Consider the following 144,179-nt stretch of genomic DNA (forward strand, 5'->3'; position numbering starts at 1 on the left):
GCAAAAACCTATTGCTTTGGGAGAGAGCCCCTGTTGTTTCTCTATGTAGGGAATGAGAAACATGGCTAAGACCAGACCAAATCAAGATTGAATTCCAGAGGGTTCTAGGTGAAGCAGACCCAACCCACCTAGAGAGGGGAGTTCTGCTAGATGAGATGACCTGTGCAGAGATGCCTGAGACCAGAAGAGGGCTGCAAAAAAGAAAACCAAAATCACTACTGGGGAGAACGCAGGAGCACGCCTCAGAAAGAGAAAGGGGAAAAAAAAAAAAAAAAAAGAAAGAGAAAGGGGACACTGAGGGTGGGGAATAGGCCTAAGCCCCATGCTGCAGAGCTAGTGGCCTAGAATCACTCCCTGGGCACACAGGAACATGTGGTTCAGGGCCAGTGGCTTTATCATGCCTTTGCTTTCTCCAGGAAGACTGACAGAGGATGGAAAGTGTACAGGGGGAGATACTGTTCATTTCTATGGAGACAGACAAAATGACCCTTAAATACCTGTGTAACTATTAAATGTGTGTACTTTATGACAGGTACTTTTAGGCATAATGAAGCCTCTTGAGTAATTGGTGTACTACATGGTTAAACTCTTTATGGATTCTAAAGCAAAATTTCACTACTTAAAATGAGAAAGGTTTGTAAGTGCTCTACCTTGGTTTTAGGGCATGTGGCTCATACCTGCCCTTGGTTAGGAACTGTTTCTCTGCCCCAACCCTAAACCATCATGCTGTGCTATAGAAAACAAGCTCTTCTCTATGACCTGCATTTAAGATTCCAGGAAAAATGATGGCTTAGTGGTACTTATCTAAACTGAAACCCTTGCTCACTGAAAATGCACTCAACTCATAACGAACAAGCATTTCAACAGAGAGGTGAAGAACGCAATTAGACTTTTAAACTACATTTGATGGTGGCGATCTTTGGTGCCCCCAAGTGGTCATAAGTAATGTGACATCTTCAACAGGGAGTCCTGTCCTGAGGGGAAATAAAAGACTGCCAGAAAAATTTTATCAGAACACGGTGGTTAAAAAAGAGGTTATCTGGGGGCAAGAGAGAGACCAGAAAAGAATGGCTCCTTCATTAGAACTGAGCCAGACTGTGAGTTCCTGCCCAGCCCCATGGCCTAGGACACATTACCGCTTGGAGAAAGTGGGAATAATAATCCCTGATTGTGAAAATTAAAGCATCGTTGTATTGTGATATCTTTAAAATTTTACATATAGAGTATCTGTCTATATTCTTCTGTAACTTGTTTTTTTTCACTTAACACTGTGGCCTTAAAGCATTTTGTAGAGATAAGTGTGGTACACAGATAATTTCTGCTTAATTTCCAAGGCTAGTCAACACCAAAAAGATACAGGTTGGCAAGGGGAGAAAGAGGAATATGGCTTAAAGAGGGCATCATGTAATAAATTTATTATATTTTGTTACATTTTCCACTTTTCTCTTAATTCCAACTGTATACTATATAATCAACTGCTGTTCCAGAAATAAAACGTTTTAAACATAAAAATATAAATTTTGCTTCTTAAAAGTGCATACACCTTGAATAATAAAACATACAAATAAATAACAGAAATCAGTGACATATCTCATGCACTTGTTCTAAAATAATTTAAAATGTATGATACACTTTTCTTCCAGCCTCAAGGAAAGATATCTGCATTCCATACTACTGTACAACTAAAGAAGAAAATTATACAGAAATCACTATGAATGGTGCATGAACAATACCAAAGTATTTTGTGTACAGTGACAGGACATGCAGCTTTTAAGACAACTACAGAAATTCCAGTGTAAAACTAAAGAGTTTGCTAAAGAAACTATTTTTATAATGGGGCTTGAATTTGATTTTAACCAGTGGTGAGAGGCACAATTGGTGAGCAAACCGATAGGGAACACAAATACATGTTTGAAAGGCCTACAAAGATAATGTGAGCTTCAGAAAACATAGGAACTGCCTTCCCATTTGGTACTATACCGTGCCACTTAGAATAGCACCTAGGCAACTTCACACCTCATTTTCACCACAATAGGCCACTCTGCTTCAAGGAGGATTTCCAACTTGGATTTTTACTTAGATTTCATTCCTTGAAATGTTGAAAATACCAGGTAAATTGTTTCTTTCTTTTTTTTTTTTGTAGGCAGCATAATGCTCAACAGGATGAAACCACCTGAGAAGCACAGCAGACTACTTTGAAGATGTTTAAAGTGCATTCAGCTCACCACAGATTAAAACTAAATTTCATTTGCCTCCATAGGTAACATACACTGCCAAATTTTTGGATATTATTTTTTTTTAATTACTTGAAAAAACAGAGGGTTACCAAAACAAAGACTCCCAAATAAAATGCTTCACATTTGTTTTTAAACTAAAAGTCAACTCCTAAAACGACACTGTGGATAAGTAGAGAATGAGCTAACTAGGAAATTAGGTGGCAGCCTCGAGTTTGCTATTGTAATTACTATGGAGACATTCTATCAAAATCAGGAACAGGTTTTCCAAGGCCATGAAGGTTTTACTTCAGCATTTTCTAACTCAGAGTGACTTCCCAACTCCCCTGTGGGTCTGGCCCTGTGGTGGTAGCCAGAAAAAAGGCTCTGTGAAGGATGCACACCCTACAGGGGACTCTTGACTGCTCCAGCAAACTGAAGAGCACCAGATCCCACGAGACTGGCAAGTGTTCCAAGCACCCAAATAGGGCCTCAAATCAGAAAGGCTCCCTTATTTCAAACAGAATATTAGTATCAGTAGTTCTCAATCTTTTACTTCCTCTCCAATGAAACAGGAGTCTGAGTCACTCCTGAGTGCTTCACATGGCAGTGATTCTCACCATAGGGACAGTGTAGCACAGTGGCTCTCAATTCTGACTGAAATTAGAAACCCCCAAGAGCTTTAAAATATATGGCAATTCCTGGGACCTGCCCCTACACTAATTAGATCAAAAGCTTGGGAGTGGGACCCAGGCATTTTTAAAAGTTCTCTAGATGATTCTAGTGAATGCTGAGTATCAGAATCTCAGACAAGTCATTCAGAAGAGGCCTAACAGAATCCTGTGGAGAGTATGTGTATGAGACTTGGAAAAGCCTCCTAAGCCTGCAGTGGATCTCCTTTCCCTCCAAAATTGGGAAATAACAGTTTTAAATGCATGTGAAATAGATCTATAACCTAATCCACTGTAGAATGCTACCATAAATTCCATGAGCTTAGTCTTAATTGTGACCAGTGATTGGGAAGCTCCAAAGCTTTCCAAAACACCTTTAAGTCTCTACAAAAGCATTTTAAAATTGTTAGCACTATTAGAAGCCACATTCTCTTCTTGTGACCACGATAGAACCCTAGAAGATATAAAAAATTAAAATCTATAAAAAATGGCAGGTTATTTTTAGAACAAAATACTTTAGGAAAGTCTTCAGGCTAAATACAGTATATAAACCCGTGTGTGTTCAACATATCCAATTCCACTCCTGCTTGCAAAATACTTATTTTACATACAATCTTGCCAACAATCAAAAAAAAAATCAGCAAAGAGAAACATGTGCAAAGCAAAACAAGAAAACACATTCATGCTTTTCGGTACTGATGATTAAGCCACATGTAAAAAATTACAAATTCAAAAATAGAGCTCCATAATCCAAGAATTGCCTTTTTAAAAATTTACATTTAGCGTATTTTTTATTAGTTGTTTGCATAGGTTGTAAGAACATGCTTTCTGGGTTAGACGGAGGCCATGCAAAATTGTTTTCATTACTTGGGGGAAAAAAATGACTGGTCATGCTCAAATTGCAGCTGCAAAACAAACACTATGAAAGTTGATTAAAAGGCAGTGTGAAATACTAAGTGTTCATTTAAAGAAAGCATAGGATTTCCCTCCCAAAAATGTAGTGAAGTTTAACAATAATGTACCATTTATGAAAGTAAAGATGACCAGTCTGCACAGTAACAGCTACTTTATGTTTATGATATAGGCACTGATTTGTCAGCAAATTTTGCTCTTACTTCCAAATAATACAAGTTCAACACACCTCACAGAATATGTTTTATTGAAACTGTGCTTATGATTTCTGTAACTATCTCAAAAATCCAACCCAGAAACACTAATTATCTTGACATTCAATAATTCTGATAACCTATGTAGGAAACAACAACTTTAGCTGTTGGGTAATTTGTCAGAATGAAATGTAACATCATATGTCAATCTATTTTTAAAAACACATTTATTTGAAATAAGTGAGCTCTGTTCACAGCTCTTCTCTGTTCCATTTTTCCTCAAGGCTGCCACTGCTGCTTCCTTTACATACTGTCCCTAGTTTTTTCCATGATAGTTTCTTTAGAGGGATGGCAATTTGTCCCCCGCCCCCCCATCCCCATATCTGTTTCATACAAACATGGATGACCAAATTCTAATGGAAAGTGACTTTGTAATGGATTTTCAACCCCTAAGTAGCAGAGACAGCTCAGTCTGAAAAAGTAGATGTAAGAGTAAAATGTCTCCAAAGATGAAGAAGGGCACTTTTGGTTTCCGGAACAGGAGAGACTTGCTCAAGAGGACCACAGGCCTTGGCCAGTTCACCAGAATCCACTTGCTCTCTTTGTTCGGGGGTCGGGGACCGTCACTCCATTTGGGGTATCACAAGCATCCCTTGGCTCATCAGCTGCGCTCCCAGGGCTCCTCGGCTACAGCAAATTCCTGATGCTTTCTGCTCGCCTTTACGAGCAAAGCAGGCCCTCAACGAACGTTTGCAGAATGAATGAATGAATCAATGAATGAATCAATGAATGAATCAATGAATGAGGAAAGAATAATTACAAGGGTTGAGGGCAGCCTCATATCAAATTACAATATTTTACCAGACCACAAATATTCCCACGTCCGTTTCTATTGGTCCAGCAAGGTATTCTTTTCAGTTAGGCTGCTTTTAGGATGGGAAACCATAAGGGCTGGGAGGTGATCTTGAGATGAAGTGAGCTTAACGGTTTCTTTGTGCTTCCACATTATATAAGGGATTACAGAGGCAAGGTGCAGGGCTGTCTGAAGGAATGACATAATCTCAGTGCACTGGATGTTCACAGGAAAATAAATCAAAAATAAAAAGTTTTTTAAAAGCAAAAAACAATACAGAACAGCACTACTGTCAGGGATTATTCTGTGCCTACCAGGAAATGACTGCTCTACTCAGACCCACCTAGTTGTCAACCAGAAACCCAGGCCCACCATCCTTAGCAGATAATTTTTAACCTCAAAGCATAGATATGCTCAATGTGCCAAACATCACTGGGAAAATAAAAAACAAAGCAAACACCAAGTCCCTACCAAACAACTAACTTGCCTACCAAACAACTGAATTGAACCAAGTAATAATTTTCCAATAAGATCTTCCACACCTCAAAGAGCATCTCCAAACTTTTGGGCAAATATCCTTTTCTGTGGCTTAAAGGTTGTACCTGTAGCTAGGGATGTAATTTTTATTATTTACCAAGGCCAGAAATGAAACAGCTTAAAGATGCCTAGACAATGCCACACTTCCTGATTTTTTTCATTTATATCCAAAAAAGGGGACTAAACTCCATAGACATATAGTTTACAGATGCTTAAATTTTATTTCTAGATCCCATGGAAAATTAAAGACATTTGGAGAATTGTTTTTGCTTAAAACACTAGATATAATGGAAAATCCATTCCTGGAGGACTCGAGAATAAAAATATTTGCCACTATGAAAATTAAACTACAATCTACTAATGCTTAACTGATAGTAGCCCTAGAGAAAGGTGTTATTAAAATCCTTTTTGTAGTCAAACTCAATTCCAAGGCTATTGCAGAGCTTCAGATAGATTTCACAGGATATTCACTTATTTCAAAGAAAGACAAGAAGCTCCAATCAGACAAACATTCGATTCCTGGTACTGACGATCCCATACTTGGTGTATCTTTTCCAGGAAATAAAAGTGACACTGAAAAACTAGCAGTGGCCAAACACTGATGGGGCTGTCAGTGTCCCCGCAGAGGCAGGAACAACACTGATGGCAACCGGTCTTACACAGTCACACTACAGCAGAGGAGAGGAATGCTGCTTTGGGAAACCAGACGCCTGTGCAGTGAATCAGGGACACCTAGTGAAGGGGTGAGTATAGGACCAAGCGCACAGGGCAACAGGCTCACGTTCAATGAACTTCATGGAGCACTATGGTAGCTTTCACAAGGCTGAGGAGCTAAGTCTTAAATATTGCAAGGGTCTAAAATTCTAGCTATCCTCAACATAAATGGCTTCCAGACTTGCAAGTTACCTGCTAATGCTCAAAATAGCAGCAAAATAAAGTTAGAAACCTATGGGAAATACTTCCCAAGAGGTACGGGGGGGGGGGGGGGGGAAGGCAGTGCAGAATTCATAACTATTCATGTGCATGTGTTCTAACTACTTCACACACAGCAATACTGAAAAGGAAGGTTATAAATGGATCTGTGCACCAAGAGTTCAGGAAGAATTGGAAGGCTTTAATTTTTTTTTAAAAAGTTAATATTTAAAAGCATATAAACTTAGCATGCTATACTTCATGGCAAAGTGACAAATGCAATTCAAAGAGAATCAGGACCATGACTCTCGACATTTTAAAAAAATATAAAAATGGGGGGAAAAAAGGCTATAAATAGCCAGGATACCTCTAGAAAGCTTGAAAAACTACATATCTTGCTTATCTGTGAGATTCTGTGAGGTTCTCTTGTTTTCTAAACAAGAAATGTAATTTGCACTGACAATGCCAGATGGAACATGCCCCACTCCTACTTTTGAGTTCTGGTTAAGAGATGAAATCTTAAGCACAAAGAAAAAAATGACTTACTGAAAAGCAATCTACAACTTTGACTGACAGGCAGGCAGGATCAGAAGTACACACGTAATACTGTGTCACACATTGCTTCAACACGCCATCAACTAACTGACTTTTGGCATTAGGCAACTTCTTTCTTCTCCAAGTTACAAGAAACACAGGCATGTGCACGCAAGGCAGCATGGAGCTTTCAGCTTCTAACACAGAAAAAGGCAACACCAGAGAAGGAAAATGGTACAGATTCATGCATCCAGTTCAGAATCCATTTTTTTCCAGGAATCTTTCAAATGTGTTAACTGCTCTACTGCATTTCAAAATCCCAAAGGCCTTAGTGTAGCAAATTTAGAAGAAAAACAAAATGAACTAGTGACTGGCTCTCTGGCTGTCCAAATGTGCCACCTCTTAGGACATATCCTAAGAATCAAGACAGCTTATGATACATACATCTGTGCAGACATGAAGGTATGAAAGACTTCTTTCCTACCTCTAGAAATTTCTATCTGTGGCAGTCAGAGAAATGACAGTCACCCCACAGGCCACCTCCTTCATTAACCCTTTTACTGATGCGCATCCACTCTAGACTAGCTGAGTATATACCTGAGAAACATTAGTGTTAAAATATTGCCCTTTACAGAGACTGGTAGATGGGGCCAAAGTGCAGAAAGCAAAGTCTTCTCTCGGTTTGTTGGTTTCACTGTTAGTGTCACAGTTTTTAGAGCTCCTGGTGCCACACGACAATCAGCTGTGAGGACAAATCCTGCTCAGATGAAACCCAAGTCAAATAACCCAATCCTTCTACAGCACACACTAATGACAGCTTAACTGGTTCACAGATTTCCAAACCCTAGTGTCCAACAAAAGTCATTAGAGTTCTCTAGAAAGAAGTATGTACAATTGCTAAAGGGACCGCCCAGGGTCTCATCTACATTATTCCAGTTAGCTTGTATCAATGCTTTGCCTATGGCTGTTATTTGGTTCAATGGCAGAATAAGGCGACGCTTTTAACAATCTGCAGTTGAATTCTACACACACATACACTCGCGCACGCACACACACGCACACCAGGCACATGACCCAAAACATACAAAAGCATAGAGGGCTTTGGTGGGAGGGAAAGGGTTCTAAATAAATAAACATCTTTACAGATAAAACACTTGGATTGCAGAAACATCACTGAGGTTTTTGAGAAGGCCGTGCAGAGGTTTGCATGCTAGAAGATAACTTTTTTGAGGATTTCTCAGCAGACTGCCTGCCACCAGGAGACGAGGGCACTCCAGAATCTAGCTGGGAAGACTTGGATTTACGAGCAGACAGCAGGGAATGTTTAGCAGAAGCAGGGTCCTTAGAGACAAACTGCTCTTTTCCAACTGTACTTGCATTTGGCTGCTGGGCACCTGGAGACTGGTAGCCTTTCTCTGCCTTGTCGTCCATGCCACTCTTACCAGCCAGCTTGACAGAGCTCCCAGCAACCTTCTTGGAGAGCAAGGTTGTTTTGCCAAGGTCAGTTGACCGCCGGGTTTCCTTCTGTCTCAAGGCTGACTTGAAGAAAGACAGCCCCTTGTCCTCCGACTTGCTGTCCCTCTTGAGACCAGCCTTCATGCTCGTGCTGGGGGAACGCAGGCTGGCCATGGAGGAGCTCCTGACATGCTTTCCATCCCCGCGGCCCTCCCCTGCCCTGGCCTGGCTCACCCGGGGGGAGTTGGGTTTAGAGCTAGAGGTAACGCTGGCTCTATCCGAAGCAAGGCTTTGCCTGGAGCCCTCTCTACTTAAGCTCCGGTCTGAAGTCCTGCTCTTCCCAGGAGGGAAGGGGCCCCTTGCAGCAGGGCCCGAAGCTTTTTTGGCAGATGTAGAGGAAGCGGTGTAGGTGAGGGAGGAAGAAGACTTTTGCCGCTGGGGCGAAGGAGATGACACGGAGTCCTGGGGTTTGGGGGAGGACTCCTTTCTGGACTGGCCAGGGGCAGGGGAGGAATGCCGTCCACTGGCCCTGGAAGAAGAATCTGCTTTGCTTCGGGAGCGGGAGGGCTTTACAGAAACTTTTACAGGAACAGGAGAAGAAGGGGATGTACTTGAAAGAGATGATTCCTGGCTTGCCAAGACTGGTCTCCCCTTCCGCAAGCTTCTATCTGGTTCAGAAGCGCCTTTGGAACTGGGGGATCTCTTGGCTGTGCTGTCTGGTTTCTTTGTGAGGGAGCCCGGGTGGCTTGTGGGTTTCACCTCTTTGACTGGAGAGCTGTCTACAGAATCACTCTGATCCACATAAGCAATCTGGTTATTGTTATCAAATGGATCGGAGATGGGGGGCACACGATCCCCTTGTGCTGAGTTTTTGCTCTGTGTGTCTACAACACTGGAGTTCAATTTGCGGGTGTCTGATTCATCTCTGAACACACCTTCCATGACAGCCAGAGGGGCCCGACCCACAGCCTTGTGCTCACGTCGGCTGTGACTATCACTTGGTTCCTGGTAACTGCTGGAAAGGTTCCGCAAGCTGCCAAAGCAGGAGATGGAGACTTTGTCATCCACTGCCTCCCCAATCTTCTCCAAGGTGGAGGCAGAGGTGTGGATCGGAGAGTCCCCTGAGAACCGGGAGGGAGAATTGGAGCGCATCTGCAGCTTAGCGGACAGGGACCAAGAAGGTCTAATGCAATTGTCATTAACGGCCAAGGGGCTGGTGACAGAAGATCTGGATGACAAGCTCTGACGCTGGACACTTCTCACGAATGGCCGAGTGGAGAAACCGCCTGAATGTAGCAGAGAAAATAGCATTAAGTTAAACTGAAAACATGTCCCAGCAACACCTTAAGATAACTGAAGAAGGGAGGAAGGCAAGCCTGGAATGACAGGAGCGTGACCTTCAGAGCCAGCACATCTGGAGTCAAGGAGCAGCCACATGACTTCAACTTTTCTGGACCCAGTTCCCCTATCTATAAAATAGGGACATTCTAACTCAGGGATCGGCAAACGGTCCCTTTACCTTCTTGCTGTACATCAGGAATTGAGAGACTTAAGGGCCCAGACAGTTAATACTCTAGGCTTCGTGGACCAACCACTCAACTCTGTCACTGCAGCATGAAGTGACACCACAGAAGACACATACACAAATGGGTGTATGTGGTTGTGTTCTAATAAAACCTTATTTACAAATAAAGGTGGGGGCCAAATTTGGCCCATAGGCTGTCATTTGCTGACCCTTGCTCTAATTTACAGGGCTGCTCTAAGAACTAAATAAAGTCCTAAAAGTCCTGTGCCCACCTGGCACTTCACAGACGCTCAGTAAATGTGAGCTACTGATCTGGCTTCTTCAACTAAGAACCAGCAGGGCCCACGGAAGTCAAGTAGTGGGCTCGAGATTACACAAAATCAGAGGCAGAGTTAATACCAGAACCACAAACTCTTGTCCTTGACTCAATGCCACATACAGGTTGGCCTGTAATTACGGCCTATAACAGCAGACTGGTGGAAAGAACCAGAGATGATACACTCTTATCCTGAGTGATTTCAAACTTCTGAAGAAAAAGTTCATAATTAGAACTATACACTTCTATTTTGAGTAGCTTAAAACTTCCTTCCAAAGAAAATATTCTAAATTCAATTCCATACATACTTGGCCCTGTAGCTGTGGTATTTATAAAACTGTCCAGATAAGATCCTCAGAGACAGACTCTATTCTGTGGGCACCACCCAGTACCACTGTGATGATGATGCTTAAGAGGATCCTGATTTCACCAACTACTCTGTCTAAAAACAGACCAAGGGCAAACCAGCTTACTGTTAACACAACAGTGAATTCTAAATTTAAAGGCTGCATTGAGAAAAACCTCTACTTAAACAAGCAAAGATTCACTGGCCAGTTTTCCATAAAATGCCAGGAGCTTAGCAATTCCAGCTAAGTACTCTTGTTAACTTACAAATGCAGAGGCAAAAAGCCAGAAGCGAGAGCAGGCGTGGAGCTGCAAGGACACAGACCTCCAGGGCCAGGCGGCCCCTTCCAGGCTCCTGCTGTTTCCCTCCACTTTGAGTTCTTACAATCAACCGTCACCAGACGCAGATTACAGCAACTGACATGTTAGCCGCAGAAGGAGACTTGTTGGGAGATGAGTCACCGTCCTCGTTAGAGAAGCTGAGCTCACTCTCACCTACTCCCTGCCTCACTGCCTGGACTGCCTGATCCTTCCAGCACCACCTGGGGTTCCTGTCAGAACCATGGGTTCTGCTGCTATTACTCACGTGGTAAGGAAAGGTAAAAAACACAACAAAAACACAGTTCTATTTGTATCATATTTCCCAAGTTTTTGCCATGTGACAATCTTCAGAATTCTTAAAAACTATCTTTATGCAGAGGCAAGAGTTTTTGTTGTAGGTGCTTCTGTACTCAAAAGAACACGATACAAATTCCTCTAAAGGAAACCACGGTGGAAAGGGGAGACGAGTCAGGAAGTCCAAAGCAGAGTGGAGTCAACACAGTGACTCCTCCTTGCCAGGTGGCCCTGAGCAAATCACCACCTTGCAGAGTCCCCTTACAGATTTTAGTGACTCTGAAAAGCACTTTCAAAGAAACGAATACACATTTTTGCACAGAGTTAAAGCCCCAGCCTCCACACTAGACCTTAGAAATGGAAAATAATGAAGTAGGAGAAAGTCTTCCTAGAGGTCACAGAGGAAAAGCGAATGACCCCGTTTATAGAAAATGGCACTTATGATTGTAATGCACAGCTACGCAGCTCTTTTACCTTCTCCCGCAGTCTTCTTGGGGCTTAGTTTCTAAGTACGAGGGACCCTGTGCCATGTCTGTGAGACACCATTTTGGAAATGTGTTACATAACCCATACCCACCATCATCTTCACTCCTCTCCCCGGCCATCTCCACCGACTCAGACAATGAGGCCAGGGAGGTGCGTCTGGAGGAAGCTGCGGAGGTCACACTGGCTTGCTTGCTCCCCGGGAGCCGGCTCACCCAATGTTCACACAAGGAGGAACTCGTGGAGCCTGTAGGAAAAGGAAGCAGGCACTGAGGTCAGGCCAGAATCCTGGGCCAGCTGCTTGGCACACACTCTCAGGAAAGTGCTGCTACCAAGCTGGGAGGTGGCCAATGTCAGTATAACTCACTCCTAGACCCCACGCTGTGCCTGCTTGAATATCCCATTCAGATGAGAAGGAGGGCAGACTCTCACACATGTTTATAGTAACAAAATCCAAGTATAGGCATGGACACTTCATAATGCAAAGTGCAAGTCTTAAAGTGATGACAACAGAATCATTCATACTAGTTGTACAAATATTTTTTAAGTACCTACTGCCGGGCACTGCTCTAAGCACACACAGGAAAAATTCTGACACAGAGCAAACAAAAGCAGCAGTGCTCCGTTATCTTCTTAGTCTCACTGCTTTGTGGAATCATTAAGTCATTTTCACAATATTAATATACAAAATACATGCACACACCCAGGCTATCTGCCAACCTGTAAGTCCATTCCAGGGATGCCCTGAAATATATTCTGGAGCAACAGAAAATGCTCTTGAAATGGAGAACACGACTCAAGTAGACCTCAAGAGGGTGCAGTTTCCAAGCATATCTCAGGCTCTGGAAAGCACTGGGGGAAAGCACAGAGCACTGGAGTGCTCACTGTCTTAACGGAGTGAGCGGCTATAGAAAGGCAGGTATACTGAGTGGGGCTTGACTCCAACAGAGGGTCACTCTGCTTCAGCAGTGCTTCCTTTTCAGTAGCTTCAAACCCACTCCTCGCAAGCTTCTAGGGGATCCAGGGTAAATACTCTCTAATGTGATCCCACATTACCATATCCCTGTCCTCAGCCACAGTCTCTTAAATTCTGCATTAAGAAGCATGCATCACCTTGTCTGGACTATCTGTGGCTACATCGAGACTAGACCCTATCCAGCTACCCAGCCCATCTAATAGGACTATAGCCTTCAACCCTTGTAACAAAACAGTCCGACTTCACAGGGGAAAAAAAAAAACATTTCTAATGGTGCCATACCTTTTCTAAAAGGCTCTAACATACACTGACCTAATCTGATGCACAGAATGGCCCCATAAGGCAGGTATTATTAGTACTCCAACATTATAGATGATTAAATATGTGGCTTGGATGGGCCGTGCTCCCAGATGATCCAACCAAAACATGGCAAAGCCAAGTTTCATTCCTTCTTGCTTTTAGAATAGCATGCTATACTGCTTTTTTTCATTCACTCATTCCACAAGCAAACATGGCAACCTCATTTTGAGACAGGCTCTCCCGGCTTCCATGGGAACTCTGCTGGTTTGTGGATTCCACTCCTATTTCCTTGACTGCAATCATTTTGGTTTCTAGATTAAATGCAAATATGAGAATTTATCTGATCAACCCAAAAGAGTAATGAGACCTTGTGGAGAAGTTCTCTGGACCATTAATTATAATCTTCTGTTCTAGAAAAAACTGCCAAAGAAGAAGTTGGTCTTACCTGCCACTGAGCTATTGGCTGACCATGATGGAATAGCTGTCCGCCTCTGGTAGAAAAGGATGTATGCTGTCTGTGTGCAAACCTCATCTTCTGATAGCTGTTGCACATCACTGTCATCAAAGCAGTACCAGAGGCCATCCACAGAGTTCTTACAGTACGCTGCCAAAAAAGAGTCTGTCATGAGGACCAGGGACGGTGGGCACCAGCCACTCCACTCTGTCCAAACCAGTGCTTTGGCTTATATAATTAATTCAAGAGCTTTTTAAGGTTGTACATAATAATGCACAAAGTGATTTAAAAAAAAAAATCCAAATGGCCTATCATGCTCAGGCAAAATTTTTTGAGAAATTCTAAACTATTCCAAATGGACAAAATTCTATTTAATCTTAGAAAACACAATATACTCATTTATTTAAACCAGTGGGTCTCAACCTGGGACAATTTTGCCCCTGTAGGGACATCTAGCAATGAATGGAGACATTTTTGACTGTCACACTAGAGGGTAGGGTGCTACTGGCATTGAGTGGGTAATCAAGGATGCTGCTAAACATTCTACAATGTGCAGGACAGTCCCCATGGCAAGAATTATCCAGCCAAGCTGTCAAGAGTGCTGAGGCTGGGAAACCCTGATTTAAGTATGTTGTCACATTTTAGCATTTATTAGATAGAAAATAGAACTAGAAATGATGATACTAATCCTAAAAGCAGCTACTATTTGTTTAGCATATATTATGTGCCAAACCTCTCAGTTAATCCTATGAGATTTGCTCTACTATTATTCCCATTTTACAGAGGCTCAAAAAGATTAACCAGTTTCCCCAAAGTCAAGCAGCTGGTGAAGGGCAGGGCCCAGCTCAATTCAGGTGTATCTGGTCTCTGAGCTAACACTTAAACTACCCCACCCTGCTTCCCTGAAGGGTAGCACAAAAAAATGCATCCATGAAAGTTCCCTGGCAAACTAACATTTGAGCTCATAAATGCATGCATGTTTCTCTTCAGTTCAAATTCTAAGCCCTGAGAAAGAAAGACCACTCAAGTACCAGCAAAAGCAGACAAGAACTCAGTGTTCCTGGAAACCACATGATCTTGTAAGGATATTTCAAAGGGTGTGATAAGCTTGATCCAGAGGGATACAATTCTTATCACACTTTCTAAAAATACCCATTTATTGGAGTAAGAATAAATGAGTGCTAGAATATTTAGCTGAACACTCCAGGGACAGGGCATATAGGGTTCTGAGAGGCACCCAGGCAAGGAGGGCTACACCAGATAGGTCCCCAAAAAGAGCAGAATAAGAATCTTTTGATCATGGGGAGGGAAATCACGTACAGCTATGGACCCCTAAGACCAGAAGGGGAGAGAAGCAGCAATAGAGGCACCTGATTAAACAGCAACTTGTCATTGGTGTCAGGCCAGGTGTGAAATAGAAATGACCCGGCTGGTGAGGTGGCTGCTATTCTGGAGTGGGACATCCCTAAAAGAAGGAGACAGAGGGATCCCTGGGTGGCGCAGCGGTTTAGCGCCTGCCTTTGGCCCAGGGCACGATCCTGGAGACCCGGGATCGAATCCCACGTCGGGCTCCCGTTGCATGGAGCCTGCTTCTCCCTTCTGCCTGTCTCTCTCTCTCTCTTCTTCTCTCTCTCTCTCTGTGACTATCATAAATAAATAAAAAAAAAAAAAAAAAAAGAAGGAGACAGAGCAGCCCAGCACTAGCATCAATCTATTCCTCTTCAGGGTGGTCTATTCTCAGTCACATCATGGCAACTAAGGCAGCACAGTAAATCATTAATGGTTTAACAGTGTTTTTACAAAATAATTCTACTTGCTTTTCTTCCTGGCAGTAGCTTCTCAAATGTTTTCTAGACAAGTGTTATTTAAATGGTGGTTCGCAGACTGGTCCTGGTCCACAGCAAGATAAGCACCCAAACTGAGATAAGCATTTAAAAACTTTTATAGCAATCTGACACTGTTATGATATTTTTACAAAGGTACTGACTCATTAAAAATTGGAAATTAGGGCAGCCCCGGTGGCGCAGCGGTTTAGCGCCGCCTGCAGCCCGGGGTGTGATTCTGGAGACCCAGGATCGAGTCCCACGTCGGGCTCCCTGCATGGAGCCTGCTTCTCTCTCTGCCTGTGTCTCTGCCTCTCTTTCGCTCTCTCTGAATAAGTAAATAAATAAATCTTTAAAAAAAAAAAAAATTGGAAATTTAAAAAAAAAAAATAGGCAGGCTCTTCATCATAGAAGTTTGAATTAGAATCCGTACACAAGTTAGCCATAGGGCAGCCCGGGTGGCGCAGCGGTTTAGCACTGCCTTAGGCCCAGGGTGTGATCCTGGAGACCTGGGATCGAGTCCCACGTCAGGTTCCCAGCATGGAGCCTGCTTCTCCCTCTGCCTTTGTCTCTGCCTTTCTCTCTCTCTCTGTGCCTCTCATGAGTAAATAAATAAAATCCTAAAAAAGATAAAAAAAAACAAAACAAAACCACAAGTTAGACATACACGTAACCATGTGATTAACAGCCTGAACTAGTGCAAAATAAAATTCCAAATGAAAACTTAAAAACTCATCTTTAATTCAACAAGTGAAGGCATTTAAAATGTTGTCTAAACTAAAACCCTACACTTTTATATATCAGAAAAGCAGTGGTATGGCCTAGGCATCAAAAAGGGGAAATAATGCAGACAGTGCCTAAGCTCTTCCTAGGGAATAACAGGTCCTGAATGGCAGGCCCAAGCACTTCTAGATCACCGGTGTAGTCACCAAGTTCATATAAAGTCACCTGCTGTAGGTCACAGAGCATGGATGAGGTGTCTAGCTTCTAGCCCATGCTCCTATCTCCAAACTGTGCTATCTCCAAAGTACCTGTAGGTTTTCTGGCATTTTCCCAAGTCCATTCTATACAAAGAGTAACATGATAGGTTAGAATCCAGTACTGTCCTATTTTTCTCAATACTCTCTTGCTAGAAAGTGCATTATTTTCCCAAGAAACAATATCAAAGGAAGACACATTCTTTACCAAAGCTGAAGCTAGGTGAACACTACCCAGGCAAAGGTGCTACTATACCTGCTACCCAGTGAAATTAAATAATCTCTAAATCCTTTCCATCTGAAGAGTCTAAGAGTATATAATTCTATGACTCAGTATCCAAGAAAAGACATGACTGGTAATGCCACAAAGGCAAATATCCAATCAGATACATGACATTTATTATACAAGTGGGCCCCATAAAATATAAACACAAAATCTACAAGACATAAAGTCTTATCAGATTTTAAATTTGATTTAAACCAAAATATAGGGATCCCTGGGTGGCGCAGCAGTTTACCGCCTGCCTTTGGCCCGGGGCGCGATCCTGGAGACCTGGGATCGAATCCCACGTCAGGCTCCCGGTGCATGGAGCCTGCTTCTCTCTCTGCCTGTGTCTCTGCCTCTCTCTCTCACTGTGTGCCTATCATAAATAAATAAAAATTAAAAAAAAATAATAAATAAACCAAAATATAAAGTAAACTGTATCTAAAAGTTTAATTAACATTTAACTTTTGTCTTCTATGGACTTCAACTTCTCTCATTTTTCTCCCTGAGTGTGCTTCCCAGGGCAGGCAGAGGCAAAACAAACCATTCCAGTATGAGATAATACTTGGAATTGGTATAATTCCTCTCACAAATAACTGTTGCCTACAGCATCTAAGTACTGCAAGAACTAAAAGGGTTTCAAGAATAAAAGATTACTGTATGCAGTCATTGGTGGAGGGGTTCAGGAGCCCAACATGCTTCTTCAGCCTGCTGAGCGGGGGTTTTGGAGCTAGCTGCTAATGGAAGTGTCTCACAGAATTTGAAATACTAACTGGTGAAGCCCAACCTCCTCCACCTCCCCTGACCTTTATGAGTCAATGGCACCCTGAATTTTGTTGCGTGAAGCACTGAGTTCAGGAAGAAAGGAAGTCCCTGGAAGTACCTATGTGAAATGCGTTGAGTCTGAAGGAAGCAAAAATCCAAGTCCTGGCCACTCACCCATACAGATTGCCAAATTAACAGCAGTGCTCTGTGGACTCCCCCACACACATAAATGTCCAAGGAAGAGTCCCCACACCTGCCTGCTCCCCTGAGGTTCACACATGTCTTTAAGCCAGTAATTCCAGCTCTGAGACTCAGTCTCAAGGAAATACAAAACTGGAATATAAACTAAAAGATATGCATCAGTGTTACAGTTAAAGTTAAACACCAGGGCAGCCCGGGTGGCTCAGTGGTTTAGCGCCGCCTTCAGCCCAGGGCATGATCCCGGAGACTAAGGGATCGAGTCCCACATCAAGCTCCCTGCATGAAGCCTGCTTCTTCCTCTGCCTGTGTCTCTGCCTCTCTCTCTCTCTCTTTCTCTCTCTCCCGCTCCCTCTCTCTCTCTCTGTCTCTCTTGAATAAATAAAATCTTAAAAAAAAAAAAAAAGTTAAACACCAGAGACAATAGACATGTTCAACAATGGGGAACACCTATATAAAACTAGAGTTCCACCAACAGAATGTTCTGTGGTCATGAAAAACAGTGTTTATAAAAATTAAGCACCAACATCCAAATACTTCTATTATAATGGTAAGCATGAAGACTGGGATACAGGGAATGCATGGAGGACTTGCACTTCATTGCGCTTCTGATTCTGATACTTTTACTGTCTATCTCCCTGTCAGCCCATACAGTCCTGAAGTGCAAGCAGCAGGTTACCATCCCCATGGCTTCTCCTGTGCCTCCGATACACTCTGACCATGCTCCCACAGGCCCTTCCTCTACTGCCCAAACACATTTCCACCACAGAACGTATTACACGTTACTGATCTTACATATTATCTGGTCCCCTACTTGAGTACACTCCTGGAAGACAGAGGTTGAGGCCTATTTGTTTCTGATGTGCCTCTGACAGCCCAGGGCAAGCTAAGTAGGACATGTTCCATGAATGTTCACCTAAATAGAACCTACCAGTACAATCATGACTGTGTAAATTAATGGCCAAAACATCTAAAAAAAACACCAGAAGAAATGTTACCTACATACAATGGTATATTATTCAGCCTTAAAAAAAAAAAAAAAAAAAGGAATTCTGACACATGCTAGAACATGGGTGAATCTTACAGACATGCTATGTGAACTAAGCCAGACACAAAAGGACAGATACTATATGGTTCCACTTATAGAAGATTCCAGGTGTAATCAGATTCGTAGAAACAGGAAGACTAGTGGTGACCAGGAGATTGGGGAGAAGAGGAGAAAAGGAAGTTGCTGTTTAATGTTTCAGTTTGGGAAGAAGAAAAACGTTCTGGAGAAGGATGGTGGTGAGGGCCTCAGAACAACATGAACGTACTTAATGCCATTGAACTCCACACTTCAAACTTGGTTCAAATGGTAAATTTTGGTATGTTTGTTAATCACAATGTTTTTTAAAAAGTTACCAATCATTATTTTTGAGTGATGAGCCTAAGGATGATGGTACTGTTCTCTCTCTCTTGTCTACAAATTTTAGATAATGAACATAACTTTTAAAAATGAAAAATAAATTTAGCCCTAAAACAAAGAGAAAACTCTTTGAAGTCACTTTAAAGACAGTATAAAACTGGTTCATATAATCACTCAAGGGAGAAGCTGGAATTTCAAGGAGGTAGAATGAAACCTCAAGAGTGGAGTGCAGGGGAGGTAACCAAAGTGAGCCCTCAATGGCCCAGACAGTGCTGTCTGCATGCACCCCTCCTCAGTCAGTTCAGACAGCTACTGGATGATCCAACTCAAGAAAAGAAGGAAGAATTTTCATTTTTTGTTTGTGGACAGAGATCCTGAGGATGAGAACTGCTCTCAAAGTTGGCACAGTGCCTACTAGAAGAGAAAGGGAGATTTTAAAGCAAAAATAACCCTGTCACAAGCAAAACATGTGTGAAGGAAGGGTCAGCATAGACACCCGGCCCCTCGCACTGCAGACCTGTGTAGTGCCCCCCTTGCATGGTGCCATGATGATTGCACACAGCATACAGGTCATAGACGTAGTCCTCAGGGTCCCTCCCGAGTCCATAGGGCCGTCTCCACGGAGACCAATGGGATGGCAAGCTCCAGCTGCTCTGACTTCTCTTAACCACATGAGGTGTCATGTCCAGGCCAGTCAAGGGGAACTTGACCATGTTCTGAAGTTTCATACGCCTGTCTCCTTCCTGTTGCAAGAAGAAAAACAAGTTCTGATGATATTTTCATGCAAGTGGATGGCAGATCAGTTGTGTGTGGAATGTGGACCCTATCAGCAAGAGTGGTTTTAGTTACCGATCTGAGGTTTCCCAAGATACATACAAAATAGGGAAACACATTAAAAGCTTTAACTATCTGGAGGAACAGGTTATAACAGCACTAAAAATAGAACAAGCAATGACCTACATGTAAGGGGTGATGAACTTCTTTGAGTCTCCTTATCTGATAGAGGAGTTTTAGGTTTTTGACATACAAAATTGTCAGTATCAGGCAGTTCATCCTAATACCTCTGTCACAGAGGCATGAAAAGTAATGGAGTAATCATGTATGTGAGAGATGAAGCACACTGCTGGCATAGAGTAGCCACTGGATAAGCACTGCACTCCTTTCCTCTCCATCTCTTCCAACAAGCATGTTAATGCTTAAACTGACTTAATATATTTATTTAGCTGATAATCTTGGGTAATCTGTATTTTCCATTAAGGCCACCGGGAAATCCTGAAATCCGTCAGCTCAATAGCTGTCTTCTGAATGCTTCCTGTGTCTGAGGAAGCTTTAAGAAATTAACCAGGCATGGATAAACACCCACCTCAAGAGCTGTGAATCTATTAAAAGAAGGAAAATGTTTATAAAAGAAAGGCAGGATGAGCCCTGGACTGTCATGAAGGTCAGACTAAAGAATCTGGACCTTACTTTGCAGTCAAGCGCTAAGGCTTGAGGGAGGGGACGTCATTAGGGCTGTGTAAGCAGTGTGCAGGGCATGACACTAAGGGAGGAGCAGCTTAGGTTAAGAAATCAAGTAGAAGACAATGCAACTGCAACCAGCTGGAAAGTATCACAAATCTGAAGTGGCACACTGGCAGCAATAATGAGGAGAAGGGGGCACACTCAGGAGGCACTGCAGAGGCACAACTGAACTGAAGAGATAATTGGGGAGGGTCCAGAGAGAAGTCAAAAGTGACTGCCTTCAAAAAAAAACAGAAAGCAAAGGAAGTTAGTGTGCGTGTGTCGAAGGGGCCAGAGAAGGCTGAAGGCAGGGCTCTGAACCTCACCAACTCTCTACCTGCAGATCCCAAGGGATGCATGCAGTTGGGATACTCCACCATTATAGGAGCCAGACCCCCAAACCTTTGAGTGAAAGCCCAGCCCTAGGGATCCTGGGCGTGTCATCCCAGATACCTCCACTTCATCAGCAAGTCCTAAACATCTGCTCAATCTATTCGGGTCTTATCTACTGCCACAGCTTCATACAAGCCATCAGCATCCTCCCTTGGATGGTTGCCATGGCTCCCTTCAGATCTCCCTAGCTTCATTTGTGCAGCCTCACATTTTCCATACAGCAGCCAGAATGGTCTCTTCAAATAAAAAATTTGGTCATGTTGCTTCTCTGCTTGTAATCCTTTATCAGAATCCCACTCTGCCCAAAAGGTTCTGCTTGGACAGCCAGTCCCTAAGCAGCCCTTCTACCTTAACTCACACCTTCCCCACCCTCCAGAAGTCTAGCCAAACTGGCCTGCTCAGTCTTTGGCACATGCTATCTCCTTGCACACATCGTTCCCTCTGCCACTGTGTACATGGCCCTGCGTCCAACTCACCTGGGAGATGCCCAATCCTAATCTTTCAGATACAAACCTAAAAGCCAGGCCTCAGACTTCTTAAACATTTACCTCCTATTTACCTCTCTTACAATGGGGTCTGCCCAGGACATTCCTAACTTTAGGGAATAGACAGCCTTTTTGGGAAAAACTGACTCAAGAGTAATACAACTCAAAGCAGATTTTCTTTGTATACATTTATGACTCATCTTCCCAACTACATGACAGCTCCTGGGGAGCAGGATGACACCCATTATTACTTTAGGTACAAAGAGAATTCTACCCACCCCCAGAAAGGAGCTCTACATTTGTATGTTTGTTTTTTTAAATCCCAAAGTACACTTAGCAAAATTTAAAGCATAACATTTGTAAATCTAAAACACAACATTTATAAATCTAAAGCAAGTCCTCAAGAACACAGTAAAATATCTGCAGGATGAACTAAAATGTTTAGAATTTAAAGGGTCACAGAATGTTCACATTTTGCTCTGGGTAAGATCAAAACATGTCCCCAAACACTGAGACAGATGTGTCTGTAACAACATGAACAGGACCACCAGACCAAAGAGGGACAGCCAAAGAATCCCTATGCAGTCCACTGGTAGGGGCGTAAGAAACTTGGTCATAGCTTTTCTTGCCATGACGGAGGGTTTACCTACCTGTCGAAATCTCTTTAGATGTATAATAAGCACATCAGGCAGAGTCCAGAGGCTTAACGTAATGCTCCCCTGCTGCAGCTGCTTACAGTGTGGGCAACGCCAGGCATCATCTGGGGCAAGCTGAAAACAAGGAGCATGAAATGACTTCCATTAAGCTCCACTTAAGGCAAGACTTTTTTTTTATAGGAGACCACGGCACTCATTTCTTGCTCAGGGCATGGTACAACTCAGAATCTCTCTGGAAACCACATTTGATGGGGGAGTCAATGGAAAAACACAATCACAAGAGGCACTTGGCCAGAGCTGAATAAATTCTCCCTCAAAAAGGGATGACTAACAGGCCAATATTATACAGAGGATGTTCAATGTTACAGAAGAACCTCAAATTCCACAAACTCCTGAACTGAACCTGTTGCCTTTCCATCAATATACTTCCTCTTCCTCTTCTTCTATGTCCTACATTTGCAACCACCTCTGCCACCCACTAAAAGCAGCACCAGCGGCAGGAGCAGAGGGCGGGTATTGCAAACCCTCAAACCCTTCCCTCTTCCTCCTGCCCCACATCTACCCAAAGTAATTGTCTCTGCCATGTCTCACACCTGTCTCCTCTACTCCATTCCCACTAACATGGCCTTCACTCAAAGTCCTCACCCAGGCTCTTACCTGGACTTCTGCGAGTCTCCTAACTGATCTCTCTCTCCCAAGCACTGAACGACTCCAATCAATCCTCTCTACTCCTGCTATCAATAAGGTCTTTCTGAACATTAATCTGAGGCTTCAGGTCCACATGTCACCTCTTCAGGATGGGGACATATTCAGTTAGAGGTGCCCATGAGGCATGTCTGGTGAGAGATTTAAATCTCCTCTGGAGTTTAGAAGAGGTATCAGATCTGGGACCATGAACATGATGAAGTAAGGAAACCATGGTATGGATGACAATCAATGCCCACTGAGATGGAACAGACAGAAGTCAAGAACAGAATCTTGAGGAATGCCTCTTTCAAAAAGAAATACTAAAGCTGAGAAACCACCAGAGTCTGAGGATGCATAGTCAGAAAAACAGGCAAACCAGAAGCATTCCCTTTTATGCACACCAAGGAGAGACAATGGCAAGATCCTAGAGAGGTCAAATGCAGACGGAGCAAAGGCCACAGAAGCGAGCAAACCAGGGGCCACCGAGAATTTCAGAGAGCAGTGTCAGAAGTGCAAGTGAGATGGTGGGAAGGAAGGAGCTGAAACCCCTAAAGGGGAATGAGGCAGAAAGGAGGAGGAGAAAGGCAGGCATGGCTCATTGGAAAGGAAAGCAGAACTGAGGGGATTTTTTTTTCATACAGGGAGATCCAATCATGTTTGTAAGAAATATGGGGAGAAAAACAAGTTTGGGTGGGTGGAAATGACTCAGACACTTAGACTGGCAGGGACCTACACTGTTACGCTGCACCTCTGGGTGACATATTTATAGTCTCCCTATGTGGCCATGCAGCCCAAGGCTTGTGGTAAAGGGCCAGGTTGTTATTTGTTTTAATTTCCAATACAGATACTTTTATAAGATACAATGAGAATGTCCTGACAATGTCTAACAGCTATAGCAGTTTTTAAAACATCTCTCATTTCTGTATTATCACACTGTAAGGTGCTACAAAGAGCTCCTAGACCTGCAGACCATACTTGGAGCAACACTGGTCTAGCTAACTGCCTAGCAAACAAAAGGCGGCTGTCTCAGTAGGCAGCTATTTCGTTTTCAGAAGGTCTGTCAGAGTTCTTCCTCATATTAAGACAAATTCATTCTCCCTGTAATTTTCAATCCTTAAGTTCTGCTTTTTAGATAGAATTAAGTCCAATCCCTCATCCACAGACAGTCCTTAAAGTGCCTAAAAATAGCTATCAGATCTCTACTTAAGGCCTCCTCTGTCAATTCAGCATGTTATGGTTTCCAGATGCACCATCCCCTAGCCACTGTCTCATGCCCCGGTTTGTCAGTCTCTTAACCATGAACACTTAGGTAATGAAAAGAGCAGTGCTATCACCATCTGAATTCTGGACCTGTTTTAAAGCATCCTTAAGGCAGCAGCTGATAGTGGCTGACACATGACACTGCAGATCAATACTGAGCTTGCAGATAACTAAACTCAAAGTTAACCATCTTATGGTCTGCGGCTAAATCCCTAACTCCCTAAATCCCTCCTCCATACCTCTACTACCCAAGTAATACACATTCATTCATTCTAATATGTACTTACTGAATGCTTTCTCTGTGCCAGGCACTGCTTATAGATGCTAGGGTTATTTTATAACCAGGACAGACTGTCACAACTCTCTCCCTTATCCCTGTGTTCCAGCCACATTGGCCTCACTCCTGTTTCTCAACCACAGTAGGTTCCTTCCTTGATTTACTTATTTATCCCCACTAGACTATAATCAGCCCAAAAGCAGAAACACTGCCTGGCTTGGTCCCTGTTATATCTGCAGTACCATGGGTAGCACCGAGCGCATAGTATAAACTCAGTGAACATTTACTGAATAAATGAATCCCTACTAAAATATATCTTGCCAGCTTGAACTCATCCTTCTAAATCAGTGAGATGTTTTGTGGAATACAAATATTGTCATCTAGTAGATCTGCTCAGTTTTAAGCTTTGTAACATTCTCAAACATCCCCTCCTCAACCAAAAAAAAAAGCCCAAAATAGGACAAGGTACCACACAGAGTCTGCCATCAACCTGTTTTAAAGTCAACTAACTATTTTATAATTAGGCCCCAAACTGGGAAAAAAAAAAAAAAAGATCTTATGAAAAACTATTATTAAAGGAACTAGCTATGAACAGCTTGGGGGAAAAGGACTCTATTAAAAGTATTTTCAAATATTTAAAGGGTAGACAAGTGGAAGACAATTAAGACTTGTACTCAAAAAAAAAAAAAAAAAAAAAAAGACTAGTCCTCAAGAATCCTTAACGAACTCAGGAGAGAGAACACCTGTTGGTTGTAGTAGCCTCGGGCATATTTCACGAAGGGCAGCCTCAGTGACCATTAGAGATATCCAGAGATGAAATGGTGTGTCTCGAATAGAGACTAATGCCTCATAACTAAGGTATTCAAACAGTGGCTGGACAATCACCTATTTGGAATCTGATAGAAGAACTCAACCATTAGAAAAAAGGAGTTTTAAAGTCCCCTCCAACCCTGAAATTGCAGGGTTCACTACATACAAGTGTGCGCAGTAACAATTAGTGGTCAAAATTATGATCCTAAACATGAACTCAAGATTAGCTGAACACCCAGGTGCTCTAGTCAAGGCTGCTCAAGGTGTATGAACTTGGAAAGTTTTAAAAACTACACAGGCCTTGATCCCATCCACAAAGACTTATTCATCCATGTATCTGTCCATTCTTCCATTCAAATACTTACGGAGTCCCTACTATCTGCAAAGCACTGTGCTAAGTGGTCCAAACCATGCTGTCTGATAGAATTTTCTATGTATACCTGCACTGAGCACTCCAAATGTGACTAAAGCAGCTAAGGAACTGAACTTTTAATTTTAATTAATTTAATTAATTTAAGTTTAAATTTAAATAGGTCCTGGTACTTATGTTCTTAGTACCAAAAAATTAAGAATCACTACTCTGGTTACTAAGGCAAATGATTTAAAATCTCCAAATCGAAACAACAACAAAAAAAGTGTTGTTAAAAAGAAAAGAAAAAAATTACAAAGGTTTACTTCTAGAGCATTTCAATCAAGGTTTTCTAATAATCTAAATGACTTTATGTTAAAGTCCTAAAAAGGACAGCACTTAGGTGCCCATTATGTGTGCAGAACTTACAGGAGTATAGTATGTCTGGGGACTTTTCTGGGGCATAATTTGCTTCTCTGGTATCATCCTACCACAGTTCCCTCCCTGCTACCCTCACCACCCAAGAAGTGCTGCCGGGCTCTTACCCGCTCCTCTTTGGTGTAGAGCTGGAAACACTGGGATAAAGTGCAAGTCTGAGGCTGATGATGACGCTCCCTCTGCAGACGGACACTTTCTGCATCAGGAATATACTCATCTTCAGTATTTACAAATAAGCTGCAATGGGGGGAAGGCAGGTATTCATCAGAGAATGTCTTGCAAAACTGACCCAAAAACTGCAGCTTTACAATGTGACTATAAATTTATAAACCAAAAAGAACCAATGTGTAATGACACCAACAGGTTATTCAGCTGGTCATGCAACTATTCTGTGTTCCAAAATACGCTTGAAAAGTTCCGTATCTGTAAAGTTATTTTCAAGAAATAACTTTATTATTTCTTTCATGGGCTTGGCCATGAACTGTTAATTCATAGATCCTTGTCCTTTGTATATAAGGGTATATGCATTTGGTGTAATTTACTAGAGTTAATAGGCCTACAATAAAAATCAAAGGGGTGCCTGGGTGGCTCAGTTGGTTAAGTATCCAACTCTTGATTTCAGTTTAGGTCATGATCTCAAGTCATGAGATCAAGCCCTCCACCCAGTGTGGAGCCTGCTTAAGATTCTCTCTCTCTCCCTCTCTCCCAGTTTCCTCTCTAAAAAAAAAGTAATTGGCCCTGTACAAGGATAAGTAAATAGCTCTGATAGCAGCAAACAAATGTTTTGAGGTCTTTGAGATCCGGACAACAGAAAGTATAGGAAAGAAATAACCAGTTAAATAAAAGATTAGCAACTCATTTGGATACTTAAAGAGAGATTTGTTTCAGCTAATCTGAAAGATCAAAGGGATGCTATTAAAATGATAATTAAAACAATGATTCTATAAGCACTAAATAAAAAAATACTCACAAGTCTTTTGTTTCCTTGTCCCATTCTACCACTAACTTCACATGTGCAGTGCCACCTGGTCCACAAGATTTTAATGCCCTAGAGGATGGAGAGGGAAGTGACATATTATGTTCTAAATAAATTTTACTTACATGATTACCTGCAATTTGATATCATAACAGGATTACTGAAAATCTTCATCATTGTTCCTCATCAGGAAAGGTTTCTGGAGAGACTGTAATGATCTCATATTTAGAATAACTAGGTTACAATTGGACAAAAAAATCCTTAAATTAAAATGTCCGGTATAGAAATAGATTAGAAAAAATCAGCCACATGTTATAAGGCTGTGCACAATCACTTTTAGATGTTCTTTATGACCTTTCCAACTTTTTGTCTCATTTCTCACCAACCCAAATAGAAACCGGATGATAGTTCCTCTGGGAACAAAGTCTGCTCCTGCATTTCTCCTCTCCTGTAAACCATGCCTGGCCCTTGGACTGTGCCCACGCCAATCTAAACTGACCTTCCTGTAAGGTTCCATCTCTGTCCTTTATAAAGCCCTCCCCCTAAGCTCCCTGTCTTATCGCCATCTTCTGAGAAACTCTTCAGCATTACTAGTCAATATTAATTACCCATCTAGAATTTGTTATGCTTTGCAGTATTCTGGATAACCTAATCTCTTAACTCTTGTCTCGGGTAGCCCTGGTGGCTCAGTGGTTTAGTGCTGTCTTCAGCCCAGGGCCTGATCCTGGAGACCCAGGATCGAGTCCCACATCAGACTCCCTCCATGGAGCCTGCTTCTCCCTCTGCCTGTGTTTCTGCCTCTCTCTCTGTGTCTCTCATGAATAAATAAATAAAATCTTAAAACAAAAAACAAAAAACTCATCTCTAAAACCAAACTTAAACTTCTTTCAAACAGAACCAGGTTATATGTGTATGTATGTATATATATATTTTGGAATCCTAAAATGAAGAAACTATAATATTTGTTACAAATTATAATAAAAACAATGTGAGCTTTTGTATTTATGTATCCATATATGTATTGTGTATATATACACACACATTTGTATTGTTTTATTAATACAGTAGGGTGTCAGAAGCATGTAGAAAGCACAGAGGTAGCAGAGTGAAGTGACTGTCTACTGAGGGACAGGAGGGACAGAATGATCAACAAATGACACCACATGTGCAAAGGAAAGCTGTGCCACACACAAAAAGCTGTGCCACACACACAAAGCTGTGCCACACACAAAAAGCTGTGCCACACACAAAAAGCTGTGCCACACACACAAAGCTGTGCCACACATTCCAACAATCCTCATGCTCTGATGCTGCTGAAGGTTTAGAGAAGAAGAGCGGGACCTGACAAATGGGAAGCAAGCAGGGTTCAAACTGTGTAGAGCTTCATAGACCGTGGAAGTCTGGGTTTTATCTTTTAGGCCACAGGTTACCATTTAAGATTTCCAGGAGGAAAGTTGCATGATGAGAACTCTACTTTGGAAAACTTCCATCTTGATTAAATATGGAAGTGTAATTTATCTGTAGTCCTGGGAAATGCATTAATTTGCTTTCCTGACAGGGGTACTCCAGGCTTTTCTGATTTTAAAAAAAAGATCGTAATATCATATTCAAATATGAATGAAAAGTAAAATAAGTACATCTAAACAAGCCTAAGGAGCCTACCACACTTAGGTGAAAATTATACCAGACATCACTAGAAAATACACAGGAGCATAAATAAAATTCTGGAAGGTGAGTTACTGATTTTTACCTTTCTACTGTTGGGTGGCACAGCGGCTGCTCCTCCTGGGGCAGCAAGTATGTTATCCCCACAACACTGACAACACGCAAACTGAATGGACACACCTGCAATCAAACAATAAAGGAAAATGTGGCTGAGTTTCTCTTCAAGGCCATGTGCGCCACAGTGGCTTTTCCAAAACAGAAGGACAGCAAATGGTTTTGCAAAACTTCTGATGTTCTGTTACGTTGCTGAGCCACTATTATACACTTTAAAGATGATTTACCTAAGTGCAACTCACATATCAAATATGTTATACAGGACAAGTAATATGCTGCTTTAGGCTGAACATTAACTTAATATAAGTCTTAAGTTATCTTAAGGATATCTTAATATAGTAATCCTAATTTTGAAAATACACAGCTAATCATGTGCTAATCTTTAACAATAAATATGTATTACAAAGAAATACCTAGCAGTTCAAGGAAATTCTTGCAATGGCCAGAAAATGAGGAATTAAGTCCTTAGTCTTGAAAATCTGAACACAGCTGATTTTATCAAACAGCTTTCCACCAGGGCTCCTCAACATCCCAAATCCATGCCTAGTCTTCCCTAAGCACAGGGGTCCAAAATTCAAATTTCATCACAGTGACTGTTCCTTCACTGGGTATGCACCCATGCTATGCTAGAGTGTCAAAACGCTTACCCACCTGAATGCAAACTGTGGGCCTCAAGAAATACTTCATCTTCTCCAAGATTTCCTTCTGCAGAAGGTCCCATGCTATTGTCTTCTCTAAGTGCAGAACAAAAGGCAGTCCAAACCTAACACAGATAAATATTGCAATCACCTTAAAAGTACGGCCATCCCTTTAATGCTGTAATTTTTTATTTATGATTTCTTAAAATGGAACAACTACATTATTGGGTTTAGGATGGTTCTCAAAATAGGAAATTTAATAGTTATTTTCATAAGTGGATGAAAAAGTCAGAAGAGAAGCTTAGATTGCTAAATGAAATTTAATAGTTCATGTGCTAAAATGGCGACTGGGGATACTACATAGCAAGAGGACAGGATCAATGAATACAGTGAGGAAAGAAGACAGAAGTGGATATAGTCTAGCAAACAGTATGGGTCTACAAAGAACGGGTTGGGTGCTAGAGGAATAGACAGGGCTGGAAGGTCTGACATGCAAGACAGCATTACCCTGGTAGTCTGACAAGGAAGGCACTGGCAAGCAAGTCACAGTAAAAGTCAGCTGCCAGCCTAGGGTAGAAGCCATGAGGCTCCTGCCTATGCTAGGCCCCCAGGAGTTAGAGAATCAGAGGCAGGGCCACAGTTCTCTGCTCTGGCTGTACACGAAGATTACCAAGGCAGCTTTAAAACACCAAGATGTCCAAGGGCACCTGGGCGGCTCAGTGGTTGAGTGCCTGCCTTTGGCTCAGGGCATGATCCCGGGGGCCCAGAATTGAGTCCCGCATTGGGTTCCCCACAGGAAGCCTGCTTCTCCCTCTGCTTATGTGTCTGCCTCTCTCTTTCTGTGTCTCTCATGAATAAATAAATACAATCTTAAAACAACAACAAAAACCATGACGCCCAAGTGCAGCCCTCCAAGATTCTGTTGTAATCACAGTGGTATGTGGCGGGAGCACTGAGATTTGCTGAGGAACCCCACCATCAGAAGTGGTTGTGATATGCAGCCAGGCTGTTCAGACCTACTCTTTGTGCCTTACATGTGTCCTACCCACTCTCTGTGCAGCCAACTCCCTCCCGCCCTGCCTCTAGGCTATCTCCCCTTCACCACATCAAGACCCTGCGGAGGGATTCTTCTCCAGGAAGCACCCTATTGATTTATTCCTTGGGCTATCTGGGCCATGGTGCTACAAGTACCCTCTATCTTCCTGCCTCTACCAGTAGACAGAGTTATCTGATAGCAGGAACTGTGATTTATTTATCACAGTAACCCAAAGAGCCAATGCCTAGAAATCAATAAATGCTTAATGAATGAATGAACAAGCCAAGAGTTTGAAACCCTGACTCAGGCTGAAACAGGGGCTCTCAGACCAGGAGAGCTGTTTCTAACAGCCTCCGTACACACAACAGTCCTCCATACACGGCAGGTCTTCCACACGTAGCAGCCCTCCACATACAGTACTGTGATGTGAAAGAAATTACAAGTGTGTATAAATCAGCCACTCCTGTTTTTCACACGGTCATGTCTTCACTTGTAAGAGAAGGGCATCACAAAAGGGACTCCACAAGTTTTTTAGTTTGTTTTTTTGTTTTTTGTTTTTTTAAAGATTTTATTTATTTATTTATTCATAGAGACAGAGAGAGAGGGAGGCAGAGACACAGGCAGAGGAAGAAGCAGGCTTCATACAGAGCCCAACATGGGACTCGATCCATGGTCTCCAGGATCACGCCCTGGACTGCAGGCGGCGCTAAACCGCTGCACCACCGGGGCTGCCCAGTTCTTTAGTTTTTATCAATGCGCTGAGCTGCCTTTCTTTCTGCCCCCTTTTAAACATGCCAAGCTCCTCTTAGTCTTAGGGTCTTTGTACTCATGTTGTCTCAGTACAGATCCTTTTCCCCAGAGGTTCCCATCACTCACACTGTCTCCTCAGAGGTATGCTACTTCCTCGGGTGGATTTCCCCATCCCCCTCTTTGGTGCAGCCTGGCTACACCCCTGACCAGCACACTCTATCACACCAGTAAAGACACTTGTATACGGCCAGTCTGTCTAAGCTCCACAAGAACACAGCCTGTCTCCTTCACAGCTCTATCCCCAGTGTTGGAATAGTGCCTGACACTGTAAACACCCAAGTATTGGTTAACAAATATCATAAATATACAAATCAACACATTTTGCACTTATGTTATTTAACCATTATTAAATGAGGAAGTTATCTCAAATCAACATTTGAAAAGGATAATAAAATGTTACCCTGACAAACAGGAGAAACAGAGTCCTTTGTCCCTGAAACATACCCATATCTCGTGATTACTCAGGTTACATTACTATTGTGATAGGGCTGCTTTAAAACACAGTCTAAAAAAATAAAAAAATAAAAAAAAAATAAAATAAAACACAGTCTAAAAGTCCCAACAATTCTTAGCAGGAAACAGACTTGAGAGAGATATGCGACTCCCAAATTTCTGACTTAAGCAGCTGAATGAATAGTGGTGCCATTTGCTGAGAGAGGAAATACTGGAAGACCAGATTTACAGGGAATGAGAGTCTGTTCAGTTTGGAACATAAGACTGAGGTGCATGTACCATCCAACAAGATATGTTAAGAATTAAAAAAAAAAAAAAAAAAAAAGCTGTTAAGAAAGTAGCTGGATATAGGCCTGAAGGCCCCACGAGGAACCTGAACTAAAAAACTAAAAATAAATACATCCATCGAGCCTTTAACAACTAGATGAGCTTGAAAAGCCTTTCTAATTCAGATTCTATCATTCTAATTTTATATTCTCCCCTTCTCAACTCCTCAAATCAGGTCAACTTATACGTATACTTTTTCTAAATATCAGAATCAAAAATTAATAAAAGTAAGGGGTTTTCGTGCCCACATTTTTAAATGTTTGAAAATATTAGACTTTTACAGTTTCAGCACTTATTGGTAATCTGGTTTTTACCTCTTCCCTTGTTGCCCAGTGCAGGCTCGGTTACACACTAATAGAACAATCTTGTCGCCTCCTGCTCTTGTTGGGGGCAAGTCTGTTTTCCCTTGCTTTGCTAATGCTTGTGTAGAAGACAGTCGATGATGATCCAATCCAAATTTCAAGTGGTTTAGATTGTTGTTTAAGTGGATTCCTGGAAAAATAAAAAAATAAAAAACAACTTATTCAAGAATTCAAAATTCTTTTTGTCATTCATTACAAAAAATTTACCCAAAAGAGAAATTAAGAAGTTGCATCATGTAATTTAAACTATAATCAAAAAAGAAACCAAATGATCTACTTTGAGATAATGCATCTAGCCATTAAAACAACTTTTTCTGGGGATCCCTGGGTGGCTCAGCAGTTTAGTGCCTGCGGTTGGCCCAGGGTACCATCCTGGAGTCCCGGGATCGAGTCCCACGTCGGGCTCTCAGCATGGAGCCTGCTTCTCCCTCTGCCTGTGTCTCTGCCTCTCTCTGTCTCTCTCTCTCTCTCTATCATAAATAAATAAATGAATGAATGAATGAATGAATGAATGAATGAATAAATAAATAAATAAATAAATAAATAAATAAATCTTTTTAAAAAAACCACAACTTTTTTTTAATTTCATTTTCAAGTAGACTCCACATCCAGCGTGGAGCCCAAGTGGGGCCTAAACTCACAATCCTGAGATCAAGACCTAAGCTGAGATCAAGAGTCAGAGGCTTAACCAACTGAGCCACCTAGGCACCCACCATTAAAATAATTTAAGCATCATCGTTTCCTTTAAATTAGCTTTAGGTCTTGAAAACTGAAATTTAAAACTGTTCACTTGAGGGCACTGAGGTGGCTCAGTCAATTGAGCATATGACTCTTAATTTCAGTTTAGGTCATAATCTCGGGGTCCTGGGATCCACATTTGGTGGGGAGTCTGCTTGAGGATTCTCGGTCTGTCTCCCTCTGCCTCTTTCCCGTACTCACACACACTCTCTCTCTCTCTCTCTCAAATAAATAAATCTTTAAAAAAAAAAAACAAAACTCTTCACTTGAGTGAATATTGGATACAGTTTTAGAAGAGCAAGTTTGCAGAGATGATTCACCAAGACAAATTTAGGGTGAGACCATACAACCAGCAACTAAATAAATTAAAAAAAAAATAAGACTAGTAAATGTGGAATGATCTTCAATATTCTAACTGTAGTTTTTTCTCCCTAAAGAGCCAGACTTTAGAAACAAAAGATAAACCACACTTACTAGATTCATAGTCATTATAGGGCATGTCACCCTTAATAAAACCAACCACACTGGATGGACCTACATTTAAAGTGAACAAAAATATATGATTGGTGGGCATGAAACAGGCTGTTGAAAATCAGGTCTTCAGAAATGCCTGAAAGCAGTGCTATCAATCAGAGCTACTACTCAGCAATTCAGCACCTAGTACAATGCCCTGTACTTAGTAGAAACTCAGTAAGTGCTTTATTAAACAATTGTTCATTTCGATAGAATACTATTCAGCCATAAAAAAAAGAACGAAATCTTGCCATTTGCAACAACATGGATGGACCCTGAGGGCCTTATGCTAAGTGAAAGAATTCAGACAGAGAAAGACAAATACTGTATGATCTCACTTATATGTGGAATTTAAGAACAAAACCAAGCTCACATAGACAGAAAACAGATTAGTGGTTGCAGGAGGGTAGAGTGTCAGCAAAATCAATGAAAGGGGATCAAAAAGTTCGAACTTCCAGCTAATAAAATAAGTAATGAGATGTAATGCACAACATAGTGACTATAGTTATTAATAATACTGTATTGTATATTTGAATGTTGCTAAGAAAGCAGATCTTAAAAGTCCTTTAAACTCATACCAAAGTTTAAAGGAAATCATACTCCAACTTATAAATAGAAGATAGCCCTCCAGAAATATCAGGGAGGGAGACAGAACATGAGAGACTCCTAACTCTGGGAAACGAACTAGGGGTGGTGGAAGGGGAGGTGGATGGGGGGGAAGGGTGACTGGGTGACGGGCACTGAGGGGGACACTTGATGGGATGAGCACTGGGTATTAGTCTATATGTTGGCAAATTGAACACCAATAAAAAATAAATTTATAAAAAAAAAGAAGATAGCCCTCCAGTACACCTAGGTGGCTCAGTCAGTTAAGCATCCAGCTTAATATAACTTAATATAACTTGCAGCTATATTCTCTTGGGGTCCATGATCTTGGGGTCCTGGGATGGAACCCCACATCAGGCTCCCTGCTCAGCAGGGAAGAAGAAAAAGCCCTCCACTGCCACCATCACCACACACACACAAAAAATAAGCACAACACACAAATAAGAACAACAATAAGAAAAGAAGAATAAAATAAAAAGTGGCTTGTACAAAACCAAAAGTATTCATAGCAGTATTTTGGCAATAAACTAAAAATCCATCAATATGAGATTTGCCAAACCTATTAAGGACATCAGCATTACAGCAATTTAAAATGACCAGTATGTGATTAATATAAAAATAAATTTCAGAAGAACTCGAGTTTAAAAAAAAAAAAGTATATAGAAACTAGAAAAAAGAAAAAATGGAATCTTCATCAGGCTATTAGAGAGAAGAAAAAATTTTAAACTAAAACACCAAAAACAAATTACAAAAGGAAGAACAGATTTCACTTCACAGTCACTTTAAACTTTGGTATGAAAAAATAAAAATAAGAGGATTTTGAATTTGAGACAATGAACGACCTGACTTCATTTCCTAGCTCTTTTGCAGAAGGCTGGTAAGACCTGTTCTAAAGTGATGAGGGTCCCTAATGAGAAGAGGGGGTACCACTCAACTGCACAGAAATCAAGCTCTGTGTTCAAAAAGCACACCCACTTACTACCAGCTGCATGACTGGGATGGTTACTCAACTTCCCCAAGTCTTAGCTCCTTCATGTGTAAAGTGGGGAAGGCAGCAGCATCATAAATCTCAAGTAATTCATTTACAAGGCTTAGAACAGAGGCTAATACTTAGTAAGTGGTATGGTCAGTCTTCTGACAGGGGCATTCTCTGGTTGGTAGATGACAACCTTGGACCTCACCAAATTCACTTAAAAACAGAAACTTAGGGCAACCCGGGTGGTTCAGCAGTTTAGCGCTGCCTTTAGCCCAGGGCATGACCCTGGAGACCCGGGATCGAGTCCCACGTCGGGCTCCCTGAATGGAGCTTGCTTCTCCCTCTGCCTTTGTCTCTGCCTTTCTCATGAATAAATAAAATCTTAAAAAAAAAATAAAAAAAAAGAGCTCAAATTCTTTTAAAAAAAACAAAAACAGAAAGTGTTAACTCTTCACACTAACAGGGGTGCACAAAGGGATTTGGGCAAATTTTCAGTTGAATGGACATTAATTGGGCTCTTATTGTGCATTAGGAACTATACTGAACTGCTGGGGTATAAAAGATAAAACAAAACATAGCCCCAACCGCAAAGAATTTCACAGTGTAGTGGAAGGACAAGAGAAGTACACACAATGTGCTGCTGTCAGAGATTAGCAGAAGACATGATGGAACAAGAGGAAGGCAGCCAGCCTGACATGGGGGAAGTGAGGAAGAGCTTGCTGGAGAAGGTGATAATGGAGTTTTTTACTGTAATATAATTAAAAGTAGAAAACAATTTCAGCAAACAAAGCACGCACATGAAAATGCAACTGGAAAAAAAAAGAGCTGCTAGGTCAAAAAAAATTAAAGCTGAAATAACAAACTACCTAGAAAATAGTAATGTAAATATGAATATACCAGAGATAACTGAATCTTAGTCTGGCAGTTGAGAAAGCTGACCAACCCAACATAAAGAATTACCAAAAAGTTCAGAAACTGGGGCATCTCCGGAAGTAGGTGGTGGAGGAAAGGAGGAACTAAATTAAGGACTTACAAAATAAGGGCACCAAGATCATTCAAAGCAGAAAGAATGGTCTCTCCAGCTAGGAGAGTGCTAGGAGCTAGGAGTACTGACTATTTACATACAACAAAAAAATGCAGGTAGACCACCACCTCAAACCATATACAAAAATTAACTCAAAATGGTGCAAAGATCTAAATGTAAGAGTTAAAGCTTCAAAACTCTTAGAAGTAAACACAGGAGTAAGCTTCATGGTCCTGGATTAAAGGATGAAATCTCAGATATGACACCAAAAGCATAAGCAACAAAAAATCAGACTTCAAAACTAAGAACTTTAAAAAAATAATAATAAAAAAATAAGAACTTTTGTGCATCAGAAGTCACTATCAAGAAAGTGAAAAGGCAATCTACAGAATAGAAGAAAATATTTGCAAGTCAGATATCTGATAAGGGTCTAGAATCCGTCTACCATATATAAAGAGTTCTTACAACTCAATAACAAGAAAAAATTTTTAAATTTAAAAATGGGGAAAAAATTTGAATAGATATTTCTCCATAGAGGATAAACAAATTTCCAACAAGCACATGAAAAAATGATCCATCATCATCCAAACACAATGCATGAATAAATGCAAATACAAGAACAATAACACATCACTTCACACCCACTAGGATGGCTATAATAAAAAAGATGGAAAATAATAAACGTTAGCAAGAATGTGGAAAAATTATAATCCACATATATTGGCGGGATAAAAAATTATTCACCTGTTGTAGAAAACAGTTTAACAATTCCTCAAAAGATTAAACACAGAATTACCATGACCTAGTGTTTCCACTCATAGATGTGTGTGTATCCCAAAAGAACTGAAAACAGGTATTCAAACAAACACAAATAGTCATAACAGCACTATTCCATAATGGGGAAATAACCCAAATGTCCATCAACAGATAAACTGATAAACCAAACATGGTGTATACATACAATGAAATACTATTCAGCCATAAAAAGGACTGCAGGACTAATACACACTACAACAGGGATGAACCCTGAAACATTATGCTAAGTGAAAGAAGCAAGTCAAAAGAGGCCATATATTATACAATTCTGTTCACATGAAAGTCTAGACTAGTCTACAGAGATGGAGAGTAGAAGAGTGGTTGTTTAGAACTGGGTGGGATGGGGAGACTACAGGGAGGTGTGTGTAGAGGAGACAAAGTAGGAGCTGAGAAAGGAACTGGAGAAATGAATTCTCAACAGAGCAAACCAAACGTATAAAAGTACATGGCATTCGAGACATACAGAGTAACCGAGATGGGATATGTGGAGAAGGAGACAGAATATAGTAAAGAGACTGGAAAGAAAGGTAAAGACCAACCATGGCAGGACATACATTCTTCTAAGGTGCTGATATATAATCTCAGACAAAGGGGGAAACACTGGCAATTCGATAAGCATGTAATACAATCAGAATATATATCCAAGTAAGTCTGGTGGCACCATTATTTCACCAAAAATAACTGAACAGAAGAAAGCTTACAGGTAAAGCTATTACTAGAGAAGTTACTAGAAAAGCCCAGTTGAGGCTGGTCTGAGCTGTATCAGTGGCAAGAGGACGAGGAGGAAAACTGTATAATGTTTAATAAGTTCTACATGAATTTTGAGGGAGAAGTGCTTGGGTTCACCTTGGGTGAAGAGAAGGATGGTGGCATCATGATTCCAGAGAAGAAACACAGAAGGATTGGGTCTAAGAAATGCTGGGTATTAAGATATGTTAAGTATTAAGATGATGCAGGACTTGTAAGCAGATTTCAACAGACAGTTAAAAGTCAGGGAATGGAAGCATAAGAAAAGACAGAATGAGCAGGGAGGTTTCAGTTCTAAAAATCATGGCAGTAGAAAGACATTGTTGAGCCTGGGTTCTCATTTCAGCAGTTCTTGAACTTTGGTGTACATTAGAATCACCTGTGAAAAACAGCATGCTGGGCCCCATCCCCGAGCCACTCGTTCAGTGGGCCTGGAGTGGGGTCCAGGAATCTGCATTTCTAATCAGTTCCTAGGTGCCTCTCATGCTTTAATAACTACTGGAGTAGAGAAAAAGAACAGAGGCCCCAGAACCATGAAGAACACTAAGGCCAGGAACAAAGTTGGAGTTGCCTAGCAACTTTCAAAATCAGAAATAGCCCCCAGATCCTCCAAGCACAGTAGAGAGAGAGATAGGCTAAGTTCCAAATCACAGCCCAAACCACAGGAAAAGGAACAGAGTCCTTACTCTCTTTTGCTGCCTTGATGCAAATTCCTTAAAAGCAAGGTATCAAAAAACATTCTATAGCAAAGAGTTAGAGTTTAGAAATTAAGCATCAGAGCAGATAACAAAATGCAAAAAAGAAAAAAAAAAGAAAAGAAAAAATGAAAAGAAAAAGAAAAAGAAAAAGAAAAAAAGCCATCATGCATCCTCCCAAATACTGTTAAAAGATGCTTAAGAAGCCACTTAAGGGAGGATTCAATCAGGTTTGAGCCTCAGACAGGGGCTGCTCCAACTGTGGGCAGGAAAGATTAGAAACTAAGGAAATATCCTTGCCTGAAACAGTGAGAACTGCCTTCTTCCAGAGAATGTTACCATAAAATTTATGCCATCACAAAAATAAGTATTATGTGTATTTTACCATAATTTTAAAAAACTATGCCATCATATAATAGACATCTCAAAGGGTAGACAGTTGTGAAACCTGAAAACCCTTATGGAAACAGATGCTCATTTACCTCTTTGACTGAGAATTCCTTCAGGCCTAAATATTTCTGGAGTCTCAAAGGCAAAAATGCAGTCGCTTTCATGGACTGTTTCCAGGTCGTCTGTGTCACAAAAGGAACGATGGAACCCATCATAGTACATTTCCGTTAACACAATCTAAAAATGGGAAAAATGTAAACAGTTGGATAACTGGAAAGTCAATACAAATTGATCTCCCGATTCTACCATGAACTCCAGCCCATCAAGGCTTACGGCGATGAGAGGGCTCTGAAACACATCACAGAGACCATACTATCCACTTTCAGTAAGAGAATCTTAGAAGCAGGATAACCTCTATACATGTATAATATACTCTCATTTCAGAATGCTATGGCACTGAATCCAGAGTTCCTCTAAGTTTTCGTGAAGAAGAGTCCCAGGAAATGATAAAGGCTAACCCCCTTGTCTCACAAGGGGAAGAAATTGAAGAGAGGTAGGAGACTTGCCAAAAAGTATCAGATTATTCAGTCTCTTGCAGCAAGAAGAGTCCACATCTGATTCCAAGACTTTCTCCTACATCATTAACTTTTCTTCATTTCAGGTTTAAAAAATGTCATACAACCATAGATTTTGTATTAGGAAAAAAAATGAAATAAATTCAAATATCTAAAAAAAAAATTTTTTTTTAATTCAAATATCAATAGGAACTAGTTAAATATGTTATAGTCCTACTGTAATTATAAAGCTATTACAAAAAAAAATGAGCCACATATATTTGCACTAACATGGAAAGATATCCTAGTAAGTAACATAAAGAGTAATGTGTGTAAATGATTCCATTTTTTATAAAATAACAAATGTAGTAAATGCACAGGATAAAATAGGAGTGAATACACAGCACACTATTAGAGTTAGTAACACTTAGTTCTAAGATACTTAAGACACTTCTACTTTCTAAGTCCTATTTCTGAAATGGTTGAATATTTCACAATAAAACAGAAAAACAAAAGATGGGAGAAAAAACAATGGAAACATTTAGATGCTCATTACATGCTCAGTACCACTGTCTAGAGATAAAGCACTGGATTGGGCATGAAGAGGTTCCAGTCTCAGCCTGCCACCAACCAGCCCTATGTTCTTGAACAAGCTACACGGTTTCTCTGGGCTTCCTTCAAATGAGGGGGTTGGAACGGACTCCTAAGATCCCCTCTTCTAACGCAAACACACTACAAATCTGTGAGGTGAAAGAGGCTGGTGGCACATTCCACAAATAGTCCAAGAAAAATATTCCTGGCACATTCTTCTTCTAATGATTATAATGACCACATTGTTTTTCTGCAGGTGAACATTCAAGTGTAATTTACTTTCTCTAGCAAGCTAAGGTCAAAAACAAACTTGTAATTCTATCAGCCATTTAAACCACATTGCAAAAAGAGCCAGAAAGCACTGGAAGCTTTAAACATACAACCAGATCTGCCCTCAACACAGCCCCTCAGCCTGCTTCCCTCTTTCAAAAGTCTTTCCTCCCATCCTGAAGGGGAAAAAAAAGAATCCATAAACACTTAAGAGTAAGGAAGGACATGAACATTTTATTAACATGCCAGTACTTGCCTATGAAAATGTGAGATACTCACTATATTAGAGCAACACCACTGGTTGCATTTGTTTTACTGTAGTATCTTCCCAAATGAAGCCACATGAGGCCAAAGTACAAAATACTTCTATTAATCACATGATTCCATAGCAGCTTCCTGAAGCTATCTAGGGAAAAGTTATTCTACCACAGAATCATCTTTCTTAGTAAATCTAAAATAGGAAATGTTTTTCTAAATAAAATCATAGTAGTGAATGGAGTAAAAACTGTGGCAAAAATGTCAAGTCACAAACAGGTAAAAAATACTTAGGGTCAAATCTTTAAATATGGGGATCCCTGGGTGGCTCAGTGGTTTAGCACCTGCCTTTGGCCCAGGGTGTGGTCCTGGAGTCCCAGGATCAAGTCCTACATCGGGCTCCCTGCGTGGAGCCTGCTTCTCCCTCTACCTGTGTCTCTGCCTCTCTCTCTGTGTGTGTCTCTCATGAATAAATAAAATCTTTTTTTAAAAAAATCTTTAAATATAACTACTTATCAAAAATTTACCCCAAAAAAGGCGGCAGAAGAGGTACAACGTTCCTTTCTCTCATCTAAACAAAGTGTGTCTCTAACCCAGCTTTAAGCAGAAAGTGAACCATACTGAGCATCTATATGTACTATACCAGCAAGCAGATATCCATTCTTATCACCATACTGGAAAGGGTCAACTTTTCTAAGCCTCTCTGACCTTCAAATACCAGAGGGATGCTCTACCTATTGCCCACAGAAAAATCCCTAAGAATGGCTTAAGAGAGGCTGAGTAATTATAAATGAAGCTAAAAGGAAGGTCTTGGTGTAAAATCATAGCTTTCCTTTTAAATATATATATATATACAATTAAATGAAGCATGAAAAGTTTTAATGTACATTTTCATCCTTTGGGTCTTAATTTTTCTTTCCTCCACACAGACACAATTGGTTTTACATTTCTACCTAACCATACTTGGCAGGGGACTGTTAAAAAATTCCAGAAGAGAAAGCAACATTTTTGTTTTGTTTTGTTTTGTTTTGTTTTAGAAAGCAACATTTTTATGGCTCATGTGTAACTGGCCTGAGCAGGCTTATTACCTGATCAGTGGGGATCTTTGTTTCCATAGACACTGCTTCCCGAAGCCTGGCGACAGTCCCAGACAGAGGCACAGCCACACCAATCCTCATGCAGTGAGAACATTTCCCCTGATACACTACGGTAACATAGAGAGGCCTGTGCAGATCAAAGTCAGATCTTCTCATTAGGCACTTATTTCAACTAAAATACAGAAGCAAAACAAACCTGATCTGAAATTAACAAAAAACAGAAGCTAACCCACATCTCTATCTGGAAGCCAAAGGGAAAAAAATCTCATCTGGACCTAAGTAGAACCAGAAAACAAAAACCAAGGCATCTTTGGAGAAGGCAGCCAAACAAAATATAATATATCAACACTTGACTCTGTGCATTATATGTTCTTTACAATTCTCAGAAATTTCAAAAAACAGCTCAAATAAAGCAACTAAAAGTGCAAAATAAAGTCTCTGGAAAATCTAGAAGACACTCAACAACCCTCCCCCTGCCCGACACTATCAATGGATGAGCAACTGAAGAGACTAAAACCACAGGGACTGAAAAGACTTACTTGTCCCGTATGCCTGCTCACCCTGCAAATTCAGACAGGGTGGATTTGTGTCTTATTTATCTTTGTGTCCTAATGCCCTTGGCAAACCTCAAGGTTTTAATAATGTCTGTATTCAATTTATCACTAATTCCATTACTTGTCTAAATAAGTAAGAAGGAAGGACTAACAGGAACCTCCAGAGGAAAAGAATACACAGGAATGTACAGTGTTAATTTTATTAAATCTGTTCTTACCTTGTGTGGGGTAGAGGAATTGGCAAAGAAATGCAGAGGAACGGGTCAAAAGTGTTGCTCTGTTTCTGACAGTGAGGACATGTCAAAGAAGATCTTCAAAGACAAAAATGAAAGACATGCACAGTAGGATCATCTAGAGCAATGTCAAACAGAGCACATACGAGACAATTTGATATGCTCTTACCTGTACTGGGCTTGAAAAAGTTCTTGTACAAAAGTGCTACAGACAGGAAAAGATGGTCCCTCGGGCATCATATCAGTCTCTGATGGTGGCTAAAAAATGGAAAGTACAATTTCACAGATTAGAAGTACCAATTCTTGATGGAACCTGAAACAGTCACAAATGTCCCTTAATTCCTCTACAAACTGTGCATCCAGATGTTCCAGTGAAAAGGATGTGCTAATGGCATCGGAACACAGTGGCCAAGGCGGGGGTCACGAGGACTCATCTCACAGGCTGTCCCACAGACCATGCCTGTGCTGATCTCTCCACCCCCAATCCACCCAGTCAGGGAGTGCTCCCTGAGTGCTCCCACCTCCCTCCAGTGCAAAGTCTCCCTCTTTAGGACTCCCTCCCTCTCTCAAAGCCTCTTCCAGGAAATAACCCCAACCACTGTGCCCACTCAGTACTCAAGGCCCTGCCAGCTGCGCTGCTCGCTTTAGTGCCCAGCCACTCTACTGCATACTTAGTTAGCCTTTTCATGTCCATCCATCTGACAGTCACTGAACACTTGCTACCACGTGCAGAGAGCCCTGAAAAGGGCATTAGGACACAAAGATAAATAAGACACAATGCCTGACCTTGAGTACATCCCAATCTGGTGGGAGAGCCAGCCACAAGCACGTGGCCATATAATAGTAGAGTGTACAGGCACAGAAGGACCTTGAATCAGAATTACTTAACACCTTACCAAAATCAAAGAATGAAATTTTGAGGTACAGTGCAGAATTATCAAAAACTTTTAAAGTGGCAAGAGAATCGCAACTCTTTGGTCTTAATTATTTCCATTATATAAATCATTTTACCAATCGTATTAAGGCTGCATGAATAAAATTGAGGATGAATCACTGTTTCTTAGTAAGAATATTCTAGGGGTTCAGTTCCTACACTCAAATCCAATTGTAACAGCAAAGACACCCATTCATTTCCTTTATGAGTATGTATTCATTTCAGTGAGCTATAAGGCTATGGGTCTCAATGGAAAAGAAAAAATTTCTGCTTTAAAAACAGCTTAGTGAACTGGAATCACTTGACTGTCTGTAATCTAAAGCTAGTCATACATGCAAATATGTCCCCTCTCCCTAGACTCTTAAGTTCTTTAGACACAGCATTTCTCTTATGCTGCCAGCAAGCAGTAAACATGGGGAAAATCCTCTAAATATCGCTGAATTTTATACTCACCCAGAGCTTACTTGATTTCACTATATTAACCAAATGCAAACTGCAACAACTCCTCAGTGGAAGTTTAAGAGAAGAAACTATACTCACTCCATTCGATTAAGCCACCACGGAGCACCCTGTTCACTTGCTTCCTGGCTGCCCCAGCAGGGTGCGCACCCTCACCTTCACAGGAGGCTGGCCACTTTGCTTCACAGCATGATTGAGGTCTTCATGAACTCGGTCCAGAAGCCACAGCAGAAACTCCTGGGCGTCATGCTGGGAATTTCCCCGATATTGCAGTGCATTCTTTGACACAATACTCTACACAGGCAAATGAATCAGCATGAACAGTTGTGAGTTCCTGGCTTTAAAGATAAACGATTTATAATCTCAAAGAGGGATGCAAAACCTCAAGGGTGTTAGAGCACTTCCTAGAAAGACAGTAATATAAAAACAGATGTTTAATGTAAAAATGCCACTCCTGAGAAACAGGTACAGAAAACTTCAATGTACCTACCCAACAATCCTACTTTGAGGAATATATCTAAAAGAAACCATCAAAACAGCATGCCAAGACTTCTAAGAAAATATTCATTCATCAGGTTTTATAACAGCAAAAAACTGGTAATAACTTGAACATTTTAAAAATGAGAGCTCATTAAATAAATAACATAGTATTGAATTATAAACCCAAATATAAAATAAACACATCTACAATATATAAATGATTGAGTAAATAAACAAGGGGAAGAGATAAATCTTTATTATAGAATTCCAAATAATTAACATCATTAGTTCCCTCACAGGAGTTAGACCTTAACCTCCTACCTTGAGTAGTGACTTGCTTCCAAAGACTAGAATATGGAAAGAAGGGTAGCCAGTGAAAGGTTCTCGGTGAGCTAGTTAACTAAGTCCATGGCTCTGAAGCATACGGCCTGGGTTCAAATTTCTATCTCACCACTTGTATTTGTGAGACCTGGGCCTACCCTCTTCCAAAGCAAAAGGGAGAATAGTGATTTAATGTGATGGTTATGTGAGAATGAATGCACAATATTTCACATGTATAATAAGCACTCAAATTTCAGCTCTGAGTATGGGATTTGGAAGCAGGGAGGAAGAAGGGGAGATGACTGCACAAAGGGAGGACAGTTAGGAGACAAAGCTGATAAGGCAAGAAATAATAAGGGTCCAAGCTAAGGCAGTGAGGACAGAAACATGAAGGCAGGCCTGAGAAATTTAGGAACTCAGGCAGTAGACTCAATAGGATTTGTGACCTAATGAATGGGGACAGTGAGAGAGGAGGCATTAATGTTCCCAAGGTGTCATATCTGGATGATGGGCTACTGATGGTACCCTTCATCGAGGCAAAATGAAAAAGGAAGATGTCTGGGAAGATGATGGTAAGTCCACTTTTGAATCCATTTAAAGTTCTGTGGAATCTCCAAGTAGAAATACCTGGTACACAACTGAAGAACCCAGTTCTGGGGCTCAGTGGAAGAGTGTGTGCTAAGGACAAAGATTTGGGAATCAATAGATGGGTGGTAATTGAAATCATAAGTATAGCTGAGATTGCTCAAACATGGTCATGAGAGATCAAGCCAGAGGACAGAACCCAGAGGACACTATTATTTGGGGGCTCTAAAAGGAGACTAAGAAAAGGCCACCAAAGACATGGCAAGAAAAGCAGGAGAACTGTCTGTAATCTAAAGCTAGTCATACATGCAAATATGTCCCCTCTCCCTAGTCTCAAGAGTCCAGAGAAGAGAGTTATGAAGGAGTGATCAACAGCATTAAGAATGATAAAATAGGACAAAGAACTAAAAACTGTCCACTGTATTTTCCAATTAAGATGGTTATAGGGGAGTGCATGGCTGGCTCAGTCAGTGGAATGTGCAACTCCTGATCACAGGGTTGTGGGTCTGAGTCCCATGTTGAGTACTGAGATTACTTAAAAATGAAATATTAAGGGGTGCCTCAGTGGCTCCGTTGGTTAACCTCCAGGTCTTGGTTTTGGCTCAGGCCATGATCTCATGGGTAGAGGGATTGAGTCCTACATCAGACTCCAAACTCAACGCAGAGTGTGCCTGAAGATTATCTCCCTCTACCCCTCTCTGCACTCACTCTCACACACAGTTTCTCTCTAAAATAAATAAATAAATCTTTAAATATGTTTTTTTTAAAAAAGGGACAGATTTACAATTTGATTATGAAGAAGAACCATCATAATCTGATAATCAATTAGATGTGAATAACAAAAAGATGATTTACGAAGATTGATATTCAAGGAGAAAAAAATCAAAGGGACACAAATGAGAGAGAATATACTGAAGTGTCAACTGGCAAAATTTACTAACTGGATAAAGTGGGCAAAGGAGAGGAAGGACACTAATAACAAAGTTTCAGTGACTAGAAGGATAACACTTGAATGCTATCTCAGACAAAGGTAGGCAAAAGGTGAAATAAGTGTGGGGAGTCTTCACCATACTACAAAACTTCTCCCAGAGTCAGACACCACCTAAATCACCAAATCCAGAGTTTTCTTTCTTGGTCCTCACCTTCCTCAATCTCCCTGTAGCATTTTATACTTGACACCTTATTTCATCTTGAAATAGTTTGGCTTCTGGCCTTATGCACTCATTTAAGGGAATCAAAGCCAGAGCCATTGGTGTGGACAGTGGGAAAATGTGAGCTAGAGAAGAAAGAGAAGATTTTCCAGTAAAGAAAAAAGACCAATAAAAGACATCAGCACTAGCAAAACCATTGATGGTATGGCCAATTCAGGATGGAAGAGAAGCACGTGACTGGTAATACTATATTAAGGGATACAGAGAAGAAATGAGAGAGGAGGACACCAAGGTTTTTAGTATCTGATTTAGATGGATAATAAAATCAGGAACAGAGGAAGAGACTGGGGGACAGCAGAGCTTTGAACATGCTGAATTTGAGGTACCTAGAGGATCTCCAGTGAGGTGAAGTCTGATGCTCAGGAAAGAGATCTGAGCTGGAAAGTTAAATCAGAGCAGCACTCTCTTACCATATGAACAGAGAGGAAAAAACGCAGGCAGCATCTAATGAGAAAAGGAGGCAGGTAGATTCTTGAAGAATGCTGGCACAGAAGGGACAAGTCACAATAAAGAAGTTAAATAAGATAAAAGCAGCCAGGCGAGCCAGAGAGAAGGAACAGCGATGTAAACTACTGCAGAAAAGCCAAGACAGGGGCAGCCCCAGTGGCGCAGCGGTTTAGTGCAGCCTGCAGCCCAGGGCATGATCCTGGAGACCCTGGATCGAGTCCCACGTCAGGCCCCTGGATCGAGTCCCACGTCAGGCTCTCTGCATGGAGCCTGCTTCTACCTCTGCCTGTGTCTCTGCCTCTCTTTCTCTCTCTGTGTCTCTATGAATAAATAAATAAAAAAATCTTTAAAAAGAAAAGAAAAGCCAAGACAGGCACTGAGACAGACCTTTGGAATGGCCAATTAAGAAGCTGATGGTGCAATTTTAGTGAAGCAGAATACTGACCAGAGAAGGTGAGAAGAAAAGGTAAGGAAATTGAATGATTCCAAGAAGACCACTCTTTATATGCAAGAGGCTCAGTTATAAAAGGAAGGAAGGAGGAAAGATGCTGTGCCTGGTAGGGGACTCCCAGGAAGACAAACTTACATACTGAGGGGAAGAACAGGAGATGCCTACAGAAAGAGGATTCTTCAGTGAGAGGCAAAGGAGGGATTCAGAAAAGAAGTAGTGAAGTGCCTTAAACAGGAGGTGGGAGACAGCAGAGAAGGAGGTAAGGAGGAACACCTGGGTAGCTCAGTGGTTGAGCATCTCCTTTGGCTCAGGTCGTGATCCTGGGGTCCTGAGATCAAGTCCCACCTCAGGCTCCCCATAGGGAGCCTGCTTCTCCCTCTGCCTGTGTTTCTGCTTCTCTCTCTTTAAAAAAAAGAGAGAGAGACTCTCTCTCTCTCTCTCTCTGTGACTATCATAAAAAAAAAAAAAAGAGAGAGAGAGAGAGAGAGAGGAGGAGGAGGAGGTAAGGATAGTTATGGATTCAGAGGTTAGAGACAGGAAGGCAGGGAACCTTTGTTTTTGTCAGTTGTTTTGGGTTGTTCCTTTTGGGGAAGCACAGGACAGCTGCCAAGAGGAAGTCTGTGTGGCAAGGCTAACAACAAATCTCATGGCACATGGCTGGGGCACGCAAACTGCCTGAACATGGCATGGGTCTGGTTTAAAACCCTCTCTTGTGTTTACTTCCAGTGGCAGTGGGGAAGTTCTCAGCATACACAGGTTCTTAAGAGGTTAGCCAAAATCAAGCTCTTCACTATGTATCACGGCAGGTAATTCATGCACAGTGTTCATCAAATTTCAGAGTGGAGACTACACAATTCTTTATCAGGACTGCATTAAATCTGATTTATGATTCCTGCCACTATCACTTCAACTCATCTACCACTTATCCCCCGATTGCTGTGTACAAAGTGCTGTGCAGAGGCTGCTCAACCAGATTTTTGTTGGGCACGACTTAACAGGCAACAGGACTTCTACAACCTCTGTAACTAGGGCAAAAAATGCTCTAGGTCAACCCCACCCTAAATCACTATATCACAAAGTAAAGGACACTTTACAGGAAACCTCCCTGAACACACACAAACACAAAGGCTCTTTTTTTCAACCCCTTTACCTACTTCACAATGATGACCTCTTCCCACTGCAGAGACCCAGGGGACTATTTATTTTACTTCTTACCAAGACAAAACAAAACACACAATAATCTAATAACCATTGTTTAGTATATGTTACAGAAGAAAGAAAATAGTTGTAGTCAAGAAGGAAAAATAGCGGAAATCAAGAAACGTAGGCCCAATCTCTGGCTCTGCCACAAACCACTGGTTATCTCGGGGTGGTAAGTCAGGGAACTAGTGATTTCTGGTTTATAAAGGGAAGCAGTTGAGTTGGCCATCGATGACACCCCTGTATCCCAAATCTCCCCTAGACTCTTCCCCTAGAGTTCTAACAAGTGATCTGATTTTTCCTTTGGGCCTCATCTGATGTTGCTTTGGTTTGCCTTTTATAATTTTTTGCATAATTAAACCTTAGTTTATTTTTGTTTATGTCCTAAAATCAATCTTTCTGCAGTTTTAAAAAAAAGTTAACACTAGAATATGTCATCTATAAATAGGAGCATCGCTACAATCTGAGAAATTATTTACATTTGTCACTTCTATGAAAAATAGAATATGTGCCTTCTTAAAATTAACCTTGCATATTTATGTCTATTTTATAGAATGTGAGTATAGTGCTTGTTTGGAAAAAGATGAACTAACCTATTAGTTTAAAAAAGGAGTTGGAAGCATGACCCAGAGAAGAAAAAGAATGAAGTCTATCCAATTGGCATGGTAAAATTAGACATGAGGTTCTTTTGTTCTAGGGTGCTACTCTAATATAGAAGCAACAGAATACTAAGCTCCAGAGTAAAGACAGAATCGTTCAAGATACACTTTACAACCCTAAGAAGAAGACAACAAAGCAATGGCTATTGATGATCTCCACCTAAGGTGAATGGACATGATGGTATTGATTTGATCAGGAGGTGGGTTATTCCTCTTTCGGGGAAAAGGTAGCTTGCCAGAACTCACCAAACCAAATTATCACCCATTCTCCTTGATTCTATGCCAGAAGAAATGTAGAATTTATTTCCAGTGATGCTGGGTAAAAAGCAGATCTTGAGAGGACAACAGTATTTACATTTAAAGAAAAAATTGAAATGTGAACAGCTGAGTTCATAGATAGCATCTAAAAGTGTAATTTGGCTTCTGGACTGTATTGGAAAGAATGGAGTAATAACACTTGTCTTGAGAAGTTTCATCTTTTGAATTTGACTTTATGGACAACTACTGAGTTGATGAAGAATACTTAACTAAAACATAAGGGATGAGATTGGGGATGAATACTGTAAGACCAGATATGATCCACGAAAAACAATAATAGAGAATGAGTCCATTCAACAGTGTTCCATACCAGGGTATACAATGCAGCCATGTCAAAAAGGGTCCTCTGACTCCTTCATTCATTCTTTCCTCCTTGTCTTCACCTCTGTGAGGGAAGTCTTTTCACATAACACAAGTTAGGCTGAGAGGCCCTTGGTATTAGCCAGCTGTGGCAACAATGGGACCTTGAAAAAGACTGTAAGGCCTCCAGACCTTCACACATACTCGCCCTATGACAGGAATGCCCTCCACTCCCATCCCTCAAATACATTCCTTCACTCTCTCCTTCCTTGGTAGGATGGAGCTGGGAGCTCTGTAGAAGAGGAGAGAGATAGAAGAGAAAGAAGACAACAGGAAAGGAGCTTCAATCCAAGATGGAATGACAACTCAATGATAATAGTAGAGAGTGCCACATGGAACCTGTTTATGTATTTGAGTTTGGCCAGAGGGGAAAGGGAGTTAATTCCAGTACAGAAGGGCCTAACATGAGTAACTTGAGTCTAGGTGTCCCTTGTACCCAAGTTCTCATGATCCAAACTAAACACATTTGGGTAGCAAGGGATATTTGCATTGTTAGAAGAGTAGATTTGGCTATTAAACACACTTGCATGTACCACAAAGACTTGGCAACAGGGATTCATTGCTGCAATATAAACTAGGAAAAGTTTATACATCTTGTCTAAAAGAGAAAGCTATGAGTGTTGAGAAATAGTTACTGCTATTTCAAAAATTACAACTAAGCTGGAAATAGAGCTGGGATGAAAGGAAGAAATACAAAAAAAGAAATACAAAAAAAAAAAATACAAAAAAAGGAAGAAATACAAAAAAAAAAAAAATACCGCATACCCCAAGCGGTTCAGCCACATGAACAATGAGCAAAGATTTCACAACAGATCATAAAGCTATACAGGTAGAAAATAAAGCAGCAAGAGAAGACCCCCCCGCCCCCCGCCATACACAAACAGTGGTTGGAAGTCTCCACTAGAAATGCAATAGAAACAGAAAAATTGGATTCCGAATACCTGGGTTCAAATCCTCTTTCCTCCACTTTTTTACCTCATATGTGTTTTGAGAATACTTTTCTAAAAGAATTGCTGTGAAATTTTAATGAGATTTATTTTACAAACTATATAAAATGATTTTCACAACAAACAGTTTTATAAAAGCATTTTATAAACTCTAAAATTCTACACAGCTTCTATTATTCAAGTTTCAAAAATCAAGAAAAAAAGAAATGAATTATCCTATATAATCCTGGAAAATATCAAAGAAAAAGAAAAAATATCTAAAGCACTGGCTTTAACACTTGGCTGTACATTAGAATCATCTAGGGAAATTAAAAAAAAAAAAAAAAACTGGGAGCAACTCAGAGATGCTGATTTAATTATTTACAGTGTGACCTGATCATTGTTAACCTTTTTCAAGTGTGGTTTAAAAAAAAAAGAAAGAAAATTCTATTTCTCATGTGAAGCCAAGACAGAAAGAGCACGGCCGCAGTGGAAAAGTTCTAAAGTTTCACTTCCAAAAGTACTAAAACTTATGGGAGGCTCTTCTGTCATAACTGTATTATACCATTTATTACACTGTATTTTATTCATATGACCAAAACACATAACCTCATATCTGCCTCCACCATTAGACAATGATCTGGAATGTCTTATTTAATATTATTTTCCCAACACCTAGCAAATTCAATACTTGAAACAAACAATAACAATTAATTATTGAGTGCTTATACTGTATCAGGCATTATACCAATTGTTTATAGGTATTATTTCCTATAAAATTAACCCTCAGAAATTCCCTATGTTGTTAAAATACTGTTATCATTATTTATAGACAAAGAAACTTGGGATCAGAAAAGTGAAAAACTTGCCCAAAGTTACCACTATTCTTCAAACTCCTCTGATTAAAACAGCCTTAAAACATTTTTGTTCATAATCCTTCAATAAATGATTTTTTTTTCCTTACATGACTCAGAATCATACAGGGCTTGATCATTCTGAATGTCATTTCTTAATATGGACATAAAACATATGTTAGAGACTGAACTACAGCTGTACCAAGCCTGTGGCTTCTGGGAGCTTATTTGCTTTTAATAAATCCTTGTTAATCACTGTTTGTTTTGTCGTAATTTGCATTTTTCCTATGACTGAAATATGGCCCAGAAACAAAAAATGGAGTTTATCTGAGATGTTATTATTTGAGGAGTAAGAAGGAATTTGGACTATGTCAGAAGATCAAGTTGCAGTATGTGAAGGAGAACTATGTCTGCCTGAGTGTCCCACGATGCTGGAGAAAGCCAACAACAGAGACAACAATCTGGCTCTGAAGAACTACATCTGTCTCCCATAGCAAATGTAAAGGAAGGTGTTCTTTACCTTACTTACAATGCTCAAGCTGCTCTGCTGGTGGCACTGAATTCTGATCCTGTCCATCCTTCCCAGCATACCCTATGTGGTCAAGCCTAGGTGACTCCAAGGTTAAAGTCAACTCAGTCAACTCAGGTCATCAAAAGTGTTTATGTATCTAATCAACTAACTTAAGTAAGTCAAGAATATCTTCTTTTCGGTCTTTCTGTCTTTATCCAATACAGTCTAAGATTCTTCCTAACTACAATAAAATAAAAGCATTTTTAAAAGCTTTTTTTTTAAAGGAGGAAGGAGGAATTTTTGACTAACAACACAGTCCAAAAAGCAAATGTCCAGTCCTGGTTTAGCTAAAAGGCTATCTTATGGGAATGTAATCATCTTTAACAGTTAAAAATCAAAACAAGAAATCTTGGAGCCCTCTCTACTTGCTAAGTGGGATGCTGCTTGATTCATGAATTATTTATCTAATATAGATCTTTAAATTTTTATAAAAGTCAAAACAGAAAAGCCAAAAGTCATTGAAATATCTAAGAAATTATTGTACATTCCTACCATGGAACTTTGCAAATGCTTACATTTTAGGAAACATGTAAAATTAATACATAATACATTAAGCTTTGGAAAGAAGATGCAAAACTACATGTGAACATAATTTCAAATTTCTAAAATACATTTTTAAAGATTTTTTTGTCTTTTAGCCTTCTAAAATATACACCAAAACATTAACAGTCATTGCCTGAGTGGAAAGTTTTAGCTGATTTATCCCTTTCTTTCTTTATACATTTCCATATTTCCCACATTTTCTAAAGTGAATTTGTTGGTAACAATGAATAGGTGCCACTTAAGGAGATCTTATGACAGCACACCCTGGTATACTGGCTAGGGAACCCAAATCTTCTGCACGAAAGATGGCTGGCAAAACAAAGAAATGTACCTTATTTGTAGTTGAGGCTTTGGCCCCAAATACCAGTGAGTTGGACTGCACTACGCCGAGAAGGTCTTTTTTCTCTGCTAGACAGACCTAAGGAACTCAAACCAAAGTTTTATGCCTATAGTAATGCTAAGCCCAAATATATACAAAAATTTGGATCTTATCACTGGAGAAAAAAAAGGGACAGTGGCTAGCATCAAAGAAAAACGGGAGAAAGAGAGAAAAAAACAATTTATGTCTACAGACACCCACCAAGGGACTTTAAAAAAAAAAAAAGATTTCATTTATTTATTTTAAAGAGAGAGAGAGAGAACAGGAGCAGGGCAAAGGGCAGAGGGAGAAGCAGACTCCCTGCTGAGCAGGGAGCCTGTCCTGGTCTTGAACCCAGGACCCTGAGATCATGACCTGAGCTGAAGGCAGCAGCTGCTTAACCCACCGAGCCCAAGTGCCCCTCACCAGGGGCCTTTTTAAGCCACCCTGGCTTGCCAAGTCAGACATAAAGGCTTAGTCTTAGGAAGAGAAAAAAGAGAACCCAGAGTCAGCTTCCTGATCAAACAGAAGCAGAGAAAGAACACAGGATTGGTTTATAAACTCAGCATGTGGCACTACTCACTGGAACAGGGGCCAAAGTTCTTGGTTGAGTGGCACTGCTCTTTGGGATGGAAGTGAAGTGACCTATATACACCCTTGGAGGTGGAATAGGGTGAGAAAGACAATCAGTGGGGGATGCATAAGGTCAAGTCTTTCAACTATCCCAAACCCAAATCTGTAATCTGTGTGTGATTATACACAAAGAGACAAAGTATGCATCTTCTTGATTCTGAATATATTGATGGTAAACAGATCTAAAACGTTTTTGACAAACAGCCAATTTTATAAAGGGATCCAAAATATTCTGGAAATAATCTTGCTTTGAAGCATTACTGTTACTGCATCTTGATAACTGAAACATCAACTAGTAGTAACCAAGAGGCATCATTCATAAGCAGATCCAGGAAGTTTCACTACAAATTATGAGTTCATATTGGCATAAACCTGGAGTGCCATAAGCCCAATAAATCTTAGCTGGCTAAAGATCTTTCAAGTCACGGCCTGCCATATTACTTCTCCACACCCAACACTGTGTGCCTGACAGTCAAGTTGGGCTGACTCCTGAGCCACACACAGGTATAGCCTCCAAATCAATCCTGGCCTCTTCCAGTTCTTTCAACCCTCACATGAAAATCAGATTGCATAAAAACCCACACAAGGTGCTCGTCCTGGTTCCAGGCTTTTCCTAGCAAAGTACAACTTAGAACCTTTCTGCCTCAGCCTGGTCTGGCCTGACCAATTCTAGTTGGTTCAGGCCTTGGTCATCTCCTGTAGAAGGTGAAAGCTAAATGGAAGAATGTGTGAATACAAAGAACAAAGAGAATCTGTGAAATTAATACATGGTAACTCCCTAAGTTGTCAAACTGTTACTATCATATAGGTATGCTTCCACTTTAAAGAATAGATGAAGCTATCCTACCACACTAGTAATCAAAGACATGCAAATTAAAATAAAATGCTATTTTCCATTTATGGACATAAAGACTTCTATTCTGCAGCAGCAGGGTACAAAAGACATTCTTACATACTGCTAATGTATCCAATCCTATAAAATAAGGTTAAGGACCTTCAAAACAGATAGCTACTGACCCAGGAATTTCAATTCTATATATCCTAAAGAAATAATCAAAAGTAACTATAGTTTTCTTACTGATTTTAAGAACTCATATATGTTATGAATAACAATAATTTTATGCTTATAAAAAGAAAAAGCTAAAGATATATATAAAAAATACTCATCACAACCCATCCTAAATAGGTTATCACGTATCTTCATACAACGATCTGAAGAGTTTTTGTGACAAAAATTAATAATACAATATGAAATGAAAATCACATAATGCAAAACTGTATATACAGTTTGATACCAGTTATATTAAAACACACCCAGAACGGAGAAAAAAACAAGAAAGTAATAACCCAATAATTTCTATACATTTTCAATTTTCCTCTATTTTTACATATTTTCTAAGTCTTCCACAATAACTTAGATAATATTCTTATCAAAATAGATTTTATCTCATAATGAACTTTAGCAAAAGAAATCAAACACAAAAGAATATATACTTAATGTAAATCAAAACCCCAACAAGGAGCGCATAACTGGCTCAGTCAGTGGTGCATGCAACTCTTAATCTCAAGGGTTGTGATTTCAAGGCCCATGTCAGGTGTAATTTCCATAAAAGAATGATGTCACTTAAAGAAAAAAAAAAATGAGATACCACTTCACACCCGCTAGGATGGCTTTAAATTAAAGACAGAAAATAAACAAGTGTTGGTGAGGATGTGGAAAAACTGGAACTCTCAAGCACTGCTAAAGGGAATATAAAATGGTGCAGCCACTGTGCAAAAACAGTTGGGCAATTGCTCAAAAAGTTAAACACAGAGTCACACTATGACCCAGCAATTCCACTCCTAAGCACACACCCAAAAGAAACGAAAACATATGTCCACACAAAAATGTGTGCATGAATGTTCACAGCAACATTATTCATAAGAGCCAAAAAGTAGAAACAAACCAAATATTCATTAATGGGTGAATGGATAAACAAACTGTGGTATATTTATGTAATGGAGTATTTTTCAATCATAAAAAGGAATCAAGTATAATGATGAACCTTGAAAACACACGCTAAGTGAAAAGAAGCCAGGTGCAAAAAACCACGTTGCAGAACTCCATTTATATGAGAGGCAAATCTATAGAACAGAAAGTAGATTAGTAGACACCCAGGGCTGGGAGGTTGGGGGGAAATGAGGAGTGACTGAAATTAGGAATGGGGTTTCTTTGGGGGATAATAAAAATGTTTTAAAGTTGATTATGGTTATAGATGCACAATTCTGTGAATATACTAAAAACCACTGAGTTGTATGCTTTAAATGGGTGATTATATGATATGTAAGTTTATCTCAATAAAGCTGGGTTGTTGTTTTTTTAATTTTAAGTAGGATCCATGCTCAACATGGGGCTCAAACTCTTGATACCGAGATCAAGAGTCACATGCTCTACTAAATGAGTCAGCCAAGCGCCCCAATAAAGGTGTTTTTAAAAAGAATACATACTTTATTATTTCACTCATAATAAAACTCAAGAACAGGCAAAGCCTGTTAGAGGTGTTAAAGGCCAGAAGAATGGTTCCTTTGGGGAGGAGGGAGAGGGTGGAGCTTGGTAGGGAGCTATCAAAGTAGTTTCTAGAGTGCTGGTAAAGTTCCAATTCTTGTGGATTATTATCCCTTTAAGATAATTCATCAAGCTGTACACTACTGATGTATGCATTTTTCTATATATATGCCGTATTTCATTAAAAAGTTAAAAAAAAATTAGTGGTGCCTAGGGAGCTCAGTTGGTTGAGGGTCTGCCTTTGGCTCAGGTCATGATCTCAGGGTCCTGAGATTGAGCCCTGCATCAGCGGGGAGTCTCCTTGTGCCCCTGCCCCTGCTCGTATTCTCATACACTCTCTCTCTCTCCTTCTCTCAAATAAATAAAGTCTTAAAAAAAAAAAAAGTTTAAAAAATTAGTTGACTTCAAAAAAGGAAAAACACTAAAGTTTCTTATTTTAGCCAGACTCTCAGGCCCTACCTCAGTTTATTTAGTCTTATTTAGAGCTGACTGTACGTACCGGGTTACTTAACTAGAAGCAGATTAAAAATTGCAAAAGATGGGAATGAAGAAGCAGGAAGTATAGATTCCCAGGATAAAGTAAAACACAATAAAGCAAAAGAAATTAAGGACCATGAAGGAAGATGGTAGGAAGTGAGAGAGAGAGAATTACAAAAAAGCAGAATTAAGAATTCAAACAATACAGCAATCCAAAACCATTCCTAACATCCCACAGGACTTACAGCTCCACTAGCCCCAAAGAAACCTCCATTGTACGGAGGAACACAAGAGATGATGCTCCTAATACTCTAAAAATCACCAAGGACAGAGTAAAGGATGTCCAGAATTCTCTCTCTAGGTAAGTACGTAATTACTTACTAGGTAATTCTCTAAGTAAGTATGTAAAATACTCTATCAAGTCATCTATCAAATAATAAGGTTAAAATTTAAAGACCTGATGTTCAAACAAGTAATTATGTAGAAAATAACTTACACAAAAGACTTATTCCCCCAAAGGGCCAGATGAACGGGTTAATATTATGTCATTCAAAAAGATCATAAAATGACAACACAATGGCACAGAATACACCATCCCCCAAAGTACCCTCTAGGGACAGATACCTCAGTAGAGCCGGGTAACTCTGTAACACTGGAGATTTAAATACCACCCCTTCAAAAATAACCTATAATTCAAGGAGTCAAAGCCTAGAGCACACATGCATCAAAGGTAAGCTACAAAACAATTAGACTTGCAAGGCCAGAGAACATTCTGATGAACATCAGAGAACATTCTGATGTAGAACACATTTCTCTTTAACACTTAACTACAGTGGACTTTTATGAGATCCTCCATGTTTTCTTCCTACCAAGGTCCCTTTCCTTTGTCCCAGGCTTGCTCTTATAGGCTGGGGTGGTGGATGTATGAGATGGCTGGTTGGTTTTTCCTCCTAAAATGTTCCCATCACTCAGGTGTAAAGAATCAATAGTTGTCAAACCTTGCAACCTGGGAAGCTGGTATCATACGGCAATAAAAAGGAAAATAAGGAAACTGAGGCTCAGTGACCAGCTCACCTAACCCAAAACTCATGGGTTCATATTTCCAAAAGTAAGGAGCAGACCTGCACCACGTTGCCCTCACCGTCCTTCTGGCACGATCCTCTAATGCTGACCGACAGCCTGAAGCCTGAGACATAATCAGGTATCATCAGGAAGCAGGTGTGGGCAGTTATAACAGCCTACTCAGCTGCCTGGCATCACAACAGAGCCTCAAAGGTAACAACCAGCAGGTCTCCAACCTAACCAACCCTTCCTCCCGCTGGATAGGTAACAAGCTGCCAACGCTCCTCTCCTCTCACCCACCTGCAGGGAAATGAAGTTACTCTCCTCTTTCCTTCCTTCCTGTCACTATTAAAATTCTGATATCATTAACTAGTAGCTATTTCCCATGAGCTACTGCTTTTAAAGGAGTATGTCTTTTCTTTAGCATCTCTAGTTTATTCTAACTTTCATGGAGATTTGCCAAGTTGTCACTACGCTATTAAAAAGGTTCTCCTGGGGTGCATGGGTGGCTCAGTGGGTTACGTGTCTGCCTTTGGCTTGGGTCATGATCCCAGGGTCCTGGGATAGAACCCAGAGCCCCGCTTTGGGCTCTTTCTGCTCGTTGAGGAGCCTGCTTCTCCCTCTCCCTCTGCCTGCCACTCCCCGTGCTTGTGCTCTTTGTCAAATAAATAAATTAAAAAATATTTTTTTAAATAAAAAGATAAAAAGGGACTCTTATTTTAGGGTAAGATTAAAGTACATTCCAAGTTAATGTAGCTTTATAATTACTGGGAGCACCTCTGGTTAGAAAAGTTCTACTATTCTTCTCCACCTATAGAGAGCTCTGGATCTCAAATAACAGGCTTGTCTCCTTCCCTAGTTTAAACACAAGCCTTTCGGGACAACTGGGTGGTTCAGCGGTTGATGGGACACCTGGGTGGTTCAGCGGTTAAGCGTCTGCCTTTGGCTCAGAGCTTAATCCCGGGGGTCCCTGGATCGAGTCCCAACACCGGGCTTCCCGCATGAAGCCTGCTTTTCCCTCTGCCTATGTCTCTGCCTCTCTCTCTGTGTGTCTCTTATGAATAAATAAAATCTTTAAAATAAATAAACACAAGCCTTTCTCTGCCTTCCTCATTGTTCAAAGTACAGCATATACATAAGTTCTTGGCCCATTCATTCACTCATAAACCTGCATACAAAGGACAGGACCAATTGTTATGGGAAACTTAGAGAGTCACAGAATTAATCTTTTTTTTAAATTTTTATTTATTTATGATAGTCACAGAGAGAGAGAGAGAGAGGCAGAGACACAGGCAGAGGGAGAAGCAGGCTCCACGCACCGGGAGCCCGACGTGGGATTTGATCCCGGGTCTCCAGGATCGCGCCCTTGGCCAAAGGCAGGCGCCAAACCGCTGCGCCACCCAGGGATCCCAAATTTTTTTTTAATCTTTTTTTTTTTTAATTTTTATTTATTTATGATAGTCACAGAGAGAGAGAGAGAGAGGCAGAGACACAGGCAGAGGGGAGAGTCACAGAATTAAAAGTCTGTAGAAATGCCTGTTTCTTCATCTGTTAAGACAGAAAATAATTTATGTATCTACTTTACACTGTTATAAGAAATAAAATAATCCACTGTGCAGGGCATATGGTAAGCACCCATATGTTAGCTACGGGAAAAAAACAAGATGGAGAAAATTCCATACACCGTGCTACCATTTATCTAAATAAGAGAAAATATGAATACACACACACATATATACACACACAAAAGCTAGAGAAAATTAATGATTACATACACAATACACACACATATATATGCACACACACAAAGCAAGAGAAAATTAGTTTTTATATTAAACAATGAAAGAATAAATCATAAAATTTAGGGAGAAAGAGACCAGAGTGTCAGGATCAAAGACAAACTAGACTTCTTTGAATAGATCTTATGTTGGACACTTGACTTCAGGCCATGTATTTTATACATAATTATACAACAAAATTAAATTTTAAAAAGCAATGCTCAAAATCAAAAGCAAAAAGAAACAAATGAATTTAATAAGAATCCAGTTGGTGACAAAGTCACACTGAGAACTATTCCAAGTAATTTTAAGACATAGTAATTTGACTCTATAGGCTTAGTAAGCCATGTCCTATTGAGGGGGGAGGGAAGGGGACCATGAAAATAAATCAGATATTTTTCTTTTTTTTTTTTAATTTTTATTTATTTATGATAGTCACACACAGAGGGAGAGAGAGAGAGAGAGAGAGGCAGAGACATAGGCAGAGGGAGAAGCAGGCTTCATGCACCGGGAGCCCGACGTGGGATTCGATCCCGGGTCTCCAGGATCGCGCCCTGGGCCAAAGGCAGGCGCCAAACCGCTGCGCCACCCAGGGATCCCATCAGATATTTTTCAAATTCTCATAGATGGTGGAAGTATTGAGATTATTATCCCGAGACTTATGAGTGCATTGTGGGATAATGCAAATGAGAATTTACACCGATGCTAGGAACAGGGTTCAGCATAGGAGAAAGGAGAAACAGATGCAAGATCAAGGAGTTAAATAAAAACCCTCAAATCCTGATTGGGAATTATCAATATGAATTCTTGATTTAGTATGTCTTTAAAAGAAGTTACATACTTCCTAGCTCTGTCTACTTAGAAGACATAGGGATCCCTGGGTGTCTTGGCGGCTAAAGCACCTGCCTTCAGCTCAGGGCGTGATCCTGGAGTCCTGGGATCGAGTCCCACAACAGACTCCCTGCATTGGAGCCTGCTTCTCCCTCTGCCTATGTCTCTGCCTCTCTCTGTGTGTCTCTCATGAACAAGTAAATAAAATCTTAAAAAAGAAAAAAAAAAGAAAATAAAGAAGACATAGACACCACATGCACCCCTAGTGCCCAGACTGTGACTTCTCAGTGCCATTTGCCAATAAAAGACAACCAGGGCTCCTTAAAGAAATGACTGATCCCAGATCTAGGGCAGAAAATGTGCAAGATGAGCCTGGAAAATCTTCCCTGGATTTGGTCTGACATCACAGACTACTAGTACCATGTCAAAAAGATTTAGGAGCTCACTTCTACTGGCCAAAAATGGCACAATTTGAGCATCAATAAGGTTAATAACTGTAATTGAGCCACATCAGATACACATTTAAATCTATGAGTTCGTACGGTTGCAAACAAAAAACTCACTGACCATATTTGGATATTAATAAATTACAGATACCTGGGTAGCTCAGCAGTTAAGCATCTGCCTTAGGCTCAGGGTGTGATCCTGGAGTCCTGGGATCCTGTCCCACATCAGGCTCTCTGCAGGGAGCCTGCTTCTCTCTCTGCCTCTCTCTCTCTGTGTGTGTCTTTCTCATTAATTAATAAATCTTTTTAAAAAATTACTTTTAAAACGAAAAATTAGGGAGAAAGAAACTTCAAGCATTTATTTTGCCTTTCTTCTCTAAATTTACTTTGCAGTACATAAATTGATGAGGGCAAGAGTCTCTACAGAAGTGTTCTAATAAGAATGTCAAAGTTATAATATCACCATTTTCGACCCTTAATGAACTAATGGATCAAGGAATAATCATCAATGTCTACTACCATAGTAAGACATAGAACCAGACATTATAAGCTTCCTGATCAAAGTTTATAACACCACCAAAAAAAGAAAGGGGGAGGGATTTTTTTTAAAAAAAGCCTTAATCTTATTAAGAACATTTTAATTGAAACTACAGGAATATAACAGGCAAAATCAGACTTTGGGAAGCTCTATGGCAATAACTCTTCAAACTGTGACCCACGGACAGGTGCCCATCCATCTATGAACTTTTTGTCACCAGTATATGACTAGGTAAGTACAGAAATTGAAAGCAGGCATTTATTTAGAAACACTTAGAGCAAACTAACAGAAGTTTTATGTCTATAGAGTCTAAATTTTTTCAATGGGGCTGGTTTTATGTATGCTTTTTATTTCATTTTCTGGAAAAGCTTAAAGGCCGAGTTAAGAAATGTATACTGTGTTTTGAATATAAAAGAAGTAAAAGCAATTTTTGAGAAGAAATAATGTAATTACGGGTAAACTTTAAAATTAATTTGGCAACAATAAAAACTGTCCAGTGGAAGAGACAGAATTTAGAAATGAGGAAGGGTACTTGAAGGCCACAGTCTTAGAATGACTGCCTTCATTAACACCACTTGCTATTTATTGAATAATTACTATGTGTAAGTTTCAATACTAAACCCTTATTTATTTGTACCTTCTTTCTTAATTCTCATAAAAACCAGGCAAGGTTCTGCTTACTATCACTGAACCCAATATCCTAATTTCAAAAAGGGAATAATCCCTCTTTCACAGGGCTGTAGTGAAAATTTGATGAAAAAATTGTATGAATGTACAGTTGATCCTTGAACAATGTGGGAGTTAGGGGCACTGACCTCCATACAGTCAAAAATCCGTGTAACTTTGGACTCCTCAAAAACTTAATAGAACCACAAGTGATCACTTTTTATTGCAATATACAACTTACTGGACAGACTAACTGCTCACACAGAGATAATCAGCATCACTTGGCATTTTAAGTGGATGCTTGCAACACTCAAGCTCACCGCCAAGAGCAACAGGAGGGAGTCATGAAAATATTACAGTAGTACAGTATTTTAATACTTAATATTTTATGCAGTTATAATTTAATCCTGCTTCCTACACTTGTTTACATTTGACTGTAAATGTGCCATGTACAGTCTGTGTGTGCTTAAGTTTTGATAAATTTTAACTTTTTGTAATAGGTTTGTGTATATTTTATGGTAGTAAATATTAACATAAACTAGGATCTAATTTCATGCATTTGTGACATACATTAACTTCCACTTAATTTTTTTGTTATTTCTAGGCTATGCAGTTCATCTGCCAGTTTAATTGCCACAAATCTCCAAAAAATTCACATATATATATATGTATATATATATATATATATATGATTTTTTTTTTCAATTCTGCAAACAGGAAGACCCGCACAGTTCAAACCAGTGTTGTTCAAGAATCAAATGGACTCTGCAAATGATCTGGCTCCACACAAATAAATGGTATTTTCATTATTATGATTATTGTTTCTTAAATCTCCTGAGAATCAGATAGCTCTCCCTTGCTTTTAAAGATCAGAATACCAGGGGCACCCAGCTGGTCAGTTAGAAGAACACATGACTCTTGATCTCAAGGTCATGAGTTCAAGCCCCAGGTTGGGTGTAGAGATTACTAAAAAATAAACAAACAAACTTTAGAAGGAAGAAAGAAAGAAGGATTGATTAGAATACCAAGAATTAAAGAATTTACTGAGCTGGTGATGCGCTTACAAAGATTTCTTACAATAGAAGCAACAAAGGCATTTCCTGACCAGTCCCATGAAATCTTCTAATGCGTGAACTGTTTGTTTGCGGACACATTGTTTGCTACCATCCAAGCTCAACAACCGGAGGGAAGAAGCAACAGATGTTCAGTGACTGGCCAATTCCTCTAGGAACTGCCACAGTCCATGGCATCAAACAATGATTTCTAAATGGAGAAAGACCACAGTCAGATGAAAGACAAGATATCTTGATGTGCTCAACTGCAAAAATGTTGTTTGTTAAACATAAAAGGTCATTTGAGGAACAGCCAACAAACGAATAATTAGCAGTGCAAACAAGAATATTTTTGAGGGAAAAAGCTACACAGGACAGAACTTTAAATTACTCAGCTTTCAATGATTTCTTTTCCACTATTATATATAAAAGGATTTTTGTGGAAACCATGAGGTCATTGTTTTGCAGAGTCTTTACTATAGGAAACAGCTGTGGAGAACTACACAAACAGTGAACACTGCCCTATTTAGTAGCCCCTTATTGTGACAAGTGCATAGACGGGGACAGGAAAAATCCATCAAACCACACTCTAATAACAAAACAAAAGAGGCAGAGTCAAACAAAAAACTTTAGGCCACACAAAGGGAGACATAAAACAACTAATTCAGGATAAGCATCTGTAAGTTAGGACAAACATCTCTATTATTATATCTATATCTTGACTTAAGAGCTAATTCCAAGAACAGCTCCTTTCTACATGGGTTACCAAAATCTCAAATGATTCACTTTACACAGTACCTGATATATGACAGACATACAACAAATGTAATTTTAAAAAGAGGAGGAGGAGTTGTTCTCCTAGACACTTATGTTCAAATACTACATGACCTATCTGAAACTGAACTTACCCACCCACCTCCAGAATTGTTTTCCATTCTGTGCTTCCAGACTTGAACAGTGCCATCCCAAGACACCCTGTTTGAATACCTGCAAGTTATGTTCATTTCCTCCTTCTTATTCATTCTTCACACACCCATAAAGCTGCCAAACACTGTCAACTCTGCTTCAAATATACATTTTATATATGCTCAAAGGTCAGAGGAAAGGAACAAAAGACAAGGAAAAGGAAATAAATTAACTGAATCCACGCCAATCCACTATAGGTTATGTGACTCCCTTTACAATACCACCCAAGACTCTACTTAAACTTGTCCAGTGATAAAAAGACAATTATGTGAGATAGTTCACATAACATGCAGCTGAATCTAACTCTACACAGCTAGTTGTAGATTGCACCATAGTTCCTCTATCAAGACTCTTTCTTAAATATCTCATGACCCCTGACTCCACATTTCAATTTAAATGCATGATCTTTTCTGCCCCTTGTGCTCCACAATCCACTTCCCCTCTCCAACTGCTCTATTTCTATCAGATAATCCCCATTATTTTCTCCATCCCTCAGGTCTGAAACCTTAGTGTCTACTATTCCATCCCTTGGACTCTCCCTGAAAACGTCGTGATGTGCTCCAAAATGTCCCTTGGACTCACTCTTTCCTCCTCCTTTTCCTCGATTTATACCTATGATTGCCCTCTTCCTGCATTTACTTTCTCCTCCATCTGATTCATTTGTGCTTACCATCAAATCAACTTTTCAAAAACATTTTTTTCATCAAATTAGTGTCTGCACAGCTCAAGAAGCCTATTTTTTTTTCAAGAAGTCTATATTGAAACACTACTGATTGCTGCCTCAAGGCTAAGCTGTTGTGACAGACTTTCAAGGCCACCCACAATCTGCCTCCTCTCAGCTCATTCATCTGTACTTATTTCCCCTTCTCTCCAAATCAGCGGTTCTCAACTGAGGCAGTTTTGCTCCCCAGCAGACATCAGGCAATGTTTGTAGACATTTCTGATTGTCATGACCAGGGTTAGGAAAGGGATACTACCAGCATCTAGTGGGTAGAGAACAGGGATACCGCTAACCATCCTGATATGCCAGGACAGTCCCCGACAAAACAAACAAAACTGACCCTGTGAAAGAAAATAATTTTAAGTTTAAAAAATGATGAACAAGGGCAGTCACTGATAGGAGGAAGCACATGTCAGGGCAAGTAGGCCCTAGCATGCACTGTGGATGAGTCAGACAATCCTGTCCTCTACAGCTCTTTGCTGGGCAAGCTGGTAAGGTGTAGCCACATTTTAAATGCACCTTCCCTTTGACTCAACAGAGCCACTGCTAAGACTCAGTCTTTAGGAAATGAGACTCAATATTTGTTGAAGGACTGGCTATCATGATTAAAAACTTTATACAACCTAAATGTCCATCATTGGGCTTCTATACAACTGTTAAGAAGAATGAAATGGGCTTGGATATATCAACAACAAAAACAAACAACAGAAAAACAAAACAAAACAAAACAAAACAAAGAAAGCCATGCTACTCCCCCCCGGAGAAGAGCAAGTTCCCTACAGAACTATATGCAGAGCATGAACCCATCAGTGTAAAAGATGCATGCATGTTTATATATGTATTTAAGTGGTCTGAAAGGATTATTTTTAAGGCAGACTTCCAAAAGCACCTAACCGTGAGAAGCAATGGCATATACATAAAGCTAGCTCAGTTGACCTTATGTTCACTAAGATTCAGCACCACGTCTTAGAGGAAAAAAACACTACACGTTTCAGGACAGCCCCCCCCCCACACACACCTCTTTACGTTTTATGCTGAGAACTGCCATTTCAAAAGTTGCAAAGATAAGGCAACCATAGGCACAGGACTCAGTGTGTGCCTCAGCAATAAGGGGGTGACAAAGAGTGAAGTCAGAACTCTGGTTTTGCTCCCTCGGTCTCTAGCCAGCAAGTGAACCTCAGTTCCTTCACCTAGAAAAGCTAAGGTCACATTTGCCCCACATCTCCTTCTTAGTCTAAAATGTGAGGTCTCTGGGGATCCCTGGGTGGCTCAGCGGTTTAGCGCCTGCCTTTGGCCCAGGGCACAATCCCGGAGTCCTGATCGAGTCCCATGTCTGGCTCCCGGCATGGAGCCTGCTTCTCCCTCCTCCTGTGTCTCTGCCTCTCTCTCTCTCTCTATGTCTCATAAATAAATAAAAAAATCTTTTTTAAAAATAAAATAAAATGTGAGGACTCTGTTATCTCCTTTCTCTGGAGAGATGTGGAACTTCACTAAAACAAAAGTGACAACGTTTGACAGACACGGGAACTGACCAGGAAGAGACATACTGTCTATTCTATAGTGGGCCACAAAGCTAAAGGTGACCTTTACAACTTTTTTTTAGTTTTCAAGTGAATTCAAGGAGCATCTTGAAATCTGAGTACTCCCTGGGAACCACCGTGAAATATCAATATATTCAACATCTTCTCACAAACAAGGAAAACTTAGACCATAGGTCTGCAACATAAAATCAGAGCCCCCAACAGGAGTATGAAAAAGTAAGGTGTGAAAGGTAGCCAGTATAACCTTGACTGCTAGCTTGTCTACCACTACTCATTTATACATTTATTCCCTTTGTAACTTGAGAACTTTCACCTAGTAAGCACCACCAGGTACCACAGTTCAAGGGGAAAAAATATGGAAGAGAAATTTCTTTTTTTTTTTTTAAGATTTTATTTTATTCATGACGGGGGGGGGGAGAGAGGGAGAGAGAGAGAGAGAGAGAGAGAGAGAGGCAGAGACATACACTGAGGGAGCAGTCTCCATGCAGGGAGCCCGAATGTGGACTCAATCCCAGGACCCCAGGATCACACCCTGAGCCTAAGGAAGACTCAACCGCTGAGCCACCCAGACATCCCAGAAGACAAATTTCTATTCATCAATTATTTTTTGTTTTACTGCAAATTTGGAAGGATTCCTCATAGCTCTTTTATCAGATCACTCTGTTCTAGTTGTTCTTTGGGAGCACAGTTTGAAAACCGCTGCTGCTATAAGATGTATCTTTGTTACTTGAGAGATTACCATTCATCTTTTTACTGACTGCAAAAGAGCAGAGCACTAGAAATCAGCATCAATAGGAACCTGCTAGTATCCTATTGGTTAGACAATAAACTCATTTCCTCTAAAACAGCATATTGAGTATTTGAGTTTCAGAATGAATTCTTTTCTCCCATTGTTTTACTAAGACAGTGATCCAAGGATCCTGCCAATGAAGTCCAAATTTTCTTCTAATGCTGCTGGCAAACACACTAAGAGGACAAAAAGTAACAAAGCAACCTTCTAAAGGCTGAGTTAGTAAGAAAAACACCCAAAGGAGACTCCAAACATTCCTCCAATGAGATGTTTCTCAATCTTAGCCTTACCCACATTTTGGGCTAGATAACCCCTCAATGAGGGAAGCAGAGCCCAAAGTACCCTCACCCCAGTTCAGTCAACCAAGTATGTCTCCAGAGAGGCCAAATGTACCCAGGAATGAAGGGCTTGGGGAAAGCAAAAGAGCCCTGGCTGAGAACCCTGTTCTACGAGGAGAAAAATACCTGCTTAAAAAAGTGACGGGGGGGGGGGGGGGGGGGGGGGGGAATCCCTGGGTGGTTCAGCAGTTTGGTGCCTGCCTTCAGCCCAGGGCGTGATCCTGGAGTCCCGGATCAAGTCCCACATCACGCTCCTTGCATGGAGCCTGCTTCTCCCTCTGCCTGAGTCCCTGCCCCTCTCTCTCTGTCTCTCTCTCTCTCTCTCTGTGTCTCTCATGAATAAATGAATAAAATCTTTAAAAGAGAGAGAGAGAAAGAGAGAGAAAAGTGACAGAAATTTCTTAAAGTATACCAAGACTGGGCCAGTCAATCAATTTCATTCTGGGAAATGAAAGTCCTACCTTAACAACCATCTAGCTCACCAAAACCAAAAATCCGTTTACCTGGCAAGCTCCTAAAGCTCAAATAAATCAATGTGGTTAGAAATCAAGAAAGAATTCTTGATTGGAAAACTTACAAAGAAAATCATTAGTGACTTAAGGAAATTTTAAGACGATAAAAGCACAAAGACATACTAAGTGCTTTTTCGAGACCTCAAGGCAAACTCTCAAGATGGCAAATTGGTTTTATCTTCTCTGCCAACTCCAATCAACTGGTAGTGGCTGCCTGGAGCTCAGAATAGAGCAGGATTCTGAGGCTGAATGTGAGCTCAAGGAAAGAGTATTTGTAGCAAACATCAACATGTGCAGGTAAGGAGCCATGGTAACATGGATGCCTAGCATCTACCTTCTTGGTGTTCCACTCAACTTCCTTTGTGCTCAAAATAACGCCAATCAAATTTGGGGGGGGGGGGGGGCAGTAATCCTCCACAGTGCCAACAGGCTTACCTAATTCTGGGGGGGAGGGGGGAGAAGAAAAGAAGAAGAAAGAAGAAAGAAGAAGAAAGAAGAAGGAAGAAGAAGAAAGAAGCAGAAGAAAGAAGAAAAAAGAAAAGAAAGAAAAGAAAAAAAAGAAAACAAAAGAAAGAAGAAAGAAAGAAGAAAGAAGAAAGAAGAAAGAAGAAAGAAGAAGAAGAAGAAGAAGAAGAAGAAGAAGAAGAAGAATTAGAAGAAAAAGAAATAATCTGATTCTATCATTCTACTGCTTAAAAATCAGCCCTGGATTCTCAGCTTCCCGAGGAAAATGTCCAAACCAGCACAGCCTGCAAAGCCACTCACAATCCACTTACAACACACTTCTCCCAAACTTTCTGTACCTCCATCGCTTTCCATGGTGTAACCAGCCACCAAACGTCTCATGGTTCCCCCAAAACCACATGCCCTTTCATGCCACCCCCACCCCTTCTCTGCCTAATTTCTGTTCATCCTGCAGACCACAGCTCTGTGATACTTTACTTGTTCCCTGAACCTACAACATCACAGCATCACCTGGGAGCTTGCTAGAAATGCAGAATCTCAGACCCCACCCCAATTCTGCCAAATCCACATCAGCTTTGTAACTAGATGCCCACGTGAATTATGTGCACATTAAAGAGTAAGAAGTGATGTCTTGGGAAATGTACCAGGCCTCACTAGACTCAGTTCTTCACAGGCACGTACAGTGTCTTCCCAAAATCAAAAGTGCCTCACACTCTAGCAGGCTGCCTCTGAGGCAAATCCCTCCTTACTCACCTCCTCCATTAAGGCAAGAAAACCTAAATATCCACCTTCCAGCCTCCATGGCAGCCAGAGATGGCCAACTGACATGGTTGTAAGTCAATGAAATGTAGCAGAAGCCTGCTGGGGAGCTGCTTCTAGAAGGACTTTTATTTTCCCAGTGACTTCCTGCCTTGACAAACAGTAAGGATAAAAAGCCAAAAATGTAACAGGGACAAAATAGCCAATGACAAGAGTGGAAACAGAAATGATCTGAGTCCCCGTTGGGCCCTTCAAGCCACTGTACCACATTAGTACATCTACCTCCAGGCTTACTGTGGGAGCCAATTCAACATCTTTACTGCTTAAGACATCATCATTAGGGCTTCCTCTTTCTTGTGCTAAATGCATTCCTATCTGATAGAGTAAACTCTCAATAAATGGGAAGCGAATGAGTGAATGCAATGTGGAATCTACTAGAGATTCAGAAGATTATATATTTTAAAAACAGGATCTCTAAGAATCTGTTCAACTTTGCCAAAGCATGCTTATAAATTAGCCTCCACATTTCTAGAATTATTGACCCATTTCTGTTCACAGCTTTTTAATGGATCCAAAAAAAAAAAAAAGACAACCTCTTAAAATGCAATGCAATGGAAATGTTCACATACAAAAAGGCTGCAGAAATTGATTTTTACATTTTGGAAGGAGTAGAAAACCAAACTTAAAACACTGGGCTATGACCTTGAAAAGTTTGCAACTGCTGTAGCTACTTACAACTAGAAGCAAAGAGGGAAAAAGAGAAGAAAAAAAGACCTAAAATAACTGGTTGGTTGCCATTCTCTCCCACTTTCTCATTTTGAGATCTCTGACATGGATCTCATTTTTTTCCAGTCCCTATCCCAGTCAAATATTTTCATTTAAATTCCCAAGATCAAACAGCAATCATTTTTTTTATTTTTGAGAAAAACAGAACATTAATAAATATAAATAAAATGTATTAAAAAGAGGATGAGTGTGCTCTGACAGTATTATTGTTCCTCAACCAGGAGGGTCCTCAACAAAGTGCTAAATCCTCAGATTACCATTTTGTATTTTAGTAAAATCATTTATTTTTACTTAAATTTTATTTTTATTTATTTATTTTTTTTTACTTAAATTTTAGAAAGAAACTTCACAGCATCAATGGAAAGGCATTTGCCACAAATAGAAGACAAATGAAAAACAAACACAATGAAAACACCACCTTATTAAATCCTAGCTACTCCCAACTGCTGAGGCCTTTTAACTTAAAGCTTGGGGGGGAGGGGGGGGTTTGGTTTGTTTTGTTTGTTTGTTTGTTTGTTTTAAGGAAAAGTTAAAAAAGGAAAGGTTGGGGGAGTGAGTGTGAGGTGTTTAAGTCAGGCTATCACCAACCTGAGACCTTTTCTTGGGCATAATCAGGACAGACAGAACAGAGAAGGAATTAACTTTCTCACTGTGTGATTTCATTCTATTTAACATCATATCCATGTCCCACTTCAAAGTATCCCTCATACAATCTCAAATCATCTTCCCCTTTTTTGCTCAGAACAAGAGCCCATTTCCTTAGTGCAGCCTAAACAGCCCTACACAATGCAGCCCAGCCCAGGATCATCTGAGAGCTCACTACACCTCCCACAGCACCAGCAGACAAGGACCCGCGAGGGCCATTTCTAACCCACTGCCTGTTTTTGTATGGCCTGTGAGCTAAGAACGGTTTGTAGAGATAAATATTGGTAATCAATTTGATGACAGGGAACATTAAATTTTGAACTCCAATTAAGCTAAAGGTTATCCCTTCCAAAAAAAAAAAAAAAAAAAGAATCTCATTCTTCTCATTAGACCTGTATTACAAAGTTTTATATTCATATTTTTATCAATGAAAAATGTGTGGAGATTATATTAACTACCTACATAACAGCCTCAAGTATGCAACCTGACCTTTTACTATATGGCCCTTTCCGAAGAAAAGAGTCTGTGGATCCCAGAGCTACAATGTTCCTCAAGTGGGCTTTAAGGCTCACTGGGCTCTTAGGCTTTCACTTTTCTTACACCTGGGAAGTGATTCCTCCTGACCTCCTCAAGGCTGGCTCTCCCTGGTTACTCCAGTCTCAGTTCAAATGTCCCCTCTTCCAAAAGGTCAGCCTTCCCCTGCCCCCTCCTCATTCAAAGTAGCTGCCAGCACATCAAATCAGGTCACCCACCAGTTTTACTCTCTTCCAACCATTATCGGATATCACCTTCTTTACCTTACTGAAATCTTAATAATAAAAACAATAAACGGGGCAAATGCACATGGTGCTATGCACCATGGAAACGATTTACCTACCAGGCTGAACCCTTTAAAAGTGCCAACCTGGGGCAGCCCAGGTGGCCCAGCGATTTAGCACCTGCCTTCGGCCCAGGGCCTGATCCTGGAGACCAGGGATCGAGTCCCATGTGGGGCTCCCTGCATGGAGCCTGCTTCTCCCTCTGCCTGTGCCTCTGCCTCTCTCTGTGTGTCTCTCATAAATAAATAAAAAAGTCAAAAACGGTCACAAATGGGTAATCTCCTAGAATTCAAGGTAACATATCCACCTGTCTGCCGCTCACAACCACCTATGATGTGGGTACCGGATGAGGAAAGTGGCAGAGAGAGATTGAGTAAGCTGCCCCAGGTCACACTGCCTGTAAGTGGCAGGACGAGGATCTGAAGCCAGGCTCAACACTCCCATACCCAAGAATGTAAGTTCCACGCAGGCAGCCGGTCTTACTCCTCCGCCATATCCCTCCAGGGCCCATCAGCGGGCCAGGCGTGTAGTAAGCCCTTCCACAAACACACGATGGATGGATGGATGGATGGATGGATGGATGGATGGATGGATGGACGGACGAACGGGTGCTCCCCTCTCAGGGGAGAGGGGAACGGTCCTAGACTCGGAGCCCACACCTCTTCGGCCCTTGCGCTCGTTAGCGCCCGCCGCGCCGACGCACGACCTGGGGACCCCAGCGGCGCGGGGCGCGGGGCGCGGGGCGCGGGGCCCGGCCCGGCGGGGCTCACCTTGAAGTCGCGGCTGTGCTGCGGGGTGTACTCCAGGGTCCAGAGGGCCCGCACCAGGTGCGCCAGCTGCTCGGTGACCTCGCCCTGGCCCTGCGTGCCGCGGCCCACAGGCTGCTCGGGGTCAGGCGAGGGCTCGGGCCGCCCCGCCCGGTACTGGCCGAGCGCCAGGTACTCGGCGAAGAGCTCGGTGTTGCTGAGACACTGCAGCGTGGCGTTCATGAAGCACGTGTTGCCGTGGTTCCGGAGCCCCGCCACCCCGGGCACCGGCTCGGCGGCGCTGGCGGGCGGCGCGGGCGCGGCGGGCGGCGGCGGGCACGGCGGCGGCGTGGGCGCGGCGGCCGGCCCGGGCGGGAAGCAGCTGCGGAGGCCGCCGCGGTCCGGGGCGGCGCCCTCGGAGCTGAGGTGCGAGAGCGTGGACAGCGTCTTGAGGACGCGGCTCATGAAGCTGCCCACCGAGCGCGCCGACGAGGGCGAGGCGGGCGCGGCCGGCCCGGGCCCCGCGGGCCCCGCCGCGCCGCCGCTGCCGCTGCCGCTGCCGCCGCCCGCGCGGCCGCTCCGGAACAGCCGCTTGCTGAAGGAGCGCTTCTCCTTCCCGCCCGCCGCCGCCGCCGCCGCCGCCGCCCCCGGCGGCCCGGGCCCGGGCGCCGTTACCTTGGACATGGCGGCGACCGCCGACGCTCATCACCGAGCCCTCCCGCCCGGCCCGCGGCCCCGCCACGGCCGCCGCCGCATCCCGCCGCACCGCGCCTCGCCGGGCCGGGGGGCTCGCCGCCCCACACACCTCAGAGCGCCGCCGAGCGAGCGAGCCAGCAAGCTAGCGGCGGCCGGCTGGGCGGGCGGGCGCGCGCGCGCGCGGTCCGCCCAGCTGGGCCGCTCACGTGACCCGCCCCTCGGCGCCGCCCGCCGGGCGCTGAAGCCGCCGCGGCTGCCATGTTGACTGTGGGAATGGACGTGCCCCTCCAGCCAGACGAGACGGCTCTCGGGCCCGGGGCGGTCCCGCTCTGTGAAGTCCGAGAGAGGCCATGTCTAGTGTGGGCATGCTCCTGGCGAGGTGGACAGCGCTGGGCTCGTGCCCGGGGATGGACCCCGGGGGTGGGTCTCTCCGTCTTCTGATCTGAAGGCGGAGGCCTGGAGAAAGTGCGGAAATCAGGTTGCCGCCCCTTACCAGCCCCGGGAAGCAGTGATGGACCGTGGCCCTGACCCAGTCCTGCCTGAGCAAGCCGGCCCTGCCCCGCTCCCGGCGGACCCGGACAGCCTGCGCGCATACCGGGACGCCATCACAGAACCTGGCACGTCCCAACAGGCTTGTCTTCCAGGTGGCACCTTGGGCTTGCAGTGAAACAGTATGATCCGAATCACCTTGCTCCTCAGACTTACCTTTAAATCCCCGCTAAGCTCTACCATCATTCATTCGTTCAACAGTTTCTCCTGCATGCCAACCACAGCTAGGAGCTGGGAATATGACAAAGTATGGAATTAACACGGTTTTGCCTGCCCTCTTGGCCTTTTTTCCACTGGCGAATGCTGATAATAGCTGCTATGTTTCAAGCATTGTGCTAAGCATGCAATGTTTCCCGTAATTTTCAGTTCAGTGTCTTTGAGATTGCTACGATGTATCCATTTCAAACCCAAGTTTGTTTCAAAGCCCCTAGATTTGACCTCTAAACGAAAGGTCACAGACCCACAAATGTCACAGGGACCAAGATAGGTCATATCAGTGAGTTAAAGGATCATGGTGTTTTAGTCATCATTTTGACCAGTTAATACTTCAGGTGACTTGACTCTCAGTGTTTCGGAGAATGTAAGGAATGATGGGGACCACGGCAAACTGCAAATCAACTTCTTTCTAAAGCCACTGATTATGCTATATGTTGGCAAATTGAACTCCAATAAAAATAAAATAAAATAAATAAAATAAAATAAAATAAAGCCACTGAGCTCCATCCAATTATTCCAAGCAAAAAAATGAGGGCTCAGATCATCTGACTTTTTATTTTATTTTATTGTTTTGTTTTGTTTTGTTTCATCTGACTTTTTAAAGAGAAGTTGGGAATCCTGTTTTTAAATGTTGGTTCAACTAAAAAAAAAAAAAAAAAAGTACATCTTTGGGCTACCTTCAGCTCAAAATCATTTGGTTTATGACCTCTCTGTAGATTCTCCTTTGCTAACCTTTAACCTGAGTCTTGGTTAGAGAGAAATCAGAAGGGAGAGCCCTTCAACTTTTTAAAACATAAGTCCCACCTTATACCACATTTCACAGTAAATAGCTTTTGCCAGAGCTTTCCGTCCCAAGTAAACAGGGTCTTTATGGTGATACCCCAACCCCAGGGTGCTCTGCACTAGCCTTCAAATCACCTACATTCCTACCTCCTACTCAAAATACCTATTCTTCACTTCATCTTGAGCTTGTCTGGACACCACGAAGAAAGCCGTCTGATCATTCATACTTCAGTATGGATGCAATGGCCTTCAACCTTTGCAGACATATTTGAGGGGTTTTTTTATATATGAAAATCATGGGTGACGGAAGGACAAAAGAAAGGAATAGCTTTTAATGCAATTTCAAGCACTTTGACAACACTTTATCGTGATTCACAGCCATTGTGTTAAAAGTTTGCTTCCTTGCTTGTTTGCTTGTCTTTAGGTGATGGGAAGGGTCTTGGGGCTGTGGTCTCCCTAAATATCAAATGGACTTAAAAGTTAGCCTTTAGGGACACCTGAGTGGCTCAGCGGTTGAGCGCCTGCCTTCGGCCCAGGGTGTGATCCTGGAGTCCAGGGATCGAGTCCCACATCGGGCTCTTGGCATGGAGCCTGCTTCTCTCTGCCTGTGTCTCTGTCTCTGTCTCTCTCTCTCTCTGTTTCTCACGAATAAATAAATAAAAATCTTTTTTTAAAAAAGTTAGCTTTTAAATAGTTATCCCATGCTGCTTCATTTTTTTTTCTCCATTTTGGACCTACATGTTCGTTAGCACCTTTCTGCTTGCTCAAAATCTGCAAAAGACTATCAGTACTTAAGGCAGAGACTAGATCTGTTTTGTTGACTATAGACGCCCAGCATTGGACCAGGGGTCTAATAAATGTTTGGTTGAATGAATAACTGCACTAGAAAGAAATGGAGCATAGCAAAAGCTTTTCACTACCCATGTTTTATGCCCTGAATCCATCTCCAATTTCAGCCACCTCTATAAACTGTGTAAGCCATTGCATTGTGAGAGTCCCCCACTTCAAATGCCTGCTGTGTACCTCTTTGCTTTTCTGCCTCAGGGTTTTCTCCAAAGCCCTCACCAGAGGGGAGTTTGAATTAACAACTCCTTCTCCCCCAACGGGGGTAACCTTCAACCAGTAGGAAATACCAGCCACTGGGTAAACCCCCAGGCCTTGCATCCTTTGGAGAAACAACTCTTTCAGATGCACCTAATGGAGTTCTTCAGTGTTTCCCGAGGAATGGAGCCCCATTTGCCCTCTATAACCTGTTGAATAATGCACCCTTTTCTGAACTACTCTACTTCCCCGTCCTCCTCTTCCTACTCTACTTCCTCACTCCTGCTTTCAGGATCACTTCCCAAATATATTACCTTCATCCAAGTCTTTGTCTGAGTCTCTGGTCTACGGACCACACAAACTAAGACACAGAGCCACTTTAATTAGGGCTAGGTATTTAACCCAAGACATCTGGAATTGGTCAAGATCAGGTTTTCTCCTATCTGCTGGAAATAATCTTTCATCTTATCTACCAAGAGGACTTGTCCATGTGACTGTCCTGCTGACTGCTTTCCAGAACATAATTCTTTCCTTTTACAGTCATTCATGGCTGACAGACAGCAGGTGCTAACAAATCCTACTTTTTAAAATTTATTAAACTGAAAGTCAAAAACCAGTGGGAAGTTTTATCATGCTGCTTCTCTTTATACTAGAGTCTTAGCCTGAATATGACCCTAATGCCCAAGCCCTCCTCTCCAGTCCAAGCAAGCCACATGGAATCCAATTTCATCATGCTCTTCAAAGAAATTAGGGCTGAGCCCATCACCAGATGTGACTTCCTTGACTTGACACAGGGGCAAGCTCAGGCTCACCCTGATTGAACATTGCCCCACTGCAACTCCAGTCCTCAGCACTATGGAACATCTTGGTCTTAACCTCCACACCTTCAGGCAATTTGATCTAGACACGTGGGCCTTTGCTCAAGATGTTTCCTCTATCCCAAATGCCTTTCCTTGAGCCTTTTCACTAGCTAACCTCTCCTTGTCCCTTCTGCGGGCTCTCTCAGCACCTCTTAGTCCTGACACTAATGTTACCACAGTAGAAGTCTGCTTACAACCTGTCACCTGCCCTGAAGTATAGGCTTCCATACAGCAGAGGCTCCTCTTATTTATTATTGGATACCTAGTAAGGTAGCCATTGTTACAGCATATTGATTATTTGGCAGCAATATATCTAAACAGCATGGGACCACCTTAGAGGGATGCATGACCCCCTTCCCAATCAAGCCCCTCCCACCACTCCAGGTTTATCGGTCCCCATAGGGCCCCAAAGCCAACCTACCCCAGCTTGGCCAGAAGAGGATTGGAAAAGAATTCCTAATTGGAGCACACAGATGGTTTTTTTTAAAGACCTATTGCAAACAACATTCTGTAGTAAATCTTCCACCATCCCTCTCTACCCCTTACCCATGCAAGGGAAACACAAATTAGAAGGAGTGGTGAAGTGAATAATCATCATGATCCAATCTTGGTCCATTCCTGCAACTATCTCCTTAAATTGACACCTCTGGTCAAAGGTATCCTCATTTCATATTTTGATACCTATTGTCATGCTGACCTCCAGAAAGGCTTTATCCTGCCATCAATGAATGGGAAGTGTGCATTTTCCAATCCCAAGACAGTGTTGAGTTTTTCAGTTGGTAGGAATGAAGTTGAACATCATGTGCTGTTTCTTCAGCTATCTAGCATCTAAACAGACTTTGGAAAGGATCCTGAATTAGACAGGACAGCTCAAGCTCCCACTGTGAAAAATGAGCAGGAACTGGGGAACAGATATTCCCCTTCCAACCCCAGGATGCCAGAGCCCAGGAAGGTGACCGAAGCGAGGGCAATCAGATGCTACCACCTGGGCCTTGGCTCTGGAAGTATTGATACAAGGTTAACTGGACACAACACAGCAAATTAGTGAATCTAGGGGCTCTATATTCAGCACAGGTGAAGTAGTGGTGGCAGTGCCAGCAATGGTGGCAGTGAGGGTCCAGCTGGCTGCTCTAGTGGCAAGTTCTTACCGGTATCTGCCTTCCTGGGTTTCTGCCCAAGCCTGTTTCTCTGGCTCTGTTTGTTGTGTGAGCTAGCCTGATAGGCTTCCTATAAATTCCTTACTGCTGAAACTAACTCGTGTCAGTTTCTGTTGTTTGCAACCAAGAAAATACCTTTTTTTTTTTTTTTTAAACAGTTTGTATTTTTACTGGTGTGATTTACTGTCCACATCATTTGCCCATTTTTTCTTTGATTCTTTCCTTTTATAAATGTCTGCTAATAAAAGCACTTTGTATACAAATTACATTACTCATTGGTGTATACCATTTGATTATTTACATTTCACTGTACTTACAATGTTTTGATATTAAATAGAAAATTTTAGTTATTTTATATGGTCAGGTTGATTAGTTTTTCATAAAGGTTTCTGATTTTTTTAAATGAACATGATCAAGAAAATAGCCCTTCCCCACTCCAGAATCATAAGAATACTTACTCTATTTCCATTTAGTGCTATTATGTTTCCTTTTTTTTTTCTTTTGCCTATTTTTAATGTTGCCTTCATCTGGAATTTGTTTTTGTGTGAGAAATGAAGTCGGGTTCTTGCCTTTTATCTACCTACATGGCTAGCCAGCTGTCTCAGCACCATTAAAAAAAAATTACCTAACTTCTTCCCACTGCTTTATAATGTCACTTTTTATCACATATAGACTCCATATTCAGGGTGCCTGGGTGGCTCAGTCAGTTAAGTGTCTGCCTTCAACTGAGGTCATGATCCCAGGGTCTTGGGATCAAGCCCCACATTGGGCTCCCTGTTCAGTGGGGAGCCTGCTTCTCCCTTGCTGCTCTGCTTGTGCTCTCTCTGTCTGTCTCTGTCAAATAAATTAAATATTTTTAAAAATAAAAATAAGCTCCACATACATTTAGAGTTCTTAAAAATTCTGTTCTATCTCATTAATGTGTCTTTATATTCCCTGATAATATAAGTTTAGAATATATTGCAATGTTTGGTAGGCCAATATCTATTAGTATTTGATTAGTTGGCTCCTTTTTCTCTCAAATGAATTTAATCATTTGGGGGAATTAATTTATACAGATTAATTTAAGGAAAATTCACATCATCACAATATTTTCTTATCTGAGAGTAAAGTATGGCCTTTAAAGGTTATATGGGATCCCTGGGTGGCGCAGTGGTTTAGCGCCTGCCTTTGGCCCAGGGCGCAATCCTGGAGACCCGAGATCGAATCCCATGTCGGGCTCCTGGTGCATGGAGCCTGCTTCTCCCTCTGCCTGTGTCTCTGCCTCTCTCTCTCTCCCTCTGTGACTATCATAAATAAATAAAAATTAAAAAAAAAATAAATAAAGATTACATAAGGACTTTTTAATTTATTTATTTATTTATTTATTTATTTATTTATTTATTTATTTATGAGAGAGAGCACACATAGGGGGAGAGGCAGAGAAAGAAGGTGAAGCAGACTCCCCACTGAGCAGGTAGCTCCAATCTGGGACTCAGTCTCAGGATCCTGGGATCATGACCTGAGCCAAAGATAGATGGTTAACCAACTGAGCCACCTGGGCACCTCTACCCAAGGACTTTTAATGTCTCTCAAAACACAGCAATTTCCTTCCATAGGTCTCTGTAACATCAATGAGTTTATTCTTCTCTGCTGCTATTATGAATAGGATATTTTTATGCCATTGTATTTTCTGTTGTTTGCCCCTAGGACAAAATTATTTTTGTAACCAGCCACCTTGATATATTTTAGTTCTTTCTCATAATTTTCCGTTGATTGTCTTGGGTTTTTCAGGAACTCATATCAATGCATGAGGTAATAACTTGGCCTCTTCCTTTATAATATTTGTACCTTGTCATTATATTTTTCTTATCTAATTGCCCATCCAGAATTCTATTAAGTAATATTAATGAGAGTGGGAAAGCCTGCATCATTCCTGACATTAACAGCAATGCTTCCAGTGCTTCACCATTAAGCATGATGCTTGCTTTTGGTTTGAGATATATATTATTTATTGCATTAAAGTGGTGTCCATTTATTCCTCCTTCAGAAAGGGTTATTATCAGAAATGGATCTTGAATTTTATCAAATGCCCTCTGGGCATCGACGGTAATGAGCATATGCCTTTTTAATTTTTATTTATTTATTTATTTATTTATTTATTTATTTATTTATTTATTTATTTTACCTTTGATCTGTATACCTATCATAGGTTTTGGGTAACAAATAACATAAACTATTTTTAGCTAACTTAAGCAGAAAAGGAGCTTATTGGAAGGGTGGGTATAGAGCAGCTCACAGAACTGTCAGAAAAGCCTCAGAATCAAACTTGGAAAATCAGAGGAGAAGGTACACAGCCAAGCACGTGTTTCGGATAATGCTGCTTAAGATGGCACCATCGGTGAAGTTGCCACCAAGACTGGCACCATCATTTAACAGTGGCAGCCACACTGCTGAACTTTTGGTTCTGCCGTAGCCACTCTGAATAATCTTGAATAATTTCTGATTGTCTTTGAGCTTTTGCTGTCACACCTTCAAAATCTTAAGCCAAAGTGGAGGCACTCATTGTGGTTGAGCTAGATCCTAGTTCTGGTCATAAGCTGCTAGGTTGTAGGGACAGAACCATATCTTCCTACAGCTTCTCTCATGGGAGATAGAACTATCTCTCATCTATCTTGAGACTCTCTCTGAAAGGAGGACCACTGAATGCTAGGCAGCCGAAATGATAAATGTCCACTGTAACCCATTCATGTGGTACACCATATTGATAGCATCAAGCTTATTGCTTTGTCTGCTTGCAAACGTTTCATATAGAATTTTATAACTATTTTTATAAGAAAGCTAGCTTGCAGGCTGTGTGTGTGCTCGGTATTCTTGTCAGGTTCCAGTTTTACTAGCTTTTTGTTTTTAATTTTTTTTTAAGATTTTATTTATTTACTTGAGAGAGAGAGAAAGCACAAGCACGGAGAGCTGCAGGCAGAGAGAAAAGTAGAAGCAGATCCCCACTGAGCAGGGAGCCCAAATGGGGTTCCATTCCAGGACCCCAGAATTGTGACCTGAGCTGAAGGCAGACGCGTAACTGACTGAGCCACCCAGGAGCTCCACCAGCTTTTTAAAAAACAACTGTGAAGTGTCCCTATTTTCTTTAGATCTGGAACAGTTTAAATGATGTGTTTTCAAAGGTTATAAAATTCACCCAATTTACTCTTGTAGAGCTGGCAGTTTTTTGAAATACTTCATAATTTTCATCCATTAAAATTGATTGGTCTGTCTAAATTTTCTTTCTCCTCTTGAATTAATTTCTGCCATTTTATCTCATTAGAAAATCACCCATGTTTTCCAGTTTGCTAGACAAATCTTACAAAGAATTATCTTAAGGTTTTATTTTAATTTTTAACTCAAGGACACGGATGTAAGCTAAATCTACTCCTCAATTTGCACCTCTGTTGTCATCGGTGTGGTGATGGCTTCCCCTGTTCCCCTGTTCCTGATATTTTCCCTGCTTCCAATCATGACAAATTGTGAGGTGTAACACTCCAGAGCTCCCTGAAGGCTTAGGCTAAAGATACTCTTTCTGAGCCTTGCCCCTCATCCCATCCTTGCTTGACTTCTTCCTTTTCTATGACCTGCTCCTCTTACCTCTTAGGAGTTTCTTCTAAGAGCTCTTCCTTTTTAAAAAAAATTATTATTTTTTTTATTGGAGTTCAATTTGCCAACATATAGCATATCACCCAGTGCTAAAAGCTCTTCCTGATTGAATCACTTCACATGAATTCTCTTTTTTCTTTTTTAATTTTTATTTATTTATGATAGTCACACAGAGAGAGAGAGAGAGGCAGAGACATAAGCAGAGGGAGAAGTAGGCTCCATGCACCGGGAGCCCGACGTGGGACTCGATCCCGGGTCTCCAGGATCACACCCTGGGCCAAAGGCAGGCACCAAACTGCTGCGCCACCCAGGGATCCCCTTCACATGAATTCTCATCTGAGTCTGGCACTGGGGAACTGGCCTAGGACAAAGATGATTTAACTTATTCCCAGCCCAGGAAGACTGGTAAAGAAATGCTGTAAAACACTGTCCTTAGAGATACAAATGAGATCCTGTGAATTAGAGAAGTTGAAGTTAATAATTCAGTTGGGAGGAGGTAGGAAGGACTTCATTTAGAAAGTGTTAGTCAATCTGGGTTTTCAAGGATGACTAGGAGTTGGCCAGCTAGGAAATATAGTGTGGGGTGGGATGTTGCAAGAAGAGGTAAAATGGGCAAAAATTTCTAGTTACAAATAACATGCGGTTCCTATGCTTTAGGGATTCAAAATGTAGTGAGTGAACATGGGAAGCCAAACAGGTCTCAGAGAAATTATAATGCAAGGAATATATAAGGACTAGAATACACAGGATACTGTTGTTCTTGCCTCAGAGAATGAGCTGGGTTTGGAAGAGTGAAAATTAGTTTTCTAGACAGAGAAGGGAGTAAGGGAAACTGAAAAAGAATCGCATGTGTAATGATGCAGGGACATGAAAAGGTCTGGATGTCAAGGAGGCTCAAGTTCAAAGTAGCTCTACAGACTCAGAAATACAGGATAAGAAAAATATGTCCTTCCCATTCATTTCCTTTTAAAAGACAAAGTCTCAGCATGGGGCTAGACTGCTTTGTAAACTGCTCCAACACTTGCTAATCTTTCACTCTCTTCTTAAACACCAATGGAGCAGGCTCCCATTCAGAGCCTTCAGTAGACAACACTATTGGGATAGTTTGTAGCTTACATCCCACTGCTCTTTGAAAACCTTGCCACTCCCCAGTGAGAGGTAGAGTCTATGCCCCCTACTTTTGGAAACTCAGTAGGCTTTTAGGGCTGTGTTGACTAGCAGAAGTGACTATGTAACTTCTGAGGCCAGATCATAAAACAGACATATCTTTCATTTGTCTCCCTTGCTCTGTCTTAGGATGCTTACCCTGGGAACTCATGCTGTAAGGAAGCCCAGGCCACATCGAGAGGCTCATCTAGAACCAAGCCCAGAGTCCTGAGCCTCAGGCCCTGGCTGAGCTCCTGCTGACAACCAGCACCAACCTGCCAGCCATGTGAGTGAGCTACCCTAGAAGTGGGTCAATCCATCCAGTGATGCCCATACGTCAAATAGTGTATGATGCAGCCTTCCCTGCCAAGCCCTGTCCTGGTTGCAGACTCATGGGCAAAATAAATTATTGTGTTGTTTTAACCCATTGTGTTGTGGGGTAGTTTGTTACTTACAACTGGATAACCAAGCAAGTATCTAGATAGATTTTAATTACATTGTTTTGTTTTTCTTTTCTTTTTTTTTAATATTTTTTTAAATTTTTATTTATTTATGATAGTCACAGATAGAGAGAGAGAGGCAGAGACACAGGCAGAGGGAGAAGCAGGCTCCATGCACCGGGAGCCCGATGTGGGATTCGATCCCGGGTCTCCAGGATCGCGCCCTGGGCCAAAGGCAGGTGCCAAACCACTGCGCCACCCAGGGATCCCCTGTTTTGTTTTTCTATATTCATTTTTACAGTTGCCCTCTATTTATAGTAACACTGATAATCCTCTTACTACAGTGATATGATAAAATACATTTATTCATTGACTGTGGACTTGGTGACTCACTTCCAAAGAACAAAGTGTGGGAAGGGAAAAATAATAACTTTGCAATGGAGAGACCTAGCAGCCACTAACTTAACCAAGTGATCAAGTTAACATCACCCACAGACAAGTCAGGTTGATATAAAGTAACCCCTTGTCATAACCAGAGTTCTCCAGAGAAACAGAACTAATAGGGCATGTGTGTGTATATACATACAGAGAGAGAAAGAGAGAGAGAGAGAGAGAGCAAGAGATGGCATGGGGCAGAGATGAATGGGGGAAAGACAGAAAGAGGGATATATTATAAGGAATTGGCTCACATAATTATGGGGGTTGACAAGTCCCAAGATTTGCAGTCATCAAGCTGGAAATCTAAGAGCACCAATGATCTACTTCTAGTCCAAAGGCCAGCAGGAAAAGCCAATGCTTCAGTTCAAGTCTAAAAGCAGGAAAGAAGAAAAAATAATGACCTAGTTCATTCAGTCAGGCAGAAAGAATTCCCTCTTAACTGGTGGAGGGTTGACCTTTTTGTTTTATTCAGGCCTTCAACTGATTGGATGAGGCCCACCCAAATTGGGGAGAGCAATTTGTTTCACTCAGGCTAACAATTTAAATGTTACTTTCATCAAAAAATACCCAGAATGATGTTTGATCAAATATTTGGTTGCCCCATGATCCTGTCAAGTTGACATATAAAATTAAACATCAAACCCCAGTATACAATGTGATGAAGAAGACATTTCACCTCTATGGTATTCTTCACCAAAACCCATAACTCTGGTAGAATCAAAAGGAAACACTTAATATAAAACCAAATTTAGGGGCATTCTACAAAATTACTGACCAGTACTCTTCAAAAAGCCAGAGTCAGGAAAATCAAAGACTCAGAAACTGTCAAAGACCAAAGGAGACTAACAAGATATGATGCCTAAATGTAATGAGGTATTTGGGATTGGATCCTGGAACATGAAAAAGATTTTCATGGAAAGGCTGATGAAATCCAAGTAAAAGCTGGACTTGAGCTACACCAATGCTAATTTCCTAGTTTTAATTGTACCATGGTTGCATGAGCTGTCAACCTTGGGGGCCACCGGGTAATTTTATATAGGAACTCTATCCTCTCTTTGCAACCCTCTGTACATCTAAAATTATTCCAACATTTAAAAAAGTGTATTAAAACATATTTTAGTTTAAAAATGAGGGTAGATTTAAAAAATAATATTGAATAATCAATATTTTTTGTAAGGAAGACTTGAGAATGGTAGAAGAAATAAGAATCCCTTTGTGGGAGAGTTTGCATCTGGGCATCTTGAAAGACAACTGATGCACTTGCTTGGTACAAGGGGCTCCTACAGGGGCTCTCAGCTTCCAGAACAGGCACTTCCAAATGGAGGGGGAGTCTGACCCTTACTCACATTAACAGAGGCCAAAGACCAGAAATCCTTCCAGGAATTGTAAAGCCATCATAGACAGTAGTCAGGAATAGGGAATGGAGACTCTGGACGAGTTGTAGACACCTGAGTGACACCAGAATGCCATGGAAAAGAAAAAAAAAAAAAAACCTCTAACTTGTTTGCCCAAATCAGAGAATTGTGTGGTTCATTCCAATGTAAACACTCAACAAATATTGGAATGGGGCACCTGGGTGGCTCAGTCAGGTAAGCATCCAACTCTTGATTTCAGCTCAGGTTATGATCTCAGGGTTGTGGGATCGATCCCCGAGTGGGCTCTGCACTCAGCACAGGGACTGCTTGGGATTTTTTTCTCTCTTCCTCTGCCCCTCCCCCCACTCACATACATGAGCTCTCTCTCAAATAAATAAATGCAATATTTTTAAAAATATTGGAGTGCTCTCTATGTGGTAAACACCTGTTCAAGATCTGGGGATGCAGCAGTGAAAATACAAAATGCTTTCCACTCCAGATGGAAAATAAGCAAATAAACAAATATATTATGTAATCTCAGCTGTTGATAATCATTTGGAAGGGAACTAAAACTCAGGAAGGAAATGGGGAATAAGGGGAGAGACTCTTTAACATAAAACCTTGAAAGCCTCTCTGTGGAAGGACATTAGAACAGAGAAGTGAACTAAGGACAAATCTGGGGAAGACTGTCCCAGATGGAAGGAAGGGATAGTGCAAAAACTCTGAGTTGAGGATGAGTTTGGCATGTTCAAAGAAAAGCAGGAGGTCAGGATGGCTTCAACAAATTGAGCAAAGCAGAAACTGGCCAAAGATGCGGTTGAGGTGATAAGCAAGAGGTCAGATAATGTAGGATCTTGTGGCCATGAGGAGGAGTGCTAAAGATTTAAATTTGCACAAAAATGGAGAAGGTACTATTGGTTATAATTCTGTGTGATGCAATGGGTGATGAGTAATTGTTCAATTGCTTCAAAGCTTTGGGAATTTGAGGATAGAGGGATTTCTTGAAAAATGTGCAGATTAAACATATAAATTTTCCTCTGCTCTATACCAAAACATTTCTCACATGAGAGTCAAAGAATAAAACATGTAAATCCACAAAAGAGATAAGTGAAAAAAAGTGAATACACTTGATGAAAGAGTGTATGAATTAAGTTTCCATTGGTAGAAGAGAAGCCACTCTGTCTTTTGGGTAGGAAGGGGAATGTTGAGACTTACTCCACTATTGGAAGGCTGGGAAATGCAGGGCAAGCAAACCACTGTCACCAATCTCAGCCTGCGGCAGCCAAGTGAATGAATCCCAGGAGCAACCTGGAGCCCTGTGCTTCCTTAAGGGCAAGGCCAGGGTAAGGGTAAGGCAAGTGAGGCAGTCTCCTTGGACACAAACTTTAAGAGAGCACCAAAACACTATGTATTAGGGTTCTCCAGAGAAAAAAACCAATGGAATAGACATAGATATAGATATAGATATAGATATAGATAGATATAGATGATATAGATATAAAGATATATAGATAAAGTATAGATATGAAAGGAGATTTATTTTAGGAATTGGCTCATGTGGTCATGGAGGCTGAGAAATCCCACAATCTGCTATCTGCAAGCTAGAGAATCAGAAAAGCTGGTGATATAACTCAGTCCAAAGGCCTCAGAATCATAGGGCCAATGGTGTGACTTCCAGTGTGAGTCTGAAAGACTAAGAACCAAGGGTGCCAATGTCCAGGGCCAGGAGAAGATGAATGTCCTAGCTCAAGTTAAAAAATAAATAAATAGGGATCCCTGGGTGGCGCAGCGGTTTGGCGCCTGCCTTTGGCCCAGGGCGCGATCCTGGAGACCCGGGATCGAATCCCACGTCGGGCTCCCGGTGCATGGAGCCTGCTTCTCCCTCTGCCTGTGTCTCTGCCTCTCTCTCTCTCTGTGTGACTATCATAAATAAATAAAAATTAAAAAATAAATAAATAAAAGTCTTCCTTCTTCTGCATTTTCTATTTATTTTTTTTTTATTTTTATTTATTTATGATAGTTACAGAGAGAGAGGGGCAGAGACACAGGCAGAGGGAGAAGCAGGCTCCATGCACCGGGAGCCCGACGTGGGATTCGATCCCGGGTCTCCAGGATCGCGCCCTGGGCCAAAGGCAGGCGCCAAACCGCTGCGCCACCCAGGGATCCCTGCATTTTCTATTTATTTTCTTTTCTTTTCTCTCTCTCTCTCTTTACAATTTTATTTATTTATTTGACACACATACACAGAGAGAGAGAGAGAGAGAGAAAACAAGCGGGGGGGGGGGAGGGGCAGAGGGAGAAGCAGGATCCCTCAACACAGGGCTCAATTCCAGTACCCCAGGATCAATGACCTAAGAGGAAGGCAGACACTTAACTGAATGAGCCACCCAGGCGCCCCCTCTTCTGCATTTTCATTCTCTTGGGGCCCTCAGTGGATTGGATGATGCGCAGCTGCATTGGTGAGGGTGATCATCTTTATTTAGTCCACTGATTGAAATCTCTTCCAGAAACACCCTCATAGACACATCCAGAAAATAATGTTTTACCAGCTATCTGGGCATCCTGGAGCCCATAAACCAACCCAATTCACTTATCCAAATAAAGAACATTTTAATGCAATATTTAGGGAAAAAAACTAACAGGAAAAATTCCATGATCAATAAAATGTCAAAATTGTAAATAAAAATAGACACTGATCCTGCTCTTGGATGACCCTGCCTCACTTACCCTAAATCCCAGCTCTGCTCAAGAGCTCTGGGAGCCTAGATGTCTTCTCATCTCCCCACAGCATTAAAAGACGTGACTTGTAGTAGCACGCCTGGAAGCTAATGAGAACTTCAGGTCCTGCTGCTTGCTCCTGTGTCTGCCCACAACTGAAACCTGAAAATAACAACGTATCTTTTATCTTCCAAATTCTTTATGGGTACCTCACATTAGCAAACACTAAGAAAAGATTCTTAGAAGTGTAATTCTAGGCTTCCTTCCTGTGATGCCAGGGAAACTACAGAAGAGGGAGGTAAGGCTGTCAAGTTAGTTATGGCTAATCCAGCAGAGAGATGTCAAGAAATTTCAAAAAGCTGGAATCAGATAAAGATAGTAACAGAACTGAGAAATATCATATCAAATATTTTCAGAGAGGAAGAAAACAACAAGGAACAATTTGTAGCAACTTGAATGGGCTACAAATAACAAATAACAGTGTTATGGGCTGGATTTCATCCCAGCACAAAATTAATATGTTAAAGTCCTAAGCCTCAGTTTGTCAGAATGTGACTGTATTTTGAGGTAGTCTTTTTTTTTCTTTTTTAAAGATTTTATTTATTTATTTATTTGGTAGAGGGAGAGAGATCACAAGCATGGTGAGCTACAGGCTGAGAGGGATAAGCAGGCTCCCTGCTGAGCTAGATCCCAGGACCTTGAAATCAGGACCTGAGCTGAAGGCAGATGCTTAACCCTTAACTGACTGAGCCACCCAGGTATCCCTAGAGGTAGTCTTTATTATTTTTTTTAAGATTTATTTATTTATTCATGAGAGACACAGAGAGAGAGGCAGAGACACAAGCAGAGGGAGAAGCAGGCTCCATGCAGGGAGCCCAACGTGGGACTGGATCCTGGGTTTCCAGGATCAGGCCCTGGGCTGAAGGGGGCGCTAAACCACTGAGCCACCTGGGCTGCCCTGGAGGTAGTCTTTAAAGAGGTGATTCAGGGGGCGCCTGGGTGGCTCAGTTGGTTATATATCTGATTTTTGATTTGGGCTCAGGTCAAGATCTCACAGTTCTAGGCTCCAGCTGAGGACATCATGCTCCCTGTTCAGCAGGGAGTCTGCTTTAGGATTCACTCTCCCTCTGCCCTGTTCCCCACCCCCATCCCAGCTTGATCTTTCAAATAAATATATCTTTAAAAATATATTTTTTATTCATTTTTTCATGAGAAACACAGAGAGAATGTCAGAGACATAGGCAGAGAAAGAAGCAGGCTCTCTGTGGGGAGCCCAATGTGGAACTCAATCCCAGGACCCCAGGATCACAACCTGAATCAAAGGCAGGTGCTCAACCATTGAGACACCCAGGAGCCCCAAATAAATACATCTTTAAAAAATAAAATAAAATAAATAAAGAAGTGGATCAGTTTAAATGAAGTCATTTACAGTGGGCCTTAATCCCAAAGGTTGATGTCCTTATACAAAGAGATTAGGACGTAAATGCACACAGAGAAGGAAGATCACCTGGAGACACAGGGGAAAGATGACCATTTACACTCAAGGAGAGAGGATTCAGAGGAAACCAACACTGCTAACATTTTGATCTTGAACTTTGAGCCTCCAAAACTGTGAGAACACAAATTTCTGTTGTTTAAACCATCAGTCTCATTAGTTATTGCAGTCCCAGCAAACTAACATAGTCAGAAATTAGGGGCGTTAGCTCCAGCAAAAGATGATGTAAGGCATGGGGCTCAACATAGGGAACCCACTCAAAAGTCTATACAGTTGACCCTTGAACAATGTACAGTTGAACTGCTTGGGTCCACTTATATGTGGATTTCTTCTTTCTTTCTTTCTTTCTTTCTTTCTTTCTTTCTTTCTACGAATGCACTGCAGTACTGTAAAGCGTATTTTCTCTTATACTTTTTTTTAAAGATTTATTTATTTATTCATGAGAGACACAGAGAGAGAGAGAGAGGCAGAGACACAGGCAGAGGGAGAAGCAGGCTCCATGCAGGGAGCCCAACGTGGGACTCGATCCCAGGTCTCCAGGATCAGGCCCTGGGCTGAAGGCGGCGTTAAACCGCTGAGCCACCCAGGCTGCCCTTCCCTTATGCTTTTCTTAATAACATTTCCTTTTCTCTAGCTTGCTGTATTATAAGAATATGGTATATGATGCATATACATACAAAATATGTGCTTATTGACTGTTTTTTATTATTGGTAAGGCTTCCAGTCAACAGTAGGCTATTAGTAGTTACTCTCTTTTTCTGTTTGTTTGAACTTTAAGGAGTGGCCATTTATTGAATTTATTTAATTGCTCTTGATGGACAGAACTTTAGGTAAAGAATGGAGCCTCTATATTTACCTGTCAAAGGAATCTGTCAGTAGATACCTTTGTGAGGAGTCAAAAGTTACATGTAGATTTTCAACTTGTGGGAGTTAGAGCCCTTAACCCCTGCATTGTTCAGCTGTTCTGAACTATTCTGAAACCTTGTAAACCAAGTAAAAGATTACCGCCTAAAGACTGAGACACCATCTCCAACCTAGCCCATTTTTGCCATTTGGTCCCAGACTGATGTAGATGACAGTAGGTGGGAAATTTGTGTTTTTTCTAGAGAAATAGGGCTCTGATCAAAGTCTCTACACAGTGACACTTGGGGTCTGACACAAATGGCTGGTTTCCTTCTGAACATCTTACATTGAAGCCTTCTGAGTTGAAAAGTCATGCCTCATATCCATAGCTTTTTAATACCTCACTTTTAAAGATGAATGGTCAGCTCAGAATCATCAGACACTCGAGGAAACCCCTCAACTTTGAAAAACAGACAAAGCAAGCAATCAGAAAAAGAAAAAGAAGCTTGAAGGACATTGAGACAAAGCAGAGAGATGAAGAAAATTTATCAAAAATTATGTGTAGCACGTTTGAAGGGATAAGAAAGTATATTGCATCTGTAAAACAATGACATGATTTTTAAATAAATAAATAAATAAATTATATATATATATATATATATATATATATATATGGCTTTTGGAAATTAAAGTTGCAGTAGAAGAAATTTGAAATTTAAAAAGTTGGAAGATATGGGATCCCTGGGTGGCGCAGTGGTTTGGCGCCTGCCTTTGGCCCAGGGCGCGATCCTGGAGACCCGGGATCGAATCCCACATTGGGCTCCCGGTGCATGGAGCCTGCTTCTCCCTCTGCCTGTGTCTCTGCCTCTCTCTCTCTTTCTCTCTCTCTGTGACTATCATAAATAAATAAAAATTAAAAAAAAAAGTTGGAAGATAAAGTTGCAGAAACCTCCTAAAAAGTAGATTTTTAAAAAGCTAATGAAATTAGAGAATTAATTCATTGATACTCAATAATCAACTGGCCAGGAGTTCTAAAGAAAGCATGAATTTCCACCAGGAAGTAATAGAAGAAAATGTCCAGGACTTAAGAACATAAGCATTTAGATTAAAAGTACCCAGCATGGGGCAGCCCAGGTGGCTCAGCGGTTTAGCACCACCTTCAGCCCAGGGCCTGATCCTGGAGACTCAGGATCGAGTCCCATGTCGGGTTCCCTGCATGGAGCCTGCTTCTCCCTCTGCCTCTCTCTGTCTCTGTCTCTGTCTTTCTTTCTCTCTCTGTCTCTCATAAATAAATAAATAAATCTTAAAAAAAAAAAAAACTTTGTTAAGAAAAAGGCACCCAGCACAATGTATTTGAAAAAAATCCCCACCAAGGCATGTAATTGGGAAATTTTAGAACACCAAGAACAAAAATATCTTAGAAACTTTCATGCCAGAAAAAACAGGATGCAGTGTCACAAGAAAAGAAAGAAAGAAAGAAAGAAAGAAAGAAAGAAAGAAAGAAAGAAAGAAAGAGAGGGAAGGAAGAGAGGAAAAAAGAAAAGAAGTGGAAATCAGAATATTATTAGACTTTTAGAAGCAGCACAAGAAGCCAAACATGATGAAGTAATGCCTTCAAAATAATGAGGGATAATTATTACCAACGTAGAATTCTATTCCCAGAAAAAAAATTATGCCAATTAAGAGCAAGGATGGAATAAAGTTGTTTCTATCCAGTGTTTTATTTTTTTTATTTATTTTTTATTTTTTATTCATGAGAGACACACAGAGAAGAAGAGACACAGGCAGAGACACGGGCAGAGGGAGAAGCAGGCTCCATGCAGGGAGACCGATGCAGGACTCAGTCCCAGGTCTCCAGGATCATGCCCTGGGCCGAAGGTAACACTAAACTGCTGAGCCACCTGGGCTGCCCTCTATCCAGTGTTTTAAAAGATGTACTTCCCATGACTTCTTTGTCAGGAAACTATTCGAAAATATAGTCCACCAAAATGAAAGATTAAACCGTAAGAACTGATTAGGCAACCTGGACACCGGGAGAGATGAAAGAAAATTTCAGAATGCTTAGAGGAAGAAAGTCTTACTCAATTCAGACTGAATAAGATTGCAGAAAGCGCTAGGAAAGAAGTATCTAACGGTAGAAAAAAGGGAAACCATGTGTCTGACCACAAGAAAAAACAAAACATTTTCTTTTTTAGTGAGGTTTTGCAATTCTGTTGGAGAGTTTAGGAAAAGTCAGAGATGGTGACACAGAAAACTAAGCAAACAAAAACAAGAAGCCACAACAACTCCAAGGAAAACACAAAAGTTGACCAAGAGAGGAAATGTAATCATAGCACACCACACAGATCAGTATGAAATAATATTTACACAACCAAAATAACATAAAACACTAAATTAAATAAAAACTGTGTCTTAACCATATTGGGAGGGTACAAGGAGTATGTGGTGCTATGAAAGCATAAATCTTTTTCTGCATTGTGGCTGTCACTGTTAGCTGCCCACCTAATATTTATTCTCCTCTGGATTTACCAGTAGAACTCTGATTTTGTTTGGGAAGCGAGGCATCCAGCTTAAAAGTTCCATTTTCACCTCCCCTGAACCAAGGAGTAACTAGACCCAGTTCTAAGGGCTGAAATGGAACAGGAATCTGTAGAGATTCCCGGGAAACTTTTTCTTTCCTGATCTAAGCACTTTCCTGATCCCTTCTGTCTTGTCACTTGCTCCTTCTTCCCCCCAGGAAAGCAGATTCCAGACCTGGGGATGTGGGAACCATTGTGTGACTCTGACATGCTATAGATGATGAAGCCAAAGAAAACAGGGGACTGACATCCTTGAGCAGTTGCACTAGCTTCTGGACACTAGTAACACATGAGCAGAAAATGAAACTAAACACAAAACGATTTGTAACAACACCCAAAACCATCATATATCTGGGAATAAATCTGACAAGAAACATAAGACCTTTACACTGAATACCACCAAATATTGCTGAAAGAAATTTTAAAAATCTAAATAAATGAAATACTAATAAATAAATGTTCAAGGTTAGAACATTAATATTACATTATTATATTCACAAAACTTCCAAAGAGTTGCAGCACTAGTACTAGAGTTCCTTAAACCCTTCACCCAGCTTCTACCTTTGAGGACATCTCAAATAACTGAGGTACAATATCAAAACCAGGAAACTGATATTAGCATAGCATAATGGCTAGACTACAGACCTTATTTGGTTTTCATCACTTTTTTTTAAAGATTTTATTTATTCATTCATAGAGACACACAGAGAGAGGCAGAGACACAGGCAGAGGGAGAAGCAGGCTCCACGCAGGGAGCCCGACGCAGGACTCGATCCCACGTCTCCAGGATCAGACCCCGGGCTGCAGGCGGCGCTAAACCGCTACGCCACCGGGGCTGCCCTCATCACTTTTAATATATACTTATTTGTTCATATGAGAGGGGGGAGTTCTATGTGGTTTGATCCCAGGTAAATTCATGTAATTGCACACCATCAAGATATAGAATTGGATACACAAGATACACAAAGGAACTCCTCCCTGCTACCCCTCTATATTCCCACTCGTCCTCTCATATCCCCATCCCCATCCCTTAGCAACCATCAATCTAGTCTCCATTTCCTCTCATAGTTTTGTCAATTCGAAAATGTTAAATAAATGGAATCAAGTAGTATGTGATATTTTGAAATTAGCTTTTTTTTTTTTTAAATTAAAAAATGTTGGGAGCACCTGGGTGGCTAAGTCGGTAAAGCCGCCAACTCTTGATTTCAGCCCAGGTACACTGATCTCAGGGTCATGAGTCAGGCCCCATGTTGGGCTCCCTGCTGGATGTGGAGTTTACTTAAATTTTTTTTTCTTTTAAATTTGAGTATAGTTGACACGCAATGTTACACGAAATTAACTTTTCTCCCTAAGCACAATGCCCTTGAGATCCAGCCAAGTTGTTACATTTACCAATATTCATTCATTTTTATTGCTGAGTAGCATTTCATTGTATGTATGTATCAGAGTTTGTTTAACCCTTCAGCTACTGAAAACCTTTGAGATTATTCTCAGTTTTTGGTTTTACTAATAAAGCTGATATAAACATTCACTTCTTTGGAAAAAATGCCTTAGGATGCAATTACTAGGCTTTACAGTAAGTGCATGTGTGGTTTTATAAGAAGCTGCCAAACTATTTTCCAGAGTACCAGTTTACATTTCCACCAGTCATGTATAAGAGATCCAGTTTCTCTGCATCCTTGTCAATAAATATTCTTTTTAAATATATGCATTAGGGTTATAAATTTCTACCTGAGCATTGCTTTAGTTGCATCCTCTAGACTCCTTTGTTTAAGCCATGTTAATCAGGGTTTCTGATACTCAGAACAGAATGAAATCTTAATTAGTTGTGCCCCACACAACTCCAGTGGGGCACCATTGACATCATGGTCTAGAGTTTTGAAAACAAAATTTGAAAGCTTCTCTTTGGGTATCTTGAATTCAGGTAGGGGGAATATTCCTGACTGGGATAGTCTGGAGAATACCTGCTATCTCTTCAAATATATTTTTTAACTTTAGAGATGTTTTTCAATTTTTGATTACTTGCAACATATTTTAATAACAACTTTCTGGCTAAATGGGGTAAGGAAAAATATCTATAGACCAAGAAGTATACTATATTAATAATGAGGTGAGACTTTTCTGAGATAAGTGGCTATTAAGCATGATATTCATTTTTTTCTGTATTGCTTAATATCTTTACAATATTATCAAATAAATTTAAGTATATGTCAATTTTTAAAAAGATTTTAATTATTTATTCATGAGAGACACAGGGAGAGAGGCAGAGACATAGGTAGAGGGAGAAGCCGGCTCCCTGTGGTGAGCCCGTTATGGGACTTGATCCCAGGACCCCAGGATCATGACCTGAGCCAAAGGCAGATCCTCAACCACTGAGCTACCCAGGTGCCCCTATTCCAATTATTTTAAGAAAAGAGATATCTAAGAACACATTAACAGCCATTGAAAAAGCAAGCTCCCTCTTGAAAATCTAAATGAATTATTTGCGAAGAGATACATGACAACATTGTGATTATCAATCAATTGTTAAGTAAGCTATTGATCAAATTATGAAGCAACAGATCATCAATTTCTTTCTTTTCTTTTTTTTTTTTTTTTAGTGGGGCTTGGAGCCCATCATGGGGCCTGAACCCACAACCCTAAGATCAAGACCTAACGGTCTCTTGCTGGCTCATTCAACCCTCCAGCCTGCAGTTATCTGGGCATTTCTCCTGCCTGAGACAACCCTGCTCTCCCCAGACATCCCCTTCCAGAGCCATGGGAGCCAACAATAACCCAAATTAGAACTGATTCTATTATTTTACTCACTCATTTATTCCGAAAATACATATTGGGCTTCTACTAAGTGTCAGGCACTATTCTATACACTGGAGATAAAAAAATAAATAAATCAAGCAAAAATACCTGCTCTCAGGAGCTTACATTCTAGTGGAGACAAACACAAACAAATAACATATACATCGGAACCAATGAAAATTGATGCTATGGAGAAAAACAAAGCAGGAAAAGGGGAACATAATTACCCCTGCAATTTAAATCAAGTGATGATCAAAGTCTTGCCAGGAAGGTGAATTTTGGGCAAAGACCTGAAGGAGGTGAAATAGTGAGCCAGGCAAAAATTAGGAAAAAGGATGTTCTAGGCAGAGGGAATCATAGTGCAAAGACCTTGAGACAGGAACATGCCTGGTTGTGTTTGAGAAACAGCAAGGAGAGCAGCATGGGGTGAATTAATGAGAAGCAAGAATGGGATATGAGGGTTAGAGTGGTAACTGGTTTAGGGGCACTCAATCATGTAGGGCCCCAGGACAGACCACATGGTAGGGCATAAAACAATTCCTAGTATATTTAAAGGATTGAAATTATACAATATACGTTCTCTGACCACAGTTGAGTGAAATCAGAAATCAGTAACAGAAGAAATGTGGGAAATTAACCAATATGTGCAAATTAAGTAAGATACTCATAACTACACAAAGGTTAAAGAATAAACCCCAAGGGAAATTAGAAAATACTTTGAAATTTTTAAAAAAGCAAAGAAAATACTTTGTGATGAGTGAAAATGAAGATACAACACATAAAAATTTATGGGATGTAGCTCAAGGAGTTTTTAGAAAGAAATTTATAGCTGCAAATAACTATATTAAGAAAGAAGAGAGGTGCCTGAGAGGCTCAATTAGGCGTCTGACTCTTGATTTCAGCTCAGGTCTCAATCTCTCAGGGTCATGACTTTGAGCCCCACATTGGGCTCTATGCTGGATGTGGAGCCTCCTTAAAAATTAAAAATTAAGAAAATATAAATTTTTTTTTAAAAAGAAAGAAGAAAGTTCTCAAGTCAATAATCTAATTATCCACCCTAAGACACAAGAAAAGGAATAGCAAATTGTATTATGTAGGACCATATGGGATTTGGCTTCTATAACCTCTGAGTATCTTTTGGAATGATGGTTACTTTTATGTGTCAACTTGTTTGGGGTAAGGGATGCCCACACATCTAGTAAAACATTATTTCTGAGTACTTACTTCTGTGAAAGTGTTTCTGGAAGAGATTAGCATTTGAATTGGAATGAATAAAGATCATTCTCACCAATGTGGGCAGGCATCATCCAATCTATTGAGAACCAGAATAGAAGAAAAAGGCAGAGAAAGGGCACATTTTCTCTTTCCTCTTGAGCTGGAACGTCCATCTTCTCTGCCTGCTTGTTTGAGCTCCCATGCTATAAACAAGTGTCATTTTGCAGCCTATTTAGTGCTCTGTTTTTCACATTTTCATGCTTTTTGTTGGTGATGTTGCTGTTTAAATCAGCACCCCCGTGTAGTGCTGACATGTTACCCAGTATTTGTAATCACCAAAAAGCTGTGATACACCTTTCAGAGAAAATATATGTGTTAGATAAGTTTCATTTATGCATGAGTTACAGTGCCATTGGCCATGAGTTCAATGTTGATGTTTCAATCATATATATTAAATGAGGTATCTTTATTTTAAAAAATTTTTAATGTTTATTTTATTATTTTTTTTTAGAGAGAGCATGCAAGTGCTTATGAGCAGGGGGAGGGGCAGAGGGAGAAGGAGAGAGAGAATCCTACTCAGAGAGGAGACCCGTCATGGGGCTCTATCCCACAACCCTGAGATCATGACTGAGCCCAAATCAAGAGTCAGATGCTCGACTGACTGAGCCACCCAGACGGCCCTACGTATGGTATCTTTAAACAGAAACACACATTTAAAATAATTATGTATTGATCAATTGATGACTATGTTATGATCAGAAACTTGCAAGAATCTAACTCTGTATTTGGCATAGAAGTGATAGTTCAGTATCTGCTAATTCAATGTTAGAGGCAATTTTATAGAGCATAACTATCACAGGGATGAACATCAAGAATTGACTATACATTTCTAGTTTTATTTTTTTATTTTTTTAAAGATTTTATTTATTTATTCATGAGAGAGAGAGAGAGAGAGAGAGACAGGCTCCATGCAGGGAGCCTGACGTGGGACTCAATCCCAAGACTCCAGGATCATGCCCTGGGCCGAAGGCAGACACCAAATGGCTGAGCCACCCAGGGACCCCTACGTTTCTAGTTTTAAAGGCAATCTATGACATCTCTTATCCATACCAACGAAATAACCTGGTTGAAGGAGGTCACTTTCACTATTTCATTCTTCTTACTGTATCTATCTTGAAGCTGCAAGTGATATTTAGTAGAGCAACTCCCAGTGGAGACCTCCTGCATAAAGGGAGAGCCCACAAGTGCTGCTGTCCACGGTGCTGATCACACAGAGGCAGCTTCCTGCAAGACTTTTTATCTGTTAGCCAAATGCTGGCTAAACTCACTCCAAGGGAAGATTTTCATTGGCTGGCTTGGGAAGTATGCCCTTCCCTGAACCAAATGTGGCCAGAGACAGAAATGTTATGATTGGTGTTGAGGTTAGGGTTCCCACTAGCGTCACATAGGCTAAGGCAGGAATTGATGTTTCCCCAAAAGAAAATACAGGATCTGTTGCCAGTAGAAGGTGGAAAGGATTCCACATTGGCAAGAGAAACAGATTGCATCAAGAACTCCACTGTGATACTCATCTTCTGTGTGCTTTCAACACACCTCCCCCATCATTATAGGTAATCAGTGTATGTCTCTTGATCTTTAAAGAATCTGATTAATGAAAGAATGTTTTTTTACACTAAGAAAATGATGCTAACTTTTGTCAGAAGCAGGAAGAAAGTTAGGGGTTTCTTTGGAGAAAGAAATTGTCCTAGAAAATGGATGTAACCATATTTGCATTTCTTTAATATTGCATCAATTGATGTTATTGCCCCTAGCTAAGGTTACACACAGAAATATTATCTTGATCATTGGAAACTAGAGTCTGATTAATAAATAAGAATGATCCTTTATTACGCCACCACTCCTCATTAGCCCACCGAGCTGTAGAAGTCCCAGAATCCTACCATCATGTACATATATATGTAACAATCCTACCATAGTATACATATGAGCCTGGAAGTTTACATACTACTGTTCCTACACCTGATTCACATCATGCTGTAGGTTCTGTGGAGATAATTTGGTGAACTTTAGGGCTTAATGAGATAGCTAAACAGGTCTGGGATCAAGGAAAGTCTATTTTCCTGTTAGAATTCTAATTCTCTTTTTCCCTTTCCATAGCATAAAGTTCTCACTAGTGTCATCTAGCATAGGAAAATGTACCCCAGAAGATTTGTAGATTCTTCATCTGAGACTGAATATAGAATACACTCACTTTGAAAAACAAAAATGGCAGGGCACCTGGGTGGCTCAGTTGGTTGAGCATCTGATTCTTGATTTTTGGCTCAGGTCATGATCTTAGGGTTGTGAGATCAACCTCAACCCTCAGTGTTGTGACACTCTGCAGGTTGTGCAGAGTGTCAGGCTCTGCACTTAGCAGGGAGTCTGCTTCTCACCTTCTCCCTCTGCCCGTCCCCTACTCACATGCTCACTCTGTCTCTAAAATAAATCTTTAAAAAAGAAAAAGAAATAAAAATGGCATCACTCCACTCAAATGGGAAATAGGACTTTTATCCTCTATATTATTTAGGAGTCTTTTAGCTTCTAGTGAAAGAAATTGAATTCAAAATGTCATAAGCACAATAGCAAATTTATTAGCCCAAATGACTAAAATGTCTGGGACATAGACCCAGCTTAAGGTAGTGCTGGGTCCAGAGACTTATTATTGTTAGGACTGGAACCCTTTCCATCTCTTAGCTTTGTTTTCCTTTGTGTTGACTTCATTTCCAAGCCCCATGTGATACTCCCCACAGCTCTTGAATCACATAGTCCTTTCTGCTAGTAGCCCTGCCACCAAAAGAGCCCTGGTGGCTCAGCGGTTTAGTGCCACCTTCAGCCCAGGGTGTGATTCTGGAGACCCGGGATCGAGTCCCACATCGGGCTTCCGGCATGGAGCCTGCTTCTCCCTCTGCCTGTGTCTCCACCTCTCTCTCTCTCTCTCTCTCTGTCTCATAAATAAAATAAAATAAAATAAATCTCAGAAAACAACCTGGGTAGGCCTGACTTTCGTTGGATTTAATTGGGGCCCATACCTACTCCTGAACAAAACACTAAGACCTGAGTGATAAGATAAGCTGATTAGATAGACCTAGAGCCAGAAGTGGGATCAATCCAACTCAAATCAAACCACATGGACTGAAAAAGGGTGATGAATGGTTCTCCAAAGGAAACTCAGAGATGTCTCCAGAAAGAGATGGAATAGATGCTGATGGAAAAAGAAAATAAAAGAAAACATGACCGCTATACTACTGCTTTTGGCAAAAAGTCTATGTACTTAGGGGATAGGGTAAGTCTCATCTCATATTGATTTTTCCTAAGTGGCCTAGAAGTGCTACTATTGACAACAAAGGGATGTGTTGGTTCCTTTTAAGGTTCCTCTCTCACTCACTCTCACCACATTCTCAGAGAGATGCCCATCCACCTATAGTGGTAGACTTCTATGGCCATATTCGTTTATGCATTACTATCCTCATGGTGCTTGTTGAATGCACCAGGGATGAAGACACCTGACTCAAAGAAGCTAGTTATTGCCAAGCTGATGGCCAATCGAATTCTTTCTGGGGACCCACTAAGGCTGAGAGGGGTTTTAATTTTGCTTACATTAATTTGAGTTGGTTTCTGTTACTTGAACCCAAATGACATCACCAATATTTATTCCAGTCACAGCATTGAGAAAAGAACACCTAATGTTGAATGCAAGTGATTTTACTGTTCTCTGAACCGGCCCCTGGTGGTTGCATTTCCTAGGGTCTGAGCTCTTCTATCAGCAGCTTGTTGCTGAACCTGTCATTAGTCCCAATAGCCTTGAAATGCAGAGTCTCTCAAGGTTTCTTTTTGAGTGAGGCTGTATCAGTTTTCAATTTCCACAGCAAATGCATAACTCAGGTGTCTGGAATCGGGGGTGGGGGGGGAGGAGCTGGTTAGGCAATTCTGCTTATCTTTATTGGTCTTGCTATACAGAAAAATAACATAGAAGGAATTATTTGGATGGATAGGAAGTACTGGGAATGTGAGAAACATTGAGCTTTTAGATAGGGTAGCCAGGGAAGTTCTAACTGATAGAATAACAATAGAGCATAGACTGAAGGAGGCAAGGGGGTGATTTTCATGATTATCTGGGTGCATGTGTGCACACGTGTGCGTATGCATGTGTGGATGTGTGGATGTGTGTGTGTGTGTGTGTGTGTGTGTGTGAAGAGTTGGTGCTGGTAGAGTGAACAGCAGTAACAAATCCTGAGGCAGGAGTATGTCATCATATCCAAGGAACAACACAGAGGCCAATGAGAAAGAAGCAGAATGGAAAAAAAAAAAAAAAAAAAAGAAGAAGCAGAATGAATCAGAGTGGTAGGAGATGAGGAAGGGTGATAACAGGGGTCAGACCAGAGAAACTTGTAGATGACCCTAGGGCTTTGGCTTTTGCTCTGGATGAAGTAAAACAAAACAAAACAAAACAGAAAAAAACAAAACAACTATCGAATAGGTTTAAACAGAAAGACATGCTCTGACTCTAATTTAATAGTATCCCTTGGCTAGTACTTTGACCATAGGCTGTAGAGGGGTTAATTAGGAGAATATGGCAACGATACTGGTGAGATATGGTGACAGCCCAGCAACAGAGACATCACCTAGAAAATTAGAAATGCAGATTCTCAAGCCCCATCCCACACCTACCGAGGTAGAATCTGCATTTTGACATGATGCACAGTGATTGTATGCATGTTAGTCTGAGAAGTTCTGTGTGAGAACAGGCCACTTCCTCTCTCTGGGCCTGTTTCTTCCCTACTGGAAGGGGCTGTGACCGAGAGGTATCTCCATGGTTCCTTCCAGTTGCAATTTTCTAAGCTCCTTTCCTACAGCTATCTGTGTGAGTCGCTATAAAAAGGCAACTGAGGGCAGCCCGGGTGGCTCAGCGGTTTAGCGCCGCCTTCAGCCCAGAGCGTGATCCTGGAGACCCGGGATCGAGTCCCACGTCGGGCTCCCTGCATGGAGCCTGCTTCTCCCTCTGCCTCTGCCTCCCTCTCTTTCTCTGTCTCTCATGAATAGATAAATAAAATCTTAAAAAAAAAAAAAAAAAAAAGGCAACTGAGGAGACCAAAGGATAAGCAGCCTGGTTGCAAGGCCCCTGCTGCCCACAGCCAGGCGCAGGTGGGCCCTGGAGCGGCTTCATGACCCAGGTCTGGAGGCAGCCCGGCGGCGTCAGAGGCTGCCTGGGATTTCTCCTGGCGCTGGGGCGCAGGGTCGCCCAACTGGAGCAGTGCGGGGCAGTAACAGGGCGGCAGGAGGCGCTGTGAAGTGCCAGTGGAAGGCGCGGGAATGCAGGGCGCTGGGTGGCCCCGGCGGGGCGCAGTGCCGGACGCACCGCGGCGCAGAGCGGCCTCAGGCTACAGCAGGAGGCGCTGCGGAGTCGCGGCCGGCGCGTCCCGGGCCCCCGGCGGAGCACACCTGGGCAGGTGGGGGAGGCCCGGGGGGCGGGGCTCCAGGGGCGGGGCCCAGGTCCGGCCCACAAGAGCCGGAGGCGGCGGCGGCGGCGGCGGGATGCTCTCGCTGGCCGGGCGGCAGGACGCAGCGCACGGGGATCGCGCGCACGGGACCGAGCCAGGTGAGCCTAGCCAGGCCGGGTCGCACGGGTGGGGGGCGCCAGGCACCCGGGCGGCCGCGGGGCCGTGGCTTCTCGGGCGGCGTCGGCGCGGTGGGTGGCGGAGCGGGCCTCAGCCCGGGCTGCCTCCGGAGTGGGATGCTGGGGCGCCTCCCCAGTCCGTGCGGGGTGCGGGTCCAGCCAGCTGCCCGGGACGCGGAGCTGGGCGACAGGCGTGTCTGGGCGACTCGGGAACAGGGTCGGGGCAGCGCCTCGCCTGGTCTCTCCGCCCAGCACCTGTGCAGCCCCCGCCCTGGGCCTCGGTGACGCTCGACCACGGCTGTTCCCCTTTCCCTCCGGAATGCCTTCTCGGGGGTGACTGACTGTGGTTGCAGAAAGAAGCAAACACTTGAGTCGCGCTGGATTCCGCACGCTGGCTTCTGCCCCAGCACCGCTGCGGTCGCCCTGTGCCGGGCGGGCCGCGGCGGCGGAGTCGGGGGCGGGGGGGGGGGGGGTGGGGAGGCTCAGTCCCGCGCCCAGAGCCTGATGCTTGGAAGCCAGGTGAGGTCGGGGGTAAGCCCGCGGGGCGCAGGGGGGAGTCGCTGTCCTGAGCAGCCCTGCAATTTGAAAAAAGTCCTTTGAATCTTGCTGTGTGGCTTGGGGCCGATCACTCTGCACCTCAGTTTCCTCCCCTGTGAAATGGGCACAGTACTAGTACCTCATATAATTAGAGTGAGCGTTAAACAAGGTAATGTGTAAAAAAGAGCTGCGTAGGGCGGCTGGGAGTAGAAAGGGCTCAATAAACGATAGCCGCTATTGCTATTATTGTCATTATTACTATCTGAGGAGTAGCACAGCTAGTAGTTGAGTGTGGACTCCTGAGTTCAAATCCCAGCTCAGCCACTTTCTAGTGTGACCTTGGACAAACTACTTAACTTCTCAGGGTCTCCCTTTCTTTCTTCCTTTCTCTTTCTTCTTTTCTCTTTCTTTCTTTTTCTTTCTTTCTTTCTTTCTTTCTTTCTTTCTTTCTTTCTTTCTTTCTTTCTTTCTCTTTCTTCTTCTTCTTTTTCTTTCTTCATGAGAGACACAGAGAAAGACAGAGACACAGGCAGAGGGAGAAGCAGGCTCCTCGCAGGAGCCCAACATGGGACTCGATCCTGGAACTCTGGGATCACGTCCTGAGCCAAAGGCAGACACTCAACCACTGAACCACCTGGGCGTCCCTCTTTCTTTCTTTCTTTCTTTCTTTCTTTCTTTCTTTCTTTCTTTCTTTCTTTTCTTTTCTTTTCTTTTCTTTTCTTTTTTCTTTTCTTTCTTTCAAGATTTTATTTATTTTTGAAAGACAGAGAAAGAGGCCAAGACATAGGCCAAGGGAGAAGCAGGCTCCCTGCAGGGAGCCTAATGTGGGACTCTATCCTAGGACCCTGGGATCATGACCTGAACCAAAGGCAGATGCTCAGCCACTGAGCCACCCAGGTGTCCCATCAGGGTCTCCATTTCATTTGTATAATGGGGGGAATGAGGATGCCTAGCTCAGAAGTCTATTGTGGAAATGAAATTAGTTAATACCTGTAAAGTACTTTATTTTTTTATATATATTTAAAAACATTTTATTTATTTATTCATGAGAAACAGAGAGATAGAGAGAGGGGCAGAGACACAGGCAGAGGGAGAAGCAGGCTCCATGCAGGGAGCCCAACGTGGGATTCGATCCCGGGTCTCCAGGATCACACCCCGGGCTGAAGGCGGTGCTAAACCGCTGAGCCACCAGGGCTGCCCTGTAAAGTACTTTAAAGAGTGAGAGCTCTGTGTCAGCAGTGGTTCTTCCTCAAAGGCATCATGTTTAATCAAGCAGCACAACCTAGTAGTAACCACAACCTTGCTTTGCTTTGAAGTTGACACACTTGTTTGTGTGAACATTTATCTGTTTTGTGATGAGCAAGACGGTTTAGCTTCTTTCACTTGTGTCTTCAGTGACATCCGTGGCTGATCCAGTGGGGCCGAGGTCAGTCCTGGAGAAGGAGCTGATGGGGCACAGGGACCCCAGGGATTGTGTTCAGTGAGGAGTTAGAGACAGGAGTGTCCAGAATCTGTGATTCTGAACATTACCCAGAGGAGAAAACCTTCCCTGGGTTGCAGTTTTATTTGACAGGAAATTGAACCTGGACCCAGGGTGGGTTTTTTTTTTTAATATTTAAAAAAATATTTTATTTATTTATTTGAGAGAGAACACAAGTGGGGAGAGGACAGAGGGACAAGTAGACTTCACTCTGAGTGTGGAGTCCCAGGTGAGGTTCTGTCCCAGGGCCCGAAACTCAGGACCTGAGCCAAAGTAAGAGGTTTAAGCGACGGAGCAACCCAAGTGTGTCCCTGGACCCAGGTTTTTGAAACAAACAAACAAACAAACAAACTTGTTAACTTTTTTTGCTTTTGTTTTTTTTTTTTTTTTTTTTTTTTTTTTTTTTTAATTTTTATTTGTTTATGATAGTCACAGAGAGAGAGAGAGAGAGAGAGGCAGAGACACAGGCAGAGGGAGAAGCAGGCTCCATGCACCGGGAGCCCGACGTGGGATTCGATCCCGGGTCTCCAGGATCGCGCCCTGGGCCAAAGGCAGGCGCCAAACCGCTGCGCCACGCAGGGATCCCCTTTTTTTGCTTTTGGATTGTACTGAGAGAAGAGGTAGGGATGAGAAATATTTTCAATGACAAAACAAAATAAGTTACATTCTTCTTGCCAAGCAGCTAACAGCATAATTTTGAGAGTTGAGGTTCCCTCCATCCCAGTAAGGTCATATGCACCTGGGAGGGGGTGCTGTCAGAGGGAGGTGGCCGACTCTGGACATCTCACTGGCCCCTCCACCCCCAGCACTCTTATTTCCTTTACATCATAAACTTGAAACCCATTAACATCATAACCTTGAAAGCCTCCCACCTTTGCCCCAGCTCCCCAATTTGGAAAATACCCCCAATTTGGACAATTTGGGGTCAGAGTGGAAAAAAAGTAACTCCTGAAGTCCAGAATCCTGCCTGAAGAACTTGATGGGGCCAACTAAAGTTCTTGTCCCAGACATAGGCCTTCTGGGACATGGGGACCACCCTGTCTATCCTACTCCAGATTAAGGTATTCTCTACTTTGCCTCTGTCACTAATGGTAACATAGGAGGCAGAGTTTCCATATACCTCCCCTCCCCCCTTACCAGGGCTCAATACTGTTGGGGGGTGGTTACATTGACTCTCCAGAGTTTGGAAATTAAATAGCTCAGGATCCCTTCTCTCTCCTTCTTCCTTGGGGAAGGGACAGCACCCAGCACACCAGGCCTCTGAAAAGCATACACCACAGTGGTGAAGGTTAAAAGATTCCAATCTGGCCAGCCCTGGTGGCTCAGTGGTTTAGCGCCGCCTTGGGCTGGGGTTGTGATCCTGGAGACCTGAGATCGAGTCCCATGTTAGGCTCCCTGCATGGAGCCTGCTTCTCCCTCTACCTGTGTATCTGCCTCTCTCTCTTTCTCTCTCTCTCTCTGTGTCTCTATGAATAAATAAAATCTTAAAAAAAAAAAAAGATTCCAATCCAGTTCCTCCACTTACTAGCGGTGTGGTCTTGCATGAACTACTCCACCTCTCTGAGCTCATTCTCCTCCTCTATAATATGAAGTTAATAGTAATGGTTGTTGAAACACAAAATGAAGTAGATGTAGATTATATATAGAGAGAGACTGTATATATTTATGAGACTAGTGAGAGTTTATATATTATAACCATGACTCTCTCTCTCTCTATATATATATATACAATATATATAATATACAATATACACATATTAGTTCATTTCTTTTTTTAAAAAAGATTTTATTTATTCATGAGAGACACAGAGAGAGGCAAAGACATAGGCAGAGGGAAAAGCAGGATCCCCGCAGGGAACCTGATGTTGGACTCAATCCCAGGACCCCGGGATCACACCCTGAGCCGAAGGCAGATGCTCAACCACTGAGCCACCCGAGGGTCCCCTATTAGTTCATCTCTAGAAAGAATGTTGTTCCATGTTGTAAAGTGTCTGTGATTGAAATGCATCGTGTACACTGATGAATGTGGTCATTTGCTTTCCAACATTTTCCCCAAAGCTGTTATTTAATCAAAGTGTATTCCCTTAGTTAGTGATATCTTAGAATCATCGAGATATGGCACAGCGCCTGGCAAATATTAAGTGGCCCATAGTTGTGGACTGTTGTTTAAAAGGTGCTCTAGAAACACTGAATGCTTGACTGTAAAGAGAAGTTAAACAGAAATGAAACAGAAACTCTACTTGCACGAAAAGCAGAGGGGGAAAAGCCTAGAAAACATGGCAAGAGTGACCAAACAGGATCTAAGTTGGCTACCAAGAAATTCTCTTGGTAGATTATATTTGCTGGAAAAGATTTGCAGGGCACTTGCTCAGTGCCAGACACTGAGCTAGGTGCCAGGGTGGGCAAGTGTGATAGGAATGCTGCCCCAAGGGAGCAGGCTGAAGGAAGCCATAAGGTACAGGCCTCCTGCTCTAAATATGGGGGAGCGTGGTAAGAGTGGTATAGAGGCCGATGTGCAGAGGGCTCCTGCTCCAGGCACCCAGAGGAAAGGCTCCTCAAAGCTGTCCAGTGATTCACAGGTGAAACCGCACCCTGCGCCCCCACACGGCTGGGCATGGGGGCTGCAAGAGGGGGAGACAGCCCTTTGGCAGCTGCCAAGGCCAAAACACCAAATATCCCGCAAAAGGGGCGGGGACCTCAGAATGCGGACTATCCAGCCCCCAGAGGGAAAAAGGCGGGTGGCCTCTGAGGGCACATGGGCTGGTGTCTCCCAGAGTCTGGCCTCCAGGAAAAGGCCAGCTGGTCGGTGGGGGGGGGGGGGGGGGGGGGTGTGAGCTCACCTGCTTTGCCTCTCCACCCCTCCAGTTTGCTTGCCCCTCTGTGTCCCCTCCTCGCCATGGCTCCTGGAGAGAAGATCAAAGCCAAAATCAAGAAGAATCTGCCGGTGAGGGGGCCCCAGGCGCCTACGATCAAAGAGCTAATGCGGTGGTACTGCCTGAACACCAACACGCACGGCTGTCGCCGCATCGTGGTGTCCCGCGGCCGCCTGCGTCGCCTGCTCTGGATTCTGTTCACGCTCACCGCCGTGGCCCTTATCTTCTGGCAGTGTGCGCTCCTCGTGGCCTCCTTCTACACCGTCTCTGTCTCCATCAAAGTCCACTTCCAGAAGCTGGATTTTCCTGCTGTCACCATCTGCAACATCAACCCTTACAAGTAAGAGGCAGGAGCAGGGCTAGGCTGTGGGGGCCGGGCAGAGGCCCAAGGCCCTCTCCACGGTGGCCCGTGCCAGCCCCCACACCTGCTTGTGACAAACCTGAATTCGATGCCAATCTTGGTAAACTCTCTCTCCCAGGTGTTAAATCTGTACCAAGTTTCCTGTCTATCAGCCGTTTCTGAGGTTGGACTAGCTCAGGACAGATAGGAGGGGGAGGCGGAGGGTCAGTTGCACTTGGAGGTTGGGCCTGGGATGCGCTAGCCCCCCCCCCCCCCCCCCCGCAGCCCGGGCACGTGTGCATGCACACACACAGGCACGGGCATGCTCAGCCCAGCTTAGCCATTTCCCCTGAGCTCTGTAGGCTTATATCCTCACTCTCCCCGAAATGTGAGCTGGAGGCTGACTCAGAAGTGACACCCAGCTGACTTCCGGAAGAATCTCAGCTGCCCCAAACCCTCATCTCAGTGAACCCAGCCCCACTAATTGAGATCACTGGGCTCTGGGCAGGATCAGCCCTCCGTGCTGCCCTATTGTCTGCCAAGGGCCTGTTCTAAATGGGTCACTGGAGTCCTGCTTGGGATTATTGAAAACTGATCTGTGAGGCAGGTCAGAATCCGGCCGAATTCGTCTGAGCAGGTGTGGGTGTGGGGATTAGGGAGGAGCAGGGGAGGAAGATAATCAAAGGAAACCAACTGGTCAAAATCAGAATCAGGTCTAAGACTCATTCTCCGCCTGAGTCCTTTGACTCATTCTTCATCTCAGAGTCTTTCTGTCCCTCCCTCCCTCTCTTCATCCATCGCTTGTTCCACAACAATTTACTCAGCACCTACAAGTCATCAGGCAGTGTGCTAGAGTCTGGGGCATAGGACCAAACAACCCAACAGTCTTTGTCCTAGTAGAACTGAGTTACAGTGGAGAAGTGAAATATTATTATTATTTTTTTAAGAATTTATTTATTCATTCATGAGAGACACACAGAGACAGGCAGAGACACAAGGAAAGGGAGAAGCAGACTCCCCGCAGAGAGCCCGATGCGGGACTTGATCCGGGCACTCCAGATCACGCCCTGAGCCAAAGGCAGACACCCAACTGCTGTGCCACCCAGGCGTCCCAAGAAGTGAAATATTAACAAATATAATTGCACTGATAAAAATCAATAGTGAATATTTATACACACACAGACACAGGATAAACGCATTGAATCTTGGTAATAATCCCATTTCACAGATGAGAAAACTGAGACACGAAAGGCTGAGATGATTTTTCTGGGGTCACAAATCCAGAACCGGGATGGGGAACTGGACCCCAGGTAGTTTGGCTCTGGAATGTATACACTCAGCCACTGTGCTGTGTCACCTGGTCACAGAGCAAGGGGCAGAGAGAGGAGAGAGGGGGGCAGATAGGAGGAAGATCAGGACTACTTGTATTATGAAAAGTTAAAGATGGTGTTATGCTTCATACAGTCACCTGTATTATTCTTTTGTGTTCTTAGGGGTTGTCAAGGTGACAGTTAAACATCTTCCCTCCCAGCACTGATTCAAAGGGAATCAGCGGGCAAGGACAAGTGTGCTTGGTGGAGACGGAGCCTGTGCCCGGGACAGACTTCCAGTTAGCAGCTATTGTCTGCACTGTAATTGTCCTCACTGTGGCTGGTTTATGGGAGGCACCTGACAGTCACCACTCCAGAAATGCTGGTTGGGGCAAACTCACCAACACACCCCGAGAGCAAGCAGATGGTAGTGGCAGAAATGAAGCCATGAGAAGTCACACAAGGGTCACACAGGAGCCTGTCACCGTTTATTTAAGCCAATAGTCACTTTGGATGGGGCTTAGTCTCCTTGGCCAAGCAGGCAGGGGAGAAGTGGGCCCAAGGCTGAACGCCCTGACGGAAAGCAGAGGGGGAGAAGGGCCAGCTTCCCCTTCCCCTGACTCCTTCCCACCTTGGCAGGTACAGTGTGGTGCGGGACCTTCTAGCTGACTTGGAACAGGAGACCAGAGTGGCCTTAAAGACTCTGTATGGCTTTCCGGAGAATACGTCTCGAAAACGTCGAGAGGCAGAGTCCTGGAGCTCGGCTTGGGAGGGCACAAGGCCCAAATTCCTCCGACTGGTCCCACTGATGGTTTTCAGTCAGGATGAGACCAGCCAGGCCAGGGACTTCCTCACAGGGCGGAAGCGGAAATTCAGCGGGCGCATCATTCACAAGGCATCGGATGCCATGCACGTCCACGCATCTAAGGAGGTGGTGGGATTCCAACTGGTGAGATGCACGGCCTCACAGCTGGGGGCGTGGGATGGGCTGCAGAGGGTAGGTCCAGGAAAGTTTCTGCTTTGCCATTGGCCTTCTGGTCCTACCCAAAGAAATACACCCAGTTAAGGGTGAATTTTCTACAGGTAACTAAAACTGACTTGGGTAATACTCAGCAGGAAAAAAAAATGTCTTAGAAAGGGACCAGAAGCTCACAGAGACCTCTCAAAGGACAGAAATTAGGGAAGATTGGGGATCTAGGTGGAAAGAAATGGTGGAAAGTCATTTCACATATGGCTGCTGAATTAAATAAACTTCAACTATTTTCAGGCTTTTTACTCTTCCATCCATAAAGGTGATTCAAATCCCGTCTTGGTCAAGCTTTGATCATCTAAAAGCTAACGGAGGGTGAGGCATCATGGTGGACAGTCTCATTAGACTGTATCCAACAGAGGAAAGGACGTTCCACCAAAGCAAAATTAGGATGCAGACCCTGAAGGGATAAAATAGATAAGAAATAGCAGAAATACCTGATGTCCCCTTCAGCACTTGCCTTTGTGAGGTGCTAGAGCCTGGCTTTTCATCTCTCCTTCCTGGTCCCATTTGAGGGGCTCTGAAGAAGCAGCCATTCACCAAAATCGAATTCCATTAGTGTCCTGGGCAAAGTCATTCAATCACCCTACCTCTCCATGCCCCAGACACTTCTGTAGGATGAGATACCACTTCTATGTCTTATACCCAGCTTGCTAATTGTGGGACCTCAGAGCACCAATTACAAATTCTGAAAAAATGACCTTTTCTTAATCGTTGAGACCTTTCCTGGCTGTTTTCATGAGATACCTGCTCCGTAATCCTCAAGAGCAAAATCAATCCTTCAATGTCCGTTTGAGAGTTTCCAAACTGTGTGATGAGAACGTCTGGCACATACGACAGTCTCCCTATAAGGCTCTCATTATTATATATTTTAAATGCTAGTCCTCCCAACTACTCTGTGAGGTTGGGAAGGATGGGCATTCTAGCCAACATTTGGTAGGTGAAATAATGGAGCCATAATGCTTTGCCCAAGATCCTGCAGAGAAATCATGTTGGAGTCTGGGCAAGCATCCAGATTTCTAGACTGCTGAGCCAATAGGAAATGGCTAGAGGTGTGTAGTAAGTCGGTAGCCATAATCAACCATAACTGGATATTTGGAGATGCTAAAGAAACTGGTTTTTCTTCTTAACTGGTGAACAGTCATAGGGAGTTGTGACAGTGAGACTCTGTCCTACTCTCAGCCCCTTCTTGGTCCTTGAGGCTGATCTCTCTCAGCCCCTGGAAGTAAGAGGAAGCCCATCCTTGCTTCAGATGTCTCTACTGTCCCCCCTGAGTGTCTGGTCTAGAGTCCCAGTTCCTCTTCCTTACCGTCCTTCTGAAAGCCAGTGGTAGTGCCAATGGCTTCAGCCTGCTGTCTTGTCTTATTCACAGTGTTCAAATGACACATCCCACTGTACCCTCTACACCTTCAGCTCGGGGGTCAATGCCATCCAGGAGTGGTACAAGTTGCACTACATGAACATCATGGCACAGGTCCCCCTGGAGAAGAAAATCAACATGAGCTACTCTGCTGAGGAGCTGCTGGTCACTTGCCTCTTTGATGGGGTGTCTTGTGATGCCAGGTGAGGAGGGGATTGTGCTGTCTTAGCTCCCTAGGACTGAGGGGCTTGGAGCTCCAAGCCCCTTGCCTGTTGCAGCTCAGTTGGTGGGCTTGTGAGCAAAAGATGCTCTTCTCATTGACCCTGCCCTTTGGAAAACAGCTTACATGGGAACTAGGCTCTAGAGTCAGTGAGGAAGATAGAGATGGCATAGAGTCAAAGTATCCATAGAATAAATTATTCATAAAAACAGTGTTGATGGTAGTCTATAACCTTGCATGCTACCATCATGCACACTATGATGGAGAACCACTGACCTAGCACAGAGGAAGGAATGAAGGAAGGAAGGGAAGGTGGGAAAGAGAGGAAGAAAGGTCTATGTACAGATAGGTGATCCCTCAAACCTTTCTGCCTTTAAGTAAGTTAACCCTCAGAGCCCTGGTGGTGACTGAGCAGTGAAGGGACATTCTAGAGTGTTCTGCCTCTCCAAAAGGCTTATTTCATTATTTTTAAACACTATATATAAGTAGGGATATTGGTCCTTATGAAGCTGAGTGATTGGAATCATGTCTGCCTGAGGGTTGGGTTCTAAAGTCAGTATAAGGACATATGTGATGCATTCCTTCTCAGGGGATCATTTCCTTGTATTGGGATGGAAAACTATCATATGCTGGCCAAGAAATTCACAAGTAGAAGAATTTGGGGCAGACATATGGCAGAAGGAGTGCCATGTTGGGAGGAGACAGATGAGAGGATTAAGAGAGGGAACAAAGCAGAGAATAGGCCTTCATCAACGTGTGTCAGCCTGGGTGAGGAAGGGCTTTGTGGTTTATCAAACGAGAGGTGGAGAAAGTAAGTCATGTCTAATGTCTATTGTCCATAAAAGAGACTTAGCCCCATAAGCACTGCCCATCCAGCCATCAGGCTCAGGGGCACGAGGGGAGTTGCTACCAAAGTTCCTTCTGACCCATATTCTTCCTCATAGGAACTTCACGCTTTTCCACCATCCAATGTATGGGAATTGCTACACGTTCAACAACAGAGAGAATGAGACTATCCTCAGCACATCCATGGGGGGCAGTGAATATGGTAAGGAAGCCCGCACCAACAGGGAGCATACTGGCAGCAGGACAGTTGGGGTGCTCCAGCCTTCCAGAAATGCGGGATCTCTCCACCTGGCCAGCAACCAGGGACACCACTTCCCCTTTGACTGCAGTGTTTCCATCAGCATTCGTGTTAGCTCCTTTTTTTGGTGCCTGTTTTCCTTGTTGACATCTCCTCTTTACTTTTGGGAGAGAACAACAGTGACATCACTGGAAAATCACTCTGCTTTATGCTTGTAGCTGGAATGAGTAACGCAGGGCAGGCAGCTTTCAGGTGGACTTGAACCCAGAAGTTCAAGGAAGGCAAACATACCTTTATCTTGGTTAAGATAACACATTCTGGAGCCCGAACCCTGCTCTGCCACTCACTGTGTGACCCCATGCAAGTTACTGCACTTCATCTACAAAGTGGGAATCATAATCATATGTCTGCTCTAAGGTTACTGAGGGGACTTAATATATGTATTGTGCTTAGAGTAAGTCCTGGCACACACTGTATCGGTCTGCTCAGGCTGTGTAACAAAATATCACAGACTGAGTAGCCTAAAAAACTGATATTTCTGTTCTGTTCTGGAGGTGAGGGGCCCAGGGTCAAGATGCTGGTGAATTTGGTTCTTGGTGAGACCTTTCTTCCTGGCTTGCAGATGGCTGCCTTCCTGCCGTGTCCTCACCTGGGCTTTCCTCTGTGGGAGGCAGAGAGAGTGAAAGAAAGAGAGAATGAGCTCTGGTATCTCCTATTCTCCTAAGGACACCAGTCCTATGGGATCGAGGCTCACCTCATGACTTCACTTAACCTTAATTACCTCTCTAAAGGCCCTGTCTCCAATACTGTCACATTATGGGGTAGGATTTCAATATATGAATTTAGAGGGAGGGAAACATAATTCGGTCCTCAACACACATGAAACACATCATAAGTGCTAGTAGTTACTACTACTACCACCACCACCACTAATAATACCATTATGAGGGGATCCCTGGGTGGCTCGGCGGTTTGGGGCCTGCCTTCGGCCCAGGGCATGATCCTGGAGTCCCGGGATTGAGTCCCACATCGGGCTCCCTGCATGGAGTCTGCTTCTCTGCCTGTGTCTCTGCCTCTCTCTCTGTGTGAGAGTGAATGAATGAATAAAAATCTTAAAAAAAAAATACCATTATGACCTCCAGTACTCCTACTACCGCTGTTCAGCTACTGGAAGGCAGGAACAGATGGGCCTGGCTTACCCACAAGAGGAATTTTTGCAGTCCTCTGCAAATTGAACACGATTTGATATGCAGATGAGGTTCTGCTACATATGTGCTGTGTGACCTTGAGCAAATCACTTGCCTGCTCTGTGCTCTGGTTCCTTTATTTGCAAATGGAAGAAGTCAGAATGAACTCTCAAAGTTTTCTTCTTTCAATCCATATTGGCCCTGCTCATTTGCTCATTCACCAAACATTTATTGAGTACCTGCTGCATGCCAGGTCCTCTTTCAGGTGTCAGAGATACTGAGGTCAACAGATGCCATCTCTGCTTCCAGGGAGCTTGAATTCAGTGGGGGAGGGACAGATAACAAACGAATGAACAAACACGTAGACATTTTCTGCTTATAATTCCTAATGAGGGCTATGAGGAAAGTCAGGTAGTGAAGGGGAAGGGGGTGCTGGAGTCAGGATGGGGGTTTTCTTTCAAATGAAGTGTCTTTGAGAACAGTTAGTTAGGGGTGAGAAGATCCAAAGTAAGGTCCACAGAAGAGCATTTGGGGCACTTAACAAGTACAAAAATCCTGGAAGGAAATGAATTCAATGTGCTGTAGAAACAGAAAGATGTCCAGGGTGCCTGGAGCTTCTTAAGAGCTCAGAGAGGGGAATGAGGAGGGGAAATGCAGGCAGGGCTGCATCATCGTAGATGTGACAGCCATAGTCAGGTTGATGGATTTTATTCCACAGAATTCCCATGTATCCAATGAGATGCCACTGAAAGGCTTTAGGCAAGGGAGTGACCTGATCTGATTTCCAATTTTATTATACTTCTTATTTTTAAAAAAGATTTATTTATTTATTTATTTGAGAGAGAGAGAGACAGAGGGGCAGAGGGAGAGAGTCTCAAGCAGATGCCATGCTGAGTTCAGACCCCGACGCAGGGCTCTATCTCATGACCTTGAGATCACGACCTGAGCCAAAACCAAGAGTCAGATGCTCAACCGACTGTGCCACCCAGGTGCCCCTGAGCTCCAATTTTCAAAGGTCCTTCTGGCTGCTGGATGCAGAACACCCTGCAGGGGTAGGAGCTGGAGTGTGGAGAGGAGTTAGACCAGTGATCAAATACAGCATTAGTGCTTTTCTATAAGGGTTTTAGCAGCCACAGCACTGCATGTCCCTTTGGATGCTCTGCAGAGCTCCGCATCTCAAAAGAACATGTGGAGATGCATGTCTGGGGCAAGGTAGCAGTTATTGCTCAGCAGAACTGTGGCCGTGATGCAATTTTGGGGCACACGGCAGTGAGCAAGTCAGGCACCATCGCCCCAACCCCTTCTCCACGAAGCTCTCAGTCTAGCCCTGTCCATCTTTTACTTGTTGGAAATGCCCATGTCTTGGTTTTGAGATTCCCAAAGCAGCGGAAGAGGTAGGCTACCACCAGGGAGTGTTTAACGAGCCTTTGACCACAGTAGCCATGTATCCTCCCAGGGCTGCAGGTCATCTTGTACATAAACGAAGAGGAATACAACCCCTTCCTGGTGTCCTCCACTGGGGCTAAGGTGATTGTCCATCGGCAGGACGAATATCCCTTCATCGAGGACGTGGGAACAGAGATCGAGACTGCCATGGCCACCTCCATAGGGATGCACCTGGTAAGAGAATATTCTGATTCCTGTAGGGGTGGCTAGGAGAACAGCTCTTTTTTTTTTTTTTTTTCAAGGATAAACAATAAGGTACAACTTATGGAAAAGTGTGTTGGTTTCAAAAGGAAGCATCGTCCTGTGTCCTAATAGTCCCTGCAATGGTCATTCCAGCAGTTATGCTAAAGGCTGTCTCTGTATCTTCTCTATGGACAAGCGAAGACACAGGATGGCATTTTGGGAAAGAATTGAAGTAACCTCGCTTGTTGCAAAGACAGACACTAACTAGCACTTATGGAACCTGTGCATCAGACACTAACTATATTTGTCACTAATGGAAATAGAGCAGATTTTTTAAAAAATATAATCTTTTTTAGGATCTTATTTATTTATTCATGAGCGACACACAGAGAGAGACAGAGAGGCACAGGCAGAGGGAGAAGCAGGCTCCACACAGGGAGCCCAACATGGGACTCGATCCCAGGACTCCGGGATCATGCCCTGGGCTGAAGGCAATGCTCAACCACTGAGCCACCCAGGTGTCCTTTTTTTTTTTTTTTTTTTTTTGAAGTAGAGCCGATTAACACCTTTCTTTCTGGGCCGCCTGAAAGATCTCCGAAGCATATAAACCACTCCTTAATGGCTAATGGGAAGTCACTGGGCCATCGGAACTCTATTTAGCCAATCATACCTCCACCAATTTCACCTCATTTATCAAGAACTATTCTCCCTCAACTCTTTGACCTTCTCTGACCTCACTGGGTGCCAAAAACACTCATACCTGTCAACAGAAGCACATCTCTGCAGATGTCCACTCCCTGAGTCAACTATGCCCAATGGAAGCAGAAGGGCAAGGTGAGGAGGAGTGTGCCCCCCAGCCACTCCACTACTTAGGCAATCTTCTTGTTTGCAGGACTGAGGTCTTTTTATGCCAGTAACTCTCCACCTTTTGTCTTCATTCCTTGCATATCTGTCCTCCAGAGCAGTGGTTTCCAAACCTGACTGATCATCGGACTAAGATCCATTGAATCAGAATCTCTGAGAGATGTGTCCAATATCCGTGTTTTTACCAAACTCTGGTGATTATTCCAAGAGGCAGAAAACTCAGGAACCTCAGCTTTAGAAAGTTGAGTGGTTCAACAGGAGAGGAGAAGCAGTGTGTCTTCCTAAGCAAAAGCAAAGCTAGAATGACAAAAGCTTTATTTTTAAAATTTTTAAAAAGATTTTAGTTATGTATTTGAGAGAGAACAACCAGTGGATTGGGGTAGAGGAAAAGAGAGAGAGAGGGAGAGAGAAAGAGAGAGAGAGAGAGAGAGAGAGAGAGAAGCAGACTCCCTGCTGAGCAGGAAGCCTGATGTGGGACTTGATCCCAAGACCTGGAGATCACGACCTGAGCAGACACTCAACCAACAAAGCCACCCAGGCACCCCTAGAATGACAAAAACTTTAGCACAGCCATAAATGATGGCTTTGTTTGGGGTTATAAAGTGATATAGTGAGCACTGGGAGTATATCCATCCATTATTTATCCATTCAACAAGCATTATCTGAGCACCTTTACATGCTGGACACTGGGACCATATCAAAGTGTAAGACTCTGTCGCTGTCCGGTCGGAGCTTAGAATCTGCCAAAAAATTGCACAAATGATTAATTGTAACCATCATCAGTGCTAGCAAGGAGAAATGCAGGATGCACAAGAACGTATCAGGGGGATGGCTCACCTACTTTTTTTAATGGGGGGAAGTGGGGAGTTCAAGGAGTGCTTTCCTAAGGAGGCAATATTTAAGTTGAAACAGCCTAGATGATGAACTGACACGGTGCCATTCCAGAGGAAATCTGTGGCTCCAGTGCCCCATCAAACGGACAATCCTGGACAAGAGAAACAACCAGGATGGTTCCCTGGAACCCAGGTGCTCTCGGGAGACATGTTCCAAAGTGCGACATTTGTTGCAACACGGGAAGTGTCCTGTACCAACTTGGACTGTGTGGATACGGATTGCTCCGCCCCCCCACAGATAACCTTGAGCCCCAAGCTACGAGACCATGACTTGGAAAAACTTTAGGGTATCGCTTAAGGCTCGAAGTAATTGATTCTTCTAGTCCCCAGAATTGCAAAACTCCCAAATAGGAATAGTGAATGTTTTCACCCAACATTTCCCGTGCAGTTTTATTTGCAGCCTGAATGATGATTCGGGACTTGCAGTACATCCTATATCCTTTAAAAAACTTTTATGACCTCTCTTTTTTGCCCTCTCCATCCCTTCAACCCCTCACAGTGTCTGCAGGCCTGGAGGTGAGGATCCAAGATGTTGGACAAGTGCAAGAACTCAGGACTTCTACCCTTCTACCCTCTGATTTCCTTCTCTGAGCTTAGAAATACCCACCATCTTGTTAAGAAAGAAAATGTTTTCTTTAACAGTGGTGGGTAAACAAAGACATGGGTAGGTTTTCTGCTACACCTAACTTAAGACATATAGAACCAAAGCGACAGAGCAGGGTCAGTCAGCTCTCTTTTTGATTTATGAGCATTTGGAACAACAAAAGGTAATCTTAGGGATTATAAGAGGTCAGCGTGGGGTCACTAAGAATAAGTCCAAACAAACTAGACTTCCTTCCTTTCTTCTTTATTTGTTATTTGTTTATTTTTTTTCTAGACAGACATGTGAAGCTGGTAGACACAATCAATTGGTTAAAACATTTTCCTTCATTCAGTGAGGGACTGTGTGTCCAAAGCACTGGAAATTCAGAAATGAATACAACAGAACACCTGCCTTTAAATATCTTATCTTTAAGACAACACAGCTTTGCAACACAGTTCCCAGCCCCATGGGAACAGAGACATTCTCTGTCTTGTTTCCAGGCTCAGTTCTTAGGACATAGTAGATGCTCAGCAAATAACGTTGGATGGACAGATGGATGTATGGATGGATGGACAGATGGTTGGGAGCCCAGAGAGCAGCTGTTGGTGAAGGCTTCCTAGTGATAGAGTGTTGAAAGACAAGTGTCAGGCAAATAGTTTTGTCCAAACGAAGGGCAAAGCAATTACAAAGGGGTCACAGGAAGGATTTTAAACCAAGCAGTAAAACTTTCTGAGAAATCGCTGTCTGGGGCCCGCCTGGGTGGCGCAATGATTGAGTATCTGCCTTTGGCTCAGGTCATGATCTCAGGGTCCTGGAATCAAATCCACATCAGACTCCCCACAGGGGGCCTGTTTCTTCTGCTGCTTACATCTCTGCCTCTCTCTCTCTCTGTGTGTCTCTCATGAATAAATAAATAAAATCTTAAAAAAAAAAAAAAAGGAAAGAAAGAAATCTCTTTGGCTGAAGCATAGTCATGATAAAGTAGCCAAGATGAGTAATCAAGATACTTGAGGCAGCATATTTACAGTAACCCCAGAAAGAAATGATGAGGCTCCTAGCTGAAGCCATGGCTGGGGGGATGAGCATAAGTGAATGGATTTGAGAGATACTCCAGCATGGAAGCAACAGGGCTTGACATCCAAGGTCAATGAGGAAAGCCTTCACTGAAAGGGAAATTAGATTGATATTTAGGTTTTGGCTTGGGATAGTGGGGTGGACAGAGGTGCCAGGCTCAGAATTAGGGAATGCAAGAGGAGGGATAAGTTTGTGGGGGAAGATGACCACTTCAGTTTGGGACATACCTAAGCTGTTGTGCCTTTGGGAAATCCAGGTGAGAAGGTCCAGAGATGCTATGAACCTGGAGCTCAGGAGAAAAACAGAGGTGGGGGTGGAGGGGTGGGCATCTAGCATAATTTTAGACTTGGAAGTAAATGCCATCACCCAAGACCTGAGACAGAATGCAAATATGTAAGGGCTGAGCAGGAGGAAAATGGAGAAATAGAGGCAGAGAATGAGAAGAAGAAGCCAGGAAGAATTTGGTGTCAGATAAATCAAAGAAGAGGATTTCAAAGAAGATGTGAGCCAAAAGTGCCAAACGCAGCTGAGAGGTCAATCAAGATAAAGGACAAAAGGTGCTCTCTGGGTTTGGCACCAGGAGATCACCAGTATTCTTTGCCAGAGCAGTTTTCGGTGGAAGGAGTGGAACAGAAACCAAAGTATGTTGAGCTGGTCATGAATGGGAGATGAGGAAGTAGACAAGGGTAGACAACTCACCCAGGGTGGTGTGGAGCCAGATCTTGGAGAGAGGGGAGACTTCATTGTCATTGCAAACCCTATTGTGCATTTTTAAATCTATAAACACAAGCACGCCTCTTTTCGCAAGCATATGCATAACAGGGATTAAGTGCCCAGGTTTGTACTTTGGTTGTATAATCTCAATGTCTCAGTTACCTCATCTGTGAAATGGGGATGATAATAATGATGTGACTTTATGGGCTGATGAGAATTCAATGAGTAGACTCATGTGAAGCACTTGGAACAGTGCTTCGTATGTAGTAAGTGTTCCAAAAATATTGGCTGCTACTGTACTTTTTATTTTTAGGAAAAGAGATGTGAAGGAAAGGAAAATTAAGTTTGAAGCTAAAAGAGAGGTTAGGAAAATTTTTCTTGGCATTGGTGACACCTTCCTCCTTTCTGAGACATTGATCTCTTCCATACATAAAGAGCATAAAGAGTACTAGTTATTTGCCATATGTATTACAAATATCTTTCCCGGTTTATGCTTTCCTTTCGTTTTCTTTATGCTACTGTTTTACATGCAAATACTTCAGATGTTTACATAGTCGAAATCTTTGTTTTCTTCTTTAGTCATTATGCTTATTGAGGATTTTCCTTCCTTGAGATCAGATACTGAGCTGAGTTACCTTCCAGTTATTTTATTATTTCAATTAATACTTTAATTCACTAGAATGTTTTTTCTGCAGGATGTGAAGTTGAGATAGAATTCTCTACTTCCTCCAAAGAGTTAACAGTAGTCCTCACTTCATATACTGAGGAATTCTTTTGTTCCTCCATTGATTCAAAGTACCAACTTTGCCATACACAAATAAATTTTATAATTTATTACAATATAAAAACAGAACAAAAGCAAAAGGAGAGTTAAACCACCCATAATTCCATCTAGGGCATCATTCTGCTGCCTGGGCTTTTCCCTGGCACAGTTCATACCTTTAAATAGGTGAGCTGAGGGGCGCCTGGGTGGCCCAGTCAGGTAAGCATCTGACTTTGGCTCAGGTCATGATCTCAGGGTCCTGGCATCCAGCCCCTGGGGGAAGCTTAGAGGGTGGCATTGAGTTGAAGTGCCCTCCATGGAAGCCACTGTTAGCATCTTTGTACACCAGGGCCCAGCCAGCCGTGGCATGTTCTGGACACCCTGAATCTGTTAGCCACCCCGCTATTGGAGGAATGGAGGAAGTCTGTTTATTCTGTACTGATGCAGAAAGATACTTACTCTTTATTGTTAGCAAGAAGGGGAGATTGCAGGGCAAAGGCAGTGTATGAGTATGGATATGTCTGTCTGCCTGTCTCTCTGTGTATCTGGGATCAGATCTGCTCCTCTCCTAGGGAAGAGAGGAGACCACGTGGTTACTTTTCCCTTTGCTTCTGTTTAAATGTTTTAAAATGGGCTCTGTTCATTGCCCTCAAGGTCCCTGCAGTTAATTGGGGGAGACTAATGGAGAGCAGATGGATTATAATACAAACAGAAGGAGATTACAGCTACTTGAGTTGGCTACATTTTCTACCTGGGTCAAACTTCTTGATTCCACCCTCCCCCCAACCCTCATCCCCTTTCTGTCTATCTGGCCACTCTTCAAGGAAAAAAAAAGATTTTCTTCCTCTCACAAATCTGCCATCGATTTCCCCTTTTCTCCCACTCTCAGGAAAAACAAAAAACAAAACAAAACAATACAACGCCCCCACCCCCAAGGAAACTGGCTATAAACTGGTCACAGGGATCCCTGGGTGGCGCAGCGGTTTGGCGCCTGCCTTTGGCCCAGGGCGCGATCCTGGAGACCTGGGATCGAATCCCACGTCGGGCTCCCGGTGCATGGAGCCTGCTTCTCCCACTGCCTGTGTCTCTGCCTCATTCTCTCTCTCTCTCTGTGACTATCACAAATAAATAAAAATTAAAAAAAAAGAAAAAAAAAAGAAAATGTGATTGTTTAAACTGGTCACAATTTATATTCAGTTATCATATCCCTTAGGAGACATTATACTTTTTTAAAATTTATTTTTATATTTTTTAAAGGTTTTATTTATGTATTCATGGAGAGACAGAGACATAGACAAAGAGAGAGGCAGAGACATCGACAGAGGGAGAAGCAGGTGGCTTCTCCCTGTGGGGAGCCTTATGTGGGCCTCAATCCCAGGACCCTAGGATCACGCCCTGAGCCAAAGGCAGATGCTCAACCACTGAGCCACTCAGGTGCCCCATTCTTTTTTTTTTTTTAATTGGCTTGTCTGGATTGTTTATTTGCAGTGACAAATAGTAACCAGAGCCAAAAGTAGCCAATGAAACATTATTTCAGAAGGTTTTTTGAACTATGAGTTATGATTCTCTCACCTCCTCTGATCAGGGTATCATCATTCTACTCTATTGGGCATTCCTTGGCCCTCTCCAAGAAAGTCAATTTTCCCAAGTCAACTTCTGGGACCAGCATACAAGAGGGTAGGAAATGGGTCCTTCCCTGGAAGGAGGATCTCATGAAGCACACAGCCACTGCTTATCTTTTTTCCCCTCCTGCCCTCTCCCAGTGGATTCTCCAAAGGCTTACTACCATTTCAAAATCCAAATCCAGATTTCGCAGCATGGAGTCTGCCGTGATTTGGTCTTGGCCTCCCTCTCTGGCTCCATCTTTCTCGTGCTGCCTTCCAGCCACCCTGCACGCCAGCCTTTGCTGCTTCTTTTGCCTTCCCCCCTTCCTCCACGTCTGAGCAAATCCAGCTCTTTCTTGCCATTCCTTGTTGAGCCAACATGTCCCTTTCTCAAAGACACCTGCCCTAATCACTCTTGGAAAGACCGTACCCCTCCCCCCAAGCCCTCCAGTCCCTCTTCCCAGTTTCACTGATCACTGGCCCTAATTATCCACTTATCGGATGCATTTCTTTGCCTCTTGATTGTCCGTCTACCCCACTAGAAAGTAAGCATGAGAGCAGGGAGCTTGTCCATACTGATCATTGTTGAGTCCCCAGTGCCTAGAAGAGTACCAGGCATCTGGTAGGTGCTCAGTAAATATTTGCTAAATGACGAAGTGCTCAGCTACCAGGGGTGTCCCCATCTGGATCCTGGGACAAGATAGGGCTGAATGTGTGCTGCTGTGATTTCAGACGGAGTCCTTCAAGCTGAGCGAACCCTACAGCCAGTGCACGGAGGATGGGAGTGACGTGCCAATCAGTAATATCTACAACGCTGCATACTCCCTCCAGGTATGGGCGGAGGGGGCCCTCAGCCCTGGGCTGTGGCCTGGACCCAGGAGACAGCTATCTGGAGGCTGGGGTGTGTCTGGGACCAGGAACTCTGGTGATGATTCCTGGGGTTCATCCAAAGACCTCAAGAACAAATAATGCCAGCGGTTTGTAATCTTCTGCAGCCTGTCTGTAACGAGAGCTGAATTGATTGAGGTTTGGGTGGAACACAATGTACAGCCGAGACAGGCCTGCTTCCCTAAATAGGCCTTGGCAAGTGAGGGACGGGAGAGAAACAGTCTGGGAGGGGCATGCGCTGAGCGGTCGGGACCCTGGCTTCTGGGCCTCTTCCTGCCCCTCGCTAGCTGATGTCCTTGGGCCAGTGATGTCATCCTCAGCAATCACGGGGAGGATTGGATCAGGGGCTGCCAACTGGCAGCTCCCCAGCTCCTTCCAGCCTGCACACCTAGTTTTTCTGGCCCAGGTGGCCATTTAAAAGTCAGAGACTTTCATATAAAAACCTAGATTTCCAGCCTCTCTTAAAAAAACAAGGTCTGGCAACATGGGGGCCCATATGCCTGCAGTATAAACAGTGGGTGGAGTTGCCCCATTAAAAGACGCGTGTGTTCTCATTCACTGTAGTCCCCACCAGCCCCTAATGCACTACCTGTATCACTGACCCATGAAAGCATTTGAGTGTTCAACCCTTGAGGGCCATCCCCTTATGCCTTCTCTTACATTCTGGGAGTCTGCAGTTCCCCTCCTACTGGGATGCTCAGAGTTCATGAAAATCACCCCAGCAGAGTAAAAAGAGCAGGTGTTCCTACGCCCTGAGTCCTCTATAGCTTACACCAGAGCTGAGCTGGAAGGTGGTAGGGATGCTAAGTGAGAAGAGATTGCTGGTCAAAGAATGTCCACTTGTAATAAACATACAATCAAACTGAATTCAAGACCAAGAGAAAAGAAAAAAGGTCAGTTCGTTGGAAAGACACGCCTGGTTAATATTTAGTGAGAGGCTACCATGTTCAAACACCTTACAGATATCAACTCACTTCCTGCTCACAACCACCTCATGAAGTAGGTACTGTTAGACTTATTTCAATGGTGAAGAAACCCGAACATCAGAGAAGTTAAGGAAGTCCCTGAGGTCACACAGCTGGGGCATGGCAAACCGGGATTTGGAGCCCTTGTCATGAGTTTTCATGCTATAAGCTTTGTGGATATATTTTTTTAAGATTTTACTTATTTACTTATTTGTGAGACACACAGAGAGAGGCAGAGACGTAGGCAGAGGGAGAAACAGGCTCCCTGCAGGGAGCCTGATGTGGACCTCGATCCCAGGATCCCGGGATCACAACTTGAGCCAAAGGCAGACGCTCAACCACTGAGCCACCCAGGTGCCCAAGCTTTGTGAATATTGTGGCGGCTTATGATGCCCAAGGATCCAGTGTAGAGGGACTGGACCTGAGAACAGAAGAGTTGGGGACCATGTTTCTCGGCATCTGCTCCAATGTCCCCTCCTCCCATGTCAGCACTCAATGCAATTGGGAAAGGATCGCCCCGGGTCCAGCCCCAGCACAGCCTGTTCTCCACAACTCAGCCGAAATTCTCCATAACTTTTCTACCTTGGTCCCTTTGGTGTCAAGGCCACCCCTGGCCCAATCAGCTGTGCCACGAGGGACCCATCTACGCTGTCTGCCAAGGCTGTGGGAAGCTGATCCTCTGGATGCGGGTTGTGTAGAGAGGGGAGCTCTTTGGCGTCCACGTGCAAGGAGGTTAAGGGAATCCTTGGGCTTCGTCTTTCAGATCTGCCTTCACTCGTGCTTCCAGACAAAGATGGTGGAGAAATGTGGGTGTGCCCAGTACAGCCAGCCCCTGCCTCCGGCAGCCAACTACTGCAACTATCAGCAGCACCCCAACTGGAGTAAGTAAGACCCAGCCAGGGGCGAGCATCAGCTCAGCCACAGCACCAGCCTGTGCTGTGGCCTTTTGCAGGAGGGAGGTGGTGGTAGAGAAATGTGAAGCAGAGTTTCACTCCTGTCCTCAAGCCTGGCTTGAATTCTACTTTCTGATTTGAGGACCTAATGCTGAACCCCAGCCTGTGCTAAGAGGTTGACCACCTCTGTCAACTCCAGGAAGTAGAACTGTTGACAGTACCCTTTTCACAGAACGGATAACTGAGGTTCAGAACGGTTAAGCAACTTGTCCAAAGTCACACAGCCAGGGAGTAACAGAGCTAGACTCCAAGCTAGTGCTGCCGACTCCCCGATGGATGTCCTTGACCTCCACAGCATTGTGTCTCCCAACATGGCAAAGCAGCATTTGTTTCCAGAGAGCCAGTGTTTGTAGAAAATGGGAGGAGAAATCATTTAAAAGAGACCCGGGGGGGCACCATTGGTGACTCCCAGGAAGGACGCTGTGGCCCTGCAGCTCACACCACCCTCTGCCTTGTCCCTCAGTGTACTGCTACTACGAGCTACACCAGGCCTTTGTCCGAGAAGAGCTGGGCTGCCAGTCAGTGTGCCGGGAAGCCTGCAGGTGAGTGGGCCTGGGAGGATGGGACACACCGGGCTGGGCCAGGTCGGGCGGCCCACGCTCACTCTGTGCCCTTCCTCCCTTAGCTTCAAGGAGTGGACACTGACCACCAGTCTGGCACAGTGGCCATCTGTGGTTTCCGAGGTAAGTTCTCCTGGCCTGTCTCTGCCCTCACATCCTCAGCTCTACCTGTGTCCTCCAGCCTCAGGGGAGATGCACAGGGGAGGCCAGGTGGGGGGCTGAGGCCCACAGAGGAGGCCCACAGCCTGGCCCCGGCCTCGCTAGGCATCCCCAGGTCATGCCTTCTTTCTCCATTGCAGAAATGGTTGCTGCCTGTTCTCACTTGGGACCAAGGCCAGCAAATAAAGAAAAAACTCAACAAGTAAGTGGACCTTCGCCTTGTTTCTTCTGCCTCGGCTGGCTGTGGGCCCCAGCCTCCTCACCTGCTTCCTCACTGCCATACCCTCTCTTTTTCATGTATTCCTTTCTTTATTCAACAAATATTGATTGAGCTCGTGTCGGGAGCCAGGCCCTGATTTAGGTCTGGGGTTCTCAAACGTTTTGACCATAACCTGCAGTATGAAAATGGTTTTCTATTGATTATATAAATGAGATAAAAAGTCTCATGTAACAGCCCTTCCTTATGATGTACAAAGCATTTAGGCCAATCTTCAGACGCTGCAAACCAGTAGAGCCAAATCAACTGTTTACATCCATTCCAATGATCCTGACACCATTCTAAATGATTAGTGCCTGTATCAGTTGACAAAGACTTTGAACATCCCTGTGGCTGAGATCTGATATTTCCTATCCTGTTTTGCTTTGTAAAAAGTACTGGTCATGGCTTAGGAAGTTGGTTTCATGGCTTCCTGATACATCTTGACCAAGTTGGAAAAAAATACTCCTCTGAGCCCCGCAGCTTCTGATCTCACTTAAATTGTCCACATCAAAATTCACTTCCAAGGGAGCTTTAGCCAAAATCAGCCAGGCCAGAGTTCAGGGACCCCCGGATGGAGACAAAGGTGTAAGAGAGGATGAGGGACTTGCCATGGGACCTCACATCTCTCTGGGCCATTCCCATCTCCACAGAGCCCAGCACTGGGCCTCGCCCAGTGGAGGTCAGACTAGCCTCCAGTATTTATTGAATATCCCCTAGGTGCCAGGTGCTGTGTGCAGTGCTGGGGGTACCATGATGACTGAGCAGACATGATCCCTGCCCCCAATGTGCTTATGGTCTAGTCATTAAAATAGACTTTGGCCAAGCAATTGCAAACTATTAAACCAAGCATCGCATGCAAGGCAGTGACCCCTAGACCAAATGCAGCTCCACAAAAGGGATCCGTTACTTCTGGCTTTCCTAAAAGATCAGAAGTTCTGGAAATAGCAAACCTCTGTTCTTGCATAGCACGAAAGAGCTGAGTAATAGCTGCCCCTTTGACATAGGCATGGGCTTTCCAGCTTGCCGCAGTTCTATCAGGAGGCAATTTAGTACCATGGCTTACAGCATAGACTTTGAAGCCAGATTTATCCAAGTCTGAATTGCAGTACATTCTTGGATAAGTTACTTAACCGACTGGGGTCTTGGTTTCCAGATCTATAAAATGGGGATGATTAAAACATAGCTACATAGGGTTGTTTTGAATATTAAATGAGGTAATTCACATAAGGCACTTGGAATGGTTGGTGGTGGGGATACCTGGGTGGTTTAGCGGTTTAGCACCTGCCTTCAGCCCAGAGCGTGATCCTGGAGTCCTAGGATCGAGTTCCACGTCAGGCTCCTTGCACAGAGCCTGCTTCTCCCTCTGCCTGTGTCTCTGCCTCTCTCTCTCTCTCTGTGTCTATCATGAATAAAAAAAATCTTAAAAAAAAAAAAAGGAATGGTTGGTGGCAACACAGGAAGTGTCCAATAAATGCTGGCTGTTATTATGGTCATTATCATTTCCTTATACCCAGCCTACCTCACTCATTTACATTACCTGCATGTCTCCTGTACGTATTTGAGATTGCAATCAAATAATCGCAATGTCAGGGCTTAATAAAGAATAGGGAGCTAGGGGAGTATATAGCAGGGTGGGCTGACTTAGTCTGGAGAGTGGGAAATGGTTTTGAGGGGAATGAGTGACCTGAAAAACCAGACCCAGGCTGGGGATGTGGTCTAGGGTACACACAGAGCCCCATGGGCTGGGTTCCAGGACCCCCAGGAAGCTCAGGGCTTGGGCTGTGCTGGGGGTTGGGCAGAAGCGCTGGCCATTTAGTAGAACCCAAAGGTGCCTGACTCACCTTGGCCCCGCCTGTTGGAATTTCTGCAGGACAGACTTGGCCAAACTCTTAATATTCTACAAAGACCTGAACCAGAGATCCATCATGGAGAGCCCTGCCAACAGCGTGAGTATATTCCTTCTGGCACCTGTCCAGGGTCTGCAAATGTGCCCATCCGACAAGCCTCAGGGAGCAGAGTCAGATGCTGGCGATCCAACCTGAGCCGGTAGGGCCGCCGTAGGCCAGCCAGGCCTGGGATCAGAGTAGGCAGGGGAAGAAGGAACAGGAAGCCCACCCACTGCTTCCTCCAAACCCATTCAGGGCCAAGACTTGCCAGGGACTCCCTTGGGAATCGGGGTCCCTACATGAGACCAACTCGGGAGGAGGGGCCCTCTTAATGATGTGGCTTGACTTCCCTTGCAGATCGAGATGCTTCTGTCCAACTTTGGTGGCCAGCTGGGCTTGTGGATGAGCTGCTCTGTTGTCTGTGTCATTGAGATCATCGAGGTCTTCTTCATTGACTCCCTCTCTATCATCACCCGCCGCCAGTGGCAGAAGGCCAAGGAGTGGTGGGCCCGGAGACATGCTCCCCCCAGCCCTCAGGGCCAAGACAACCCGGGCCTTGATATAGACGATGACCTGCCCACTTTCACCTCCGCATTGCGCCTGCCGCCAGCCCCTGGGACCCAGGTGCCTGGCACACCACCTCCCAGATACAATACCTTGCGTTTGGAGAGGGCCTTCTCCGACCAGCTCACAGATACCCAGGAACCAGCTGAGTCTTGAGGCCGGGAGGTGAAGAGAGATGTAGCTAGGACCCCCAGCCACGGTCTGAGATCTTAGACCCTGTCTCCTGCACATGGAGGGGGACCCTTGGCACCTCCTCTAGGCTCTTCAGAGACATTGACTAAAAGTCTGCTTTGAACAACAACACAGGGCTTCAGTGTGTGCAGGGGGATCCATTGGACCCTGCCCAGCAACCCTCACAGCTGTCCAGAGTGAGAAAGATTTGGCAGCCCAAACCCCTCGCACATCTGCTCCAGAGAGAGATGGGGGCCAAGGAAATGGTGCTCGCCCGGACAAAGGCCAGAAGTGAAGCCTGACAGAGCTATCACCAGATCCTGAGAGAGAAAGACTCCCCCAAAGCCCCAAGCCTGGAGTTTCACCCACTCCTCCAGCCTGGGTGGGGACATAGGGGGATGACCCGAAGTATCAAGGGCGGACAACCATTGCCTAGTGCCAAAGCCAGAAGAGGCACCAGCCCTGAAGCTGGAGCTGTCTGTGAATCAGGTGTTCTCAGTTTGTGACATTGGGGCCAGGTCTCCTCTGTGCCCTCAGGCAAGGAGCTGGCCCAAGGTCCTCAGAGGGTGTACGGGGCAGAGTGCAATGGGGGATGCCTGGGGGTGTGATGGGAGGTCCTCACTCTGGGAGCAGAGGTGGGGCCATGTCCTCTGCAGTCAAGCCAGTGCTCCGGGCCCCTTACCCAAGCACAGGGACACCCCGGTTAAGAGGTGGCCCAAGGCACAAAGGATCATCTGATAACTCACCTCAGCCTCTCTTCCCCTTCAGGCAGGCCCTTCCTCCCCCACCAGTGGCCTGCCCCTCCCCAAAAAGCCAACCACCGCTGTCCACCACTTCCATACTCACACCTTCCAACATGATAATACCTAACATGTATTGAGCACACAGGTGTTCAATATTAGCTCAGCAACAGTGTGCTGGGTGCTGTTCTAAGCACCTACAGAGATGAGTGTTGGGGACAGCAAACTGCGACCCGAGGTCCAGATCCTGTTTTTGCTCAAGACCTAGGAATGTTTTTTTATTTCACTTTTCAGTGGTTAAAAAGACCAGAAGACTCTTCTGTGACTCGTGGAAATTACATACGATTCAATTTTTCAGTGTCCATAAATAAAGTTTTATTGGCACCCAGCCATGCCCACTTATTTACATTATTACCTGCACCTGTGTTTGTGCCACAGCGGCCGCCAGCCAAGTAGTTGCAACAGAGACCCAAGGTTTGGGAAACCTAACATATTTATACTCTGGCCCTTCACAGAGAATGATCTCCCAGTCCTTGGATTGGCCCCTTAGGTAGGTCTGATTATCCCATTGTATGCATGAAGAAACTGAGGCACAGAGGGGCTAGGTTACTCACCCCAGGGGACAGGGGGTAGGAAGTTGCACAGCTGGGATTTGAACCCAGACAGTCCGACTCCAGAGCTGTGCACCTTGTCACTCCATCACTTTGCATCCAATCAGTATCTGTGCCTTTTAAAGGTGAGGCTTGTGTCAGTGCAGGTGGGAAGAGTGGAGGCTCAACATCTGGCTATGGGGCAGAAGGAAGTCCTTCACCCAGTGTGCAGAGGCCTGCATTTCAGGACTGCCCCCAGCACAAGGATGGTTGCTAGTGGAGACAGGTGTCTTTGCAAAATAGCGGGGGCTGTGGGCCCCTTTCTGGGCCCAGGGACACCTGGTCTAACCTGACTCTAGGCCAGTGGCTGCAACAGCCGTCTCAGCCCGATTCCACGGGACCTCCCTGAGTGGGACGCTGGAAGAAGCCCTGGCAGCCAGCAGGGAGGAGGTCACCATGACCCCAGGCTGGCTAGAGCGCGCCTGAGGAGTGGGCTCAGAGGCCAGGGCCGAGGCAGGCAAGCATCGGGTTACAGAGAGTGCAAGCTTGGCTCCTGTCCATCCTGGGCCGGGGTGGCTGCAGCCAGTGCTGACAGGGTATTGCGGGGCACGCCTGCCCGGGCATTGCCACGGGCTTCCTCCTCCTCCTCCTCCTGCTCCTCCTCGGTCGAGGCGGGAGCAGTGGGGGCTGAGTCCTCAGATTCGCGGAACTGACCGGGCTCCGCATGATGTCACAGGCAGGAACACTTCCAGCAGGCCGGTGTTGCTGCTGGCTCTGTCAAAGGCGAGATCAGGAGCATGTGGAGTCAACAGCCACCCACTCCTCCCCCCCTCTGGGGAGCACATGCTCACACCCTGGGCTCCAGCCATCTCCTTCCCTCCTGGGAACACACCCAGGGCTTGTGTCCCTGCTAAGCGGCCCTCTCTTCCTCCACTCATCGATGCAGGCCAGACACTAATGTCACCATCGCTATAAAGTCTCCCTAAACCCTCTCTTGCCCCAGAAGTCAGAGTTCCCTCTCTTATAGAAGTTTCATCCCCTGGTAGAATTTGTATCCATGTAACTGTCTCTCTTCACTAAACAATGACCACTCTGAAGGCAGGATGGCTTATCTCTTCGCCCTGAGATGGGGACAGGACTCAGTCTAGTGATGGCATTTAAGAAAAGCTTATGGAGCTAATAAAAACAATAACGATCATAACCATGGCTAATAGTTGTCGAGCGCCTGTTGTTTGCCAGGAATTCTGCTGAGCGCTTGACATCCAGTGTGGGTAATCTTGCAAATAGGGAAACTACTTGCAGAACAGTTGCAGCATTCTCCTCCCGGCCCCACCACCAGTGCTGACAACCAGGAGCACCGTCTTTCAGGTGGAAGCTTTTTCTCAGAGGTTGCCAAGTTCCCTGCCCCGGAGAAAGCCCCTCATGCCAGTCCTCTCTGCCTTCCCTTCCATCCAGCCTGCTCAGCCAAAGGGCCCTTTGGGCCAGGACAGAGGTGAGGGTGGGAGAGAACCACTTCATCCCCAGACCCCATGGCCAGGAGTTACAGACTCCAAGGGACAATGACTTCATTTGTAGATCATAGGAAGATTTGTTCTTGACATGCTATGGTCCTCAAGCTGTCACTTCACTGCTCCTCTGGTCTCCCCTCCAAGTGTGCCACAGCCCACAACCCACAGAACATCTCCCTGGTGACAGAGACAACTTGCCCTCAACAACCCGCACCCCAGAGGGGAGAGCAGAATAAGACCCCAACGTCTGCTGGGGTCACAAACTCAGGAGACAGGCTTGGGCCGGACGGAGATGTGTGGTCCTCGTCAAGGGAATGGATTAGGTCACCGTGGGGGACAAACAGGTCAAAAATGGAAGCAGCTGAGACGCCTAGGTGGCTCAGTGGTTGAGTGTTTGGCTTCGGCTCAGGTCATGATCCCGGGGTCCTGGGATCAAGTCCCACAGCAGGCACCCCTCAGGGAGCCTGCTTTTCTCCCTCTGCCTGTGTCTCTGCCTCTCTCTCAGTGTCTCTCATGGACAAATAAATACAATCTTAAAAAAAAAAAAAAAAAGGGAAGTAGCTATAGCATGAGAAGGTGTCCAGACAGAAGATGAGGCATCACAAGGCCCCCCTCCCTCCTCACAGATCCCTATTTCCCAGTCCTCTTTCCTCCCTCATCCCCACTCCAGGCCACACCAGAAGAACGTCAACCAGGGGCAGCACTTCCTGCTTAGAAGCCTCTGGTGGCTCCTCGTCACCTTGGCTGCACTTCTCAAGTCACAGGACTCAGCCTGTGGTGCCAACTCAAGGTGGCACACAGACTTAATGGCCATGCCACGTGCTGTCCTCTCTCTCTCTCCACTCATCCTCCCAGGCCAGGTATAAATCTCCTGTCCCTATAAAGTCTGCCCAGACCCCCTCCCCTGGCCCTGAAGTGTTAAATACCACTGACTGATGGAATGGGGAAACCCTTCTACTTTCCCAGGTGCAGAGACATCAAGCTCCCCTTTCGTGCTCCTGCGCCTCTTACACCCTGGCCTGCGACAGCTGCAGCGGAGCCTGCAGCCCGACGGTACTAAGCACCGCTGTTTCCACTGCCTCTTTCTGTTCCTGTTACCTGCTCACTTACTGTAAGCAATACTGGGGTCTCCTGCGGTTACTTGTTCAACAAGCACTTCTTCATTCAACAACTGTTTGCAGAGCACCGCATTAGTTTCCCATGGATGCTCTAATGAACCACCACAAAGTCAGTGGCTTAAAACCACAGACATTTGTTCCTGTGGAGGCCGAGAAAAATTAAGACCATTGCCTTTGTCAACAGGGGCCCAGGACCCATGATTGGGTCCTGCAAAGGATCCTCTGAAAAAGGGGGGAATGTGGGACCCAGGAAATCTAACAAAACTCCCCTACCCCTGGACAAGCAGAGCAGGACTAACTCCATTTTGTGCTACACCCGCCATCTCATGTAAAACCCCCCACACGACCTGCCTGTTGTTTAAGGCGCTCCCTCACCCTAGTTTAGCTATTAAGCACACCCTTATCAGAAACCAGCACACTTAGGAATGCGGGACCTCTGACCTTTAACCAGCCAAGGAATGAAAACCCCTCTTTTACCCGCCAAACCTGCAAACCAATTCTAACCAGAATAATAGGCCAGTTCGAATGGTCACTATAGGGTGAATCGTGATTCAATTGGCCACCTGCCTGCGGACCAACATGACTGTGCAACTTTCTGCGTGTGTTACAATCTCACTGGCCGCGGGCCCCTATGACACTGCTGTGCTTCTTAGTCTCAGGGTCCAAGTCCCTGCTCTGCTGCATGGAGTATATGTGCACCCAAGCTCGAGCTTGTAAATAAACCCTCGTGTGTTTGCTTCGGTGTCGGCTCCTTGGTGGTTTCTTGGATTTGCAATCTTGGGCACAACAGTTCCCTCACAGTTCTGGAAGCCAGAATTTTGAAAAGAGTCTTTTATTTATTTATTTTTTTATTATTTATTTATGATAGTCACACAGAGAGAGAGAGAGAGAGAGAGAGAGGCAGAGACACAGGCAGAGGGAGAAGCAGGCTCCATGCACCGGGAGCCCGACGTGGGATTCGATCCCGGGTCTCCAGGATCGCGCCCTGGGCCAAAGGCAGGCGCCAAACCGCTGCGCCACCCAGGGATCCCCTTGAAAAGAGTCTTATGGGCTAAAATCAATGTGTGAGCAGGCCTTGTGGTCCCTTTGGATGCTCTAGGGAAGAACGAGTTTCTTTGCCTTTTCCAGCTCCCAAAACTTCATTCCTTGGCTTCTCCTGGCCCCTTCTTCCACCTTCAAAGCTGGCCGACTAGCATCTTGCTTCGATTGTCACACTGACTTCTTTGGATGCACCCAAAGCTCCTCTGCCTCCTTTTTATAAGGACACTGGTGATCACATCCAGGGTGCACCCAGGTAACCCAGGATAATCTCCCCATCCTGAAATCCTTAACATAATCCCATCTGCAAAGTCTCCATTCGTGCCCTAGAAGGGAACTTTCACAGGTTCCAGAGATCAGGATGTGGATGTTTTGGGGATGAGCACTGATGGATGTAGGGGCTGGGGATGCATCTGTGAGTCGAGCAGAAAAAATTCCCTGCCCTCGTGGAATCTGCTCACTCCTGGGGGAGAGACAGATACAAAAACGATGAAGAAAAGAAGTAAATAAATCACATAGCACGTCAGAAAGCAAGAAGTGCGATGGAAGAAAGAAAATGTGGGGTGGGGCAAGGGGGGACTGGGAATTTACAGGGGGCCACTCGTGGTGTTATTAGGGGAGAACTTCTTGCAAATGCATCATCTGAACAGCTTGAAGGAGAACAATGTTGCAGGCAGAGGGAAAAGAGTAATAAAAGAGTATCCTCTCAAAAGACTTAAGCAATTATTTCATTAATTATTATTATATTATTTATCTACATTTATGTATTACTAGAATATATATTTATATCTTCTATGTGTGTTTCTATATTATTTATATAATTATCCTATTTAATGTAATTATTAATCATTAGTAAAATATCACTCAGCCTTGAAAAGAAATGAAGTTACCAGTATTTTCCATAATACAGACGAAGCTCGAAACCAGTATTTTCTATAATACAGACAAAGCTTGAAACCACATGTTGTATGATTCCATTTCTATGAATGGAAATCAGTGAATGCACAGGGACAAACTGGATTCAGAGTTGCCAGGGTTAGGGGAAGGGTAGAAATGACATGGCTGTTTAATGCATATGGGGTCAGTCTCCTTCGGGGATGATGAAAATGTTTCAAAACTAGATAGAGGTGAACCTACAAAATGTCACCGAATTGTATACTTTAAATGGGTTTTAACTTTATGTTATATGAATTTTGCCTCAATAAAAGAGTCGAAAAATAAATCTACTTAAAGAAGAACAGTGAAGTGAAACTATGAAGAAAAGCAAGAGGCACCGACTGCGGGACAGCAGGAACTCCTGTGGGGCGGGAGTACCCCAGGCAAGTGCAGAACTGGCTAGCAACGATCAATTTCTCATCTTAAATGGCAGTGCAAACACGGCTGTGTGCTTTCCTCTTTTTTTTTTTTTTTTAAGATTTTATTTATTTATTCATGAGAGAGACAGAGAGAGAGAGAGAGGCAGAGACACATGCAGAGGGAGAAGCAGGCTCCATGCAGGGAACCCGACGTGGGACTCGATCCCGGGTCTCCAGGATCACCCCTGGGCTGAAGGCGGCGCTAACCCACTGAGCCATCCAGGCGTCTCCCCCTTTTTTTTCTCCTTTTACCCAAACATGGTATTTTACTCCTTTATAGTGCATGATTTTGCACAATTTTTTAAAATCTCAGAAAAGGGAGAAAATGACGAGTGAGTTATAAGATAGGTATGGCGTGGACGTTAACAGCATCCTAGAAACAACACAGTGTTCCAGGAAATGCCCTGAAGAGTCAAATATCACACCGGCTCCATCCTTTCCCTCCTCCACAGAGACAGCCCCACAGAGACAGCCAGGCATCCTTCAGGATGGGTACCCTGGGAAGTTCCCCGGCCAGGCCTGGTCTCCCCATGAAGCCACTGCACCCCCCAGCCAGCTCAGGAATCATTTCAGCTTCTCTCCTGGGGCAGGACCAGCCCAGGGTGGAGAAGGAGCCTGGATCAGCAAGATTCCTGAGACATGTGCTTTAATTGCAGGCTACAGGCTGAAGGAGTCTCATTGTGCCCAGCTGGAAACTGGACAGAGCAGGAGAAGGTGAAACAGAGCTGATTGTTCCAATGTTCCCTCACCCTCCTCCAGGAACACTCCTGGAGGAATCTTCCCAGCTGTCTGTTCCCATCTCTCTGGCCAGACCTGCAGGTGTTTGTTGATGAATAGTTGTGTGATAGCTGCTTGTGGACTGACTGTGTGTCCTCAGGAATCTGGTGGTTGTCTTTTTTTCCTTTTAAATAACATTATTCGAAATACAAATTTGCATTTGTATTTATACAAGAGTGATACATGTTGCATTAGAAACCTTGTCTGCAGGGATCCCTGGGTGGCTCAGCGGTTTAGCGCCTGCCTTTGGCCCAGGGTGTGATCCTGGATCCCGGGATCTAGTCTCACATCAGGCTCCCTGCATGGAACGTGCTTCTCCCTCTCCCTGTGTCTCTGCCTCTCTCTCTCTCTCTCTCTCTCTCTGTCTCTCGTGAATAAAAAAATAAAGTCTTTTAAAAGAAGAAAAAGAAACCTTGTCTGTAGGTGCCAAAAACCTAACTCACGTTGGACTGAGAAGGAAAGAGCTACATTTCAGCTACATTTCAGCTCCAATAACCAGAAATGTATTCCTAGCTTCAGGTCTGGCTGGATCCAGAGACTGAAATAATACGATCAGAACTCTCACCCCTCGCCTCTCCGTTGTGCTATACTCTGTAATAATTCCATTCTCAAACACACCCCCTCACAGAGGGCTAAAGGATGCTGGAAGCCCCAGATGTGTATCCCATCTCTCAGCACCCCCAAAAGAAAGAAAGCCTCTCTCTTACAACTATTTAAAAAAAGAGTTATCTCATGGGCTCACATTGGACACACTTGGGTGAGCGTCTCTTCTTCTTTTGGCCAATCACTGTGGCCAAAGGGATGAAACACTGTGACTGGCCAGATCTGGACCATATGCTTATTTCTGCATTGGAGGAACGGCCTCCTCTCCTAAAAAGCGGCATTGACAGGGGGTTAAGGAGTGATTTAACTCCAGGATCCCCACCAGGGAACTGCTATGACAAGAAGGAAGAATGTATGCTGGTTTAGTACAAACAAGAGACCTGCTTCACATTGCAGAAAATCGGAAAATTCAGAAAAGCACACAGAAGAAAATAAAGACCAGCCCTTATACCACATTGACAGGCTTCCTCGATGGATCTTCTGGATTCTCTTTTCATACATGAGGGAACTCGATCAAGCTCAGAGGGCGCTCCGACCCAGCAACATGACAGCGATCCTAGCAAGAATATGAGCAAGAGAAGAATAGCAAAGAGGACTTTGGTGAGACAGTGAGACTAGCTACCCATGGTTCCTTGCCAACCTCCCACAGCAAGTCAGTACCAAGTCCCCACCAACCTCAGAACAAATTGCTGCCTCCTCGAATACCTCCAGTCACCCACCCATCCATTGTCAATTCATTCATCCATTTATCCATCCATCCTACCACCCACCCATCCAACAAGCTCCAAAGCCAGACTACCTGGTCCTGGGGACTTGGTTCAAATCCAGATCCCAACAATTTCCAGCTGGGTGGCTTTGGGCAAGTACAGGACCAGTCCATGCCTCAGTCTCCTCATTTGTAAAGAGAGGCTAATAACAATTTCTACCGTCTAACATTATTTTGAGGATAAAATGAGATAAGGCAGATAGTAAGTGCTTAGCTGAGGGCCAGGCTCACGAAAGATCCTCGGTAGGGTTTTCTAGTGTTAGGTTTCTGTGGTTGCTTTTTACACTAGGGATCTACCCCAATCGGACATTCTCCAGGCTGCCTATAGGTAGGCAGGCTAAGGTTGACCTGGGCTAAGGTCAGCCAACCACTGCCAGCTACAATTTTTCTTTCTTTGCTGCCCGAGGGGCAGTTTCTGGCTTCAAAGAATGGTGAGGACCACAGGAAAATGTCCTCGGGGACTTAGTGATAAGAGAAACTGCTGTGGGCAGCCTGGGTGGCTCAGCGGTTTAGTGCTGCCTTCAGCCCAGGGCCTGATCCTGGAGACCTGGGATCGAGTCCCACATCGGGCTCCCTGCATGGAGCCTGCTTCTTCCTCTGCCTATGTCTCTGCCTCTCTCTCTCTGTGTCTCTCATGAATAAATAAATAAAATCTTTAAAGAAAAGAAACTACCATATCTTGTTCCTTTTTAGAAAGAGGGGGAGAGCTGGTGTGCATTTGCAAGGGTGGGGGAGGGGGGCAGGAGGGGCAAAGGGAGAGGGGGAGAGGGAGAGAGAACTTTTAGCAGGCTCCATGCCCAGCCATGAGCAGGGCTTGATCTCAGGACCCTGAAATCATGACCAGAGCAGAAATCAAGAGTTGGACACTTAACTGACTGAGTCACCCAGGCATCCCAGAAGCTGCTCTAGCTTTAATGGGAAAAAAAAAAAAGCAGTTCAGGCTTTGCAACTCCCGAGGGTTCTGAGGCAGTTGTCCAGCCCTGGCATCTGGTATTACTGACTTAAACTTCCTGGCTTACAGCCGGACACCTGTGAATTCACCAAACTGGACCATTGGAAAACCCCTCTGTAATGTAGACCTGGGGAGAGGGACAGACAAGTGTCAGCAACCCCCTTCATATACTTGGTGGACAGTTTATGGAGATGGACAGACTTACAGAATACCTCAGGAACCAAGAGAGTGTCCTCATTATTTCCTCCCCCTTGGGCAGAGAGAGGGGAAGATTTGGGAAGTCACTAGCTGGTTCTCCAGATGGAAAACTGTATTTGGATTTCTGGGCCAAGATTTGAGATCTTGAAATAATGTCCTAGGTCCTCACAAGTGATGGATGCAGCTCAGGAAATAGTAGGATGCTGTGGTTGCCCCGAGCCAGCCAGCTGGCTCTAGAGACTTTACCCTGAGTCTGAATAAAGAGAAAAAGAACAGGATCAGGGCTTGGCAAGGGCCCCGAGTCAAGGGTCATTTCATGGCCATCGGAGGGCCCAGCCCACAGTCAGGGTCAGGAGTCAATCTGTGGTCAGGATCAGGGTTCAACCCACATTAGGGCCAGGCCCAGTTAGTGACCAGGCTTTGCTTATCAGGTTTTGGTGGAGGCTGCTCCCTTGCTGGCAGGCATTTCTGGAGGTGCTCTTGATGTTCTCCTGGACCCTCTCTGCTACTTCCATGCCATTCCTTATTGCCCCCCTCCTTTGAGGCCCTAGGCACTTGATATACCACCCTCATACATCCTTGCCTATGTCACCTCTGACATCCACCCACCCCCTAGCAAACCTATATTGCTTTGACTCATTCACATGTAAAGAGATGGGGTTCTTCTTGCCCAGCTTACGTAGATCAGACTCATCAAGTGATTCTGAATGTCACATGCTCAGTTCTGAGCCAAGCATGGTGGCCAGAAGATGAAGCTCAACATTAGGCTGGAGGCCCAATGGAACTCACTATCCTGAACCTTGGGAACAAGCACCCCTTGAGGGCAGCTTTCCACTGGCCTCCCAATTAAGGGCTTTAGAACCCAGCTCCACAGTAGGTTTGGAGGAGCCCTAAAATGTGCTGCGCATCTCTCGGGGAGATAGGCCTTCCAGGAATGCACTTTCCAACTAGCTTCTCACATCAGGGAGTTGGAAACTATGTCCTTAGCAGTGGTGGAGGAGCAAAGGGAAAGCAGCCTACTTACCTCTGAGGACAAAGCTTTCCCTGAGGGAAGCTCTCCACTGGGCTTCTCACTGGTCCCTACCCCAAATCACGGGGATCCCCAAAGAATGGTGGCTGCACAAACAAGCATAGATCCTCACTTTGAGCAGCTAGAATTTGAACTGTGAAGAAACCACTTAATCTGGAGACCTCCCAACTCCATGAATACCTCCATTCCAATTGCTTCCATCTCCATTCCTCTAGAGCCACCCACTCCCAAGGCCACACCATGAACTTCGCCCCCATCTGTCCACTCTTCCTACTCTACTCCCTCCACCCCAGCTTCTTGACCCAATCCAAATCTCCAGACACCCTCAGCCTTCCCTAGACTCCCAGCTCATCAGGCCTTGCTCCTCACTTTCTTTCCACTCTAGACCCTCTGCTCTCAAATATTTCAACCACCATCATCTTACTCTTTCCAACCTCCCAACCCTGTTCAGTTTCAATAAGAGTTCTTTCTTCGGGCTTGCGAGCTCACCACTGGGGACAGTCATGTCACTGTGTCAATCTGTCAATCATACCTAGGGAGGGCAATGGTAGTTACTTAGCATAACGCTTCTAAGTCTTTGATGTGCACACAGTTCACTTACAGATCAAATTTAAAACACAACTGCTGATTTCTTAGGTCTGGAGTGAGGCTTGCAGTTATCAGCAGCTTCCAGGTGAGGCCACTGCGGATGGTCCCAAAAGTTCACTTGGGGCAGCCAGGTTTTAGAACAATTCTTTTTACTCTGCTGTTCCTCCTACTTCCCTCTGGGGAAGAACCTCCCGGGGCACTTGTTAAGTATAAAGATTATCAGGTCTCTCCTCAGGAATTTCTGATTAAGTAGGTATGAATTGAAGACCTAGTGACTTCATGATTTTAACACATTCCAAGTGCCTCTTATCTCCTGGGGTGATTGAGAAAGACTGCTGTCTCATGGTCATTTGGGTTGAATGATTCATTTCAGTTTCCAGGACTTCTGTCCTCCACAAGCTCTACACCTTCCCCACCGCCCTAACCTTCAGCAGGTGAGCTGGCCCTTACCTCCCAGTGAAAACCCAGACGGGTTGGCATAAACTCTTCTGCCACTAAGCTTTAGTTACACCCCCTCTTCTCTTTGTTCTTTTCTCTCCAGTCCTGGACAAAGAGGCATCTTGTCTACCTTAGCCCATCCCACCGGCCTGCCTCAGCCACCTTGCTCTATCCACAGCTCCCCTTCTTGCTTCTCGGCCGTTCTCCTGACCCCTTCTCTGCCTGTGAAAATGCTCTTGTCCTGAAATCCCTCTCTATTCATACCCAACCTTCCTCCTTCCTTTACCACTTTGTGTGTGGGGTGGGGGTGGGGATGGTTATATCTATATATATCCTACAATGCTATCATTTAAAAAGTGATATTTTAGTGATGCCTGGGTGGCTCAGTGGTTGATCCTGGGGTCCTGGGATCAAGTCTGCATCGGCCTCCCACAGGGAGCCTGCTTCTCCCTCTGCCTGTGTTTCTGCCTCTCTGCGTCTCTCATAAATAAACAATATCTTTTAAAAGATGATATTTTGTCAGGAAACATTTTTTAAAACATTTTAAAGAGAATTTTTTTAAAAAGAGAGAATTTTTATTTTAAAATCATTTTAGGGGGCATCTGGGTGAATTAGTTGGATGGGTGTCTGCCCTTGGCTCAGCTCATGATCCTGGGGTCCTGAGGTCCTGGGATCAAGGCCTGTGTTGGGCTCCCTGCTCAGTGAGGAGCTTGCTTTACCCTCTCCCTCTGCCTCTGCCCCCTGCTCATGCTCTCTCTCTCTTTCTTTCTCTCTCCCTCTCAAATAAACAAATAAAATCTTTTTTAAAAATCGTTTTAGATTTAGAAGTGAGTCACAAAAATAGTACAGAATTCCTATATACCTTTCATTCAGCTTTCCCTAATATCAGCGCCTTACAGAACTATGGCACATTTGTCAAAACCACAAGATGGACATGGGTACCATGCTATGAGCTAAACTACAAACTGTATTCTATTTCTCCAGTTTTCCCGCCAGTGTCCAAAACTAGTATATTTTTAGTTAGACAAGGCCAATCATTCCTTTAAAAATTAGGCAGTACAAATATAAAAAGAGAAAAAAAAAATCATGGTCACCAAAGCCACCATCTAGACACAACTACTGCTAATATTATATTCTTCCCCTGCTATGTTTTATCCATATAAATCTTTTTAAAAAATATTTTATTTATGTATTTATTTATTTATAAAGCAGGGAGAGGGGCACAGTGAGAGGGCAAGAGAACATCTCAAGCAGGCTCCATGCTGAGCACAGAGCCCGACATGAGGCTCAATCATACAACCCTGAGATCATGACCTGAGCTGAAATCAAGACTCGGACACTTAACTGACAGAGCCACTCAAGTGCCCCAAATCTTTATTCTTTTTTTGTAAAAATATACTCACCCTCCTCTTCAATGTATTTTTCCCACTAAATACTGTATTATAAATGGTCCTGCATGTTAGCAATGGTAGCTCCAGATCAGAATTTTTATTTAATTGAAATTTTTCTTTTAACTTTTTAATAGGTAATTAATTCTCATGGTTCAAAATTCAGAAGATAGAAGGAAGCATTTAGCAAAAATAAAGATACCCCATTTCCCACTCACCCAGTCCTTTCCTCTCCCAGATTATTATATAGATCACAAAATGTTGAAGGCTGAAAGCAAATTCCGGGATGAATATACCAATACTTTACTTAGACCTTTCTGGTTTGATACATAGGCTGTTTTCAATGGTTTATATTATAAACGATACTTTGGTTTTTTGTATGTTTTGGGTTTTTTAAAAAGATTTTATTTATTTACTCATGAGAGACAAAGAGAGAGAGGCAGAGACATAGGCAGAGGGAGAAGCAGGCTCCCTGCAGGGAGCCCGATGCGGGACTTGATCCTAGGACCCCAGGATCACAAACTGAGCTGAAGGCAGAGGCTCAACCACTGAGCCACCCAGGTCCCCTTATAAATGGGGTTGTTTGATTTAACAACCTAATAACTCTACCTTTGTCTAGTTGTCCAATGATTTCCTTAGGATAAATTCCTAGTGGAGTGGGCAGATTGAAAAGTCAACATATTGTGGGGTGGGGAGGTCTTTGATTTCAAATTGCCTTCTACAAAGATTATGCACCACTTCCCAACACCAAGGCCCAGCCAGGTTATCAGATGGGCCACAGCAGTGTTGCTTTAATCTGCATTTCTTTTGTAACCAGACAGGTTGAGTTATATCTATTGGGTATCTAGATACAGATAAATTTCTTGGAAGATGACCTCAGATGGCTGCCTCCACTTCTCTACTCTCTGGTGACCTCAAACTCCTTACAATCTGAGATTCAACTTCATCCCTTCCACACCACAATGTTCCAGCAAAGTGGGCCACAGAAGCATCCAACCAACTGGGCCCTTCTCAGCCTCATCCTGTTTAAGTTCCCATTGTCACTGAATGGCATAGACTGGCCCATCCTTTAAAAATAAATTGTGGTTGTTAGATTGAGCCTGTTTTGTTTTTTTAATCCAGCTTTGTTTATAGAATTCACATTTCTATGTATCTAATTCAAATTTTGACAAACGTATAGTCGTGAAATCACCACCATGATCATAATATAGAATACTTCCATCACTCCCAAAAGTTCCCTTGTGTTTCTTTCTAGTCAATTCCTCCCATCCCCAGTCCCCGGCAAGCAAAAATTTGTTTTTTACTACATAATTTTGCCTTTTCTTGAATTTATATATGAGTGTAATCAAATATTATTTGGGCTTTTGTTTCGGGATTTTTTTTCACTTAGAATAACGCTTTTAAGATTCATCACTTTTGGGGCATTTGGGTGGCTCAGTCGGTTAAGCGTGTGCCTTTGGCTCAGATCATGATCCCAGGGTCCTGGAATCAAGCCCTATATCGGGCTCCCTGCTCAGCTGGGAGCCTGCTTCTCCCTCTCCTCCTGCTTATGCTCTCTCTCTCTCTGTCAAATAAGTAAATTAAAAAAATCTTTTTTTAAAAAAAGATTCATCGGGATCCCTGGGTGGCGCAGAGGTTTAGCGCCTGCCTTTGGCCCAGGGCGCGATCCTGGAGACCCGGGATCGAATCCCACGTCAGGCTCCCGGTGCATGGAGCCTGCTTCTCCCTCTGCCTGTGTCTCTGCCTCTCTCTCTCTGTGTGACTATCATAAATAAATAAAAAAATAAAATAAAAAAAAAGAAGTGAATTTACTTATTAAAAAAAAATAAAAAAGATTCATCAACAGTGTAGCACATATCAGTAGTTCATTCCTTTATATGTCATCCTATGGATACACCACCTTGTTTATCCGTTCCCAGGTTGATGGGCTTTTGGATTGTTTCTAATTTGGGGCTTATTTATTTATTTATTTTAGTAATCTCTACATCCAGCGTGAGGATCAAACCCACCACCCTGAGATCTTTGACTGAACCAGCCAGAATCCCCTGGGGCTATTATGTTCCTAAGAACATTCAAATACATGCTTTTCTGTGAACATACGTTTTTCATTTCTCTCGAGCAAATTTCTAAGAGTGGAAGTGCTGGCACACTCTACTTATCTTTGTAAGAGGCTGCCAATCTGTTTTTCCAAAGTGACCGTCTGATATTACATTCCCACCAGTGGTGTATGCAAATTCCCATTGCACTACATCTTCACAGCACTTAGAATTGTCCGGTTTATAGCTTTAGCCATACTAGTAAAGTGATACCTCACTGTGGTTTGTTGTTGCTGTTGTTGTTGTTGTTGTTGTTTTAAAGACTATTTACTTATTTGAGAGAGAGAGAGAGAGAGAGAAGAGAAAGCAAGAGATAGAGCATGAGGGGAGGAAGAGGGGCAGTGGGAGAGGGAGAAGCAGGGAGCTGGATGCAGGGCCCGAACCCAGGATCCCGGGATCATGATCTGTACCAAAGGCAGACGCTTCCCTGACTGAGCCACCCACATGCCCCTCATTGTGGTTTTAATGTGCATTTCCCTAACAATGAATGAATTTGAGCATCTTTTCCACGTGCTTGTTTGTTACTCATGTACCTTCTTCAGTGGAAACTTTCAACTAAAAAAAAAAAAATTGGCAACACATGCCCAGGGTTTAAAAAAAAAAAACTCAGAAAGTACATGAGGGAACAGTAAATCTCCTCCATGTCACTGATCATACTGTAAAGGTGACAGCTGAGGAAACGGGTAACTTTCCTCCAGTTACAAAGCTAAGGAGTGGTGGATCTGGGGTTTAAACCAAGACAGTCTGGCTCTAAGGCCACATCCTTATCCTTTTTTTACATAAATCATAGCATGTCCTGTTGTATTCTGCTTTTGACCTTTTTTCACTTCAAATATCTTGCATATTGTTCCACATTAGTACTTATTGATCTTCCTTATGTGTTTTAACAACCCCATATACTCCCCTGAAATAATGTGCCATTATCTATTTGGCAACTCCCCCACTGATGGACACTTAGGTTGTTTCCGACCCTTTGCTTCCACAAATTTGCTTCAGTGAATATCCTTGTACTCTGTGAGCATAGATAAGCATATCCATCCAATGGATTCCTAGAAGTGGAATTGCTAAGCCAAAGGGTGTGTGCCTTTACTCTTCTAGAGTGCCTGTTTTCCCACATCCTCTCTCGAGACAGAGTGAAACTTTCCTGTTCTTGCCAGACTGGAAGATTTTTTCAAAATGGTGCCTCTTCATTGTTTTATTGCCCATTTCTTTATGAGTGAGGCTAAGGATATTTCCATGTCTTGAAAATCCAATCACAGTTCTTTTCCAACATTCAAAATTCTTCTTAAAACGCCTGGTGGTATCCCATCTACTTCCTGGTTTTGCTCTTCTTTCTCCAATTTTTCCTTCTTCCCCATCTTCTTTGCTGGCTTCCCTTCCACCCTTTTCCCTCTCCAAGTGGCAGTTCTCCATGGTTTTCTCTTTGCCTCTCTATTCATTTTACTTCACACTTCCGGACTATCTTGTTCTTGCTCCTTTGTAGCAGCGGTCATCGCCCCCTTATTTGCAGTTTTAATTCTATATCTTTATATGATTCTCTGGGACCTCCAGATCCACATTTTTGGTTGCATTCTAGCCATTTCTACATCAACACCCTTCAAGCACCTCAAAAGTCTCTAAGC

The 144,179-nt window shown here is 43.2% G+C and overlaps 2 protein-coding genes and 2 long non-coding RNA genes across 5 annotated transcripts; 3 read left to right on the forward strand and 1 right to left on the reverse strand.

Annotated features, from left to right (window-relative positions):
* Positions 1-1,388: 1,388 nt before the first annotated feature.
* Positions 1,389-72,514, reverse strand: USP31 (ubiquitin specific peptidase 31). 2 transcript variants are annotated; one of them, XM_072836165.1, is made up of 16 exons: positions 71,840-72,514; positions 43,573-43,710; positions 42,193-42,281; positions 42,009-42,101; positions 41,228-41,363; positions 38,562-38,706; positions 31,917-32,094; positions 28,990-29,101; positions 28,310-28,404; positions 26,554-26,631; positions 25,691-25,820; positions 21,757-21,876; positions 19,246-19,471; positions 13,287-13,445; positions 11,660-11,812; positions 1,389-9,567 (listed from the first exon to the last, which is right to left on the reverse strand). In XM_072836165.1, the coding sequence occupies exons 1-16, from the start codon at positions 72,497-72,499 to the stop codon at positions 7,997-7,999; spliced, it is 4,083 nt and encodes a 1,360-aa protein (XP_072692266.1). In that variant the 5' UTR covers positions 72,500-72,514; the 3' UTR covers positions 1,389-7,996. The 2 variants fall into 2 exon arrangements, with proteins under 2 accessions (XP_072692266.1, XP_072692267.1); XM_072836166.1 differs by lacking the exon at positions 71,840-72,514 and adding an exon at positions 56,852-56,870.
* Positions 56,947-62,488, forward strand: LOC140638571 (uncharacterized). The gene is made up of 4 exons (XR_012035592.1): positions 56,947-57,085; positions 57,328-57,630; positions 61,126-61,241; positions 62,281-62,488. It is a non-coding gene; the product is annotated as an uncharacterized lncRNA (long non-coding RNA).
* Positions 72,515-72,885: 371 nt separating the features above from the next.
* LOC140637640 (uncharacterized) lies at positions 72,886-82,313 on the forward strand. Its single transcript, XR_012034705.1, has 2 exons — positions 72,886-73,155; positions 82,041-82,313. It is a non-coding gene; the product is annotated as an uncharacterized lncRNA (long non-coding RNA).
* Positions 82,314-101,311: 18,998 nt separating this feature from the next.
* On the forward strand, positions 101,312-128,500 carry SCNN1G (sodium channel epithelial 1 subunit gamma). The gene is made up of 13 exons (XM_072836167.1): positions 101,312-101,404; positions 106,305-106,652; positions 108,602-108,911; positions 110,365-110,555; positions 111,517-111,620; positions 114,300-114,463; positions 121,700-121,798; positions 123,584-123,701; positions 124,237-124,315; positions 124,399-124,456; positions 124,633-124,694; positions 126,622-126,697; positions 126,995-128,500. The coding sequence occupies exons 2-13, from the start codon at positions 106,336-106,338 to the stop codon at positions 127,355-127,357; spliced, it is 1,941 nt and encodes a 646-aa protein (XP_072692268.1). The 5' UTR covers positions 101,312-101,404; positions 106,305-106,335; the 3' UTR covers positions 127,358-128,500.
* The last annotated feature ends 15,679 nt before the right edge of the window (positions 128,501-144,179 follow it).

Source organism: Canis lupus, chromosome 8 (assembly GCF_048164855.1).
Source record: "Canis lupus baileyi chromosome 8, mCanLup2.hap1, whole genome shotgun sequence".
Taxonomy (NCBI): domain Eukaryota; kingdom Metazoa; phylum Chordata; class Mammalia; order Carnivora; family Canidae; genus Canis; species Canis lupus.

Coding starts and splice junctions, on each gene's coding strand:
- USP31 (XM_072836165.1), bottom strand. CDS start 72,499: ATGTCCAAGGTAACGGCGCCCGGGCCCGGGCCGCCGGGGGCGGCGGCG. Junction 29,102..31,916: donor ACTGGGCAACAAGGGAAGAG/GTAAAAACCAGA, acceptor TATCTGTGTTAG/GTTTGGACTGCCTTTTGTTC. Junction 19,472..21,756: donor ATCTAAAGAGATTTCGACAG/GTAGGTAAACCC, acceptor TTCTTGCAACAG/GAAGGAGACAGGCGTATGAA.
- SCNN1G (XM_072836167.1), top strand. CDS start 106,336: ATGGCTCCTGGAGAGAAGATCAAAGCCAAAATCAAGAAGAATCTGCCG. Junction 123,702..124,236: donor TCAGCAGCACCCCAACTGGA/GTAAGTAAGACC, acceptor CTTGTCCCTCAG/TGTACTGCTACTACGAGCTA. Junction 124,457..124,632: donor GGCCATCTGTGGTTTCCGAG/GTAAGTTCTCCT, acceptor TCTCCATTGCAG/AAATGGTTGCTGCCTGTTCT.